This window comes from Phalacrocorax aristotelis, chromosome 5, assembly GCF_949628215.1.
Source record: "Phalacrocorax aristotelis chromosome 5, bGulAri2.1, whole genome shotgun sequence".
In the NCBI taxonomy this organism is placed as follows: Eukaryota; Metazoa; Chordata; class Aves; order Suliformes; family Phalacrocoracidae; genus Phalacrocorax; species Phalacrocorax aristotelis.
In genome coordinates, this window is record NC_134280.1 from 71,206,296 (window position 1) to 71,318,940 (window position 112,645).

The window sequence follows — 112,645 nt, forward strand, 5'->3', positions numbered from 1 at the left end:
TTGGGATGCTCCATTCGGTTATACTTGGTGGTCGAGGTGCAGGGAAAGGTTCTGGCTTAGCCCCAATTTAATGCTCCAGTTTTACCCCCCAAATAAAACTGTAAAACCCAGGGCAATCAGAGTAGAACCATGTGCCAGTCAGGAAAAACAAAGAAAGGTATTTCTGTCCTTGCTCAGAGCTATCCCATTCAATGAATCACCGCCATGCGCCCATTTGTCAGGTTTTCTTTATTCTAGCATCACTTTTGCATTCCTACTTGTGCCGATAAGTTTTGGAACTCTGGTACATGAGACAAACTGGAATATTTTCTTTAAAAAGAAAAAAACCAAAACAAAACACAGAAAATAGACAAATCTAAGTGACAGCAAAGGACAGGACCAACACCAGCTCCTGGGTGCAAACGGCAGTGGACTTGTGGGAAAGCCAAGGCAGACGAGGAGGCAGCAGACAAAGCAGAGATTTTGGCCTTTCGTTTCAAAATCGTGAGATGGGGAAAGGCTAACGCCAAAAAATGAAGCTTGGTGGTAACAGGAACATTGCAGTGCCAGAGACTGAACATCAGAGTGTTCCTGGCTGTCACCCATGCCTTTTTCTCTCCTGTGGCCGGTGGGAATGCTTGAAGCTTCTCACAGAGGCTTTACTCACCTCCTGCAGCGCGCACACCGCTGCTCCCCTCTGCACTCACATACACGTTCCTAAGTCCTCACACTCCTGGTTTTGCAGACACCACCACGCTCACAGCCACACGCAGCACGCACGCGTACAGCTACCCGCTGATGAAATGGATGCGCCGTGCCGAGACACCCCGCAGACACCGCTCCCCACGGACTACCGTGAATAACCGCTCGCCCCCTCTCCTGTAGCCCCACCTCCCCACCTGCATGCCTGGGGAGCGGCTCCCCCTGCGCAGGGCAGGCCACCCGCAGCCACGCGCGCCGACGAGCAGCCGCACAAGCGTCAGCATGTACACAAGATGCTCCGCGGATTGCTAAACCCTGATGGTGTGACAGAAAGATCCTCCCCCGCCGCCCTCCTTCACAAACATCACGTACTTAAAGAGAAAAAAAAAATCCTACTGGAAAGTCCTGGAAGCAATTTGGAGTCTGAAATCCTCACGGCTGCCGACAGGAGAGACCAAAGTGGAGCGAGGCCATAGGACCCTCTGGAAGGAGAGGTGGTTATGGAGCTGGGAAGGAGGCAGGAGGTGTTCCTTGTTGTGGACTCCGAGGGGTCCAGGCTGGATCCAGATCCCACAGGGAGAATCCTGGCCCAGCTCTAGCCTCTGGGTACAGCACCAGTTCTGGAGGGAGAGTGGATGGGGGCTCCCCAGCTCTCCGAGGCTGGGGCGAGAGGTCTGGATCAGTCCAGCCCCAGGTCCGAGTCGGAAGACGACCTCTCGTCGGCCATATCGCGGATGGCGTTCTCCATGGGGGCCAGGTTGCCGCTCGGCGTGATGCCCATGGGCTGGATGACTTGCTCTCTGCAACCAGGGAGGAGAGGGGGGAAGGCAACACAAATTTGTAGCAGATACTGCAGGAACAGACACGTACTTGAGCAGAAATGCGCAGCTCGTGGAATTGCCCCGAGGCAGCCCAGCACAACCCCAGCCCACCACCAAGAATCCTTTTTTGAGAAGTGGGGGACAGCTCTAGCTGTAAAGCCTCCAGCATGCTGAGGCAATGGCTGGAAGCATGTTCCACAAGTGTTGCTGTTCTCAGGTTCCCTGGAACAGGCTCAGTGTTAGGGTCCTGTCCCGTGAGGTACAGGATTGCCAGAGGAAAACTAGCGCTGGCATCAGTGTTCCTCTCCCCCTAACACACACTGGCAATACAGGCAATAAACATGCTGCTCTTTTCCCTCCCACCCTTGGGGTGGCCTGAACTCAGCTGTCAGACTCTGGGTTCTTCTCTGTGGCACCTGTTAATGATGGATGAAAGATGACCGGAGAAAGCACTCCTGCAGGGAAACGGACTTGGTGGCACTGGCTGCCATCTGTCCCCAGAACGCTGCTTCCTACTGAGCAGCCTTGCCCGGACAGCAGCTGCTGTTCTTACTGAGCACCTGGCCAAAGCCAGTGAGACAGCAGATGCTTGGAAACAGCACAGGCACGTAGAGCAGTTTTGTAGCATGCCATCATGCCAAAGAGGTGTGTGGGGCTTGCAGTGCCTTCCCCTGCACATAACAGAGCCCGCCTTCAGGAAGTAGTCCCCCATGTATCTCCCCCACTTTCTTACATCCCTTCTGTTAGTGGCAGCCTTGGGAATACATTCAAAGAAAGGTCTGTGATAAATGTAAGTCACAGACACGCAGGCACTAACGCAGACATGAACATACACAATTTTCTAGTACCTGGACAATTTGTCAAACATGTTGACTAACTTCATGGCTTCATATTCCTTCTGCTCTTCTGTCATCCCTTCCATGGGGTTGGGTAGTTTCTCCTCGACGCGTCCCGTCACAGGGTTAATGCTGCAAGAAGAATAGTGAGGCAGGGGCAGAGGATGGAGGTAAAGCAGAGGAGTGACCAAAGGGCTGTTTAAAAACCTCCTTTGCCTCTGCTGCGCACAGGAACACAATGGCATAGCTGGCTGTCACTACTGCTCATCTCGTTAGCCCTGAGTGCTATCATAGTGCAACATGGTGCGTCTGACCTCTTTCTGTATGTCCTACGCACAGTCATCCCCCCTTACAGATCCTTATCGTTTCTCTGGGGTGAGCAACGTCCCCATCCTGCCAATTCCACAGCGTAGTTTTACACCAGGTGCACAAGGGCAGACAACACTTATTCCCTCTTCTTAAGTCATGAGGCAAAAAGTTAACACAGAAAAAAAAGCCCAAACCCAACCTGCAGACCACATTGAAGAGGATGCAAGAAAGTACAGGACCCACAGCTGAGCACAATCCAAGAGCTCTCCCTGCACATCCCTCACCTCAAGTTACCACCACGCAACTAGCGGGCAAAGAAAGAAAAAAAACCCAAAAAAAGAAAAATCCAGCTCACTCCAGCAGCACAGGGCTCTGGAGATGGAGAGGAGTAATGGTGTGCCACTGTACAAGATGTGCCATGAACAGGCCTGGTGCAGAATGGGCTCTGGCTGAAGGAACCCACCTTGCCCTAGAGCTGTGCCCAGCTGCAGGGACCCAGTATATGCACAGATGACCAGCCACACCATGAGCAGCTCGGCCACAGAGGCATTTCACCCAAGGAACAGGCAGGGGGTGGAACTGCTAAGTAATGCAGAAGGAAATGCACGTGTGAAAGAGCAGGACAAGGGAGGCAGCAGGGAGGCAGATGAAGAAAGGGACAAAGCAGGAGTGGAAAGAAAGTGTAGGAAAAGGGGTGCTATAGAGAGGGAGCAGATTTCTTTACTTGGGCTTTGCCTCTTTGTACTCCTCGGTGTCTGTGTCTTCATCTTCTGAGTACTCTCCCTCTTCCCGACCACCAGCCATGAGGCCTCGAGCTGCCAGGAGCCCAGCTGCATTCCCATAGCCCGTGTACTTCACAAACCGTGACACTGCCGGGAGAAGGGGAGAGAGACCAACCTGTGCTTCCCCTCCTGCCTCTCCAGCCCTGTCTGCTCCTGTGTGCCCCAACAGCAAGATTGGTGCAAGGCCATGGAGACCCAGAAACGCCAGCACTTCTTTGAACTCTGACAGGGAGCGAGGCTCCCACGCTACATACCAGGAATGGCAGGGACAACACCCACAGGGCGGGGGTCTGAACGCAGGCCACGTTGTCTGCAGGGTGTTGAGGTGTCCTCCAGCAGAGCTTTTCACACCCTGCTGGCATGAGACAGCAGCTCCCTCCCACAGAGCACTTGGATACTCTCCACTTTTCCCTACTCAGTTTATCAGGCCCAAGGGAAGACAGAAGTTCCTGTCACCCATCCCACGCTCTCTGCCTTGCCCAGAGGCCAGGCTCCAGGACACCCTGTCACCAAAGCCCACAAGAAACCCCTGCAGCTCACCACTCTCCTTGCAGAGCACGAAGAGGAACTCTGCCGCACAGTGCTTCACATCGGTGTCGATGTGGGTCATCAAACGCACCAGCTTGTTCCGCAGCGAGTTCCCCACCTCCGGCCGATTCCTCACGTCCCGGAGCGGTGGCAGCACCTACAAAGCCACAGTTAGGGGCGATCAGTGGAGCTGGAACAGCAACAGCAGGTCAGACAGGGGAAAAACATACGTGCATTTTACAGATCAGCTAAAACTAATAAATCCACAGAGCGTGGGAGATGTGGAAAAAGCACTGTGGGTACCAAAGGCCTCATCCACCCATACATCAGAACCTAGCAGAGAGAGAGAGAGGAGGTCTGTTTGGAGGATGGCAATAAGCAGGCAGTTTGCTGTTCTCCTCTCTCCTCAGTGCAGCATCATTCAACTTTTGGCTGAACTACAGCATACCTTTGCCTTCAGGAACTTCCGCGTCTGGCGGTGGACTCGGGCGCTCTCTGTCAGCAGGTTCAGAACTGGGGTCAAACTCTCCTTCAGCTTGTGTCCCTGCAGAAGCATCCACAAAATAAACACATCAGTCATACCGAGCTCAACTCATCTGGCTTGTAGTAGAGAACACGAGTACAGACCACCAGGGAAACAGATGGACACCAAAGCTTTCCAGCCTCTGCTAGAGGAACTTCAGTGCTTCATCACTCCTCAAGCAGCATGGCTCTCCAAGCCCTGCCCTGTGGTACGGCAGTGCTAGAAATATTTGCGCAGGGCATCCAGAGTAGGTAAGAGCTGCAGTAAAATTTGGAGGCCCTGTGGAATAATCCCAGAGACTAAAAAACCACAGCCAGCTTGAAAATAATGCAACTTCAGGCTTCCAGAAGCCACCCACCAGATCACTATTGAGTGAAACGGAGCACCGATATTCCAGTCGCCCAGCTATTCATCTGCTGCTCAACCAGCCTCACTACCTGCAGTCCATAAAGCAATGACGTAGTCGCCTTCCCAGCCGACACATGTTGTTTTAATCCTACCAACCATAACAGCTTTGCCTCTGCTGAAAACTGCCCCTTCTACAAAGGTGTATCTCCGAACTAACCGTGCCTTGCTGGTGCTCCCGTGATGTTGGCACTGGGCTTTTCAAGGACAAATATAGGCTGAAGAAAAGGTGCCCTGCAGTGAACTCGTGAAGATGAGCAGTGACAAACTCACACAGCAGCCTCTCAACTTACCCTGTCCAGGCGCCGCTCTAGGAAATCCAGCAGGATGCTGACTGCATCCATGTTGACACCCATGTACTCAAGCGAGCCTGGCCGGACTTTCGGGGTCAGGAGGACATCCAGACATTTCAGGGGCAGGTTCCCCAAGAGGTTAACCGTATGACTGAACACATGAAAGAGAAGAGAAGGGAACACAGTCACGGACCTTTGCTCACAGGAGTTCTTCAGCTCTCCAGAAATGAAGGTTCATTACTAACTACCAGGCGCGCGAGGACCCTGAGATCCAAGCTGTCTTTGGGCTGCATCCCAAGCTCCTCACACCACTGAAAGGGAATAAATTAAACTGCTTTTTGGGTAGTTGAACTATTTGCCAGGAGTCCAAAGAGACTTGAGTGACAACTGAGAAACCATGCGCCTTGACACAGAAGCCAAGTAGGACCGCTCTGGGTTGTCCGAGGCCTGTCTGCAGGGTCTCCTGCTGCATCACTCATTCTCACCTTGATGGTCAATGCAATGCATTGCTTAGGGTTCCTCTGACCATGGTTTTCTCAGGGACAGGATGGTGTCACCTGCTCAGAGCTGACAGCCCTGGACCAACAATGCTCAGCAGTGTGACGCAGACACTTTCTCAGGCTGGCTCAAGAGACAAACAGTTAATTAAGGCCAGCCCATGGACTCTTTAATTAAAAAGTCCCAAACACCTGCTCTTGCAAGTTGCCCACCAAAGTGGGTGGCACCATTGAGGAGCCCTGATGCGATATTGAACGTGGCCCTGGGGGGCGGCCAGGCCTGGAGAAAACATTTCTCCTGTCGACCTGGAGGCCACGGCGTTAGCGCACGTAATCTGACCGTGGGAAGGGCAGGGCCATTTCTGAATTCTAGCAGCAGGAGGAACCTGCAGGCCAAGCCAAAGATGCCTGCTTGTCAGCAGTGACCTTAGACATCACCAAACAAGCAGAGTCTGTCAATGCCAAGGTCAGGCAGGATCTGCCTTGAGGAGATCTGCTTCTAGTGAAGATCATGACCTAGTTAACTAAGAAAGACCTGTGGAACTCCTCTGTCCGGTCCTCTCCATCAGCAGAGATCATGAGGCAGTGGCGCAGGAGGGCACCCAAGTGCCGGTACAAAGCAGCATCTTCCTGGCCCCAAGACAGAAAACAAAAACCTTGATCAGGACAGGGGATCCTCCACATCCCAGAGCCTGCTGCCCCTGCAGCACACAGTCCCATCCCTCCCCTCCAGCAGCCTGAAAACTGGCAGCAGGGTGTGTAAGTAGAAGTAGCCTCTCGATTCTCCTTTTGAGGTCAACCCATAGTCTTCCTGCTGCCCAATACCTTTCCCCTCACTCTACGACACTGAGACAAGGGCTGGAAGAGCCCCCAGAACAGGCCCATGGATTGACCAGGGATGTTCTCCATCACACCTTCCTTTCACCTCCAGAAGGTGAAAGAATACCAGGCCACACTCAGAAGCAAGTTATCTGGGGGCTTCGCTCTCCCACTTGCACAACAAATCATGTCATTGAGAAGGAAAAATGCCCAACTTTTAAATTTCAATGCTCTAAAAGTCTTAAGGGTTAATGATGCATTGGATAGAGGCAGTGCTCTGGGGAGGAAGGTGTGGACATGGGAGTCTCTTGCTATCCTTGCATGTACCCGGGGGCTGCGTGAGGGCCAGCATGTAATACGAGGAGATGCAAAAGGAGAAAACCAGTAGTCAAACCACAGCCTGGAGACATGCAAATGCAGTGGGGTGGGACACCCAAGGACCTTACCTCATCCACCTCCCTCTTGCTGGAATCAAAGGTGATGTTGAAGAGCACTTTCAGGATCTCCATGGCTCGCTCTGTCTCCTGCCGAGGCAAAGGTGGGAGAAGTCCCTCCTCGGTGGCAACTTCATAGGGGTCCATCCACTTTACACCGAGGGTCAGCTCCAGGGTATCTGTCATCAGGCTGATGCCCCTGAGCTCTTGGGCTAGCTGCTGTCGGATGTCCACTCTCAGCGCCGTCAGCAGGAACAGGAGACGCAGGTCAAAGAACTTGACCTCATGAGGAAGACTCCTCTCGTTGTACAGTTTGATGCGCTTGGCCAGGCCCACCACCAGCCGGGCTTCAGCTGTCAGCTCCTGTGCCCTAGGGCTGCTGAAGACAATGTTGCAGAGACATTTGAGGGATTCCAGGATTACATCCAAGTCTGGGACCTCCCGGACGAGCTCCTCTGAATAATCAATGCCTGCATGCCTGGAGAGTGTCTTCAGGCCTTCCTTGGTGGTGAAAGGGTCAAGGCAGTATTTGTCCCGGGACAGGATGCGGATGCTTTCCAAGCACGTGACCTGGCAGGATGGCTGCAGCTCTCTTTCCAGGAACTTGATCAGCAGCTGGGCCATTTTCTGTGCGGTTGGGAACAAGCAATGCCTCGTGCACTGAAGCTTCACAGTGCTCCCCACCACCCTGTACTGCTCTGCCCTGGGAAGTGCGAGCGTCGCCTAGAGATGGGCCTGCTGACAGCTCTGGTTCAGGCGTGCACTCGGCAACACTCGGGAAGCATTTGGCTCTGGCATCTGATCCTGACCCATTCTGAGCAAGGCCACCCAGCACGAAACAAAGAACGGCTGGGAGAGGGTATCAGATGTCAGGGCAGAGTATGAACAGGCAACTGCTGCTATTGCATATTTTAGCTTCACCCACGGTTACGATGGTTCGGGCTAACAGAGTTTACTTGACAGCTGCATTAAGCTACGAAGGGGCAGGTCAAAAAAGCCCCTTATGGCTTCACTGAAGAACAACAACCAATTCAACAGAAGTTCTCCGTTCCCACCCAGAGCCTTAAGATTAGGGAGGCATCTGCTTTGGGTGCTCCAGAAACAGACCGAAAAGGTTGAGAGATGCATCAGAAAAATACCAAGGGAGGGCAAAAGGACCTAAGTGAGGCAAGAAGAGCATGTGATGCCCTAGGAAAGGAGGTGAAAAGACCTCAGGAGATTCAAATAAGTAGTACCTCCCTTAACCTCAGTGCTGTCTGGAGATCTAGTAGCCCAGATCCTCAATAGGTACAGACCAGCAGAACTCCACTAACACCAATTCGCAACAGACCCTTGTGGATCACAGCACCGTCTGTGACGGCAAGCAACTGATGATTACAAGAGCAAAGGTAATGCTTCATTCAGCCAAGCGCAGCTTGGTTTGAACCATGTGTTCCAGCAATCCACTGGATAGACATTCACACCTTGGTGAGGTAAGATCTCATTAGATCTCTCTACCATAACACCATGTCAGAGCACACGTCTTTCCACGCGTATTACAAGCATGAAGGAATCCAAGATTGCAAGGTTTGCTATCACTTAGTGTAACTGGCTTAACACAGCCTAATTGGTTATACTTCATTATAATAAAAGGACTGAGGGAAGGAATGAAGAAAAAAAAATGAATTTTAGTCCTTAACACGAGACTGGCAGAACATAACAAGCTTTAGCTCATGAATTACGCCCCACAACCTCACCCCTGAGAAGTGAGAAAGTACAGTCGTTCCTCTTCTTCCATACGAGGGGACAGACACAGGAGTCAAAGATACAGGCGTAAGTAACCAAAGTCTCCGACTGACACGGGTCACAGAGATCTCGGAGCATGTGCCCAGGGCTAAACCTTCAGAACAACTGAGCACCAGGAACTAGATGGTGACGCTCAATTCATATTTCATGACATACACCCCAAAAGTGGAGCACCCCAAGGCTGTGCCTGCATTCACGGCCTGTGCAACTGTCCCAGCTCAAACAGCAAGCCAGTGCAAGGCAAAGAGCTCGGATCTTGTGAGATCCAGTCCTATGCATTAGGCTGTACCCGGAAAACCTTCATGCCAGCATTAGCTGGCAACAGCATGGGCAGAAGCGGTCCCATTCTCCACCCTGGCTGCCTGGTCCACACTTGATGTGCTAACACAGGCATTAGCACAATCAACTGATGAACTGGACACAAAACTGATCCAGCTGGAAAACAATCCAGGAAAAAAGCGTTATTCTTTAGGCAGATCAGCCCACCAACCAGCCAAAGGTCTGCCTTGGCACGGAAGAACTGCAAGAGTAGAAATGAACAGGCAGGAGTGTTTCTTTCCATTAAGCGCCAGATTATGCCAGCTTAAAGTATCTGTTAATACAGCCTGGGTCAAATCCTGCAGCTGGCTTACAGCAAAAACACTTACCCTCTAGAGGCTTGCATGTTGCTATGATCTTTGCCTAGCAGACTCATGCCACAGACACAAAAGATCACACTTTTTACACATCTGTGGCTGAGATTATATGCACCACGCAACCCAGAGGGCTTGCTAATGCTGGAAGAATGCTGATCTTTATCCTAAAACACCAGCTGCTGATGGAAAAACTGGAGGCAGATGCTCTGAGCACACCATTCCCTAACTAAGTTAATGAAAAACCACTTATTTCTTTCCCTGTAGGAGCTGCCACTGCCAAGCCCTGCTAGGCACAAGTATGGAACAGCAGATTTACCCATCCGACTAGAGGAAGAAATCAAAGAGCATGCTTACCTTCCTCTCTTCCCGCTCCTCATCATCAAAGGTGAAGCACTGAGATTTCTGTGGGGACGAAACAGAAATTATCAAAATAAACGAACATGTTAAAAATCCACAAAACTGTTCCCCCCAGGCAGCAAAGGGCCATCCAGCTGGAAAGCAGCAGGTCTGGAAACACACTGCAGAAGCAAGCACAACTTCACGAACAGACCCAACCAGCACCAGGGCAGGGAATCAGCATGGCAAGGAGCGCTTAGAGCAGTCTATGATATTTGTGGGGTTTGTAACAAGCAGCACAAGCTCCTGAGGCACGAGACAAAAGGAAAACTTTCCTGCCACTGAGGCTTTCATTTCAGTCCTGCCTTTCTTTCCAACACTGTTCCTACTTGGGCAACTCCAACTATGTGCTTCACAACTAGAGACAATGAACCTGGTTTGAAAAGCACAGAGATGGACCATCCTACCAGGTCTGAAGTGCTTTCCTTGAGTGAGATCCCCACTATTCTGGGGGCCCCTGTTTCTCTTCCATCCTTGAAAAACATTTGTGATGAATACTACCCACTGCCCTCTTCTGCTGGCTCTACGGTGGAGGCTGCCTGCCACAGGCCAAAGCTGTGCCCATCTGACAGATGGACTTATTTTTAAATACTGCAGCAGTGAAGTGGGCATTTGTCACAATCCAAATACCCTCTAATATCTGGCAATTCCTCTGCTCAGTGACACTACCAAGCTGCGCCCACACATCTGTCCCCCAATATTTATTGTTCCTTTTCCTGAGCAAAAGTACTGTCTCTTGCGACTTATGAACAGTTCCTTGTGGCTATTCAGGTCCTGTTCTTCAAAGAAGAGAGACCTGACCTCTACACTCCCATCATGTCCCTTTCCTTAATAAACTGTCCTGCTCTTGGTTCGTGGGAAACATTTCTGTGTTTCTCACTATTCTGGCTGTTCTTCGATGGACAGTCTCCTTTCTGGCTACATCTGCTTCCAATGAACTGGACAGCACAGGAGACCACAGGCGCCCTGGTGAAAAGCAGCACTTTCCAGTGAATGATTCATTCCGGATTTACACCGAGAGAGCATTTGGTCCAAGCTCTGTGAATGAAAATTTATAAAACACTAATAGTGTTTGTATGGGTACAGTTATATCTATAGATAGAGATATGCAGATATAACTGTATCTTAATTCTGCCATCATTTTCTCAGTACTCACTGTCACCTGTTACTGAGTTACACTGCTTATGCAGCTGCTCAGTGATGGTAATTAGTCTTACCACAATCAATCATCTTATACTCTGGACTTACTCTTCAGCTGAGTTTGTCTCCCACTGTATCACCTTACGTGTTGTCCAGCTGCCTAACTCTACCCAATCTCCTGCCCAGTGAAGCCCAGGACTGACTGCATTGAGCTTTTCGAGATCACAGGTGCTCCCTGACTCACTCCCTCTGCAAAGTGAGGAGCAGTCTCCCCTGCTGTTCACCACCTTTTTTTACATGCTGCCAACTCCTGTCTGCTTAAAAGTAGAAGATACCGTTTGCAGCTTAGCTGCGTCACAGTCACCAAGATCTCAGGGATGGCTTTGGTCTTTCTAGCTTAGGTCAAGCTCTGATGGACAAAGCAATGCCAACATGCCGCTTAATAAACCTCAGGTGTGGCATCAGAACAGCGGCACTCCGGGAGTGCTGTGCCAGGGGCTGCCCTCTCGTGCTTCAGCACTGTGAGCTGACCCGTGCATAGGCTGCTGCTGCACCACATTATAAGGAACTGGCGGTTCAGCCCTGGAATCGACGCACTCTGCAGACAGCCATAGCACCTGTTCTTTTCCCATCACATCCTCTTTGCAGGCTCCTGCAAACTCATTCGTGTGTATTTTTGCCATACCTGTGGGTTTGCTTTAGCTGTAGTTTATTCCTGGCAATCAAAAGGTGACCGTGTATACAACAGTGAATTAAAACATACCACCAGAAAAAGGATAGAGTACCATCAGTTTTTACAGTAAAAAAAATGATGCAAGGAAGTTGCATAGTTTATCTGCAGTTTCATAATCCCCTTTGATTGCTCCGTTTCTTCTAGAGAGGCTAGCAAACCCACCGACATTCTCACAAGTTTCCCTTGCTTGATACACCGACAAAGGACCCAGCTGGAGGAATGCAGCAGAAAACATTGGTTTGATGCCTTAAGCCGGTTACACATCAAACTCTGCACTCCTCATTTCTGCAGTGTTACACCTGCTGTAGGTGATGTTAATCCTGCGGACTGTCTTTAGCAGGGACCTGCTCCTTCTTCGCTAGTATCTCCCATTTGAAAACTGACTGCTGGATATAGTTGCACACTCTCCCTCTTGCACACTCCTGCAAAATACTCACAGGTTTTCCCCGCTAGCTTCCTACCTACTCAAGAATGGTGCAGAATGAGTCACGGAGATCTGCAGGGCCAGCCCTACCCTGGTGGAAACTCTCTGAAGGAAATTTCCCTGACAACCAGAGTCTATCTCAAAAGGGATTTACCCCCACGGATAATCTTTTGCCACTTTAAGGCTAGAGGCACTTCCATCTCTGTTTCCCAACCTTTTTTTTTTTTAATTATTCTGTATTCATTATTTACTTCTTATTGTCAGCCCTCAGGTCAGGCACCTGTATCAAATTCCAGCAGCCCCTCCCCATCCACCTCTAGTGATCTTTTACTTGCAAATCGCAGCAACCATTTCACCTGCAGCTCCTCCCCAGGCCTCAGTTTTGTTACCTCCAAATCTTGCCTTAACATAAAAGCTCCTCCTACTTGGTCCTCACACTGATGTTTATTTCCCTGCCAGGTTTTACCCAGGATCTGGATAATAATAATTAAAAAAAAATCCCTTCTACATGCTTTACTTCCAGTATACAAAGGAACCAAGATAAAGAGAGGGTGCTTAGCCGCTTCCTAGCAAAACATCAAGCAATAAACCATCTGCAAGTAAAAGATGAAACAGTCTGTAACATTTTTATGGCAGTAACGCGCAGACAGCTGCGCTCAGAGGAGACAGACTGGGGACAGCCGGATGGCACAGAAATCCCACAACATGGCCAACCTGCTTCCAGGCTTGTAAGCGGCAGCAGCTGACGTCAGGCAGAGGTTTGATGCTCACTCACCTCCTGGTTGTAGATCTGAAGCACCTTGAGAACCGTATCTTGCTCCCCGCTTTCCACAGTGGCTACCACAGTCCTGAGCTCCATTATCTCAACAGCTCAGCTACAGCAGGAGATGAAACCCGGAGGAAGGGCAGTGAGGGGCTTCCGGGACTCCTGGATAACAGTGATGCAAAAGGACCTCGATACATAGATATCTGAGAATGAGAGAGAAAGGGGTGGGGAAAGGAAGGAGGGAAAAAAACGAAACACAAAAAAAACCCAAGTGAAATTGCTCACGCTATTGCATCCGTAAAAACGGAGCAGATGGATAACCCGAGTAAAACCAGCAGCCAGCTTCCTCTCTCTCCCTCTAATCCTCTTCTTCCTCTCTTTGATTTTCAATGCTTAATATATGCTCTCCCAGTAAAGCACTCAGGGAAAACCTTACCCCCACCCAGCCAGGGGATTAACATAGAGCAGATAACAGCAGCTCCCTGAAATAGCTCTCTGCCTCCTCCTCCTCCCCTGGCTGGCCTGATTTCTGTTACTGCACGGGGGGGGGGAATATCCAGAAACATTCCTATGAAGTAAAAAGGATGGAGAGGAAAGCCAGACAGATAGGAAAGCATCCTCCTGGCTTAAGGCGGAGCTACCTTCTAAGGTGGTGGAAAGAGAGAGATGGTCAGGATTTTGTTGCAGTCGCTGCTCCGCAGGTCAGTGCCCGAGACGGGCTGCGCATCGCATTATGGCAGATACGCTCCACATGCACCAAAAACGCACGTACAGGGGATGGCTGGCTTCCACGGCTCAAGTCTTTATACCGTTATGGAAGATAATGTGCCTCATGATAATAATGTAAATGAGCAGATGCGCATAAAGACACGGATGATGAGATTATTTTAGACAGAGGCACAAGTTTAAGAGCTCATAGAGCCATGCAAGTCCACAGTGTTGGGAAGTAACTCCCAACGACGGAAAATCTAGCAAATTTGAGCACGTATGTGAGCTCATGTATCTGTTCAAACTCCGTGTAGCTACGCACCGCGCTCTGCGACAGGGCCACGCCGGCCTGGGGAGCCGGCTCCGTGCCGAGAGCTGCAGGGTTTTGGGAGATCACACGGGGGCCCCGCGTTACCCCCTCCCGCCCCAGCACAGCCACAGAAAGAGGGGCTTTTCGGGACCAAGGGCAAGTCCCGCGTTATGAAAGCCGGAAAACTGCGAGACCAGGAGGAGCAGAGCCGGGCCAGGCGGCACGGCATCCCCGGCGCTGAGGGGCCGGGGCACCGGGCGACTCCTCGCCGGTTTTTGGGGGGAATGGCAGGAGCAGATGGCAGCACTTGCCATACTCCCCCCCACACCCCCAGCTCCCTCCTCACACCGTCACCTCCTTCCCCTACCATTATTTTTTGCACATTTCAAAGCCCCTCCAAGCCCTTTCTGTTTCGGCCCAGCAGAGCCGGGCGCAGCGCGGGCGGTACCTGCGGCACGTAATCCCTCGGAGGGCCGGGGCGGCGGGGCTGGGGCCGGGCCGGCCCGGGGAGGGGGCGGCAGCCGGGCCCGGCCGCCGGCGGGGGAGAGGGGCGGCCGGCGAGCTGCGGCGGGCAGGGAAGCGCCGCTACCTTCCTCTCCGCCGCCCCGGCTTCCTGCCTCATTTCCTGGCCCCGGCCCTCCCCCGAGGGGGCTCCGCGGAGGCCGCCGCCTTGCGCCCGGGGCTGGCCGGGGGGCGGCGGCGGAGCCGGGAGTGACAGGCTCGAGGGGTCCCGGTGCCACACGGGACCGCCGCAGCCGGCCCCCCCCCCCCCCCCCGCCGCGTGGCGCGACCCCCCGTCCCTCGCCGCGGGGGGAGCGCCGAGGGCGGCGGACATTTTGTGGGGGCGGGGGCCGGCGCGGCTCCGCCCGGCGAGGCGGGGCCGGGGGCCGCCATGGCGGAGTGGGGCCGAGGTGAGGGGCCGAGGGGTGGCGGGGTCGGGTGGGGGATCCCCTCGCCGTCGCTGTTTGGGGGGCGGGTGGGTGCCCCCGCTGCCGCTTGAGCGGGGCGAGGGGAAGGGGGGTGCGCCCGCCCGCCGCCGCTGGGGAGCCGCCTCCGGCCTGCGGCCTGGCCCGGCCCGGGGGCGGCCGGGTGCCTCCGGGGAAGGCAGAGCCAGGGGAGCCCCGAAATGGCTGAGGGGGCGAAGCGCTCCGCATTTGCTCGGCGTCGCCCAGAGCCCGAAGTGGGGCAGCGCTGGAGGCGTCGCTGGCGCACGAAGCCCCCGCACCGCTCCGAGCTGCGGCTGGGCGGTGGCGGCTCGGGCCGCACGTCGGGGTTCGCTAACCCCATCCGTCTGGGGGAAGTTTGGTGTGTCTTTGTCAAAAAGAGTTCAGGGGCATTCCATGGCGCAAACCCCCGGAGGCCGCAGGTGCGAGGAGGCAGCTGCAGCGGCCTTCGTGGCGTGCCGGAGACCGGCTGGGCAACAAGCTCGCTCTGCCTCGCCCGCCACGTTGGGTGAGCAAATACGCTAGTGCTTGTATCGGGCCAGATGAAACTCATTCTCCTCTTTTTTTTCCCCCTAGGTCAGAGCCCAGGTGCCGTGGAGGATATGCTGGATGTGGAGAACAAGCGTATGGCAGACAGCCTAGCCCACAAGGTCACCAGGCTGAAGTCGGTGAGTCGCCGAGTGCACGTCAGGTGCTGCGGTAAAGGAAGGACAGGGCATGGGTTATCTCGGTTGTTCGTGCAGGGTCTTGCGGGAGGCGCAAGCCTGTGGTCAATACAGAGGGCTTCCTGTGTATTAATGACTCTTAGTTGTTGGTGATATAATGGTTAACTTTCACTTGTGAAATGCCAGGGACAGCTTTATGAATTCCCACTTTCCTTCTGAGGTTTAGCGACATCATCTAATGGGAATTATGTGTTTTTTGTGGCACTCGGGGAAGGAGTATTAGGCACAGAGAGAAACAAAAGCAGCGCAGAGGGGTATTGCTAAGCATACCTCCTCAGGAAAAAAGTAACAGTGAAAAGGCAGGTAAATTAGTTTTGAAAAACACATGCATGTCTCTATGTAAGTGCTGTTCTTAAAGCTAGTTTGCTCCTACTAACATCAAATACTTTGATTTAGAGCATAATAGAAGTCACTGACTCACCTTGTAGAAGCGAAGGCTCTGAATTCCTGCTGCTATGTCCCAGCGTTTAAATGCTCCTGTCCTACATATGACAGTTTCAGATAGTCAAGCTTTATTTTCAGCACTCCAGAGCTGAAAAACTTCAACAACCTGAAACCAAAATGAGAATCTTGTTTTGTTCCTCTACCAAAGAAGCCTCTGTCTATGTAGGAGACGGGGAAGCAGTGGCTTGCTTTTTTAATATGCATTTCAAATTTTACCAGCCCTAGATGTGTTAGAGATTCTCTTTATGTTAAAAGTTCATTAATAACTGTTTCCTCCCTCGTCCTGTGTAGCTGGCTCTGGACATTGACAAAGACGCTGACGAACAAAACCGTTACCTGGATGGCATGGTAAGGAACCGATGACATGTAAAAATCATGGCTTTTTTGTGCTGGCTGTCAGCAGTTACCTTAACTGTGAAAGTTTAACAGCAGTTCAAAGTTAGCAGACAAAGTTAGGTCCCAGTGGTCGGATTGGCAAACCAGGGAATGTAACTAAACCCATTTCCAGTGGACTGGTTGATATATAAACATCAGATACTTAGCAGCTGCTAGTATCACTTGGTCTGAATGGGAGACATGGTTGGTATCTAGTATCTGGAAAGACTGATGTAGGACAGCACCCTTCAGAAATCCAGTGGAGATTAACTCCTTACTGGGATTAAAGAGCTGCCTCCTGTGGCTAGTGCTGGGAGATGGGCCTCTTCCTCAGCTGCTCCCGTGATTTTTGGCATTGCTGTATAAATCGGTCAGGGTTTCTCACTATAACCCCTGAAACACAGAGTACCTGTCAGGACTTTGTAGTTCACAGACGTCTTTGGAAGCAGCAAAGCTGATCCGTTGGGCCCACTCAGGTTGTTGGGTGCCCTGTTGTGTCATCTTTCTGATACGCAACACCTGATAAAACCAAAATCGCTTTCCAGAGTAATCTGCCTCTTAAGCTTTGGGTGCTGATGGAAATCACAGTGCACTGGGGAAAGGCCAGAATAGCGCATTCCTGGCAGAAAGGCAGAAAGAGCCAGTGGAGGATTTTTAGGAGAAAGGTAATTTGTTAACTGAGTTGTGAGAGGAAGGGAATCCAGCCCAGAGATCCGAGAAAAGCACCATAACGCCAGTGCTTGGAGAGCCTTTTCTGCATGCGCTGGATGTTGGAGAGCTAGTGCGTGGAAGCGAGAGAAAAGATAATTGTAGTGTTGAAACCAGTTGCGTCAAAGGTGTAATCTCAGCTTGGAAGCGTAATAACAGTGTGTGCTGACAGTGTTGGAGCGTCTGAAATGGATATTTGCTCAGCCCGAAAATCAGGAGAATGGAGAATCGGAATAAAAGGTGTAATGGCAAAAGTCCTTAAAGGAGCAGCTCTCAATCGGCATGAAATTGTGCTTCTGTTACAGAGAAGGTTTTGAAGCATTTCAGGAGCAACAGGAGCAGAAGCTGTGAGTAGTTTGTGGACATGGAAAACAGACCAGAAGTCAAAATGAAAATGCCTGAACTGCATTAATTTGAGAATTGTTTGCCACCCTCTGGTGGAGTTGCACATGCGTGCTGTCCCACGCTGAAGGAAAAATAGAACTGATGGCAAGAAATTGCACCTTTTTCTGTGCGTGTGAGCCTGCCCCAGTGTACATTAATGGCACTAGCTTCACGTAGGGGAATTTCCTTTGGCTGAAGCACTCCCTTGTAGAGTTGCTGTTAACAAGCTGCACCAGGCAGAATAAGCTGCTCAGGTAGAATTGAACAGTCCAGCAGGTAGTTTGACCCTGTTTTAAAGAAGGGGAGGCAGTTTGTTTTACATTTGGAACCGACCTTCCCCTGTTTTGAGGGTGGTGGGAGTGGTGCTGCTCCCGGAGCCTGAGCACAGGAGGAGAAGGACCTTCTGAGAGAGACGCAATGGGCGCAGAGAGACTGGCAGCTACTGTGCGGCTCCCTGTGCGAATGTGTTTTAGCCAGGAAGTAGGAGATTCTTCAGGGATATCTTCCTCTGTTTGTAATGCCTCCATCTTAATTTTCTTTCTCATTCAGGACTCAGATTTTATGAGTGTGACTGGCCTCCTAACTGGCAGCGTGAAGCGCTTCTCCACCATGACGCGCTCCGGGAGGGACAATCGCAAGTTGCTCTGTTCTGTTTCAGCAGGACTGATCGTTGTTTTCTTCATCCTCTACTATCTTGTGTCCAAAGCAGGGACCTGAGCTTGCTGTTCTGCAAGTTTTACACAACAAAGCCCACAATGATTGACAGACTTGTTACGCCTTTCTCAGTTTGCCCTGTGGTGGAGTCTCTGAGATGTTCCAGACAGACCTTCCAAATAACTTGTGTTTCCACCACCTTCTTGTCATTGTTCTGGCTGGTCTCAGACTCTGTCTTTATAAAACGAGTATGTCTGATTCTAAATGGATTTTCATGTGTAGCAGGATTTTGATGTTAAATGCTCACGCCTTTATCTCTTGCCTTGTTGTCCGTGTCTTGCAGCCTATTTTTAAGGGCCACTCTTGTCTTACCTCCCTTGCTGATATTCGGTACTAGGCTTGTGAGGAGATGTGGCTGACAAATAATCAAAATAATTGATAATCAGAAGTTTAATAAGCCAGCCGAGCGTTGGAAGACGTAGAGTTTAGGATGCCGATTTATGAGACTTGGAAGTATGAATATGTGACTTACATTCCAGCGTGGCCACTCAGCTGATACCCAGCCTCAGTTGCCCCGTGACTTGGAGACTGCTAATATCCTGCTGTCTGTGCGTTGAAATGAAATCTGTACTGCTCTTGAAATTAAATTAGCAGTAGGTCTGGACCCCGATACTCTCTAATTGTTGCAGTGAAGAGTTGCAGAGGAGCAAGACTGTTTGAATGCTAGCTTGGTCTTGTTTTATCATCCTTCTGGGTAAAGCTGGGGATGAACCCTGCAAGAAGGGAGGGCCAAAGTCCATAAGCCGCTGTGATTTACGCACGTATAGAATCTTTCAGTACCTTCCCACACACTCGCAAGTGAGCACTCCCTTAGACTATTAAATCAGTGTAAAGAAAATCTGGTAGCAAAAGGTACAGTTAATTTCAGTTATTGTGGTACCCTGGTATTAGAGCACTTTGGGAAGATGTTGTGCAAATAAAAGCAGAGGTTGAGGTCAAGTGAAACTCCTAAATGGTGCTGGTGGGAAGTCAAGGAAGGATTTGATTGGAGGGTTGATTTTTTTCTTTATTCACGTAGAAGGTAACCTAAGAAACGCTTGCTTTGCCTTTCATAGCACTTTGGGGATCCCTGCCTGCAATGCTCGTGTGAGATGTGTGGCAAGGCGCATCCCTACCAGATTTGTTTCCAAAGCAGTCGCTCCCGATGAACGCTGCAGTGCATGCCGGATTTCCTCTCCCGAGGTGGTGCACGCAGCTCTGGGAGTGCAGTAGCTGGGAATCCCATCTTCCCTTCACCCTCCCTGCCTTTCGCTGGGCTGGTTGTTGGCTGCTCACTCGCGTCACAACCCCAGCTGTGTTCTTCCATAGCTGAATGATTTAAATCTGCCTATGATTGAAGTGAGATCTGTAACTTTAAAAGTACTCTGCCTGTTGGGAGAAAGAAGAAAGAATTTAAAATAAAATGCTCTTTCTCTCTTCAGCCAAACCTCCGCTGCCTGTTGTATAAACCTTTCACTTTCCAAAGCGGCTGAGCAGAGCCGCTGTGTTTCATCTTCTCTATTTTCTGTACCAACTGCTCATGCATTCTGGTTTTCCTTTTTGAAAGTCTTTGCTTATTTGGTTCTCTTATCTTCCTGTAACAACCACCTCTGCAGGACTAAAGCATTCCTCCTTGATTTTGCACCTTTCTCCTCTCCAGCAAGCCTGTACTCATCAATGGCTGGATCTTTCCTTGTACCCACTGGGAATTCCTTTGTCCTTGGACTAACCCGGCTCCTGATCTGTAAACGGCCTGCGTTGTCCTTTGTTCCAGCTGTACCAAACTGCTAACAGAACACTACCCTAACTGGATTAGGTGTCTTTTTTGGGAAAAAGAGGCAGGGAAGGCAAGTAGAAAGGAGGCAGCAATGACTTTCTCTGGTTCTTCTTCCTGCTTCTCCGGCAAGACACGGCAGCTCCAAACTCATTTCCATTTGGAAGAATGATGGTGAATTGATGGACTTTGTTTTGATTTTTTGAAGCAGATGATTCTGATGAAAGGCCACTGGAACAGCCTGGTCTCCATAATGGTGGTGGTTTGGGTTTGCTTTTACTGTTGTAAATAAAGCTCCGTTTTTACAATATTTTTCCTCAAGTTTTTTTTTCCTCGTGAATACATGTTAGCGAGGCTAATACCAAGATCAGATCACTCAGGTGTTCTGCTCGAACTGTGGAGAACCTGCTGCCTCAAAGCCCAACGTTAGCCTGAGAAATGGCACGTCTTCCATGAATGGGAATGGGGGGGTTCGAGCAGAGCTGCCCTAGCTCGGAAGGAGCGGGTCATTCACTGCTCTCCAACTTCTGCCTGTGCCACTTCAGAAGATGAGTTGTTTCTCCAGTGTTCCCTCGGAACAAGCGACACTTCAGAAGTTGAGCTGCAGGGGAGAACTGTTGTTAGTATCTTTCTGTGTTGGTCTGGGCACTAAACAGTCCAACTGTTGATCCAGGTTTGACTTTCCTTTGGCCTTCCTTTGCCAAGGAAACCTTTTCCTATTTTTAATGCTTTGTCTCTGACCCTTTGAATTCCTCTAGAACTCAAAAAAAGGATCTTTAAAAACATATAACTTTAATTAACCTCAGGAGTTTTAAACTGAAAAATCGAAGTTAAAGGTTCTTGAGCCTCAGGTGAATTGTGCCGCCCTTGGATTCCCACCCCAGCACAGCGGTGGGCTGGAGGCTGCATCTGTGGGATCCTGTGGGCCCTGTGCACTCCCATGCTCCTCCGGTCACTCCTCCGGGCTCTGCTGCGGGCTCCCGCTGCCTGCATTCCCCGGGGGGCGCCCGTATCCTGTTGGTGTGGCGTTTGCCGCCATAAGGTGTCCATGCGAGGCTGGAGCAAAGGCTTCGTTGCGCAAAGGAAGCGGCGTAAGCTCTGCCAGGTGATGAATTCCATCGGGAGCCTGCGGCATCTCGTTTCAGGAACCGGTTATAGCGCCACATAGCTGTGCTCAACGCTCTGAAACCTGGGGCCGCAACATTAGGAAGTTCTCAGCAAAATTTGGTTCAGATGTGTTGCAAGAGAACCTTGCGCAGCAGCGAATGCGCCGAAGAAGTGCGAAATCTGAGAGAAGGAAAATTCACAATACGCGTTAATAACAATAGCAAGACAGTTGAAAGCAGCACAACTATAGGGTGCAGGATCAAATATGTGACAGCCTTAGCGTTGGGCGTCTCTCTTGAAGATATGCCAGCACGCAGCCCTTCAACCTTATCAAAATATTTGGTTATTTGAGTAATTTGTTTGGTTTCAGTGCTTGCCCATAGTTGTAATATTACAGTCTTTTCTCTGAGGCATAAAATTTAGAGAGAGCAGATCTTCCTCATGCGTACACCCCCAGCTCAAGGTGAATATGCAAAATATGTGGGGGTGGCTTTATTGAAGTTGTAATAACCTAAGAATTAGAACTCAGCTGTGAACTGTTGTTTTAAGCATGGTTTTGCAGCGCCATCTGAAGGTGCAGCTCCAAGTCGTTACAGTGACTTGTTACATACAGAAGAGTTTGTACTTTTCCTGAATGCTAGTGTCACAATTAACACAGGGGCCAAAGCGCATGGCACGCAGCTGGGATCACTGCAGCAAGCAGTCAAAAAATTCTTTGGTAATAATGGGACAAGGTGAAATACCAAAAGTAATCGCGTTCTGAATCCATATGCTTATAGTTGTTTACTGGACTTCGTAGAACGCAGTTAATTGTCTGAAGGTGGGATTGTAGGTCCCAGAGATGCTGCGGGTGCATCACCCGCTTGCGGATGCAAGATCAGCGTCACACGGAAGGGGAATGGTGAGGACAAAAAACCCCACAAAATGTGACGGCGGTGCCCTGTTCTCAAGAAGCCTTGTCCTCGGGGAAGGCTGTCCGGCACGACACGCTGATGTATGCGCATTTGCCCCGTGTCATCGTTGCTGTGTGCATGCCCGGACACGTTTTGCTAGTCCCCCTGTGCCGGTGGCACGCCTGTTGGAAACCTCCTGCGTGGTCAGGAGATTGCGGGTGGTCTGCTGCTGTTACTGGCTGTCATTTCTGCCCTTCTTGGGGAGGAGTGTGAAGGCGAGAAAAAAGGAGTTTAGGGGTGGGTAAAATCCATCCCTCGAGTGCTTTTAGAAGGCTACTCAAAGACAAAATCCCGAGTTTGAGGCAAAAAGGAGTGACGTGGCCACGCTGCCCGGCAGGGCAAGGTCCTGGCTAGAGCTGAGGTGTCCCCATCCCCGACCTCCCCGTCCCCACCATCCCAGCGGGGCCGGCAGCCGGCGGCCCCTGCCAGCCCTCAACGGGAAGGAGGGGCTGGAGGCGCTGAGGAGGCGGGACGTGTCCCCTGCGCAGCCCCCGCGGCCCGGAGAGGGACCCTCCGGTGGGGGCTGGGAGGCCTGTGGGGATGGAGACCCGCTCGGAGCCACGTGGAGAGGAGGATCGGGGGGACCCGGGACGGATGGCGGCGCGGAGGGGGACGCGGGGCTGGGAGGCCGCCACCGGCTGCTCACGCCTCGGGGGCCGGCGTCTCCTCCGACGGGGGGTCCCGGCCCCACCACGACGGCCCGGCGGCTGGTTGCCACAGCGACTAAGAAGATCCGGCGGAAGTGACGCTGTAGGGAAGGGCCGGAAGTACCGGACGGGACCGGAAGTGCCGGAGCGATGGCGGAGGTGGAGGCGGCGGGGACCGGCACCGGGGGCAGCCCCGAGGCCGGCACCGGGACTGGGACCGGCGGCGGGTGGCGGCGTCCCCACGGGCCGCTCCAGCGGTATTACGGACCGCCCGCGGCGGAGGCGGCGGAGGCGGCTCCGGACCCCGCCGACATCAACGGGCCCCACTTTGACCCGGAAGTTTTCCTTACTAAGGTGACCTCTGACCCTACACCGACCTCTTCCACCCCCACCCCCGGGAGGTCGTGGGGAGACCCCGGCCGCAGCCGACCCCGGCCGGCCCCCGCGGCTCCCCAGCCCCCGAGGGCGCTGTGACATCCCGGGGGGACCTCGGAAGGAGCTCTGCAGCCCCCCATAATGGACCCTTGTGGTCGTCCCGTGGGCCCGGCCGGGGGCTCTGTAGGGTCCCCGGAGCACCCTCAGGGCACCCCCAGCGCCGATGGGGACTCCAGCAAGGGCCTCTATGGGGACCCTGTAGATCTGTTTAGGACTCTGTATGTTTCCCTCTGGTGACAATATTGAAGCCCCTGGGGGGTAGTTGGGAGGGGCGGGGCCAATTAATGCTCCGTGGGGGGATAGTTAGGGGCTCCTGGGGGGCAGCTGAGGATCCCAGGAGGGCCCCGGAGTACAGAAGGAGGCTATTTGGAGTCATTTCCAGGTCCCAGGAGGGACCCGAGAGAGGTATTTAGGGGCTTGGGGGACAGTTAGGGCTCCCCAGGTGCTAGGTAGGGCTGGGAGGGGGGGATAGCAGGTGATCATGGGGGTGCCCAGGGGAACGGGTGGGGGGCTTCAGGGGGCGGATGAGGGTCCTAGAAGGGCCATTGAGGCCGGTTGAGGGCCCTGGGGGGGGCAGTTGGAGGACTGCAGGGGGCAGTGGGGCCCCATGAGGGGCAAGGGGTTGTGGGGGGCAATTGTACAACTGTTGCCCCCTCCAGGTGCGCAGCGAGTGCCCCCTGGGGCAGCTGTTGGCCCGTGAGGCCGCGCTGGGGCGGGAGATCCGCGCCCTCGACAGTGACATGCAGACGCTCCTCTACGAGAACTACAACAAGTTCATTTCTGCCACTGGTGAGGATCCAGCACAGGGGGACCCAGGCGTTTGGGAAGGACTGGGGGGTCCTGGGCAGCCAAGGGACCCAAGCACCCGATTCCTTCTCCCCAGACACCATCCGAAAGATGAAGGTTGACTTCCGGCGCATGGAGGCAGAGATGGACGATTTGGCTGCGAACATGGCTGCTATCAGCACCTCCAGCGCCCGCGTTAGCGCCGCGCTGCAGGACCGGCACCGCCGCGGCGCCCAGCTGGCTGGTACGTGGTGGGGGGCACCCGAGGGTGTTGGGGGAGGCTGTGGGGGTTAGATGTTGGGGCTTGGGGGGCAGATGTGGGGGTTGAGAGACAGATCTTGGGGTTGAGGGGATCCTGGGGATCAGGTCTTGCAGGCAGGGGAAGGTTGCAGGTGGTGGTGGGGACTTTGGGGGACAGATCTGGGGATTACAGGGTAGAACTGAGGGGTTGGAGGGCAGATAATGGCGGGGCAGGGCTCAGGGGCAGATTCAGGGGGATGGGGACACCCCAGGGGTCAGATCCGGGGGGCTGGGAGCAGACAGCAGGGTGTTGGGAGACCCGGGGCAGATCTGGAGTGTTGGTGGCAGATAACGGAGTCGGGGGGCGGAGGGGCAGATCTGGGGGGTGAGGGGATTCTAGGTGGGCAGATCCAGCTCCTGGCCCTGCCCACATTTTCTAGCCCTGTCCCTTTCTTGCCCCCATGCCCATGTCTGCCCCTGACCCCCTGGTCCCCCCAGGAGTGCAGGCGCTGCTGCGGAAGCTGCAGTCGCTGGTGGAGGTGCCGGGGCGGCTGCGGCGGTGGGCAGCGCCGGGGGCAGAGCCTGCGCGGGCCCTGCGCTGCTATGCCCGCGCCCGCGCTGTGCTCCGCCACTACCGCCACCTGCCCTCCTTCTGCGCCATCGAGGACGAGAGCCACGCCATCATGGCCGACCTGGCCCAGCGCCTCCGCGCACGCCTCCGGTGCGTTCGCTCTGGAGCCTGCTGACGGCAGCTCTGGGAAATGGGGTTTGGGGGGGATGCTCACTCTGGAGCCTACTGATGACAGCTTTGGGAAACAGCAGGGTGGGGGCAGGATGGTTCATTCTGGAGACTAATAATAGCCATTCCATTAAACAGCCTTCTTGGTGGGGTGGTGGCGGTTGTGGTACATTAACTCTGAAACCTACCAATAACAGCGGCAGGAGACAGCTTTTCAAGGGGTCATGGGTGTTAAATCTGGAGCCTAATGATAACAGCCCCCAAGAAACACCCTAGGAAGGGGGGCATTTGCCCTGGAGCATATTGATAGCAACCCCAGGAACCATCCCTTGTGCAGAGCATTTGTAGAGTAAGAGGGATAATTCTGACCTCTACTGAGAGCTTTTAAAAGGCTGTGTTATATGGGGTTTTTCTCATGAATTTATGGTAAAGGGATAATTCTGGAACCAGCTGAGGAATTTTAGGGACTTTTCATTACGACTGTGAACTGTGGAACCTACTGATGATCTTTAGTGAGTTTTTTATTACTGTAACCACTGTTAACTTTGAAACAAGCTGATTCTGTTAAGGACTCTTTCCCCCTTTGTTTTGTGAATAATTATTATTTACTCTGAAGCTTACTGATCACTTTTATTGCTTATTCCCCATTTTCTTGCTGTGCCACTGTTAATTCTGGAACCTCCTACCATCCCCCAGTAACCACCTCATTTCCCCCACCCGCCAGGGATGACACCTTGGACCCAAAGGAGCTCACCGAGTGCGTGGAGATGCTGTTGCAGCTGGAAGAGCCACCTGAGGAGCTGTGCGAGGAGTTCCTGGGCCACGCCGGGGCCCGCCTCGAGGCCGAGTTGGCAGCGCTGGAGGCTGAGCTGCCCCAGGCCGACCCCTGCAGCACCGCCACCACGCCGCCCCCCGCCTCTGACATCCTCGACTTCGTTGACCGTGGCAGCTCAGCCTTTGTAGGCAACCTGTGCCTCCTCGCGGCCTCGTACCGCAGCCTCTTTGAGGGGCGCCCAGGGGCTGGGGATGGCCGCCTGGAAGTCTTCGCCGCCACTCTCACCACCCGCTACTTTGAGCTGCTGGAGCGGCGCCTGGCGCTGGAGCGGGGCCTGGGCGACACCTCGCTGCTGGTGCGGGCCCTCGACCGCTTCCACCGCCGCCTCCGCGCCCTGCTCGAGCTGCTGCCCGCGGCCGGGGCCGAGGCCGGTGCCGCGCTGGTGGCGCGGGCGGCGCGCGAGCGGGTGGATCGCTACCTGCGGGCGCTGCAGACCTTCTTCCTGGGGTGCCTGGGTGACGTGCGCCAGGCGCTGGCCGCCCCCCGGCCCCCTGGCAAGGAGGGTCCCGGCCTGCCCGATCTCCTGGCCACACTCGCCTCCTCCATCCTTGGCCAGCTCAAGGCCGTCCTGGCCTACGTGCAGCTCTTCACCGCCAAGGATGTCGCCTTCGCCAGCCTGCCCTACTTCAAGGTGGGCTGTGGGGCAGCACAGGGGGCCATGGGGCAGTTTGGGGGGGTCACTGGGGCAACATGGGTTTGGCACAGGGGAGTTTGGGTGTTGCACAGGGCAGGTTGTGGCTTGCACAAGGCAGCGTGGGGGGGGTCACTGGGGCAGTTTGGAGCTTGTCTGGGGTAGTTTGTGGGTTTTCGGGGTCCCAGGGTTGTATTTTTGGGTTGTAACCCCACTGTTTTTGGTCTCAGGGGGAGTTCTGCGTGGAGGCAGTGCGCGAAGGGCTGGTGGTGGCCTTTGTGCGCTGGCTCTGCCGCACTGCCCGGGGCTTCGCCGACAGCCCAGCTGAGCGGGGGGCCCCCGCAGCACCCCCGGCCCTGCTGCTTCTCCTCTCCCGCCTCTGTCTGGACTATGAGGCCACTACCATCAGCTACATCCTCACTCTCACCGACGAGCAGTTTCCCCCAGAGGTGAGCTCCCAGAACTGCCCCAGCTGGCCCCAAAATGGCCCTAAGGGGACCCTGAGTGTCCCTAAGATGTCACAAAATGGCTCTGCACCCCTCTGTGTCCCAGCGTCCATTCAGGACACGGTGGTGGGGACGATGGTGTGTGTGGAGGTATGGGGATCTTCCTTCTGTCTTTGTGCGCCCCCAAACATCCCTGAGGGACCCCAGAATGTCCGCAGGTCCCTCCCTGTGCCCTGCTGCCATCCCGTGTCCATCTGGGATATGACCCTGGGGATGGCAGTGCACATGGGGGCAGAAGGGTCCTTACCTGTGCCAGTGTCTCCCAAATGTCCCCAAGGGTGTTTCGACGTGTCCCCAGGGGGCTTCTGCATGTCCCCAAGTCCCCCCAGATGCCCCAAGGATAGGAGGGGGGCAGCGATGCTGCTGCAGGTGGGGTGGCCCGCAGAGCATCCCATGTGTCCCCTGATGTCCCTGTGCCCCCGGGACATCAGACGGTGGAGGCACAGGGGCATCCCCACATGCCCCCACTTCCCTTCTTCCCCCAGACCCCAGGGCCAGTGGGGACAGCGCTGTGCACAGGGCTGGGGGGTTGTTCCTACGTGTCTCCACGTGTCTCCTTGTCCCGTGCGCCCCCAGGACACAGGCCCGGCGCTGACACCGGGACCGGCACTGTGCGCAGAGGCGCGGGGGGCGGCACAGCGGCTGCTCGACCACTACGTGCAGGTGCAGGGCGCCGCGGTGGCGCAGATGCTTAGGAAGAGCGTGGAGACTCGAGACTGGTTGGGCACTGTCGAGCCCCGCAACGTTCGTGCCGTCATGAAGCGCGTGGTCGAGGACATCACTGCCATCGACGTTCAGGTTGGGGCAACACCAGGAGCCCAGAGGGGCTGGGGGAGGCCTAAAGTCCACAGGGGGGTGTCTCAGATCTCCCAGAGGGTCCCTGGAGAGGCCCTGAAGTCCCCATAAGGTCCTTGAGGACTCTAGGAAGTCTCCAGAGGGCCTCTGCAGGGGGTCCTGAAGTCCCCAGGCAGTTCCCAGATGTTCCAGAGGGTTCCCAGGAGAGTTGGGAGCCCCAGAGGGTCCTGGGGGCGCGGGCTGCGCTCAAGAGGGGATGCCCAAGGTCTCCATGTGGTCCGTGAGGATCTTTGGGTGTCTCAGAAGGGTTGGGGAGGCTCACAGAGGATTTGAGGGATCCTGGGTGGCTTTGGGGTGGTCCCAGAGGGTATTTTATGTGGATTCTGGCATACCAGTGCTGAGAGGGTGCTGTGGCACAGGTGGGGCAGCTCTTCGAAGAAGGGGTGCGGCGGGCACAGAGCAGCGACTCGAGCCGGCGCGCCTTCTCCGTCTACAGCAGCTCACGGGCGCCCGGGCGCTACGCCCCCAGCTACACCCCCAGGTCAGCCCTGTCACCCAGGCCACCTCTCGGCCACCCCTGGGGCTGCCCTGTCACCCCTGCGCTCCCTGTGTCACCCCTGCACTCCCCGCTACATCTTCTCCATGACCCTCTTCGTGTCCCCAAACTGTCCCAGTATCCTCTGATGATCCCTGTCTGCCCCAGCCATCCCTATGTTCCCCCGACTGTCCCAGCATCCCCTGATGATCCCCATGCACCTCGTGTCCCGCGATTGTCTCTCCATGTCCTTGGCCATCCCCACACTCCCTGACTGTCCCCACACCCACCGCCCATTCTCACCTTCCCCTGTGTTTGTGTCCCCAAACAGTCCCAGTACCTCCTGACTGTCCCTGTGTCCTCTGGCCATCTCTGTGTCCCCACCCCCGCGTCTCCTGGCAGTCCCTGTGTCTCTGCCCTTGCACCCCCTGGCTCTCTCAAATACCTGACTGTCCCCGTGTCCCTGACTGTCCTGGTGTCACCATCCCCAGCGCCCCCATGGACACCCACCTGCTCAGCAACATCCAGAAGCTCTTCTCTGAACGCATTGACATCTTCAGCCCTGTCGAGTTCAACAAGGTGAGGCTATGGGGACGTCCCCAAGGGCCATCCCAGTCCCTGTGTTCCCAGGGTCCCTAAACTGCCCACCTGCCCAGCTGTCACATGTCCCTGGTGTCCCCATGACCCAGGTGTTGGGGCCCAGGGGGTCTCCAGGTGCTGATGACCAGGGTAAGAGTGTTCCCACTGTCCCCTGATGCTCCCCTGTCCTGCGTGTCAGGGCTCAGGGTGTCCCTGCGGCTGATGACCAGGGCGAGGGTGTCCTTGTGTCCCTGTGCTGACTTGACTCAGGGCGTCCCCATCCTTCCAACAGCCAGGCCAAGGGTGTCCCCATCCCCCTGTGCCACATGTCCTGTGTGTCCAGGCTTGGAGCGGCAGTCAGGACAAAGGCGTCTCTCGTGTCACCCATGTGCCCGTGCTGGTGGGACTTGGGCCCTCCCTGTACTTGAAGAATCCGGGCCGAAGGAGCCCCCATTGCCCTGTGCCACATGTCCCCAGTGTCCCTGCATCCCTTGTGTCAGGACTTGGGGGATCCCTGGGACTGGTGACCTGGATGAGAGTATCCTAGGAGGTGATGGCCTGGAGAGGGGTGTCCCCACAACCCCGTGCAGATGTGACTCAGGGCCTGCCCGCCCTGGGGGCATCCCTGTCCCCCTGAGCCACATGTCCCTGCTGTCCCCACGTCCCAGGTGTCGGTGCTGACAGGGATCATCAAGATCAGCCTAAAGACGCTGCTGGAGTGCGTTCGGCTGCGGACGCTGGGGCGCTTTGGGCTGCAGCAGGTGCAGGTGGATGGCCATTACCTGCAGCTCTACCTCTGGCGCTTCGCCGCTGACGAGCGGGTGGTGCAGGGGCTGCTGGACGAGGTGGCCGCCAGCGCCGCCCACCGCTGCCTCGACCCCGTCCCCATGGAGCACAGCGTCGTCGAGCTCATCTGCGAGCGCGGGTAGGACGTGGGGCACGCGGGGATGTGTGTTGACGAACAGGACATGGCAGCACGTAGCGGGGGGACATGGACGTGGGACATCTGTGTCACCATGGGACATGGCCAAGTGGGGACATCTCAGGGGGACACATGTCTTGGGTCCTGTTACATATCTGGGGACAGACGTGTACCCCATGAGTCCCCACACATATGTGGGGACACTCCATGCATCCTCCCACACACAGCAACACACAAGGACGTCACACATCCCCACACAGGGCAACATGCAGGGACACCCCTTGTCCCCACGCTGGGTCATCCATGTCGTCAACCTTCCCCCTTAGCCCTGGCAACACCCCACGTTGTCCCCAACCCCAGCAACGCCCTGAATGTCTGCTGACACCCTGCCTTGTCCCTGCGGCCCCGGTGACACCTGTCATCCCCCCACCTTAGTGACATCCCCCCCACCTTGGTGACATCCCCTCGTGCCGGGAGCACCCTGGGCGCAGCCCTTTTGTCACAGTCAGGACAATAAAATATGTGTGAGCTGTGCTTTGTGGCCCCTGCCTGTGCCTGGGGTGAGGATGGGGCAAACAGGGACAGACACCTGGGTCCTTGGGGGACAGTGGGTGTGTGTAGGGATGAAGCTGGGGTCACTTAGATGCCTGGGTCCCTTGGCCACCTGTGTCCCACTGGGGAGGGGTGCAGACCCAACCCCTCACACAAGTACCCTGTGTTCACCCGGTGCCTCCACAAGCATCCAGGCCCTCCCATGGGCAACCTGGGGGCACCTAGTGCCTCGTCCAGCCCTCCCATGAGCAGGCAGTGCCTTCCTAGCCATGCCTCACAAGCACCCCGCACGTACCCTGGGCCTTGCACAAGTGAGGGGGCTGCCTCTTTGCACACCCTGGCTGGCTGCAGGACCGCAGCAGGGCCAGCGCTGCTTATGCAGCTGCTGCTCATCACTGCCGGGCACTGCCAGGGGGCCCTGCAGGGCCTGGGGGTGAGGGGGGGGACGGGAGCAGGAGCAGGGTCAGGGTCATGGGCAATGCCCCGGGTGTGTGGTTGGGGGAGGGCTGTGCTGGAGAAGCAGCCCTCTGAGCACTGGCCCCGGAAAAAGGGATTCCCCACCTCTCAGCTGGGACAAAGGGTGTCCAAAGGGGTCAGGGACAGCCGGCACGCAGGGGTTTATATGCTGAATGAAGTCCCCGACCTGTCCCATGCAGGGATGCGAGTCAGGGTGAGACAGCAATGAAAGAGAACCTATAAGGGTCCCAAACCATAAAAGCTGGGAACCGAAAACCTCAGCGGGCACCAAAGTGATGGGTAATGCTTGGGGTTAACAACTTAGAAGCACAAAACCCTGGGGCACGAAAACCTGGGGTCACTGAACGCTGCAGGTCTAAATACTTGCTGCTGTTGCAATCAGAGGAATCAAACTTCTTGCTGTCCCAGCCCTCCCAGGGTGACTTTGGAAAAGCCGCTTCATCTGTCTCTGGGGCATCGAAGTTGAAAAGCCTGGCCACCGTGACCTCCCCAAACAACTTGGAGAGAGGGATGGAAGGATGGACACTCCTGCTGGAAGAGATCAGGAGCATCTGAGGAGTGGTAGGTACAGGGTCCACCAAATGAAGAAGATGGATTGAAATGACAGCTTTGCTCTCTCACTTCCATTAAGATCTTCTCACAGACCTCTTGGAAAAGCGCCAGAAGACACAAAGCAGGAGCTGAGGATTCGACATCATCAACTCCCCAGCTTGGATCAGGGCACCTCCCGCTGCCGGCGACTGCAGGCACAGCAACTGGCACTTACAGCTCCTTCACAGCGTTTATTCACCCTGGAGCAAGGCCAGTTTTGTATCGCGTGTTAAACAAGGTTGGAAGCTGGAGGGTTGACCCTGGCCAGCAGCTGAGCAACACCAGCCGCTTGCTCACTCCTTTCCCCCCGCAGCGGGATGGGGGAGAGAACTGGCAGGGCAGGAGCGAGAAGAACATGAGGTTGGAGATAAAGACAGTTTAATAAGTGCAGGGAAAAAGAAAGGAAATAAGTGATGCGATGGCAACCACCAACTGCCTCTCAGCAGCAGGCAGGTGCCCAGCCATCTTTGGGCAATGGCCCGTGGAAACACTCCCCCAGTACCCGTTTTCTGGCTGCGCGGCGCAGACCACGGCAGCCCTTCGGTCAGCTCGAGGTGGCTGTCCTGGCTCCGTCCCCTCCCAGCCCCTGCCCGCCCCCAGCCAGCACACTGGGGCGGCAGAGTGAGAAACAGAGAAGGCCTTGGTGCTGTGCGAGCACTGCTCAGCAACAGCTACACATCGGTCCACTATTGACCCTTCAGACAGCACCGTGCAGGCTGCGATGAAAAGAGTTACCTGGTCCCATCCCAACCAAGTACAGAAACCCTCCTCTGCCCCCTCACCATTCTTCCCGCTACGAGAAAGCCATGAAAAACAGAGCATATCACTTCTCGGGGAGAAATCTGCAAATGCTCCCCGTCTGCAGCTGGCATCCAGCTTTTCTTGCATCACCTAGGAAGTGCACAAAGGAGGCTCCACTGAGTTCCTTCTGTGCCCTCGGGAAGGGCCCCCTTAACTTTATTTTGAAGGACCAACCCCCGCATGAAGCCTCCCCGGGAGGAGCAGCAGCGCTTCTCCTTTCTCAGCCTTGGCCACGGGACCGGGTGCGGATGAGCTTGTCGGCTGCGGCAGCTCTCGGTCGCAGAGCGCGGCGAGGGCGTGGGCCGGCGGGATCAGGCAGGAGAGGTTGTGGTGCCAGCTGCCAGGTGGCCTTGGGAAGAGGCCTCGGCTCGTTGTGGAGACGCTCTGTGACATCACAGAGGCTCCTGGGGGCTGTCACGTGGCTGAGGGGGAGCTGGGGCGTCCAGCCTGCAGGGCCAGACCTTGACGAGGTCTGCACGGCAGGAGCATGCAACGAGGGAAAAACTGAAGTGGTCTTTGTGTTCGGTCGAGGAGCCGTACGTCCTTGTACCGCTGGGGTCACAGGAAAACATGAATGTATATTTGCACACCTGGAATTTCTATTTCGTGTCTTGCTTTCGCACTGTCCCTTAAAATCTGTCTTTTTTTTCCTGGGGAGGGTGAGTTGGGCCTGGTGTTTGTAAGCAGAGCTTGCTGCTGGTGGCTCTCCGTTAGCGGGGTTTAGGAAATCCTCTGTGGTGCTGCTTTTGGGGGTTGGTCCCTGGAAATGAAGTCAAGGGGGCCCTTCCCGAGGGCTCAGAAGGAACTCAGCAGAGCCTCCTTTGTGCACTTCCTAGGTGATGCAAGAAAAGCTGGATGCCAGCCGCAGACGGGGAGCATTTGCAGATTTCTCCCCGAGAAGTGAAATGCCCTGTTTTTCTTGGGAGTATCTTGAAGCCTCAGATGAAAACTGGAACCCTCCTACTTGGTGTTCTCACTCACAGAGAGAGGACCTTTCCTAAAAATGATCATAGCAGCTTGTGGGGGAATGGTGGAGGATACGAATTGTGACATGGCCAATTTCTGTGGCACATTCAGAAATTAAACTGAGGTATCCTGAGAGGCATATCATGTCTTCTCATGGGATTGTATTGCTTTTCCCACTGCATCCTCATTCTGCAGACTGGTGTGATAATTGGATACTATCTTTGGGTTTGGAATTAGAGAGAAAGAGGAGCTGGCAAGCGCTTTTTGTTCAGATGCATTTGTGCGTGGTGGCAAAATTAGCTCTTTCTCTTAGAAGTATCCTCAACTGGATGAGAAGGAAGGAGAAGTAAATTGAAGGAATCCACAGATGGTATGCACATGGTCTGTACTTTCAATGAATGCAGGCCCTGTATGACCAACCTGATTCCCAATTCCTAAGTCAGTTTGGTATTTTTGAAAACACACATTTTATCTGTTTCTATCCACTGAATTGTTCACGCTCACATTTTTACTTTTGATTTCAGAGTAGAAACATTTAGATTTAGTTCACAACAAAGCAACAAGAACAAAACCAACCATTTTTCATGTCCCTGGAACAGGCAGGGAACACTGAACACTAGCTCAGTTCCGCTCATATGGGAAGAATTGCATCCTGCTTTTAACAAACAGGTTTATTGTTTGACTAATTCCTTGGTAGGATGAGAAGCACACGGACATACCCTTTGCTCTTTTTGAGCTGGTGAACTTGTTGGCCTCATAGGTCCCGATGTTCAATTGCTTCTGTTAGTAGCAAGAGTGATAGGCTGTATGGGAGTATGCATAAACAGGATGCTTGTTTATTGGCAATTGCCTAATATGCTCTTGGGCAGTTCCTGTGATCAGAGGAGTATTTTGTTAAAATAATCGGACCAAACTGTCAGAGATCTGGAGTCAGGCAGCACCGTTTGTCTTCAGAAGGGCCTGCTATGATCCTTCAGCAGGACATCAGCATCCTGGACTTCCAAGTGCTAATCTGTGCAAAAAAATGAATTTGTAGACTGTCTTTCTTGCCCTTTACCATTTTTGTAAAGCACACAAGTTCTCCTGGGCCTGGCTGCCCTCTGCATCTGTCACGCACACCCCCTTCAGATGGTTGGAGCGTTCGTCCTCTGTGACCAAGAGGGCGTGGGTAATGCTAATGATGCAGGCCATTTGCTAGCACGAATTTCCTTCATGTTGTCCTTTGCAGTCACATGAACTAGGCTTGGAAATGTCAGGCTGTGCTCTGCCCGTGGTGACAAACTCCTCAGCCCTTGCTACCATCTGCCTTCAACCAAGAAGATTTTTCAGCATGCACAACGTTGTTCTTGTCAGGGTGGCTTCTGCATCCGTGCCACTCTGCTGGCAGGAGCCTGCTGCAAGCTTTGGAGAGCAGCAGATGCTGCTTTTTGTTGCTCCTAGCACCGAACTTGATCCTGTCGTTGAATGATGAGGGGCGGTACTGGCCACCTGAGGCACACAGGTATAAGGCAACCTCACTGCTCGTTGTCTTCCTGTGAAGCTCGGTGTCACTGAGGATTAGCTAGCCTGGGATGGCTCTGCTTTCAAGGGTATGTAGGCAGGGAAAAATTGTTCTGCTTCTGCTCTTTGGCACCTCTTGGAGTCCTGGGAGTGGACCCCATGGCACAGGCAAGAGTGTGTGGCATGGCTGTGAGGTGGAAGAGATGGGCAGGGGGGAACACCTTCGCTGGCCCGCTTTCCCCATAGAGCAGTCTGTACTCAAGGTTACGCCTCGGTTTGTTCCAGAAAAAGGACTTTATCCTTCTTTCAATCCTCACTGGATTTGTGAGTTCATGTGGACTCAGGAGAGTGTGAAGCTGAAGAGAAGTGGTGGGGAAGCATTGAACAAGGTGAACAGGGGGCCATGTCCCCGTGTCCTTGGGCGTTTAGAAGGGACACTGTCCCTTCTGGTACTTTCCTCTCAGTCTCATCTGCAAAGGAGCAGCCAGGAGTTCTGCGGTGAGGTGCAATTGTGCAGTCTGCCCAGTCTTCCTTTGGCAATCACTGGGTATCCGGCTTGCTTTCAGGTTTTTGCTGTAGTCAGTGCTGACACTGGGATATCCCTTCTGCTCCGGGTGACCCTGTGTGTGCCCCCTGGGGATGCTCAGAGGACCACGAGTGTGGTCCAAAGCGAGCTGACTGTTCAGCTCATGCTCAGCGAGTTTTGGATCCGTTGCTGTCAGAACTACTGCATTTATGAAAAATGTTCAACACTTGGGAAAAGTTGCCTTGGTTGAGGACGTGATTCCCTCAGGTTATTCAGAGTTAAAGTGCTGACCCGTGTGTGTGTGTGTGTCTGTGTGGTTGTGGGTGAGCCAGTATGTATATCAATGCTGCTGCTGAGACTTTATCAAAACAAACAGCATCTCGTCCTAACAGTAAGGAGAAAAAATGACCTTCATTTATAAAAGCAGACAATGGAAATGATTTTAAAATATCATCTGATTTTTATTTAGAACTTAATGTTACTTCTAAAGAAATAAGATCTAAAATAGACTGGAAGGTGGCAGGGTGGAGTACTCGGCACACAGAGTTTAGAGAAAAAGCTGCCAGCATCCTGGTTTTCTCCATTTTTTATACTTGTTGTTTCGCAGAGGCATTGGATGTGAGAAGCTGGAAGTCACCACAAATTGTTGTCAGGAGCTGGGTCAAATATTTTGTCAATTTAAGCCTCTGTCCGAACAAGTTTCTGAAACAGAAAACAAGAGCAGTGAATGCAGTGTGCCGAGATACACGAGTGTAGAGAAAAGCCGCGCTTACCTATGACACTTGAGCTATGTACTGGAGCTGTAACCTCTGGCAGAGCCTGTGTGAGGACAAAGGCTGTCCCTCAGGTGCAGGCGCTCACCAGGTCAGTACGTGTCGGGAGCTCGTGTGCGAACGCTCACAAAGAGCAAGCGTCACTTATGCCGGAGCCTTTCTCGCTAATACCTGCAAGTTTTCTTTCATCTTGGCTCTGTTCCTAAAAACACACCTGCACGAAGCAGGTGCTTCTTCCACCAGGGGAGGCGGCACTTCCATAAATTCTAGGCAATCAGAAAAACCACCGTACTTGTTGTAGACACCGTCTTCTGTTTAACCGTCTCTCAAAGCACTTGGAAGCTTTGCGCTGGTGTGCAACCGAACCCGAGGCCAAGGGATGCTTAAGTTAACGCATTTGGGTGCTCTTTGTCCAGGATCTGGGACAAGGCTGCACAGTTATAGATATTTATGATAATAATAACAGGAAATCATTACCAGCAGATTGACGAGGGCCTTTACGTGCTCAGGAGAAAGCTCATCAATACATTCCTTTAATGCGGTCAAAGCAGCTCTAGTCAAATCATCAACTTTATATTGAGAAATTGGCCCGGTGTACAGGTGTTCTGCAGAGCCTTCCAGAAGTGTCTGAAGAAAGCTAGGGACAATCTCATGAGCAGAGCCAGCTCCTGGAGCGTGAAAGAGAAAGAGGAGCGTGAGGAACAAGCCTTTCAGTTACTCAGATTCAGCTTCTACCCTTTAACACCCGCAACCCCAACAGTGGCATACAAATCACATTAAGTTTTTGCAGAGAGTGTTCTCAGCTTTGTGTTGTTTTTTTTTAAAGCCTTCAGGGAGATGGATTGCAGCGGCAGGAGCTGCTGTGTTGCACAGGTCCCTGGGTGTAATCCCACCGTTCATGGATAAGCTTCTGCCTGCCTGGCCCTCAGCCCTCCCCTCCCCTCTCCCTCTCCCCTCCATCCAGCTTCTTCTGAGGCTTTGAGGGATTTTTTTCTCTTTTCCATGCGCCTTTGCCTCGTTACGCTATTCCCTGTTTTCTAAGCAGATATCAAAAAACATTCAGCTCCCTTCTCTGAATATGTTCGTGTATTTGTCACCCAGGTTGTCTGGAAGATTCAGTAATTACATTTTTCTCCTGTCTCTGGAATTGTCAGCATTTCAGATGAAAGTGAACTGAAAATGTTTCTACTCTCTTAATTTCTTTTCTTCAAGTCCAAATCTTGCCGCCTTCTGATGTTGCTGCCTACACAACTGCCTAAAAAGGCTGATTTTTAATTTTCACTTAACATGCTGTTCTGCCAAGACCTTGCCAGGTTTTCCAGGGCTACTCATGCAATTTAATGTCCTTTCCATATTCTCTTTGTATGAACTGTCTCGATTTTAAAAAAAAAATCATCAGCCTCTAAATTCTGTCCCTTCTAGTAAAATTTTGCGGGTTTTTATCTTTCTTTTATTGTCATCTGTATTATTAATTTCTGAGATTTAATGTGAGTCACATTGATTAAAATCCATATTCTTTTCCTGCTTTTGTAAAATCATTAGTTTCTTCAGCTGATGAGATCATTTAGACTCTTATCAGTGTACGGCGTATTCCTGATCACCCGGCTGTTTCTCCTACTCTAATTGCATGTAACTATATTCTCAGTTAATGACCTCAGAGGAATTAACCAGGCTGTGAGTTCACCACCACCACCCCCAACACGCTGAATTGTGTTGCCTCTGTTTTCATATGCATTTTCACCTTCCAAGTTTACGTCTTTCCCCATACTTATTTTCTGTTTTCTGACACTTTGGCATCTGTGTTGCCTCAGATTAGGCACCTTTGTGGGCTCAGGGAGCCAAGCCTAGAGGTAATGGTAGGTAACGGTAGTAGTTACCCATCATTAAATAACAGAGTAATGTTGGGGTCCTTTTGCTTAAGGCTGAGGCTCCACATCTGATCTGGTCCCTGGAACCAGCAGGACAGACCATCTGATCTAGTGCAGGGGCCTGTGCTGCCGAGGGGTGTACTGCCGCCGACTCTAGCCCAGTCCGTCGACTCAGAGACCCGGGGTGAGTACTCGAACGCTGGCCATCACGCTGCAGAGGCCAGACTTAGGCAGATGGACCCTGCTGTAAGTGTCCAAGTGAAAAAAAATCTGAGACCTTGCAGAAGCTGCTGTGATCAGGATTTTCTTGGCGGCCAGCTAGCTACGTTCCCCTGTCATCACCAAAAGTCTTCAGTGCTAATCAAGGGGCATCGGTTCTGCCGGCAGGGACGCAGCATGCTTTCTCTGCAAATCTTAAACAATGCATCAGGAGGCCTTTCAGTTGCTTCCCAGGACAGCCCCCACCAGGTGTTTTAATGGTACTCAATAGTCTGAGTACTTTGTGCAGAAGTTTAATGAGTTCAAGGTTATTAAAAAAAACAAAAAACTTTAAATTCTATTTTTTTAAATGGCAAAACTTACCAAGGGAGCTGCAGAGCACCACGGTGATGAAAAGAGTAAGGGTCAGCTTCATGGCAGAGCGCGGCATTTTCTGTGTGTCGTGTGTCAGGCTGTGAAGGCCAGTGAGTGCCCTCTGCAATGGAACGCAAGGGCCTGGGGTATATATGCGGGGAATTACGCAGTGTGATGGGAGGAATGGGCCCAACGGGTCGTGCAGCTGCACTGGAATTGGGTCCAGGTCATGCTTGTTTATGAAGTGGACAGATGAAAAATGCGGGTGACCTCTGCTTTCATCAGCTGCTGTCACTGCACCTGGAACAACGAACGTGGCGCTCCGTTAGGGAGAGTTCGCGCTGACATGACGCGTGGGATGTTTGGGGTTTGAAGCTCAGCACCAGCGGTGAGATTGCTCCGTCCCGGCAAGATGCAGAACGGCACAATCAGCGGCCAATAAACCACATCAAGCCATTTTATCCAGCGCACTTTCAAGCTCATTTATTCCAGCCTTCTGATGTGATTTCATGCAGAACTGCTGCTGCTTCCCTTGCATAATTATTCTTCTGTTGTTTTCCTTGCTTCTCTTCTATAATTATAATTCTGCAGGGACCAATGTGTCTTGTTAAGTACCATGATCTGTGGTGGCCCAGAAATATATCTATAGATATGAGAGTAGGCTGATGCATGAATGAAAATAACCACACATTAAGGAAGAACATCTCTAATAGCTTCTTCTAAACAGCTTTTCGGCTGCTCCTAGCCAAGTGTGCACTGTTCAGGCATGGAGAAATTGCCTCTCTAAGCCCCAGACAGGCAGCTGAATCAGATATGCTGATAATCTTTGGAATAATATCACAGTGTCACTGCTGAACTTTAAAAAAAAATGAAGCACGTTTTAAGGTAAAAATTAAAGGACCATTGGCCAGCTGAAGCAACGTTCAGCAGAGGTGGCTGGTTCTTGACTTACAGACTAATTCTGCTACCCAGCAGCCAGGTAGGGTCCTTAGCCTTTCCTGCCATGCTTCACATGGCTGGAAGAGCTCCTGGCGCAGGTGTGGACCCCACCGGAGCCCAAAGGTGGGTGGGTAAGGAGGTTGGGAGTGTGAAGACTGGATCCATGGACATTCTCAGTAAGATGCGAGCTGTTACCGACTGTATGGCACTGTGTTCTGCCAGCCTACTGAAATCTAAAATTACCCTGACAGAAGGGAAGCAGTAGTGGCAGTCTTGGAACGAAATGAGGCAGGAGAAAGGAAGGGCCTTCCTGTGGACACGGAGTATCCTCCCTTCTGACTCCTCTAGGCAAGAGGGAAGTGTGAGAGCCTCCCCTGGAAGAGTCAGGAGATGCTTTCTGTAAAAGAAAGTGCTTTGCATGACGAACACATTGCGGGGGGAAGCCTGCCATGATCAATGCTTCCTGTGGTTAGGGTTTCGTTTGAAGGCTCTCCGGTAGTAGGAAATGCTGCACACCGCGAGAAAAGAAGGGGCGGTAGATTTTACAGGGCCACATCTTCACCTGAAAATATAGTGTATTGCCATAAATAATGTGGAGGAGGCAGCTTTTTGAATGATTCAGCTGCCACATGTACAAGCTGTGACTGTAAGATGACGTGACCATGGTATTGCGAAGACTAAAAGCTTTCCCCTATCATCTTCTTTCCCCTATCTCCTCCCCTCCCAGGCATCAGAAAAGTATGATTTATCTCTGAGATCTTAGCTATTCCACGTGCAACCAATACAATTTGAAAGAAATGCTTATTTTCCTGTTACACTACCCGATCCCTTTTAGTACCTGTGCTGAATAGCTCTTCTGAGATCTCCCTGTTGGACTTGTCTGTGTAGTCTTGAGCAACTTTATATCTAAGTTTGTTCTTTTGTCGTTGCCCCTGATTTTTAGCAGAGGGTTTCAGAGTCTGTCAGCACTCAAGTAAAGCATGGTGAAGGAGTGGGGGGGGTCCCCCCACTCCCCTCTTAAAATGTTGAGTGATTGTGGAGGTCCAGGGCCTCAGGAGATTATTGGAGGATATAGTTTATTTTTAGGTGGGTATGAACAACTACATAAACTGTGAATATCTGGTGATCTTCATATAGGACTGCAGAAATACATTATTTTAATCTCTTTTTTTGGTGTGAAGTTGGTTGTCCAGGTGACTACAGTACTGAAATATGAAATTTTAACAAAAAATTCCTTCCTGAAAATGTTCTCATTAGTTTTTCATGCCACTGTGGGGACATGTTGGCAGTAAAGGACTTCAAGTTGTAAGGTGGCTTAGAGTGCATTAACAAAGTCTTAAGAGCCATTCTCCAGGTGGGTTTTCCCTCTCCTGAGATTCGGTCACCAAATGTGACCTGGTCACAAAGGAGAAGGGCAGAGGAGTGACCAAGTCCCTTGGGTCGATAGTTAATGCACATGAAGAGACGGATGCAGTGTGGATGTCTCAGGAGCTGGAACGAAAGCGCTGTGGACTGTAAGAAAACGTGGCAGCCATGGGAGCTGGCAAATAAGCAGTACCTGCAGGATAGGTTAAATTTAGGGACCTCTCCTATGATTTGGACAAATGTGATCAGCTGTTGCTTACCTGGGGTTCAGGAGTGAAGCATTGGTGTTGGAGACCTCACTGTCCTTGCGTAGAGGCTTAGCTCAGGAGGGTTTGGCAAAGGTTGCTTTTGTACTTCCCCTCAGTGCTGGGTCCATTCGCTTACGGTTATTTTTCCAATTTAAATTAGGAGACCAGGGCTTCTCTGTTTCACGCTCCAACACGTCTATGTGACAGTCAGAAATTCTTAGGGTACAGGAGAGCTCCGTCACCAGTTTTTGAGGGTGTCCCCAGGAACAGGTGAGCAAAGCGCCGTTTGGGGCAGGCTGTGCACCATGTGTTCTGGGTAACACGCTAAAGCATTTCTCTGCAGCGCAAGTGGAAGCCATGCACTCCTGAAGATGTTTTTATTTGTTGTATGCATGGAATTTCTTGGCAGAGAATTCCAGGGAAAGGGAAAAGGGGTTTATTTTCCTTTTTGCTTAGAAAATGGATTCTGTTGAGCTAGGAGCAAGCTGTGATGTTTAGCAAGCAGAGCCTGGCAGCAACCATCAGACTGAGTATGGCAGGACCACGGGAGGGATGCGAGACCTGTGCTGGGAACGCAGGCGATCTTGTTAGCCGCTTGGCTTCAATGTTCTTGCTTAGTCATCATGCTTTAAAAAAAAAAATAGTATTTGACAGCTGAAATAATAAAGATGGCCTCAGAAGGCATCTGCCGTTCCCTTGTACCTTTGCCTTTGCTCCCCCACAGATCACTGCGGGAGGCAGCCTGAGCAGGGACACCGCGCTGCACAAGCCCCCGCCCAGCCCCGCTCTTGATCTCGTTTCACTCAGGAGGTCTGGCCACCTGAAAGCAAAATGACAACAGAGTATTGCCCCACTCCCAGGACACAGAGCTAAGTCCATGCTTCGCGTTGCTGCTGTTCAGTTTCTAAGCTGCAAGTTTAAGGAATTCAGTTTGAAAAGCTCCTGGGAGGTTTCACCACCAGCTGTCCTGGCAGGAGCTTGTCCTGATATTTGCATCCCTGGAGCTGATCCCACTGGGAGTGAACAAGGGTGCCCTTGAAAGCGAGGGTTTTTTTCATGTTCTTTTGGCTTCAAACAAAGAATGTATATAATTCTATTTTAAACGACTGTGAATTTCAGATTCACCTCAATTAGTGACAAGCGGCTTAACAAGGTCTGTGATGAATGGGAGGGGAGTACATCCTCTCATGGCATTCACATCCTATTATTATCTTCATGCGGGAACTTAATAGCCCCATTCCCATTACAGGGAGACATCAGTGCTGTGGGGCAATGGCACCGCACTCAGCCCGCGTGGTTTTCTTGCCTTGAATATGTTCCTATCCTAAGGATAAGCGATTCTCTGGGCACAGGCTGCCCAGAGAGCTGTGGGCGTCTCCTTCCTTGGGTGTGCTCCTTACGTTACCAGCAATGCTCGCTCACGTTAAAAACAATGTAAGAAAGGAGACTGCTTTGCATTTGCTTGGTAAAATTCCATCACATTTTTCTTCAAGAATGTTTTCTCTTCATTGTGCGCAACTTTGTATAATTGAACGACGACTGCACTTGTTCACCTGATAACTAGAGATGTCAATGTATATATGTTTCGGCAACTGCCTGTCTCACATGAGTTAGGCAGCTGGTAAGGACAGTCTCAGAACAGATTATCAAATCCTACATTTTAATAAGATTAATGAACAAAAAAAACAGCTGTTTATTTTATTTTATGGTAATGAGAAACCTAGATTATTTTGAAATAGAGTACAGGAAAATATAGTACCCTAGTGAATGTGGAGCTGAAAATACATTGTTAGCATGCCAACAAAAGGTGGCTGCATTGCATACATCCTTTTTTTTGTTGGGTGGCAGATACTGTTTGGTCAAAAAAAAAGCTCAAGGTTCTCTGTGCACCTTTGGGAGAAGTGATGAAAGTATATAAAGGGCTTGCTTGCTGCTTTCATTGCTGTTGGAGCCAAGTCACAGTCACTGCTTGCGAGCAAATCGGATACGGCGGGCTGGGAGCCACAGAAGATTCCCCACATCTCTGTGCTGTGCGTGACAGTATCTGTCTGGTGACACATTCGTGCATGTATGCAAGCGGGGACCGGAGTGTATCAGGAACACGCTCACATCCTTATGGCTGGTGTCTGCTCCTTTGGGAAGCTGATCTGTGAGGTGCCAACGTGCCCCTTGAGAGGTCCTGTACTCATGCACTTAAGTAAGAGCATTTACTTGCTCCACACGGTAAGGACCTCAAAGTGACAAGAAGCTGAGGGCATCTGAACCTGTTGAACTGAGAGGAAAGAGGTGGTGGAAGCACTAGCAAAACCCCAGGCTGGTCCTGTGTTTGTTAGGAAAGCAAAGACAATTTGGGTGATTTTTCCAGGAAACACTGAGAGAACAGGAGGAAGCAAAGATCTGACCCAAAAGCGAAGATGCAATCCAGCCAGTGGGGACTGTTCAGCCTGGAGAAGACTCCAGGGGATCTTTCACCACGTGTCTCAGTACCTGAAGGGAGGGTGCCAAGAAGAGGGAGCCAAGCTCTTTTCGGGGGTGCCCAGTGACGATGGGCACAAACTGACACAGGAGGTTCCCTGTGAGCATCGGGAAGCCCTTTTTCACTGTGAGGTGAGCGAGCGCTGGCACGGGTTGCCAGAGGGCTTGTAGAGTCTCTCTCCTTCCTTGGAGACACTCAAAAGCTGCCTGGCTGTGGTCCCGGGCAAGTGGTCCTAGGTGGTCCTGCTTGAGCAGGGAGGGCTGGACCCACTGACCTCCGGAGGTCCCTTCCCACCTCAACCAGTCTGTGATTCGGTGAATTATTCCTGGTACAGGTGTGTAAGTGCTGAGCGCTTCTGTTACCGAGGGGCTCGGTGCTCTCAAAAGGGGAGACTGCAAAAAATCAGCTGTGCTATTCCCCGTTACCCCCAATGAAGAAGAGAACTCCCCCTCAAAGGAGTATTTGGATAAAAATAAGCTTCTAGAGACCCTGAAAAGACCCACGATGGCCCTGGATGAAGGAAATGATATTCAGGAATATGTATCCCTTGGCAAGGACTGCTAATCTGGATCTTTCATTGTCAGCTACTCTATGTCATTGGGGGATTTGTCTGAAAGTGTGTTTTTTCTTGTTTTCCTACTGCTGGCAACATTGTCAGCAATCAGGTCACCACAATCCATTTTAATTAATAATATTTTCACACCAATCCCTGAACAATGAAAAGATAAAGTCTAGGTCCAAGCTGTATTGGAAAGACCCCCGTATACTTTGGAGAGTGTCCTGTAGTGTGACAGCCCAGGCAAAGCTGGCCTCTCTCCCTGTGTGCGCATGGGAGGAGACAAATTGGTCCCCTCAGTGCTGGGCCCACTTGCTTACAGTTATTTTTCCAATTTAAATTAGGAGACCAGGGCTTCTCTGTTTTATGCCGCAACGTGTCTACGCGACAGTCAGAAATTCATAGGGTGCATGCCACTTTTACTCTCTTGCAACCCATTTGCATACTGTTTTCTGGTAGCCTGCAGGCTGCTTGTCACCCACAGCTCACAGGCTGTGAAACGCTCAGTCCCGGGTACAAGGCAGGGCTGTAGCTAGAGCACAGTGTTAGCTGGGGGTTTGAGGCTGAAGCCACATCCTTTCAGAACTCACAGCTTAACCTGCCTCCAGGACATAAGCAAAGACCTACAACCACCTTATTAGTGAACAGTTTAGGCTAAAGGTGCCCAGAAAAAAGACTTAGTAAACACAGCGTTCAAGGCAAGAAGCAGCAGAATTTGCCTTGACCTGCCCCAGGGGGATTGTTCATTTGTTTGCTGTTCCAGGAGTCAGTGTTTTGTGCAGTGCAAACAAGTGCCTTGGAGGACAGGTGGCCACCTGGACTCAAAGGCAGCAGCAGGTGAAGTGGAGAAAGTACTCTTGGCACTTGGAAATGGAAAGTTACAAGTAGAAAGGAGAAGCAGGTTTCACCAGGGTATGCAGCTTCTGCCCACTGTCATTTCAAGGGGGGCAGATGAGGGACTCCTCTCCCCAGACCTCTCTCAAGCCCCTGGAAGGATGCAGCCCCAGAGCCAGGTGTGCAGCAATGCTCTCTCCCCGAGGCGAAGCGCACAGACCTCAGTTTTACACCCAGACAGCTTCCCGTGTGGCTCCATTGTCTTCCAACCTTCCTGCTTATGGCTTGTTTCTAATCACCACTGCAATCTTTTCATGGTTTTTGGCTGCCTGGGGGTGGTTTAGTGCTGAGCAAGTACCAGGCTACCTTGGACAGGACCATTCCCTTGGACACAGCCATATCCCTCAAGGAGAGGCTAAGACAGGCATTAGCCCCAGGGAACACAGTTGCTGTGCTCCAGTTGCAGAACAGCCACATACACTAGATTTATTTTAATTCAGAGGATTATAGGATACTCATATTTACTATAGGAGAGGGAATGCCAGAGCAAGTCATACGTGTAAATGGGCAGAAGCAATGGGAACCAAGCCTCAGTAGGGCTTTGGCCAGGATGCCATCTCTCATGCATGCTTCGAACTGATTTAATAGTTCTGTTTACTTGAAACTTAGCTTCTCTTGCTAGATTTTCAGCATCTCTGAACCCAGATAGGATTGGGATTCCACCTGAAAACAAACGCAGAGGAAATGCTTTGAGTGTCAGTGATCCTGAGCATGTGTTGGGAGGCCCTGGTTCATGTTCGTAGACCTCATGTGATACTGAGAAAAGCTGGTAAGAAAAGTCCCTTTTTGCCTTTTTTAAGGTGTGCTAAACAAAGCTGAACCATGGCAGCCTAGCTCAGAGGGGCCAGCTGCTTTTTCCTACGTAGCTGCTAAAGTCTGCAAGATGTCATCCCACTCTGCTTACCTTCAAGGATGAGTCTGAAGCATTTGACAGAAGGAAAATCTTAGGTAATTTTGTTGAGATCAGTGGTATAAAAATAAGTTAAATGGCTCAGAAGCAATACCATGAGCATTTGCTCTGATGCCTTTGTGAGGCCAGAATCTGTCTCATGAGATGGCAAAAGTCAGTTCCAGGTTTTACCATTGTTACTAAGCTTAAGTGGTCCTTGAGGGCTGGAAATGGCTTTTCTATTGGCCAAGAACCTGCCCGCTCAACCTTTTGTCCGAATTCCCAGTATCCCTTTTTCACAAAGTATCTAACACTCATCATGATTAAAAGAGACAGTATTAACCACCCCACCACTCGGGGTTGTTGGACTTGTCAGTAACTTGCAATAAACTGGTAGGTACTGGAAAAGATTCCGGTATCCCGGGGCCCTTGCATTCCTCAGAGCCGAGGTCTAGGGTGAGGACGGACTGTCGCAAACCCCTGAGCCTGCCCCTCGGTTCTGTCAAGGAGGGTACCACTTACCTGGCCTGCCCGGCAGCCACGAAGCCCCCAGGCTAGCTAGAGCCCGGAAAGCCCCAGGGACAGGAGGGATGTTTGTTCATCAAGCCAAAGCCAGGCACAACGTGCCCTTTAATATTCCCGTCAAGAAACAGCTTTGCTTTTACTTGTTCTTTTGTGGAGCAGTTTTAGGTTTGAGACCCCAACTAACTTTAAAGGATGGCAAGTTTACCATGTGGTAGCAATCCCATTTTTCTGTTTGGTGTCATTTGGCTCCAGATACTTTCTGTGACTCCAGGAGAACTCTGTTGGTCTAGAAAAGACAATATATATCCGATCATGTTTTTTTCCCCCCAATGGCATGAAGTGTTGCCAATTACTGATGGCCAAGTTCACTCACCTGGGAGAACTGCTTTATGCTTTCCCTGTTATGATTTTCTAGGTACCTGCTGAGCAGTAGCTGCAGTGACAGGTTAGGTGGATCTTGCCATTCTGTCACCTAGGCTTCCATTAAACTTTTCTAAGTCAGAACAGGCAGCAGAATACAAGAGCTGATTCAGAGCTGGGGGATGGAATAACCTCTGAACCCATCCAGGGATCTGCCTTGGACAACAGCGAAATAACTGGGGGTTTGTGGTTAAGACTGTCTTCGCTCAGGAGCGGCTTCTAAAGTCTGCCTGTGCAACATTTACTGAAATCCAGCCCACAGGCAGGACACCCGCCTTGAGCGGTACCTCCGGGGGGCCCAGCTCAGGGCCAGGCACAAACCTGGAGTCAGACTGTACCAGGAAGCCCTTGGGGCTCAGGAAAGGCTGCCTGGGCAAGCAGGAATAAAAATTAAGAGAAATACCTGAAACCAAGAGAGAAAAATACCTTTCTTAAAATCTTGAGGTTATAATTTGCTGGGATTTCTGTTTGTGTTTTTTTGTTTGTGTGGTCTTAACTACCAGTGCTCCGGTTGTATGCTCTGCCTGAAGTTCCTGCTCCATCTGGTGGTAGCAATTCCGAGTATTTTCTAAAGTTCTGTAAGTAGTGAATTACAGGGCTGTAGCTTAGTTCAAGATATATTCAAGCCATGTATTGCTTAGCAAAGATTTCTGGGAATATATCATCGTGCCAAACCATCCCTCTTCAATTTCCAGAAACAAACCTAGTCAGCAAATTCTGCAGGGTTACCGAAGCACAAATTATTTTCCACTGTTAGCAGGAGTTATGAAGTTCTTCCTAGACAGAGCATTCCTATCTTAAGGAAATAGTGCAAAAAGCAACCCAAAAGGACAGATTCCAAACTACTGTAGATATTTCTAATAAAAAAAGCTATGAGGAGTCCCAAAGAGAAGCCCAGGAGATGATTAACTCACTTTTATCAAATTGTCAGACATTCAAGTAGCATTTTGCCATTTCAGCAAGCTTTCTTACAAAAAGGTTACGTTCATTCTACGATACAAAACTCGATCTACAGAGCAACTATCAAAATACAGTCATCGCGCAGATATAAACACCGACCAGTAGCACAGCACCTAGCAGTTGATGTATTTAAATATAAAGCCCCCCATCATTTTAAAGACATTTGCCTGCAAACAGTTCATTAACTACATGCACAAGGAAAGGTAAAAGCCTCCTTACAGGTTGTATCATCTCCATACAGTGTAGTTTTTTTAAAGGACTGAGTTTATGTACACAGAAACGGTGTTTTTCAGCCTTTTGCTTACTGAGACTGCGGCCATGAACACTCACCCATCTTTGAAACAAATCAAGCCGCAAGGAAATGAATCTGAGGTAAGAACCACATAGGCTGCCTAATTTGCAGAAGACAGGCTTCCACAATAACCCACAGAAACTAATGTAAATGCTTCTTTTAAAATCTTCCAGTAAGTACTGTTCTACTGAGACCTCTACACTCTCTTCACAGGAGCTTGTTACAGAGCACACACAAGCGTCAGTGCCATTTGCAAGTTAGGTGCAGAAAGAATGACTAAAACTCCAGGTGCTCTTGGAACCGAAACTCTGAGCTGATGTTTTGCTGTTAAGAGGAAATTGTTTTGGTAACAGTCCATTTGACACTGCCTTATTGAACATGAAGGGCAAAACAGGCCCAGAAATAAAGCCAGCTTTGATGCCGAACAAATTAAACAGCCAAGGGGAGAAAAGAGAAAGACAGGCATTGAGGTTAAACTCAGTCTTTCAATCCAATCTGCCACAGACACGGAATTTAAATTAGAGAAACAAAATTCTATCAGAACCTTTGTAAGATTTCTCTTAACAAAGCTTAGATCAACAAAGTCTGATACACTACTCCAGGTATTCCTGGAGACATGATTATGCTGAGGGTCACATCTCTCCCCAACAACTGAAGGAAGGTCCCTAAAGTCTTCAGGGTGTTTCAGCCCGAGCTGTCGTGACACCAGTACCAATCTAGCTTACGCACATAACTGCACTTGGCGTTGGCATAAAGCGTATTACTGAAAAATGGAACAATGAAATCCCTTTGCAGTTTGCAGACAATGAAGACCTGCTAATGTCTTGCTTCTGGAGATCACCCACAGGGCGCACGTGGATTTTACCCGAGGGGCCCTTAGCTGTGCGAGTACTCTGGCCTCCGCCGCGAGGTGGCCAGGGACGGCAGACGCACAACAGCCTCTACTGCTGGCAGCCACTACCAGGCTGCCTGCCTGAGGAGGGGGAGGATCATATAGCTTTTAGGTGATGCACTCTCGTGACCTAAATGTCTAAATCTTTGCCAGCTTAAAGTTAAGGGTAAAAGAGATACATCTTTCCGAGGCAGTATCTCCCAAAAACTTGCTCTTTTGCCTAACAGTGGGAAAACAAGCCCCGAAACAGAAAAATGCAAGAGGCCCAGTAAAAGCTGACATTTATTCAATGCTAACACCTAAAGACATATATACTGAACAGTAACTCTTTTCTCACCTAGAGGCAGAAATGCATACCCACTGGTCCACAAGAAACAGCCACTGCCCACCTCAGTACTTCTTCAGGCCGTACGGCAGACCTAGAACCGATTTGGCACCTGAAAAGGGCGGGGAATTCCACACAGCAGAGCTCGTGCGCTTGAAGTAGCGCGGTTTGCTTTTGTAAAAGATGTCCTCCAGCCTGGGGCTTGCAATCACCCCAAAGAGCGCGTCAATGTTGGGAGGGTTGTAGTACTGGTAGACTACAGCTTGAGTAAGCTGATTCCCTGGAGAAACAAAAGATGAAATCCTCATTAATTTTTTGTAATGGAAACTGCTGTGTAGGCTGTTTGTATGCGATGCATCCCTGCTTGCCTCATCTCTAATCACACTGAGATCGCAAATAGGAGAAATCCTGCAGTATTTGATGTTGTGAAGCACCCTGTTTAAGCCTAAAGCTTCAGGATAGTTGGAGGGTGAATGCTGCACGTACTGAATTCTGTCCAGGAACTAGAATGAGTTTGCAAGAGGCAAGGCTTCTCAGTTTTTCTTCCTGCAGATACTATTAGTTTCCCTGCAACTTCTTAGCTCCCCTGGGGTAGGTGGAATACGAAATCATGGAACCGAGTGTTTCGGAACCAGAACAGCCACCAGTCTGGAGCCTAGCCTGTCACATCTAGCAATACTTTGCTTTTTAAAGATAAATCAATGTCAAGCAGGCTCAAGGCCAGAGCACTAGTTCATAATTACTCCGTTCACACAGGCAAAGTGACACTAGCAGCTACTGTTCCCCAGTATTGTCCCGTGAAGCTCCCCAAGTGGTAGAGAAGCCCTTGACTCAGCACTCCAGCCACATGGCTAGGAGTTAGTACTCTTAACTGCAGTGTGCAGGCAGGAGGAACTGGGCAAACTCTTATGCCAGGTCTTGTTATCCATCAGAGCCAAGCAGCAGCAAGGTTTGCTGGGGGCTCTCAGGGCAGATTTCAACCTGCTACCACATACCAGTGGCCCAGGCAGGGATGGGCTTGCGAGGCTGGCTTTCGTCATCAGTTGAGTCATCACTGTTCAGATCCAGTCCATAGTTGTTTGGGTTCATCACGGGGGGCTTTGGCTCTTTCTGGGCCCGTGGAGTCATCTGGTATGAGTTGCAGGCAGGTGAATTCTAGAAGACAAAGACATTCCACAGGCATTAGCTGCAACAGCACTGCTGCGCTTCCAAGTTGCAGCAAGACGCCCGTAGGCCAGAATACCTTAGTATTCCACCTCTTGCTTTACTGCATAATTACAAAACCTGAAGCTGGGTCAAAACTTAAGAACTTGACCCAGGTTCTAAAGTTTTGACCCAATTACAACCTTCCGTTGCATTCCTCTGTTGAACTGGGCTGCTTAATTGGCTACCTATGGCATGAACAAGCCAGCAATACATGCATCTAATATAGATAGGCAATTCTGTTCAATTCAAGCAAGGCTTAAATGGTGGTGTTACATCCTCAAAGCTGGAGCCAAGGGATGGGCTTTAAGTAGCACATTTAAACATGCTTTGGTCTGCAGCCAAACTTCTGGACTTGTTTAATATTAAGCTGAATATTACCTTGTAGAGAATACACACATATCAGCTCAGGACAAACTGTACTGTAATTTCGATGGGAACAGCATGTCTGAGGGAAATGCAAATGATGAAGAAAAACTTAAAACTGAAATTTCACTAGCCATGAAACGTCAGTCAGCCCTTAGCTCGGGGGCAAGCATCTCTAGAGAGCCAGAAACAGTTTTTCTTCCCCACAAGAGGCTGCCTTCATGGCTTTGTGTCCATTAACATTAACTCACATTTCACTTGTTTTGCATTTAAAGATCAAAATACATAGCTTTGGAAGGAGATAGAGTGCCATACATTTGCCTTCAATGTTGAAGACATGTATGTACCTTCCCTCCAGGACCGTCTCAAGTTCCATCGCTAGGGAGGCCCAAAGGCAGTGAGTTCCAGGCTCTGCTGCCATCCCGTGGCCGTTTCCAGCCTTGAACTTAAATAACTACTTCAGCATCGCTACTGCCTGCGAGGTTCATCCAGTACTGAAAGAGCTCCAAAAGGCAAGGCAACTTGAACAGCCACTGTCTTATCCTGACAGCAAGAAAATCCTGGCAAATACTTGCCGCTTCCCTTCCCTCCTTTTCAGTCCCCAAGAGTCAATTAAATCCTCGGGGCCACAAGGCGTCAGCCTCAGATGGCCAAGAAAAAAGTTTACAGAAGCCCTTCATTATTGAAAGGAAATATAAAAAGCAGAGGGTAAAACTGCTTGTTGTAACAGCATGTCAGGGCTGGAATCAAAGTTCTCTGATGTCATCCCTTGAAGACTTTTCACCAGAGAGCAGAATTACCTCTTTGTTCTCTAGGTGCTGTGTTTGGGCTATATTTTTAGCCTTTTGTTCCTCTGGCAGTTTCTTCTGTTCTTGCTCCTGCCTCTTCATCTCTGCTAGTCTCTTCTCCTCCTGCTGGCAAGCCAACACCGCAAATGAATTAATCTTATGAACTAAGCTATGCTGTTAATCTAGGGATCCATTTTTTGATATGCAAAAAAAAAATCTAAGCATCTAATTGCAAGTTGTTGTTACTTGTGATGCTAAGGAGCACTTCGAACACAGTGCAGACTGAACAAATGCAACGCAACAGCTCGAGCTTCCCTCAGAGTGGCACAAATTGACCTTCCCATTTAAGAGCATTAGTTGCCTCCCTCTGATAATGCACTAACCTCGTGCTACGAAAAACTTGCTAATGACTTTATCTTTAGGATATAAACATCAGGAGCCAGCCCACCATCTGCAGATGGAGAAGCCTGTGCTACTCATCTTAGCCTCTCTTTAAGACTAATAAACAGTATTTTTAGAGGCCAAGTCATCCCATTGCACGGTAACTGTCCCAAACAGGTCAAAGGAATCTCACCCTATGAATGCTTAGTTTTTCCCTACTGGATCTAAAGGAAACCAAAGGGCTGCTAACTCAAAAGTCAAGTGAAATAAACCCCACCCAGCCTTAACATCAGGACACACTGTACACAGGTCTACCACCAGCTGCCTGTCAGCTTCACAAAGCTAACCGACAGGGCGAGGAGCTTGCCGGGCACGCAGGGATCCTCACCAAGGAACTCAGCTCCCTGAAGGTAGCTGGACAGCTGCTGTCCCCGTGCTAATACCACAGCTCTGCTAAGTGGCGTGACAACGATTTCAGGCAAGTGTTGGACAATTTCCAACCACCTATTCCAACCTTCTGTTCTTTCTTGCAAGTTGCAAGTTGTCTCAGATCTTATACAAACCAAAAAGCAACAGTCCAAATAGCAACAGGTTTGCTACCATTTCCCAGCAAATAGCGTGTGCAAATCCTTCAGAAGGGACGTTCCAAAAGCTGCCTGAACACCACCTGCGGGCTTTCTCTCTGCTGCAGTGAAAATGCGTGCTGCAAGTTAAGCAAAAACCTGCGCCTATCTAGCTGCAGTTGCTTTATTCAAATAGCACGGACTGCCAAGGCATCAAGAGTTCCCTCTTCAACACCACAAGCAAAAACGCCTGTTCAGTTAACCTGTGCTGGCATGACCTTCGGAGGAGATAACCTGACAACGCCTCACTCTGTACTTGTGGTTCTGCTGAAGGTGGCACAGCTGTGAAATTGAGAAGTTGCTTCTGAAAAGTCTGGGATTCATTATTGTACAGATACCCCTGGGCACAGAAAGAGGGAAGAGCTGAAAACCTCACTTCAACGTGCGCATTGCCCGTCCTTTCTTTTTGCACCACTGCCATCTAAAGAGATCAAGCGTACCTTCTGAAATGGACAGAACAGACTCTGGGTAAAAGCACCTTTGGCCGGCTCAAGTTCAGAAGTGCAACAGTTCACTCATCAGGGTTCTTCATAGCTTCACAGCTCAAGCTGCTCCTAACCGTAACGGCTACTGAAGTCAGATCCATGTGGATCCATCTACAAAAAGAAAATACTTACTTCTTTCTTCTCCATCTCCTTGTGAAGCTGTTCTTCAGCGGCCAACGCTTCCTTCTGCAGGCGAGCAGCCTTCTCCTGCTGTTCGCGTAGCCTGAGAACCAAAGCAACAGACCATTACTCTCAAAGCTACACAGGGGCACCCTCCCATCCAGGGCCTGCTGCAAACCCCTCTTCCTCGCAGCTCTTCAGGGCACTCCCCACCTGCCTTCATTACTGAGCCCAGAACGCCTTCCTGGCAGCTCAGTACCCGTGATGGTCCAGAGTTGTGCTGACAGCACAAAGTAGCTCTTCATTCGCTGCTTAAGCCTTTCACTAGTGCCCTCTGTTCCTGTTTCTTTTCGAAGTCCCAGCACAGAATTTAGTACATAAATGGATTTAGTCTTACTTTTCTGCCTGGATCCTCTTCTCCTGTTCCTTCTTCCTCTCCAGCTCTCTCTCTGCAGCCAGCTGTTTCTCTCTCTCCTGTTCTGCCTGTCTCTGCTCAGCAATCTTCCTGGCACGTTCCTGCTCCTCTTCCTTCCTCTTCTGCATTAGCTCTTTGTGCCGACGTTCCTCCTCCTCCTCCTGGTAAGCCCAACAAGGCAATTACTCACCTTATGCCATACAGGAACAGGCTCCAGAATAAAGGAGCCCAAACAGCTTGCCTGACCCAAGTGCCCAGCACCCATCACTGCGCAGTAGGGCATCAGCTCAGGGCTCAAGTGGTGCTTTTGGGGTGGGTGCACCTCTCCAGCTATTTCAGTGCTGGCCTTTCCCTGCCCACAACACACCCCAGAGGGCCTAACGGCCACCACACTCTGGATCTCAGAGACGGGTTTAACTGAGAGGTGTTAATACCTGCCACTCCACAAATTAAGGTCTTTAGTAAGAATCTGTCCAGATCTGCGGGAGCAGCGTGTGTCGCAGCCACCACTAACAGCTTGCAGAGGTTAGCTCTCTTGCAAGAGGAAGCACAACCTTGCTGAGAGCTTTAGGGACAAAGCCTCTCACTACACTGTTTTTCCCTCAGTTGCCTCGTGTTAGTACTCCTGCTGGATTCCTTGCTTACAAAGACTGTGGCAGACTGCGGCCGTTCTGACCGCACGCAGGATGACAGGATGGGCTCCGGCACCGACCTGCTGCAGTGCTTTTTGTTTTCTGGCCTCTTCGTCATGCCTGCGCCGGGCCTCTGCTTCTTCCATCTTCTTGGCGGCTGCTTTCTTTTTTATTTTCTCTTCTGCCAGCCTTTCTTCCCGCACCTAGACACACAGAGCACTACCTGAATACCTAAGTCTCAGATGGGACAGTTCTCTGTGCACGTGAAATATCTCCGCAGTAAGTCTCAAAGATGCAGAGCTCCCACCCTCTCACAGGGCAAAACCTTGCTTTTTTTTGCCACCAGGAGCCAGTGAGACCTGTGCTTTATTATTTTCAAAAGGTAATATTTAGGGAAATTACCTTATTCTATATTTCCGCAAGAAGAGCTGATCCTATTCTGTTATTTATACATCTAACACGACAAAAGCCAGAGTATATTCTCAGAACCATCAAATAAGAAAAGCAGATAGAGGTAATTAAAGCAGACAACTGACTGCTATGGTCACATGTGCAAATTGCCTGAAAGTCTCAGATACAAGGAAGGGTCTGGAGGAAGTATGTTTATTGTCACCTCTTCATCTGTATTAGTCAGATGGGAAAACAACTTAAAGTAGATAAAGCCTCAGGGCCACTAGGCTGGCTTTACCTACTCGAAGTTCTTCTCCTATCTGACTAACAGAGTCTTAATAAAGCCTATTTAGATTCATAATTCTGGAAAATAAGGATCATCTGCCATTTGCTGTAGCCACAGGAAAGGCGGTCACTCAGAATTGCCAGGTTTCTGGAGAGTTCTTTATTCAGCTGTTCTCCAGTTCATTCTCTAGATTTACGAGCAGCCTCAGTTCGTCTCTTTCTGGAACAAACACTCGTGGCATCATCTACCTCAACAGGTTATTTACTCATACTCTACAGGTATATTGGGCCTTACCTTCTCAGTCTTCTCATCAAACAGAGCTATCTTCTGCTCGATGCGCCTTTTCCTCTCTTCCTCTATTTGCTCTGCCCGCTCCCGAGCCCGCAGCACTTTGCGCAGGCGCTCCTCACGCTTCCTACAGGACACAGGACAACTTCATTCGTCATTGTAGTTCAGCCAGGCAAGCTCCTTCGACCCAAATACAAGGCCAACAGACACAGCTCTTGGGCAGCATGAAACACAATGAACCAAATACACCGTTCATTTAAACATGAGCGATATTTTTAAGCTCCATCTGAGACTGGAGATGAAAGGTTGAAGAATCAGTCAGCTGGGACAGTTGACTTTTTATTAGCATTCCAGATGGATGCTACGAGAACAAATACTGTCTTTGCATTGTGAGAGCAAGGCGGCAAGAATTTTTGCTGCGTGTAAGGACAAAACTGTTTTCCCAGGGAGCAGGTTCGTTTGCCCAGTGTGCAAAACACCAGACTCCACCCAGAGCCGAGGTGTTTTAGTCATTTTGGTTTTGCACAAAGGCGGGTGCTGGGCAGTAACACCCCAAAGCTTGCACTCCACACCAAGAAACTACAAGGTATTTATACAGTTAAGTGTGTCAGTCACAGCTAATATTCCCGCTCCACAGCTAATAATTGGGTAGTTTTTTCTTATTTCACCTTAAATGTGCAGCTCCCTTTAAATTTGTCATATACGCTCAGAGAGTGGGGGGCTGATTTGAGCGGGGGGCTTTCTGGCCTACGGGCGCTAATTTTAATATTATAATGGCGATAGTTCACCTGAAGGACACCTGGTTTTAGTTATTATCAACATCCCAGTTAGTTGTCCTCCCTGACTATATACTTTATCACCCAGCTTTCAGTGGCGTCTGAGGCGGGACGTTCCCTTCCGTCAGTCTCTCAGCTCTCTTCAAGGCTACAGCCGTAAGACAAATGCTTCCCTCTGCTCTCGGCTCCCTTCTCTGGCGCCAAATCCCCTTTTGCCCGGCTCACATGGCTCAGTGTTATTGCTTAGCGGAAAATTCCATTTTCTTTGGGATATCAGTTTCCCCCTTTGAGATTATGAGAATTTTCTCATAAGTATCAGAAATCTCACTCCTTTTCATAAGCAGTATATAATTTCTTACTATCATACTCGAAATACATCCAACTAATGTACACTCATAACTGTAACAAGTGCAAGACAGAAGACCTAGATATGGGGACCTACACTGCAGAGGGAGCAGTCCAGACAAGGCAGAAAGGATGTACTCACAGCTTTGCCTCTTCTAGTCGCCGTTTCTTTTCTTCCTCCAGTTTTTGTTTTCTCAGCTGCTCGGCCTCTTGCTTTTTCCTCAGAGTCTCTAGCTTCTGTCTCTCCTTTTCCTGAGGTGCATTGAAATGTGATTATACCCACCAGCCAGGGGTCCTTCCACCCCAACTTGCTCAGGTTAAGGGCCCAGAGATAACACCCAGGGACTGCAGCCAGAACCAAGGCATGGCAACCACCCCAAAACAGAGCTCAGGGAGCCTGCGATGTGGTCACGGGTGTTCGGGAATAGATGTGATAGAAACCAAGGCAGCGGTGTTAATCTTAGAGAGCAAGAGAAGAAGCTGGGACACCAAAAGAGAAGCATCAGCTCCTGAAGTCCAGGCAGCTTCCACAGACTGCAGACATACAGCACTGTGATTTATGTTGGTACAAAGAACCAGAAAAGCAGTGCTAATGCTCGGCAGTGACACCGGCTTCCTGCAGCACGCGTAGGGGACAGATGGTGCTCTAGGAAACACCTTGCTTGCTGCAGCTCAGAGCTCCCACTAGTGCCTCTGCTTCCCACAAAGCTTTATCTCGTGGTAAGCCACCACCATTTAGACAGAGTGCTTACAGCTTGTTTCAAGCACAGTCAGCCCCATATGTCATCTAGACAGAAATGCAGGGCATTTTCCTCATTTTTCTAAGCAGTCCAGCTAGCTCAGCCTCAGTATAACTGTCAATTAGAAGAGCAAGATCCAGCCATCACTACAGTCACAGCAAACAGATTAAGATAATCTAATGCCAGATTTGATACTGCAGATGCCTAATTATGACAGGCCTGGTCTTAATACAAACCCATTGATAAGCACGGTGAAAGAGTCAAGTGATTATTATGCTGGGCTCCATGCTGTAAATTACTATTTTTATATATATTATGTTATTCATATCCAAATTGGCTAGTTTAAAACTAATGATGGTATCTTATTGCTCTGGTGCTATTTAGTTATGTTGAGACCCCACACAGAAGTCGTCCAGAGGGGAAGATGCCCACACTGGAATGAAACCTAAAATACAACATTCAATGAACCGACAGCAGAGGATGCACTAGTGGGAAGACTCTGTTCTCATATTAGCTCCTCTGCCAATAGGGACAACACCAGTGTCAGCAGGAACACCAGCAAAATTGAAGCTTGAATCCTTCACTACTTCCTAATGATAGGCTTCTCTTATCTGCGGGAATACAGCAAGGCTCTCAGAGCAGCACAACCGTGACAGCTTTAAGCAATACAAAGCAGCTCTGATACGAGGTTGCCAGATATAAGCTGGATGCAGGAAAACCAGTTTCTGCAGTATGCCCTCCTCTCCCTGCCCAACTCCCCTGCAAATGAAAACAAGCCCTAGAACTACCTGATTTTGCAGGCAAGTTGTTGGGTATTAGAAGCATGAGCAATCTACGCTCAGCACGCCAGCTTGGAGCGCATCCCTAGGTGCATCCGTGAAGCTGCACCCTTGTGCTTGCCTGACACTGCCAGCCGCGATTCTGGAATAGGAACTACAGCACAGCGACTGAAAGCTGCTTTTCCTGAGCTCTGACTTCTGAGCTAAATACTGATGCGCATTTAGATTTGGTAAGAGTGAGGGCTGCCCATCAGTGATGCAGGTAGCATTCCTACTGCAAGTCCAGCCCACGTAATTAATGATCATGATTTATGACCAACCTGTCCTGTGTAAGCAGAACACAGGGAAAGCCAATTCCCTTTGAAATCTACAACCAGATCTCCTCAAACCCCGTCTGCCCAAACTACTCTCTTTGGGGTACAGGAGCCTCCCCTGCGATGCTGTAAGCTTCGCCATAGTATTGCACAGGTAGAGGCATCTGCCTGCAAACAGCAAAGGTGTGATGTTTGTCTGTGCCAGTTGCAACAACGCTCCTGCACCGATACTGACGCCATCAGATTTGGACACTGGCATCCTTGTCTCGCTGACCCAGCAGTCTCCTGTTCAGGACAGCCTCATGTTTCTTACTGCTTCAAAGGGCTGAAAAACCTCAGATCATCAGAAGTTTGGATTTAAGAGGCATTTGCTCAGATCTCACTCATTAGAAAAGTCCTTTCTAGAGACTTTGCATGTGCAGACTTCAGTTACAGATACACGCCTCAACTGCAGTGTTCAAAGTCCCCTTGACTGTTGTTTCCCAATTTTCCTTCTCAGCTGTTACTTGCTAATACCAGAGGGGAATGCTACACTAACAGAGCTTTGAGTCCAAATTAGAATTCTTTAGGAAGCTTACTAATCACAATTTTATTTAGTTTATGTAAGTGTAAACAGACATCTTAAAGTTACTTCTCTGTTTAGTATGGGTTGAAAAGTTTCTTTCACGTCTGTGCTTTAACTTAGACACTCATCAGACCATCACATACTAGCTTACAACAGTCTCATCTTACCTTGGGATCGGACTGGAGAGGAGTGTTGTACCTGATAAAAGATTTTATTACTCCATTTCTCGCCACAGAGCTTGGTGTCATGAGGAGCTGGTTCTTCTGCACAGTGTGCAGAAATGTTTTGAAAGGACGTACAACCTGTGAGAGGAACGCCAGAAACAATCCTCAGGAGTGTTAAGAAACAGGTCTTGGTGAATCATATCAGGGTTACAAGGACCTTACTTTGCTGGCTGGAAAGGTAGGGGATGGGGTCTTTCTTTTCAGAGGAGAAAGCCCTCCATCTTCTGCTTGCTGGTTGTCATAGCGTTCATCCACAGCTCTTTTGTAACTTGGCTTTCTCCTGTGAGAAAAATAGTGTCTGTCACATGTGGCGTATCCTCCTGATTGTCTCAAAGGCAGGTTTGAAAAAGGTTATAAAACTACCCTAGCTTAAAAGATATTTCATTGTGTATACACAAGTAGATATCCAATTAAATTCTAATGTGAAAGAAGATACAAATTAAATCCTCTTTTCATAGAGGCAGAAAAAACTTATTGCAAAAGTTTTGTAGTCACAAAACACTGAAGCCGTTTAATGATGTTGCAGTGTTGAACATGCTTTGACCTGGACTACAGATCTCAAGAGCCACCTTCCAACCAGGATGGTTCCACGAACATACCTGGCGCTCTGGGGTGGTTCCTGGGTCTCCCTGCTCTTATTTAAGCCGTTTTCTGAAAGAAAACATGGTTACACAGTTAGTTCTAGCAGAAGAAAAATCCCTTCCAGCACAGCTTTGAAAGCAGGCAGCAGATTCAGCAGCTCACTAAACAGCAAAAAACTTGCCATGACTTATGCATAGCAGGACCTTTCTTGCTTTCAGCAAGCAACGTCACCACACCGTTCAAACCTAGAAATACCAAATAAAGCAAAGCTGTCTCAAGTCACCTGTGGACACGGTTTGCACTAACGCAACACTACTGTGTTCTGCACAGTCACGGAGCAACCGCTTGCTTCAGAAACAGGGTTCAGCATGTTCTCCCATAACCCCAAGAACAGGCATGCCTCCGTCCTCGTTTCCGTGCGCTTCCCAGGGTGGAAAATAACTCTAGCACAGAATTTCCTAGCTGCTCATCTCTCGAAACAAATCCTCGCTTGTCAAAGATTAAAACCGGGCCCTCAAATTAACCAGCCAACCTTTCAAACTTCCCAGCCAGCCTCCCCACCAAGCGATGACTTTTTAAAGTTCTGCCGCAAAAACCCTCTGGAAGCTACCATTGGTGCTCGTCTCCTGCGGCTGCTGGGTTCTGCTGACGCTTTGAGAACGAAGGGACATTTGCAGACTTTGGGGATTCTGTAGGAAAAGCAAAGGGGTTTCAGCACCATCCGCACTCAGAAACAGCCGATTACCGTTTCAAATCACGACCTCGTTCGTACAAGGGCACTGCAATATTACCAAGGACTGCAAAACCCCATGCATAGTATGAAGTGCTGGTGCCAGCACCCAGAGTGAAGTCCTAACCCTCCAGCTGTGCAAAATACCTCAGGACACCATCTCGGTAAATTCCGTGATGTCACATCACCTCTTGAAGGACAGACATTACCAGAACCCATGTATCTGCAAAGAGGGGTTGACTGCTTAAACTGAACAAACTCATAAACAATTAAGGACAAAAGCATTGCAGGTTGGAAGGCTGTTTATGCTTGCTGGACTTCTGGCAAAGAGTCTGGCAGCACTCTTTTTACTTAGCAGCGATGAATGGACAAAGAGGGAGACAGCAAAGACAAAAGGCTCATTTCCTTGATTTATCTGTTTGTTATAAATGTGATATGCATTGCCATTTGCCGCCTTGGCACTTACACAAGACTCTGTTGTGATAATGGGTTTATATGCCTGTGAGAGAGGCAGGCAATAGCTTTTGAAATCTGCACTCTGCTAGCAACACAAGCATTAACTCCACTCCCCAGACCCACGTTGGCCAGCGCGCAGGCTGGCAGACACAAAGGGGTTGGGAAGAGAAGAAAGTATGGAAACGTTATCCTCCCCAAATGCTCCTGCAAAGTCTTATCCTAAGGCTAGGTATAGGAAGCATCCTGTAGGCCAGCAGAAGGACATGGATCAAATTAATTTGAGATCAGGCCCGAGAAGCATCTGACCTTTAAGTAACAGCATGCGCACAGGTACCGCCCTTATATGACCCTAGAGACAAGGGTATTTTCTGGTTTGAGAAGGTTGCTGAGGCAACGCATTTTCACGCTGCTCACAGCGCCCAGAGGACGTCTCTGGCAGAAACCAAACACGTCTGGTTCGCCAAGCAAACTGCTGATTGATAGGGTGAGGTAACCTGGTGATGCAGGCTAAGAACGGGACAGGCAACAGGGTCCCACTCCCAACAGCAAGGGTATGCAAATAAAAGATGGGGATCAGGGAAGCTCAAATACACTACATGGACTGGACTGTAGTTATGAATTCATCAGGGTATAGAAACAAAAGGCACGAGTCTCTACCCACAGGCCTGCAAAGCAGTCTGTTCTTTTTCCTCTTCTCCCCATTTTCCCTTTAAGCTTTTCTACAGTTGTAACTCGGGCAAGCTAAAAGTCCAGGGGCACTAAAAAAAATGAGTTTCTTTGAACTTTTGCAGTTCTTCTGATAAGCACAGCCACAAAAGCATGGATAAGCCCGTCCTTGCTTACAGAGTGCTTAAGGCCTCAGAGCTCCACTCCCTTAATTCATTCTTTGCCTATTGAAAATTGTTCTGGACAAAACACTGACATAATCCTGGGATTTCTTCCTCAGGAGGGCAGCGAGAACTGCGGAGGGATATGTTTTGATCTGAATGGTATTTACAAATTTCTGTGGTCTTAAGACAAACTGACAAGCTTTGAATAGTCTGCAGGGCTAATGAAAAGGTCAAAGGCAGCTTTAAAAATACAGACATAGTAATAGTGTACAAACTCTGCCCAGCGGAAAAAAGCTTCCCTGAATTTTAAGAAGGTTGTTTATCTGTATGGATTCAGGATTGAATCTCCATACGACTGGTCTCTAGCAGGAGGCTGAGAAAGAGCCAAAAAGCAGGACTCTGCTCTGAATGCCAGCGATACCAAGGGTAGTATTCAGCACTGCTGTGCATCAACCCACCATCTACATTTAAATATATTTATGCAAAACAACAGAGAGAATGCTATTTTCTAGTCAAAGCTAGCCTTGGCTTTGGAAGCACCTGAGACTAAGGCCATACTGACAGAATACCTCTACTTGCATCCAAAATAACCTTGGGTCACACGCGCTCCTTTTCCAAATAAAGCTTCACTGGTTTTTGTTGTGTCGATTTTGGAACATTGTGATTAAAACAGACTTGACAGTCTCAGACTTTCTCTAGTCTCGTGCATTGGAGCCAGGGAGGCCCACGGACGCATGCGAGCTGGGTGCTCTGTGCCTTCTTTGTTCAAGTGCTATGCAGCAGGTTGACCGAGTCAGCGATCTGTGGCCAGAGCTCCTTAATTCCCCAACAGCAAACAAGCGGTGTATTCAACACATTTTGCTCACAAGTCCATATGATCAGAAAGTCTTTTAACCTGTGCTCAAATCTTACCAACTTGGAGGGGGTACAAGGTCCAGGAGGCGGCCTAGGGGAAAAAAAAAGAAGAGGCAGCCATGTTTTGTAACATCAAGGAAACTGGGAAGCCACTCATTATCTGCAAGCAGTGCATTTTATACCAAGAATACCACTGAAAAAAACCCTCCACGCAGGATATTAAGGTTAAAGAAATATCTTAAAGTAGTCTCACCCAGTTTGGACAGCTGTTTCTTCATCCTCTGGCACCTCTCCAGAGCTGGAGACTGCAGGAAAAGAAAAAATGCCAGAGCTATAACGGACAGGTGTGGGCCAAGATTCTTTGCAGGAGCAAAGGCTGTTGTGGAAGGGCTTGCCCTGCCTCCTGGGCTACGGCCCACCACTCCAGCACATGCTGCTGGAAGTAAGGGCAGCTGAGTACACCTGAGGAGCACTAGAGAAAACGCTGCCTGCAATTTTAGTATAAGAAAACAGATGCTTTCAATTATAGATGAGTTCAAAGTGATATTCAAAGAGCTTACATTAAGAGTGACTAGGTTGGGGCTTAGACTCATCTTGCAGGGCCGTGTCCAGATATCAGTAGTAGTTAAAACCAGCATTATTTACAGTCAGAGTGCTGCTTCCTGCTAAGCATTCCAGCGGGCTCAGTGGTACCAAGCTTTTAAGTACTTCCACAGCCAGAAACTGCTGTTAATAATTAAGAAGGCAATGCAGCTTCAGCCTGAGCCGAGTACTCAAGGGCAGACTTTGCATCGTCAGAGCACATGAGCATGCAGTCTGCTCCCACACTTCCACTGCAGATGTAATCAAAGGAAGCACACACACACACGCTGTACACTTATCCAGTGCAAGATCTGATGCAGAGCAGACACTCTCTGTAGTTAATGAGGGTTCTTTGGGCTTTCAGGCATTAACAAACTCAACTGGAGCTGCCTGAAACATCTCAGTTCCTCCCCTTACACCTGGAAATTTTGACTAGGCAGAAGAACAATTGTGTCAGGTAGCACAGAGGGAAGAAATAAAGCCTGCCTTAAACCTCCCAGGTAATCCAGATCCAGACAATACAGACTGATCATTTAAACTGGGTAGATAAAGCTTCTTCGGTGCCTCTTCAAAGTTACAGATGAGGCAACTTCCCTCCTGTTTCATTTTTTACCGAGGGAGCCCTCAACACCGTGCTTAGAAGCTTACACAGAACTCCACAGTAACCCGTTACCAGGAAATCCTGTATTGGGGCTGCAGTGCTGCTGCTCTAGAAAAACATTCAGCTAGAACAGTTAAATTGGTATGGAAAAAACCACTGAAGGGCTTCTCCAAAGGTGTCCTTCTACAGCAAACCCAGGATAGCTCTTCAAGAAAATTCAGCTCTGTACAGCACAAACCCCACATAGCTAGAACACTGCACGTAAACACATTAGAGCAATGTTATTTCAGCTGTGTTAGCTCTCCCTTCAAACAAAGGAGTACACTGTGCAAGAGAGACAATCTCTCCTCAACATCAAGTTACAGGGAAAAGGTTCTCTTGCATCACCAGCCTTTCAGGAGCCATTTATTAGCCCACTGCTTAATAGCCACTTCTTCCCCTCAGCTTGAAAAAAAAAAAAGAGACAGGTTACATCCATGAATTTTCTCCTGCACCAAATCCAACGCTTGCATTCCTGTCGCACGGAAGAATTTAAATCAGTTTGTCCTTCCCTGAAACATGCCTGTATTGCAAACTCTAAGTTTAGAAGACTTTCAATCATGTTACAGAGTTCAGCCTCAAAATCCCCTTCTCAAAAGAGAAGCTCTAGAACTAGCAGACAGATTCTGTTTAGAGAGCCATGAATTTGTGATAGCTACCTCCTTTCCCAGTTGATTTACGAGGCTGAATTCATAGGCCAGGAACTAGCAGAGTTACCTGGGTTTCTCTATTCATATAGGTCTCTAGAAAGTCAGCTAGAACATCCATGCTTAACTGCACCTTGTCTAGCCCAGGATGATCAGCTGCTGCACCCAAAATGAAGAACTAGCCCCATAACATTGTCCTCCTTCAGCAGGAAAAAGCAGTATATCAACAAAAAGAGCAGGAATGGTACCAAACAAACTCGTCTGGTGACACTCAGACCTACCATCCACGTGACTGGAGACCACGGATGGCTTCCGAGCCACCTTCTTCTTGGCCATAGTCCTGCTGATAGATTTCCGGATCATACTTTCCCTCTTGCTGGCTAGCGAGTATTTTTCGGCCAGGGAGGTTCTGTGAGTCATGGAGGTTTTGCACAACAGACTTCTGCGCACTGAGCGACGGCTCAGCCTAGAGCCTGTCGGAGTCCCTTGGCTCTCCCTTATGCACTGGGCAGACTCCTTGTCAGGCCCCTCTTGTACCTGAGGCGAGTCACCTGCCTCCTCCAGGCTAGACTCTTCACTTAAAATGATAGTAGTATTAGCTGCCTTCGCTGTCTTCAGCTTAGACCGGGCCTCGCTTTCACTTGCATCGTTTGCCTCGGGGGTACAAGGGACCGTCAGCTCAGAGGCTGCTGGCACAGACGGCGATTTGGCAACCCCGCTTTCCTTGGGAGAGCTGTCACCTGAGCTCAGGATGATGGTCATGGAGAGCTGCTCTGCTGGTTTAGGTGCACTCTTCTGGAGATGATTCTCAGTGCTAATGAGAGCACTGACATTGGCTTCTATGAAGGGAACCTTCCCTTGTGCTTGCTGAACAGAAGGAGTCTCAGGACAGACCTCTGAGCTTTTAGAAAGCATTGCAGCCTGGGATCTTGTCACACGTTGCAGTGGAGATACTTCTTTGGACTCAGCCCCCATCAGTTCCAGGTTTTTTTTGTCTCGCAGTCGTTGAGAAGATCGGAGCTGGAGACTGCTCTTCTTCCTTCTAGATAATCTGACAACAGAAACAGCACTTTAGACTGGAACTGGCTTTGGGAGTAGACCAAAGCCCTTCCATGTGCAAACGGAAACGTGCAGAAAACAAAGGTAGAACATCTGGGATGAGCCCTTCTAAGAGCTCAGCATGCACAGAGCCGCAGCAAGGGACTAACGTGGAAAGTAACTAATTTGTGACTCTGTGCATAACCACTTTAGAGTGGAGGAGATCACGAGAGAAAGAAGAAACACAGAGATACAAAATAGGACCCACAGCAGTGCTTCTCCCGAGAACAGCAGTGTCATGATGGGCTGAGCACCCTGGCACAGCACCTCACGGGACGCACCATGGGGAGATTAGCTTCGTACGACCTCTTGCATCCTCCCAGGAGCAAAAGCCCAGATTTTTGCATCCTCCCAGGAGCTCCCTGTCTGCCTGAGGCTCGGGGGAAGCCTCTGCCCTCCGCCTCCAGCCGCCCCGAACCCGCCGAGCTCCAGCTCCCGCTGCCTCCAGCTCCTCCTCACGGGACCCGGCGGGGCGCGCCTACCTCTTCCTGCCCGGCTCCTGGTTCTCCTCCTGCAGGATGGAGAGGCGCTTCTTCCGCTGCCGGTTCTTCTGCGATGGCGTCTTGGGCATCAGCTCCGGCTCGTCGCTGTAGTGGCTGCGAGGGGATGGGGAAAGGCGGGGGATCAGGGCGGGGGGCGGCCAGTAACGGCGGGGAGCGCCCGGTAACGGGCCGGGGTGGGCAGCCGGTAACGGCTCGGTACCTGCTGAACATCCTGGCCGCCTCCTCGCGGATCTCCTGCAGCCATACCAGGTCGGTGTCGTCCACCTGCCGCAGGAACTCCGCCAGCCGCCGGTTGCATATCGCCGGTAGCTGCGCCGGGCCCGCTGCCGCCGCCGCCATCATGGCCCTGGCCCCTCCGCCCGCCTGGAATTCAAACCTGGCGCCCGCCGACGTCACCGCCGCGCCAGCCTATCGCCGCCGCGCCGCCCCCCCCCGCCCGCCTTCCCCATTGGCTGCGAGGCGACAGGGGAGCGCTCAAAATCGGCCCCACTCTGCTCGCCAGTCTCTGTGGTCGTGGAAGTCTTGGCTTAGAAGGCGGGGTTTGAGTGGGCAGACAAATAGGCTGCGGGGCTTTAAAGCGGGAGAGCGATGGACTTAGGCAACGGTCAATAAGAGGCCCCGCCTTGGGGGGTTCGCGCTGTGATTGGTGGAGGCTGGGCTGATATTGGGGTGGGAAGGGGAGCCTGTGTTTGTGATGGTGCGGCGTGAAGGTGGTGCCTGGGAGACGGACGGACAGAGGGACGGGGCTGCGGTCCCGGGGAGGTGCTGGGGCATGTCCTGGCCCACCTCGGGGGAGGCGGTTGGGGGCACGCGGGGGTCCCTCGCGGCCCGAGCTCCCCGGCCTCCCACCCCGCCCGGGGCAGGCCGTACCCCGGTGCCTCCCCCGCCGCCGGCAGCCAGCGAGCCTTCGCCTCTCCCTCTGCGTTCCAGGCAGGGCCATGGCGGGGGCTGACGGTCCCACGCGGCTGCTGGAGGTGTGCGGGCAGCGGCTCTCCCGCTTCCTCCACGACGCGGAGCACAAGCGCTTGGCCTGGCTGCGGGAGGCGGAGGAGCAGGGCATGAGGCTGCTGGATAGGTAGGGGCCGCCCTCCGGGGGGACCCCCGTCCCCGAGGGAGCCGGCTGCTCCCAGACCGCCTCCCGCGCCTTTGCCCCGGTGCGGGGCCCGGCGGGCGCCGGGGCTGGGCACGCTGCGTGGGCCTCGCTGCGGGCAGGCTGCGGGCGGTGGCGCTCTAGGCAGCGGGGGGGAAGCAACCTCTGTCTTCCGCGTTTGCTCAACAGCAACTTTGGGGCTGAACCTCAGCTAATGCCCAAAACACCATCACAGAGGAGGCGCCCCAGGAGGAGGCAGTCCTCCTGCCTGAAAGACGAAAATAAGGAGCCGAACAGGAGGAGGTAGGTGAGTCGGTTTGTCCTGGCTCCGCCGCATGGTGTTTGAGTGAAACAAAACAGTCACTCTTTCCACATGCACAAGAACGTAAAATAGCTGCTTTACTCCCTGAATTAGCAAATACGTTTTAAAGGGTGTGTCAGGTTCGATCAATATCTTGGTTCTTGTGAAAGCTTGGGGTGGAGTTGGCTGGTTTCCTTCACTTTAACTTTTGTTTTGTCCTTTTTTCTGGTTAGAAACAATAATAAATATTATATTTTCTTCTCTGTTTGGGTTTGGATTTTATTCCATTAGCTTTTGTTTGAGCACAGTTTTTGACCTGAGATTGCTACTGGTGTTCACACCCTCAACCATTGCACTGGTGCCTGAGAGAACAGGCCACCGGTGGCGTGCAGGAGCGGCATGCCGGCCCTCCTCGTTTGCACTGGCAGGCAGAAAGGCTCAGAGGGATTAGTGGTGAAACTGAAGTGGAAATTCCAGGTGACTTGCTTAGAGCCAACTTGTACTTGAGGGTTTTAAAACTAGCCCAGAGTAGCCTGCAAGCAGATGCCGAGGCAGGATGGCATGATTTGATAGCATGCATCGCCAGGGGTGGCTGTGATGCTAATTGGCTTCCTTGATGCTACTGCTTCATGACAGCTGACTGTGTATCTGCCCTCACCGTGTGGTCAGCAGTAAAGCGGTGAGGGTAGCCTCCCTTCAGAGGAGCGTGTGCTGCGAGCTGAGGGAGGGCGTGCTGGCGCTTGCTGGTGTGTGACTTGCCACTGGCCGTGCAATAGTAAACGTTAAGGCGTTAAGGCACTCAAATGTTGATAACCATGGTGAAAAACCCACAGAAGTTGGACAGGAAGGATTAGAACTAAGAGACTGTCAGAAACCAGACATGGAGGATGGAGAGAACAGCCAGAATAGTAAGGAAGCGTGGGAAGTTCATGCGTGCGTGTGGTGAAGGAGGACAGGAGAAGAAAACGTGCAGATCTAAACAGGGAGAGCTCTTAAGACATACTGTTAGTGTTCAGGTAGCAGCTGGATTGCTCCCCTGAAGAAGACAAGTCTTGCGTGTATTTTTCCTCATTTAACTTAGTTTGAGAAAGATCTGCTGATGCAGCGAAGTGCCTGGGTAGGGGGTCATCTGCCAAAAGGAAGCTTACGCTGTGGTTCAGCATGTTGCGCTCCATCCTGCAGGGTCAGGCTGTTGTTGTTTTCCTTGCTCTGGTTTTCTCAGTATGCATTACAAAACCCTTTTCTTACTGTATTCTTAGTTACATGTTTCTTAATTAGTAGTTTTTCTTGCTAATTCTAGCAAAAGGTCCCTGTTCTTGCTAGAGGTCAGAATGAAGTTAGGTGAGCGGGGCTGGAGGGAGGGGGGAGGGTATCAGCCTGAACACTGGCAGTAGGACAAGTCCCTGCTTGCTGGTGGCTGCGTGCCAGGGGCTGTAAAAGCCTTGTTCTTATGCCACGGTGGGTTTTCTCTGCCACCTTTTCTAGCTGTCACGCACTTCCACGTTAGCTCTCTGTTTCATCTTTGTGTCCAGTCTCCACCCTTTACCTGGCTGCCTCTGGGTCACTTTGGCCCCGGAAGCTGCCTTTCTCTGGACAACCAAAGTTGTCCTTTGGGTTCGGATTTGTCCACCTGATCTCCCTGACTTGCTGTGGCTCCATGCTTTTGTGGCAAGTTACCTAATGGAGCAAAGAGGATTTCACTGCTGAAATTCCCCAAGCCTCTGTGTAGTTGCTCAGGTTTAACTGAAGCAGCGGAGCTAGAGACAGTTACTGTACCTGGTAATTTTTGTCTCTTAAATAGCAACAGTTCAAAGAATTCGTGAGTCCTGACTGCACAGGTGTTTCTTTGCTGCCTTCCTCGGGGTCACGCTGTCAGGTACCACATGAATGGCAGCATTGCTGTGCATCCCAGCCTGTTGACAAACTGCCTTTAGAGCCATGGGTGTGTTCCCAGTGCTTGCACTGTGTTTTGTGCTGAGCAGCCTGCCAGAGAGCTGCAGAGCCTTCTGTTTCTAGCCAGGATCTTGTGAATCTCCGCAGGGGAGGCTTCCCCACAGGGCTGATCATGGGAGACCGTGATATCTTCGATCCAATATCCCTCCCTGCATGGATGCCTGTACTTTGCTCAAGGCAGAGTGGAGCTGTTTGATCCCATATGACTTCACTGTCCCCTGGCGTCAGCTCCGCCTGGGGCTGTGGGTTAGCAACGAGTGTCCTGGTACCTCAGCTGCTGTAGTTTGTGTCAACACGACACAACCTTTGTGAGTCAGCCCAGCGAGCCAGGCTGATAGCTGGGATGGTGCAGTGAGGGTACGTGCCCTGCGTTCCTGCCTACGGTATAGCGTAGTAACGTCCAGCAAAAGAGCATCTCGCAGGCAGCAGAGAGCAGTAAGCAGCAACTTCTACATCGTTCCAGCTAAATCTGGCAGAGCGTATCTGTGAGCTCTCGAGGTTCAGCTCCTGCGCTTCACCGGTGATGGGAGATGGGCTGTGAGGGGGAAATGGTGGAGGGAAGAAGCCTGCAGGTTTGCTTCAAATCTTGTCTGCTTTTTCTCTCTAAAAATCATTTGGGAGCGGGAGACTTCATGGCTTCCTTTAACATTCTTTTTATTTAAGGTTGTCCAGACGGAGAAGCAGCATTAAGATGGTGTCTTCCAAGCCAAATTCCCAAAGGCGCCACGGCAAAGAGCACCCCCAGAACCCCAGCTGTGGGGAGGAAGAGGTGCCCATGCCCGACTGTGTGGCGAGGTCTCAGGCCAGCGTTAAAACCGAGCTCCCAGCACTGGTGGGGAAGTGGCCGGTGGAAGCACAAGGTCCCCCGGCAGAGGCAGATTGCCAGGACTGCCCTCGGGGTGCCGGTAGCAGTGACGCAGCCTGTAGGGCCGTGACGGGCGAGCCGTGGCTCAAGGGGGATGCAGCCACTGAGCTGCACGATGTGTCCTCTGTCACTGAGGTCCCTGATGGCCAGGCAGCGAGGGAGTGGGAGGAGGCCCCCAAAAAAAGACCAAGTACCTCCACTCCCAAAGCTGCTAGAAATGGAGATCCTGCCATGCTCCAAGGAGATCCATCTCCTGAAGGCTTCGAGAAGATCCTTTTCCAGGACTCTGACAGCAAAACGACACCAGTGAGATCCAAAACACGCCGTTGCTCTGGTTGCCGAAGCTTTGTGGGTGGCCCCCACAAGAGCCGTAGGGCCTCCTTGGCAGAGAAATATTCACTGGCCAGCAAAAGGGAGAGCATGATCCGGAGGTCTATCAGCAGGGCCATTTCAAAGAAGGCAGCGGCACGAGAATCATCCTCTGCCTCCAGCAGAGTGAGCTGTAAGTGTCCTTCAGCTGTCGAGTGCATTCGTTTGGCTAAACCAGCTTCTCGGCTTTGGTGTGGGGAGTAAGCAGCTGCGGAACTGCTAGTCTGTCTTAACTCTGTCTCTGGCTCCCCTTAGCCTTGTGGCTCCCACACGCTTGGGCTGCAGTCTTCAGGCCCTCATCTGCTGTTGGACCAAGCCTTGGGCTGAGTTTTGCTGCAGCAGGTGAAGGATGTGTCTGCTGGGGCATAAGCACACAGGGACTGGAGGTTGGGTTACGCAGGTTGTGGATGGGCAAAAAACAAGGGTGAAAGGGAAAATGGGGTCTGGCTGGTTCTAGCCACGTGTGCAGCGTGGCGGATCGGGAGAGACTGTCGCGTTACCTGGGGAGGGGCTTTAATTTTAGTGTCTTCTGCCAAGTCTCCAAAAAATCTATAGGAGCTGAATGTCTCCACCCCCTGAAATTTGGCTGAAATTGGCAGAGGAACTTAAATGCCTTTTGGGTGAAGATAGGGTGGATGGACCAAACAGCACAGTCGTCAGAGGAAGCAGGATTCAGAAATCCAGGCTATTCCTGGTAACACTGAACTCCTCATATCTTCTGTTCCCACTGCTCCTGGGAAGGTTTTGCTATTTGGACTCTCTAAGATCATTGCTTCTGAAGTCAGATTGGCTTCTAATAAAGCACTGAGGCCTTTGGTATTTGGTTTTGTCAGCTTTGAGTCACACTGTATCTAGGCATTTGTTATAACACTTTCAGCTAAGTGGTGTTATGGGGGGAATGAAATCAGCCTAAATCCACCAAATCTCTGCATAAAACTGTGTAGGGAGGCAGTAGCTGAAGTCAATTGACTGGGAAATCTTATCTCTGACACAGGCAAGAGCGTGTTTGTGCAGCTGGAGCAGCCTGCAGGCAGAGGAGCTGCTGCTTCACTTCTCTGCCTTCCCAGCCCACACCAGTTTGTCAGTGACACTTGAGGGAGGTGGTAGTGCTGGTGTGGAAAGCTGAGATGAGCAATCGGTGTGTTCCCTGGGAGGAAAGCCTGCACAGAGACCTGAGCTCTACCACGTGCACATTGCTGCTGTTGGGAAGCCTCAGAATGAAATCCCCAAGCTAGCTTATGTTTTTTTCCTCCAGGTCAAAGCTCCTTGGAGGTTTTTGTGGAAGAAGATGTGACCAGCAGCATGAGGTGAGGCCACCATGTAAAGCAGGCAGGAAGAAAGCGCAGAAAGCCCTGCAAAGAAGCTATATGGGTCGCTTTTATATCACAGATATAGGACTAGTTTTGTAACAGACTGTTTAGGTGATGTCACTTGGGGCTGGTTGATGTTTCAAGGCTTGTGCTGTTCAGGCACAGCACTTCCTTTTCAGAAGTCTGTTCAGAGCACAGTGAGGTTAATCACTGTGTTAGTGTGGGGTCCAGCCTATGCCATCAGACCTGAGAGGCTGCCAGCAGTTGCTCTGCCTGGTGTTGGCCGGCATCATGCGAGTTATGTCCTGGGATTGCTTGCCGTAATCAGCCTCCGAATGCCTGCTGGCGCTGGAGGTCAGTCAGCTGTGGTCTAACCTGAGAGCTGGACAGGTAAGGCTCAGCCTAAGGCTCACAGAGCTTCCTTTTTACCTGCTATGTGGAAGCTCTGCAGAAGGGGGCACAGCTCATCAGTGTGGTGGTCAGTAATGCAGCGGAGCGGTCCATCAGAAGAACTTACAGCTCCACCTCTGTGTGGCCTGGCTGAAGCAGGCTTGTGCCTCTGGATGTACTTAGATTTATCTGCACTTCCCTTGGGGTCCCATATGCTGGCTCTGTCATACTCCCATCACCTGTAACTCACCCTTCAGAGAGCTGAAGTAATTAAAATAACTCTTCTTTTACAGACCTGGACTGGACCTGAATCCCCCAAGTGAAAAGGTAAGTTCTCAGGAACAACCTACAAACTCTGTCCAGGTATCTTCTTGCCTGAGTTGATACCTTTCCCTGAGCATTGCCACTGGAAGCAGGGAGTGTGGCCAGGGGATTGTTCTGTCAGTCCCTTCGAGCTCAGCGAAGGTGCTGCTGAGTTGGGCAGTGCTGCCCTCCTAATGCTCAGCAGCTGGTTAAGCCAGTTGGCTCTCTGGCTCCTGGTGGGCAGAGACATTCTGTGCCTTGGTAAGGCCTCTTCAAGATGGAGCTTTTGGAGGTGCTTGGCCAGGTTCCCAGGAGTCAGCCTGCTTTTGCCTGTCAGCTGGGCCTGGTAATTGTGTGTATTCTTAGCCCCTCTCTTGCATGGCTGGTTTGAGCTACAAAAATCAGGAGGACGGGCAGTTCAAGTTGAAGTGCTTTCCTTGGCCGCCGAGGCTGTGTACGCAGTGTGCGTGAGCCTGCAGTGCTAGGAGAAAGAAACCCATCCTCTCCTTTGAGCTGGCAAAAACTTGTGTGGTTGTGCTGTGAACCAGCCGAGGTGTGAACTAGCCCAGCAGAGAGAGGAGTGGGCTCTGCTTCAGAACAGCTCCCTGGCGCTGTTGGGAAGCATCAGCGGGAATGGGCAGGTGGCTTTGCTCCGATCGTGGCAGTGGCAGCGGGTGTAGCCTAGCAGGTAGGGGGAAGCACGGGCTGTGTGCCGGCAGCCTTGTAACCTGCTGGGATGCTGTGCTGCGGTGACTTTTGTGTGTCCTCCTGTGAATATGCCGTAACGGTGCTTAGAGAGCCTAATGATCTGTAACCTGAGACACTTTACAGGGACTTGTCTATCTTTCAGGACTGGAATATCTGTAGTTTGAAAATTGGTGTCTCCAAGGTGTGTGGAAGCTGTCTCATTCTCAAGGCTCTTTGACTTTGGAGCCCAGGTTCAGTAAAGCTCCTGCTCTAGTTGAGAAGTGCTGGGCAACTGTCCTTCCTGCAGAGGCTGGTGTTTCATGAGCAGGCCCCTGTTACTGAAATGAGCCGGTCCACATCCATGCAGCACAGCTCTAGCTGAGAGAGAAGCAGACCCTAGGTTGGAAGTGACTGGCCTTCTCAGAGCAGCAGGTCCACAGTAGCCTTGTTCTTTGCAGCAGCTGTGCTAAGAGAATGCTTGTTCCCTTTTCCTGCAGACTCCTGAAGACACCCTTGTTTCGAGCAAAAGTGTACAAGCTGCCAGCCCTCCTGCACAGCACTTATCTCCTCCTGAGCAGCAGGCAGGGAGCAGGGAAGGTAACTTTGAGTTGGTTTTGCTTCTCTTGCATGAAGCCCCAAAGACACACAGACCAGGGAGTCAACATGGGGGTTTGTGGAAAATCTAGGACTTGCGTTGAAACAAAACCACCTCTGACCAGTCAAGGTAATTTTTCAGGTAGACTTTGATCTCCTGAAGAGGTAAGGCATGCCATTAGATAAGCAAGGACATCTTGTAAATGTGTCCAAGCCTTGAGACAAAAGCTGTCCTGTCCAACTTCGATCTGCCTAATGAGTAACTGGGGGGAGACTTCGAAAGGAGATTGTTCTTAAACCTGGAATCTTCCACACAGTGTAATGCTGTGTTAAAACACCTTGGCATCCCTTTCCTCTGGGTTTATGTTATGTGAGGATTTACAGGTCCCATTTATTTACCATGCCTCAGCAAGAAGAGGGAGAGATTCAGGCTTTTTGTTTATCCCCCATCGGGACTGTAGGATCTGACAAGCAGCTGTAGCTGGAGTGGAGGGAAGAGTAGCTGGAGGCCTTTTGGTGAGACAGGTTGTGCCTGTTTTAGGAGGTCTGTACAGGATGCATACTGCAGCATGCTTCACAGTGTTTGTATATGATGCTGATATTCCATGTAGCCACTCAGGCTTCTGGTTTCTCAGCTCGGTTAGGTGCTACAGGGCTCTGGGCACAGGAGAGCTCTGGAGACCAGGATCGGAGCCCCGCAGGGTGCCTTGCACGAGGTGCTAACTGCAGGTTTCTTCTCAGGAAGCCGTGTAAATCCAAACAGCGAATGCCAGAACGAGAACCAGGAACAGCCCCACTGTGCCAAGTCTCAGGAGAATCCCTCATGTATCTGGTATGAGACATTTGTAAGGAGGAGGAATGAGCCCGTGGGCTGGAAGGCCTTGGGCCTGGCCTTCTAAGTAACTTGTTTTAAAAAGCTTTGGGTGGTTTGTTTCCCTGCCTTCCCACCCCACCCCTTCCAATGTCGTTTTGAAGTCGTCTTTGGCCAGGTCTTGTCTCCTGGGAGTTGCTTGTGACTTCTTGGGCCTTGTTCGGCTCTGGGACCCAGGTCTGGCCTGGGAAGCAGATGCATGAGTTCATGCACAAGCCAGCGGAGGTGACCGAGCATGGTCAACTCGCAGCTTAGATGTGACGCCGAGTGGTTTGTAAAGGGGTGGTCCGGGGGCACTTTCAGAAGGCAACACAAGTGGGTGACTGACCTCTCTCTTATCTTGTGCAAGTGTCAGGAATGCCTGACTTGTTTCCTCACTGCTGTGTTGCTGGTGTTTCACGTGAGACTTCGCCTGCTTTTAGCTTTGCCCTCAGTCTCCTGTCCTGGTGTTGCTGGGGTGAATTTGCTGTGGGTAGAGGATGGGAAGGGGAATAACAGTAACCTCAGTTCTCACGTGGATGCGTAGCACTGTGTGGTGGGTTGGGATCTGCAGCCTTTCTCAGGGCTGCTGCTGGATTGGGCCCTGATAGCGCAGTGAAGCAGCCTCCCCTGTTTTCCCCTGGAATTAGGGGATGCAAGTGAAGTAATTTCTGACACAAGTAAACCTGTGAGTGTCCAAAGTATTTATAAAGCATGGGAAACCCTGCCAGTGAGGTGACCTGGGCTGGGTGGTTGCAAACACACGAGGGTTGTATCTATCTTGTGGTGTTAATACCACGTATCACAATATAAGATATAGCAAAGACTTTCTGCTCACAGGGACTCAGTGGAGAGGGAGGGTGAGCGCGTTGTACGTTACTGCTCTGGAAGGAGGGTGTTCCCCTACCAAGCCGTCGCGTGCCTCTCCTGTCCTCTGTCGTGCCTGGGTGGTGTGCCTGCCACAGGGCCGAGTGAGCCCACAGGAGTCCCACGTCCTCGGGCGGCAGGAACCGGGCAGGGGGAAGTGTGTAACAGCAAGTAAATGCTTCTGGCAAGACTGGGGAGCCTGATGGTCACCTACCGTGCACCTCTTCCTAATCTCATCAGGATGAGAAGCTATAAACAAGCAATGGGCATTATACAGAATGGGCAGCAGCCGGGGGGTCAAACCCTTTCCCCTTTGGATGACAAGCACAAGAATTCAGCAAACCAGAATCTATCTTCTTCCTCTCCAGCTAGCAAGGTGAGTGGGTGCCGTGGCCCTTCTTTGCCTCCCTTTCCCTGGCAGGTACTGACTCCCCTCCACCTTCTCCTGTTAGGTTGCTAGACCACTGAAAAACTTCCTGCAGGCTGTGCAGCGAAACCAGCTGTTTGCAAGCGCAGGGCCCACGGGACGTGGGGGTGTCGTAAAGAACTTCATCAAGTGCAGTACTCCCACCCGACCCGATCTTAAGGTGCGTCAGAGTCCCACCTTCCCTCCCAGGGCTGGAGGAGGAGATCAAGTCTGGGGGAGTGGCAGGAGGGACTGGTTGCTTAGAAAAGCATAAACATGTCCCTAGTTCTGTCTGCTACTGTGGATCTGTGCAGGTCCTCATAGCAGACTGGCCTCACAATTCTGCTTCAGCTTCCCCAGGGGAGCGAAACTGGTTGTTGTTGCCTTGCGTAGTCTGTCCACACATGCCGTTATTGGATGGGGTTCTTTCACACCCATCCTCAAACCTTCCTCATATGCGGAGAAATCTAGTTGCTCTATCTATAGTCAGCAGAAATATTTTGTATTCTGGGACTGTTGAGCCATAGGAAAGTGGGAAGCTTTTCTCTTTGCAGTGGGGACCTGCCCTTGTGTCTTGCGTAATTGGGTGCTGCGGGGCTGAAAGATATGGGCAGTGTTGGGGTCAGGCAGTGGGCTCCCTGCCACATACTGGTAAGGAATTGCAGATAAGAATGGGGTTCCTGTGCTGCGAAATGGGGTTCTAGTGTTACTTCCAAACCCGTAATCATTTTTTTGTCTATCTTCTCTACAGGGAGACTTTGTTGTAAGTAATGACACCCTTAACCGTGGGGGCTGGAAGATAACGGCTGTGCTTCCTGCCTCGTGGGCGCTGACAGCTCTTTCCCCTCACACTGGCATCCACGCAGCGCTCTGTCCAAATCAGTAAACTGGCCACACCAGTGGTGAGGTGGCAGGATCTCCCTGCAGGCATATTCTGCTGGGGCTGGGAGCTGCTAGGGAACCTTTTGGCCTCTAAGCAAGACTACTCACGCTGTGCCCCTTCTCCCCCATTTTCCCAGCTGTGGGTGCCTGTAACACTGTCCCAGGCAAGGAGCGTTTGCTACAGGTGGTCGCCTACAGCAGGAGTGTGCTGTTCCTTGCCTGAACATATTCTCTGCAGCTGAAGTGAGGTGTTTCCCTCCTGTACCTGTGACTCTCCTGCTCTTACTAGTTGAATAAGCTCTGTTGCCAAACCTGCGTTGTTTCTTCCCTGCTCGTCACTTCCCATCCTGGTGTGTGGGTGAATGACTCTGACAGTGACTCCGTTTAGCAGGCTGCCTAGCCTCTAGCTGCTGGTGCCTAAGCAGCCTGAGGGTAGAAACAGGCCCCAGCAGTTGGTATAGTCTGAACTCATCTCCCTTCAGGAGAAGGAGCGGCAGAGGCTGGAGAGCCTCAGAAAGAAGCAGGAGGCTGAGGAACAGAGGAAAAAGAAAGTGGAGGAGGAAAAGAGGCGGCGGCAAGCAGAAATGAAGCAGTGAGTTGGGTCCCTTGCCTCCTGTTCCTTCCCTGGTTCAGCACAGAATTGCCTTGGAGGCCTTCCCTGCCAGGCAGAGAGCACTGCCATACTGTGCTTTGTGCCTCCCACTTGGAAGGAGCACTTTGCCAGTGTTGCTGCCTGGGCACCCTCAGCGCTGCTGCTCACAGCTCGCTGCAGTGAGGACTGCACTGGTGCAGAGCGCCTGCTAATGTCCGAACTTAATGCAGAAGTGAGCTGAGGGTAAACTCAGCCAGAGCAAGGCAAGCAAAATAACTGTTTTCCCCAATTACCGTGGCAAGTCCCTGTTGCCCCACCATGCTCTCTGCTAGAGCAGACAAAGCTAACAAGCCCCTCTTGCTCAGGAAGAGGGAAGAGCGTCTGAGGAAGGCACTGCAGGCTCGGGAGCGGGTGGAACAAATGGAAGAAGAGAAGAAAAAGCGGATGGAGCGGAAGATTTTACAGACTGATGAGAAGGTAAGGCTGACCCTGACCAAGCTTTGGACCACTCAGTACAGTGACATTCCCTCGGTGAGCCATGAGACCAAGAGGGTGCAAAGAGGCCACTGGCATGATACGTACGAGCACAGGATTGCTGCTGATGGTGGCTAATCGGGTGGTGGGTAAGCCTGCATCAGAGACACTGAAACTCTGTCAGGCAAGGAGGCTTTCAGTCTCCATTCCTCTGCAGTGGCTCTAAACATTCCTGTTCCAACATGCGGTGTTCATGGCGCTCTGTGTTCAAGGAATGTGGTAGCATCCCTTGACTGTCCTGTGAACGGGCCCTGCAGGTGAGAGCCTGGCTCGGCTTCCAGCGTGCTGAGCGAGCCGCTCGTGCAGAGCATCGGGCAGCGAAGCTGCGGTGCTTGCAGGGGGTTGCGAAAGCATGGCAGGAAAGAACCGGCTACCAAGCGTGCGAGGGATGCTCGTGACTAGTGGACCTGGCTCCATGTGCATTGGTATCGTGTTTGCTTTTCAAAGCCTTGTCTGGCCCCCTTCTGAGGGCAGGCGGGAGGTGAAGAGCATGCTAGGATGGGCTCTGGGTGGCTGTGTGCGGACAGTGCTGCTGCGTTTGTGCAACAGCGCAGGTTCTGTGGGACCGAGGGAGGCTGCGCCTGGCTGACCCGCAGCAGCCTTTGGGAGAAGGATGGTTGCTCATTTGAGGGGGTTTGACTAAAGTGACATTTGGAAAGGGTCAGCCTTAGAAAACAAAGGAATCATGCTCCTTTCCCAAAACCTGAGTGTCCAGAAGTACACACAGCCCTGGCTACCCTGCTGCTGTGGGCATGCTAGTGCTTTTACTGGGACAGACAGCTCAGGTGAAGGAACGGTGTCTCTGGGGCTCAGTCAGCTTTCACAACCCCCGTTCATACTGCAGTTCAGTTAGTCGGCGTCAGCACTGCAGGCGAAGCGGAATCCGGATGCTAGATCCCCGTGTTCTGCAGAGAATCACTTAAAGATGGAAGCATGTATTTTGGGGTTGTGTAACGGGCTCTGTGCTGCTGTCTCCTGTCGCGCCAAGCGCTGGGTGTCTCTTGACGTGGCCCGTACTAAGTGGTAGACTTGCTGCATGAGGTTGGCGCTAAATCCAACGCACGTGTGCTGCCTGCTGGGTGTTGGGTTCCCTGTCTCATTAAGACCCGGAATATCTCGGGCTACAGAAGCAGTCCCCGTCCTCGGTTTGGACAGGGCTGTGAGGTGTGTCCTCGGGCGGTGCAGCAGGCGTGTGTGCCTTTCTCAGGTGCACGCCTCGCAAGGGCGGGAAGAGAAAGTGGCAGAGGAGCGGAGCAAGAGAAAACTGTCGAAGAAGCATGGAGAAGCTGATGTGTGGAAGCAGAAGGCGCTGAGGATGGTAAGAGCAACTCTAGGTTACTGCCTTTCCTACAGGGATTTTAGGGTCTGTGCTGCAAGACTTGTGTCTAGACAGTTGATGTTGGGTTGGAACACAAGGGTACCTGTGGGGGTGGAAGGGAGAGAGCACCTAACTGGCTGTGGAAGGTAAGAGCGGGGTACAACAAGCACAGGTTGTCTCAGAGCACTTGCTTCCTATCCTCCCATCTCTTTCCACTTAAGCTGGAGGGTTACAAGGGTTTTCTTCCTTCAGGAGGAAGATGAATTTGAGCAGCAAGAACCACTGCAGAAGAGGAGAGAGGATGAAGTAAAAGAAAAAGGAAAGAAAAACTTGGAACTGAAAAATCTTGTAGAGCAGCAACAGGTGGAACAAGTGAAGGAGAGGTATTAGCTTGTTCTATCCTGGAGGAGGGGACTTGGCAACAGGCATGGTGAAGCAGCAAATATAAATAGTATGGTTGAAACTGGGAGGCTGGTGTGAGTGTCAGGCTGTCCCAAAGGTTTGGGGTGCTGCAGCACGGGGCTGTAAGAATGGCTGGGGTGGGGGGAGGCGGACATGCTTTCCTCTAACTAAATTGTAGGGTTTTTCCCCCAGAGATTACAAACAGCAAGGGAAAGAGAAGGCCTCCCAACCACAGCTGGAGTCAGCAGTGTTTACTGAAAAAAACCTAAAGGTAGGGAGTTGAAGTGGTCTTGGAACAACTTGTGTTGTAAACTAGTAAGGCACAGGATACGCAGACTTATTTTAAGATCGGACTTGTTTTCCAAGTGCTGTGTTCCTGTTTAAGGGTTTAGCAGTCGCTGTTTTGTTATTTAGAGGGACAAATATGATAAAACCGACGAGCGAAACGCGTTATTGTAAGGAGTGGGGGTTTGGGCAAGAATAAGTCAGCTCTGCTGATAAAGCTGGGGTTGACTGTGTCCTCGTTCACAGGTGAGCCTTATGCGCCCCATCGCAAGGTGGATGACAGCCATACAATGGTGCTTTGAAGAGCACCTCCAAATGGCATTCACTGATACTTAAATGAATATGGAGTAAGAGGTTTATTTTTTTTCCTACTACATTCACTCACTGTATTTGGAGGATGTGATCCCCATAAGCTTCAGGTGTCATATGGCTTCAGGTAACATCATTTGCATTTATACGAAGAATGTTATGGCTTAAAGTCAAGGTTGTTTGTCTCAAACTATCGCAGTAACATTTTCTTTCTGCTCTCTTTCTACTCTCAACATTATTCTTTCTTCTGCCTTCTTCATTAGTAAAAAAGCAAACCCCCAAATACTGTTCCTCTTAAGGATAAATTCCTCCTGTATTTGCACTCACTGCTCTTACCAGGTCCGTGACATTCAAACTCCTGTGTGCGCTATATCCTTTTAATGAAGGCCTAGATTCTTCATATGTTGCCAGCACCCGGGCGGGAGTGAGCCACAGCAGAGCTCCTCCAGGCAGGCGAGAAGCCGAATACGATTCAGAGTGCCTGCAGCTCTCGCCCTCCTGTTAGCTCTTCCCTACCGAGTAGTATGGGAGAAGAAACTCCCGCACAAAGCGGGTCGGGTTGAAAAGATGCTTAAACAGTGGAATTTTCTTCTCTTTATTAGGAAGAAGAGAGCCCAAGAGTGCTGCGCCAGCAGCCTGGGCAGAAGAGCACCAAGCAACCGGAATGCACTGCCGTGGCTTCTAATACCTGGGGCAAAGCGGTAAAGGTGAGCGTGGGCTCTGGAGACCTCATTGATCTGGATCTGAGGAAAGATGGGAGTCGCACCTTTGAGTCTTGGATTTGGGGTTTTTTTTTTGTGCAGAAGATGACACAGAGATGGAGGATTTTCTTTTTTTTTTTTTTTTTTTTTTTTCAAGGGCCCCGGAAAATACAGCTTAGTTCCAGGGGTAGTCTGGTGGTTTTGCTTGGGTGAACATGAATGACTTAATTCTTGCATCTTAACAGGAGGAAGATGGTCTGCAGAAGCACCAGCAGCAGCTGGGAGAGGAGAAAAAAATCAAGCATCCAGAAGCATTGACTGCCTCTGGCACATGGCTGAGCAAGACTGCAAAGGTGAGCCCCGGTTCCAGCAGAGCCCTCGACTGAAATGAGCCTGTGGTATCTAATTGGCTCCTGTGGTTTGGAGCCCGCCTGCAGATTCATTATCCATCGGTGGTGGAGCAGGAAATGAGATCCTCGAGTGCAGGCTGTTGGGGTTTAACAGGCACCTGTGCAGAGGATGGGGGTGTCGGTGGTTTTGGTGCTTGGCCGAGAGCTCACACCGCGGGAACCTGGAGAGAAAGCAAGGGTTTCATCCTGGGAAAGGTGTTGGGAATGGCCACAGGATGGCAGCACACCACGAGGCGGCAGCTCAGCCTGGAGCGGCGCCGGGGCAGCCTGGCTCCCACCCGCTGTGGAGCCTGGCTGTTCGGTCTCCAGGAGCCTCTTTGAGTTGGAGCTGCTTAGACCTGATAACTGCAGGGGTGGAGAAAAAGCTGCTTAGAGTCAGACTTGAGTGCTGCCTCTGCCGGTAAACTCTCTTGTCTTGGGGCTGAATGGTTCCTCTTCCTGCTCGACTTCACGATGTTGTGACTCATGTCAGAGCTCTAGAGGATAGAAACCAGATCTGCCATGAACGTGAAAGGATTTGAGTGCTAGAGCCATGTGTGCAAAAGCCAAGTGCTTAGACATACCTGGTGTGTTCTTCTAAGGCTTTTCTACGAGAAACAGGAGGGGAGAAGGGTTGCAAGTACTTATCAGGTCATTGAGCACAGTGACAGTTTTTCTGCTTGCGCTGATGTGTGTACGCTTCTGCATTCCCTTAGCGCAGAGTCGTGCAGAATTAGGCCTGCCTTCCTGGTTTATCCTCTGGTCAGCACCTCTAGGTATTCCTGCACCACATACAGCTGTCAGGTCGTCCCTGTTCCTCCCTACAAAGCCAGGAGGTGTCTCTGAGCTTTGGCTCACGCTGTTCTGACCTGCAGCTTCAACGTGAAACGGAGCCCTGGCTTTTTCTTGGGTGGGTACTGGCAGGCTCTTCGTGGCAGCTTGGAAGCTGCAGGGCAGGCAAGTGGCTGTTCCAGCTCTGCAGTTTGCGGTCCCCGCTGCGGTACCTGGTCCCGTGCTACAGCTCAGCTGCCGGCAGGGGCATGGCTTCAGAGCAAAGTTCAGTTAAAAAGCCAAAAGGATTCGAGCGCTTCTGGGTTTTACCAAAAAACTCAACCCAAGTTACCTGTCAGGTAGGAATATTACAGATGTTCCAGTTAGGTCTAGGTCAAAGGCTTCCCATATACAGGTGGGTGACCTTTTCGCTCTCCTGTTTGAAAGAGGGATGAAAATGAGTGTCTGTGGTGCCTCCGCCCTAGAAAGCCAGCTGCCAGCTCTTGTTTGTGGCTACCTTGCCTTTGCAGTGAAACTCCTTGCCCAGCGTGTGACATTGGGAACTCGCCTCTTAACTCGTGGCTTATGCTCGGGGTGAGGGTGCTGCCTAAATCCCGTAGAGCATCTTGCTGTGGGACCTCAGCTGGGACCGTAGCACAGCCTGTCTTGCTCGTGCCAGAGCTCTGCGGTGCCTGCAGAGGGCCTGGTAGCCCACCTGCCCTGGCAAGGCACGCTCTCCTGCCGGACTGGAAGCCTGCTTCCTGCTCTAATCGATGCTGTCTCTGGTTTCAGAAATCTATCTCCACATCCTGCTTAGGGCCCCCGGAGGGTGCAAAGGAATCCGGATCTCCACAGGTAAACATAAATAATTACGGGATGGATCTGAACAGTGATGACTCCACAGATGATGAGAATGATCCTCGGAAGCCTGTCCCTGCCTGGGCTGATGGTAGGTGCTGAGTGTGGTTTGGCTTCCTTTAATTCCTTCCCGGGGAAGCTGCAGCTTTGCAGACTCTCGTGGTGCCATCTCAGCTTCCCAAAGTGCAGTCCAGGAGCGTGTGAGGCTGCGGCAGGGCTGGCAGCCGCTGGCTCTGAGCGGTGAGGGACCGGGGACGCTTTCCTGCAAGCGCTGTTGTGCCGAAGTTAAACCGAAGGCCTCTGTGCGTGTCTTGGGATCCGAGGGTGTGAAAAGAATGGGGGGGGGCTCACTGGTCACAAGGCAGCCTACCCTCCTGAGGGAAACCAAGGTGTGGTGGGTTTGGGGTATATCTAGTGTGCTGAGTGACTTGGAACAAGCGCCGCTGGCCGCCGGAGGGTGGGTGTGGGGCTCAAAGCTTTGCGATGAGCAGGAAAACTGTTAACGCACCTGTTGTACAGGTACGTTTTTCAGGTGTGGAAGAACAGTAACTGTCCTGCGGGCTCTAAGGGAAAGGGGTGCCTTAGGCAGAGCACTGAAGTGAGATTGCTTCTCTGCTGTGGTTGTTTCTGTAGGGTATCAGCTCAATCAAGCCATTTTACACCAATACTATCACCCAGTGAATGTTGACCAACTCTTTGGGCTAATTCCAAGCCCTAAGCTGGAGGATATCTTTGGCAAGAGCAAGCCTCGATACTTCAAGCGCACGAGCTCAGCAGTTTGGCATTCCCCGCCTGGGACCAAATCTACCTGTGGCCCATCCTGCAACTTCAAAAACTGAGAAAATGCCAAGAAATGTGTTTTATGACAATGTGGTGTATCGGATCGTGTTTTCTTAGCATGCAGCATATTTACAAATTTTAAGCCTTTTGTACACAAATATTTAATAAAATCGTGTTGCAATAAACATGCCATTGGTGTTTGTGGTCGTCACGGTGGGATGATGTTTCTGCGTGGCTAATTTCAGATTGATTGCTGTGGTTTCTGCAAGTGAAAATGCAGATGTTTGAAGACAGGATATTGCACCATTACGTATCCCTCACTTTGCAGAACTGTACACAAGGAAGGCATGCGACCGCTGCAGGGAAGATCAAATTTCATAATCAGCCTGAGGGCATGATGCTTTCATAACCCACTCTGTACTGTATTTATGTATTTAACATCTGCTTGGACAGTTAAAGCAACGTCTAAATGCCTTGTCACTGTTCTTTTCTAAAGGAAAAATGAAGCCCAGTCTAAGTTCTTGGTCCTGTTCCTCTAGGAGCCTTAGCCTACCGTCTGTCTTGGGCGGGAGGGAGATCTCTTTGGAAGGCACGGCTTGGAAAGGGTAAGCAGTAAAGTTGTCTCCTTAGGCCTGAGCTGGTGTCCCCTGCCCGTGCGCAGCGGGGCCGCGCTGGGTGGCAGTGAGCGTCCGGCTCCCGCAGCGCATCCCGGGCGCTGGGCAGCGCTGCCTGGGGACCGCCACGGCGTGGCGGGGCGGCCGCCGAGGGTCCCGAGACCCTGCAGGGCGGCGCGGGGGCAGCTGTGCACCTGTGCTGGCTCTGAGCTGCCCTCGCAGCCCCTGGAGGGAGCGCCCCGGCAGCACCAGCTCTTGCCTAACTCAGTCCTGCTGGCAGCAGCAGTGAGGAAGATGCTTAGGATGAAAAGGGAAAGTTCCTGGGTCGGAGCCAAGTCCTACACTTGCTATAACAGCCTTTCCTTCCTCTTTCTTCAGTTTTCCCCTCTCAGGTTGTGCTGCGTAGCACAAACGTGAACACAGTGGAGGGGCTCTGTCCCACCTGACGTGACACGATGTGTTGCTCTGGGATCCCTCGTGCAGGTACAGGGCTGGGGCTATTTACTTTCTCTGCGTGGTCAGAGCTGTGCAGCCCTGCACTGACCCCAGCACTGGGCTGGTGCCGTACGGTCTCCTTCCCCCAGCCTTCGGGTGCAGGCTGCCAGGAGCGAGTACAGAAATGCAGCCATGGACCTGTTCAGAGCTCTCTCGGCCTGCTCACTTCCATTCAGAGGAGGTTTCAAGCTGGCCAGCGTGGTTTTGTGGTGCTTTATGATGGGCTTTTCTGAGTAGTTTAGAAGAGTTTGCGAGTGTCTCAGTGAAGGAGCCTTGCAGGCAGTTAGAGCTTTGGATGGGTCTTCAGCGCTTTGAGCGCCGCAGAGCTGGTGACAGCAGCTGAGATAAGCTTTGCAGAGCCACAGCGCAGCTCAGAGCGTGTGAGCAGAGCTCTCTGGCAGCTAAGGGCTGCTGAAAGCTGCTTGCCAGGAGCTCCATCCTGGCTACCGGATTGCCCCCGACTCCTGGGTCCCCCCAGCCTTTCTGTTCATCTTGGGCTCCCTCAGTGTCCCACTGGATCTGTGGGGCTCTGGGTGACTCTTCTGGCTGGTCTCTCTTGGGTCCCCCTGACCTCTCCGGGTTATCTCGGTGTCTTTTGGGCTCTCTTGGGTCCCTCCAGGATTTCAGTGTCCCTTGGGTCTTGCAGCCTCTCTTAGTGCTATACAAAGGAATAACTCATAAGGTATAAGACATATTTGACTTAGTTTTTACTGAAAGAGGCTGAAACCTGTTGGAGGGGACATGCTCAGACTCAGATGGTCGCAGCTGTATCCATGGGGTGCGCTTTTGCCACCACCTCTTCAGCACACGAAGGTTTGGGGGCACCGATGGTGCTCTCCCCAGGGCAGCAGCAAGCGCGGGGTCCAGCTGGTCCCACAGATCTGGTGGGTGCAGGCTGGCTGGGATGCTCTCGTCGCCTGGTTCCCCAGGCTCTCTCAGGCTATTTCAGGCTCCCCTGAACACAGACTCCAGCTGTTCCCTGCCAGCTGGCTTCTGTCCCTCACAGTAATCCTCAAATTACCTCGTTAGGCATCGCCAAGGAGGCAATGATTTCCAGACCCTGGCAGAGGGTGGGAGCTGGAGGTCAGCCTCATCTGGAGCTGGCTAGAAGTGCCTGGCTGCAGGAGGATCGAGGTTTACTGGCAGGAGGGAATGGGGGCTGTCAGTCAGCATCGTGCTTGGGGGTGAACGGGATTTGTTTCAGCCCCACGCTGGCACGAGCAGTACCTGTCAAACCACAGGCTCAATGTTCTGGCAATGAGGATGTCCCCAGGAGCACCCCTGACGAAACCACAGCTGCTGTCAGCGCGTTTCCAGCCCGGGACGGGTGACCAGCAGCAGCCGTGAAGCAGTTTTGGAGGATGTGAGATTGGATGGGCCAAGAAGTTGGCGGAGTCCTGCCAGGCTGCGGAGGGACCTGGGAGGTCTGGTCCCCTGTGCCACCCCGGTTCGGTCACCAGGCCCGTGCCACCGGCCCGAGGCTGGGAGCTGGCACTGCCGCTTCTCTTTCTCTGTGCTCCCCATGCCTGGGGAGCGGAGCTGCTGGTCCCGCTGCCCGCAGGGCTCTGGCGAGGGCCGTGCGCCAAGCGGGACCCGGCTCCAGGGACAGAGTGTGGTCCCAGGTGTCAGCTCAGCGGACACAGGGAGCTGGAGCTCAGGAGTGGAGCCGAGAGGCAGAACTGGCCTCAGGGGAGGAAAATAAGCATTTTTTTTACCCATGGCAAGAAGTGTGCTGGTCCCCAGAGTGACTGTGAGGCTTAAACAGATTTGTGCTTCGATAATCCAGCTCTCTGGTCGGCTGCATGGTGGTGCTCCTTGTAATGGGAGAGAAACCAGACCGTGGGCCTGGGTACCATCCCTGGGGCTGCCCAGACCCTGGGAGGGTCCTGGGGCTTCGCTGCTGACTCAGGAGTGAACAGAAACATCACGGTATGATGAGATTTCTGGGAGGGGATCTTTATTTAGCCTGGGTATAATACAAACTTTCTTCACAATAAATTTGTGGCCAAAACAGAGGGGGAGAAGACCTCCTTGGAAACTATGGCATCAGACAGAAATACAGAAACCCTCATCATTGCACAAACCACGGAGACTGAACCGGGGTAGTAAATAAAAATCTCTGCAGCCAAGGGGTGCTTTGGGCACTCCCAACACCAGGGACCAAACCCTGAAGTTTCATATTCATCCATCACTTCAGCCCGGGCTCCTATGGGCTCAGCTCTTGTCCTTCCCACCCACCCAGGACCTTGGAGGAGGTCCTATCTGGACCCATAACGCACGAAGACACCTCAGCTCCAGGTGGTAATTCCTGTGCTCCTCATGAGGATCAGACAGAGCTTGGCCACGCCTGTTGGAAGGTGATTTCAGCACTAAAAAGATCTCTCATAGACAGAAGAAACACCTCCCAGACACCCTCATCTCCTCTTAACACACGTGCAAGCTCTGCCAGTGAGCCGCCAGGCCAGAGTCCCTCACTGGAGCGAGTCCTGCTTTTCAGATGTATCCTATGCTCAGCGTGGGGTTTACTTCTCTGAGAGCAGCCAGCTTCTGCAGCGTGTCTTCTTTCAATCCAGATTTCTTCAGCCTTTGGAAAGGAGAAGGAAAGAGAAATCCACCCAGACTATTGACTGTTGGCCATGACATTGCACAGCCAAAAAAAAAAGGACAAGAAGCAGCCAGCATGGGTGGTTTTCTGGTGTTGTCTGGCCCTGTCCTAGCTGGTTTTTTCTGCTTCAGCAAGCAGAGGGCATGGGGGAGACTGAGGCTAGGGCTGGTCCATGGAGCCTTCTCAGCTGGGTAACCGCAGCTCCACCAAGGCACCCGGCGCCCAGCGGGGTCCCGCCCCGGCAGCTGGAGCTGGGCTCTGTGGTCCCAGCATTCACAGAGGTGGGTCAAGGCAACACATGCCTTGCCTCTGCCCGCCACACTGGGCAAGGCGTTGGCATTGGCAGGGCCAACCTCGGTGTGAGAAAGGTGCTGTCGCGTGGAGCAACCATCTCTTCTGCCTGCTTTGGGGCTGATGAAACACCCCACCCAGTTCCGTGCATTAGCAGCGGGGTGTCCCGAGGCGTCGCTGACTGGTTTAGGAAGGCAATAGGTCTAATCACACCAATTCCAGCAGTGAGCAGCTGGTAGAGCTGCAGGGGGACGGCAGGGTGGCTGCCTGCTAGCTGGCAGGAGGCAGCACCAGCTCCAGCTGCCGGCGCGGTGCTCTCCATCACCCCGCCATCCCAAGAGACCTTTGGAGAGGGGGGCCTGGAGCAGCTGTAGTGTCACAGAACACACTCTCCCCCCTTGTAGGGCAGGCTGGAGGCCGCGGCGCGGGGAGGCTCACGGCGCGCTCGGTCTGCCCCAGTAGCCGCGGCGAGCAGCCCCGAGGCCAGAGGAGCTGAAAGTCCCTTACCAGAGCCTCTCCAAGGAGCAGGGGGGACGGCCGAGTGCCTCGCACAGCAGCTGCGTGCCGCCATCTCCCAGGTCGTTCTCGCTCAGATCCAGATGGCGCAAGCTCCGGCTGGCGCTGAGCATGGAGCAGAGGTCCTCGCAGCAGGCGCCGCTGAGTCGGCATTGCCACAGGCTGCCGGGGAGGCGTTTGGAGAAAGGAGATGTTTGGACGTTTCCCGCATAGCCCTTCACAGCCAGACGCTTTCCCTGTGCTGCTGTCCACCCGCCACAGGTCCTCCGGATGCCCTGGAAATAGCTTCCAGGGGGATCTCGCTCCAAAGCCTTGATCCAGGCTTCTTGAGAGTTCTCTGAGGCTGGATATAGTCTCCCCAGGATGAGGAACATCCCTTCAGATGGGCAAGGGCAGGACTGAGCTTCCTCCTGACTGGGGTGCCCCGACTGCTTCTCACAACCACAAAATACGATTGGGTGGTCTTTAAGGAGCAAACATCAATGTATGTGCACCTGAAATGTGCTGGTGGACCGAATAACTGCAGCTGGGGCAGTGAGCGTGCTGCTGCTTCATCTGGGAGAGCTTTAAATCCTAGTTACCTCATCTGGGTGATAATAAATAATCTTATCTAGCTAATAAATAAATAATTTTATGTTTCAAAGCTGTTAGCACCCTGCCTATCAAAGCTCCTGGCACCCACCCGAAGATGTCCAAACTGCCCTGGAGAGGGATGGCGACCAGCCATAAGGAGACTTATCACAGGAGCGCAGGTGAGCAGCGTATGGTTCCTGCAGAGAGCATCCTCCCAGCGCCGGGAGCCCCCGGGAGCCCCTCACCTCAGCGTCTGCAGCTGGCAGGCAGGATCCCGCAGGCCCTCGCTCAGCCGCCGCACGCCTCCGTCCCCCAGCTCGTTCTCACCCAGGTGCAGCTCCTTCAGGCTGGGGCTGGCGCGGAGCACCGCGGCAAGAGCCCCGCAGCTCGCCTCCGTCAGGTGGCACCGCCACAGCCTGCGCAGGGGACAGGCAAAGGAGAGGGGCATTGTCATGCCCGCTCTGGCAGCTCGGAGGCATCTGCGGGGACAGTGCCCACAGCCCCTGCCCACGCTGACTGCACCTTGGCCCTGGGACCGATGGGGGGGAGAACATCTCAATGGGGAGAAACTGCCCGTGCTCTCAAGGTACCTCACTTTTGTATTTCCTCCTAAATCTTACAGGTTTTTCCTCTTTGAGTCCTGTAGTTACAGGTGGGGGGAAGCACCACAGCCCCCTGAAGGCACTGGCTAGTAGTGAGGGGTTTCTCAGGTCCTTCAGGACCTAGAAGCTGCCACCTGCTTCAGCAGAGGCACATCTCCCATCCAGGGGCACTGCAGCCCCCTGCCCTTGGCTCAGCATCACTACTGGAGCTCAGGAGCTTAAAACCGCTGCCAGACTGAAGGGCTGCATCACCCATCTCCCTCGTCTCTGGTTCCAACAGTGTTCAGAGCAAAGGTGCTGCTCACCACCCCCCGTTAGCTACCCTGCTTTTGGTGCTTCCACCAGCCAAGTCCAGACCCCATTTCCCAGGGGGTCTGTGCAGGTGGGGAGATGTTGCCCAAGCCCTGGGAAATGCCACTGGCTCCATTTTTACCACTCTTGCGGCGCAGCCTCTCTGCAGCCTGTTCTGCCTGGCTTTCTGCTACCTGTGTTTGTAGGATGGCTGAGACGGGGCTCATTCATAGCTCCGGAGGAAAAGTGGGTTAAAGCTCAAGTTTAAAAGCAGGTGGGAAGCCCAGAGCTGTCACAGCATGGTGGTCCTGGTGGAAGATGGCACGTGGCCTTTGTCCTGCGGGCCTTAGGAGGGCAGCCAGCGCGGCCCTGCGTAGCCCAGGAGCACGTTACATCCTCCAAGCACTGGACAGTAATGGCTTTCTATTTTTGGCTTGCAGACATCCTGCTTGCAGAAGCTCTTGGTGCCCACCCAGCGATGGGAGCCCCTCACCTCAGCGTCTGCAGCTGGCAGGCAGGATCCCGCAGGCCCTCGCTCAGCCGCCGCACGCCTCCGTCCCCCAGCTCGTTGTCACTCAGGTGCAGCTCCTTCAGGCTGGGGCTGGCGCGGAGCACCGCGGCAAGAGCCCCGCAGCTCGCCTCCGTCAGGCGGCACCGCCACAGCCTGCGCGGGGGACAGTGCCGTGGCTAAGCCGGGCTCGCCCCGCCGGCAGCCAATTCTTTCCAAAAACCACCCGCTGCTTTTTGAGCCCGGGGATGTGGTCAGGCTGTTCAGTGAGCGCAGCTCGGCGGGAGCGATGGGGCGCGGCGGGGCAGAGCAGTACACCCGGCCGCGCAGCCACCGCTGCCGTCACTCGTGCCCTAAAAACATCTGCTGGCAACAGCCGCAGGGTTCCCAGCCAGGAACCCGCCAGCCCGACACCCCGTACCGGAGCTTTTGCATGTTGCAGCCTAGAGCCCCGCACAGCTCCTGCATGCCCCTGTCTTCCAGGGGATTGTCACTGAGGTCCAGCTCCTCCAGGCGGGACATGGTGCCCAGCGTGGCGGCGAGGTCCTTGCAGCCGGCAGCTGTGAGGTTGCAGCAGCCCAACCTGCAGGAGAGATGGCGGTGAGGCTGCCTGCCCGCTGCCGCTGCGGCCCTCTTTTTCACTGCCCCAGGCTGGAGGAGCCCTGGCCGGTGGCCCCAGCCTGGAGGTGGCCTCTGCACTGGCTCTGGGGACACTGTGCTGGAACCGAGCCGGGAGCATCTCGCTGCCCCCTCCCAAAGCTGGCGCACCTGTGCCTGGTGTTTGCTGCTGAGTTCCATTGTTCAACATCGCCAGGCACAGTGATGCTGAGGGCAGCTCGAACGCGCTCCAGCGTGCAGAGCACAACCCAAATCCACAAACTCTAAGGGGCAAAATGCTGAAGTGCAGCCGTGAGGCGGTACCCAGCAGCAATCCCGCTGTGCCGAGCGTGGGAATGGAGAGGTGAGGCAACCAGACAGTGTCTGCTCAACCGGGGAGTAAAGGTCTGGGGGCAAACAACTAATATTGCTTGATTGGGTGAGACTAATCCACCTCGCTTTTGAAGTTTCAGAGAGGTTCCCTCGTTCGAAGCTCATTGTCCAGTCTGAGTCTATACTAGGGGAAACGGAAACACCCCCAAAAGAAAAGATGGAGGAGAAAATGCAGACATCACTAAGGCATGCTTCATCCCCTCCCCAGAAGTGATCCACGGGGTGGAGCCCCTTCTGCAATTGCGTGTTTCTGCATGGCACATGGCCAGACCTGCCCCTGCCCTGGCACACAGGGATCCAAAAAACACCCACAGCTGCAGGGCAGCAGCCCAGGGAGAAGGTGCCTGGGTGCAGAGACACCCACAGACAAGCCGACAGCAAGGATGGTAGCACAGACCCCTCCTCTAAGTTCTCCATCTGGCCTAGGCACTGAGAATGAGTTCTCTCTCTTACTTTCCTACAGTGTCCTACCAGAGGCTCAGTCATTTTAAAGTGTGGAACAAAATTAAATTGATGGAAAATCTCCTCCTACGGGTACAGGCTGAGAGAGCTGGGGATGTTCAGCCTGGGAAAGAGAGGGCTGCGGGGAGACCTTATCGCAGCTTTCCAGTGCTTAAAGGGGGGCTGTGGGAAGGATGGGGGCAACCTCCTTAGCAAGGCCTGCTGTGGCCGGACAAGGGGGGATGGTTTTAAACTAAAGGAGGGGAGATTTAGACTAGATAGGAGGAAGAAGTTCTTTACACTGAGGGTGGTGAAACCCTGGCCCAGGTTGCCCCGAGAGGTGGTCGATGCCCCATCCCTGGGAACATCCAAGCCCAGGCTGGACGGGGCTCTGAGCGACCTGGTCTAGTTGCAGATGTCCTTGCTCACGGCAGGGGGTTGGACTAGAGACCTCTAAAGCTCCCTTCCAGCCCAACCTATTCTGTGATTCTATGAAAATGTAATAACAAGGGTCAGGCCCCTGCACCAAGTAGGTCTGCAATGCCTCAAGCTGCCTTTGGCAATGGCAGCATCAGTAAATGGGCCTTTCTCATTTCTTTTTCTTTTTTCCTCCCTCTTCCAGGGTCACAAGAAAGAGAGAAGTGTCCCTGCAGCCTCCCAGGGGTGGCACTGTCCCTTACCGCAGCTCCTGCAGGTGGCAGGTGCCACGTCTCAGCCCCTCACACAGCATCTTCACGCCGCTGTCTCTCAGGTCTTCGTTCCCAGCCAGGTCCAGCTCTGTCAGGGTGGGTTTTGTGCTGAGAACGGAGGCCAGAGCCCCGCAGCAGGCACCTGTGAGCTGACACTGATCAAACCTGCAAGAGAGATGCGGAGAGGAGCCACGGGGCTCGGCACCGCTGCCCTGCCACGCGGACACACCAACCAGCCCCTCGCTGAGATAGCCACCACTGGCGGTGTCCGCAAACCGGGCTGGTCTCCACAGATGGCCTCCTGGGAGCAGGAGAACAGCCCATCCCACCGTGCAGCGAGCGACGGCGGCACGTGGTCATCCGTCCCATGCAGCGAGGAGACCCAGCCAGGCTGGCTGGGGTTTGCTTGTTGCCCTGTTTCACCCAGCAAAGAGCAACGTACCTTAATGTCTTTAATTTGCAGACTGAGTTTTCCAAGGCTTGACAAAGCAGGTGGATGGGTGACTGCTTCCCCTCCTCTTGCTGTTTTTCCCTGAAAAGAAAGGAAGAGATGCATCCTATTCCTACTCCTCCTCCCATTCCATTCCTATCCTAGTCTATTCCTTTCCTATTCTATTCCCATTCCTATCCTATTCCTATCATACCCCTGTTCCTACCCTATCCCTGTTCCTATTCTCTTCTCCTCTACCCTACCCTAACCTGCTCCTATCCCCATCCCTATCCCCATCCCCATCCCCATTCCAATGCTGCTCCCTGGCCGCCGCGCTGTCCCCAGGTCACACCTGTAAGCCCTTGCCGATGTGCCCGGTGGGGTGGGAGGACCAGCCTTGCCCCAGGCCCCTCTGAGGGGTCATCACAGCTCTTTGGGCTCTTAAGGGATTCGCCGCTTTGCGGCTCGGGACCTTACTCACCGACACACCTGCTTGGCCGGCTGCGGGCCCTCACTGTCCTCGGCATCATCCCACAGAAAGGAGCAGTGCCCCAGGTCAAGCAACTCCAGTTTGGGGAAGTTTTTCACGCTGAAGGAAAGGACCATTTGATCAAAGTGGTTAAGGTTGAGCCGCCGTAGGTGCACCCCCCTGAAAGGATCCAAGGCGGTCACTACAAAACGCTCGTCCTGGAGCTCGTACAGACAGTGGCAGACCTCCAGCTCACGAATCACCACCATCTCCTCTGTCTGAGATGCTAGGGCCGTTTTCTGGCTGTTTTGAAGCCATGCCAGTAATTCCTGCATAATCCTGGGTGCGATCTTACACCCCATCTCCTCCTCCAGCTCCCTTGTGCGTTCCTTGTTCAAGAGCCCGAAGAGGAACCGCACGGTTAGCATGAAGTAGTTCTTGGAATTGCCGTAGTTCTCCAGCAGCTTCTTCACATCCCTAGTGGGACCAGCGGGGAGCTCCTGTGTTTCCCCTTCATCTTCCAGCAGGTAGAAGAGCGCCGCAAAAAACTCCTGGAAGCTGAGGTGGATGAAGCTGTAGGTGCTGATGCAGGAGATGTCCCTCTGGAAGAGGTGCTCGTTGAGGAGGAGCGGGAGGGCTTCCTGCTGGTCCAGCGCATACGCCTGCACCTCTTTCTTCTGAAAGAGGACCTTCTGCTTCCAGACACCATCGGCCGCCAGGCAGCACAACCTCCTGAGCACCCTGGGCATGCCCTCCTTCAGCCGGTCGCTCAGCGACTGGAGCAGGGCAGAAAGGTAGAGGATGTAGATCCCCGTCGTCGTCTTCGGGCTTTGGGCAAGACCCCTGGTGCGGCTGAGCTGCTGCTTCATGACAGTGCAGACGATCCAGCACACGATGGGCACCAGGCACATGGTGAAGAGCGTCTCATTCCCTCTGACAAACTGGAAGGCAGCAGCCGCTTGCTCTGCATTTTTGAAAAACCTGTAGAAATACTCTTTCCTCTCCGCCACGGAAAACCCCAGGATTTCAGCGTAGCGCCCGCACTCCAGGCACTTGCCCAGTTTCTGCAGGGCGGCCGGCCTCGTGGTGATGAGCAGGGAGCTCTCGGGCAGCAGCCTCTTGCGGAAGAGGCTGCTCAGGATGATTTCCACCGGCCTCTGCTCCCAGGGCTGGGAGCACAGCTCAGACTGGGGTCGGTCGAAGGAAAAGCAGAGCTCATCGAAGCCGTCGATAATGAACAGGAGCCTCTCTGGCTGCTCCAGCACCCTGGCGAGGGGCAGAGAGATGCTGGGACAGCACTGTATGATGAGGTCGGCTAGGCTGGCCTGGCTGGTGAGGAGGTTGCCCTGCCGGCAGTGGATATAGAAGACATAGTCAAACTCTGCAAACATGCTGTTGGATGCCCAGTCTAGCATGATCTTCCTGGCTGTCATCGTCTTGCCCACGCCCGCGGCTCCCAGGAGCACGACCACCTTGGGGGTCCAGCCGTCAGAGCAGGGCTTGAAGAGGTCGCCGACAGTGATGGAGGAGTTGGCTTGCTCCTTCATGATCTCCGCGTGCCTCTGTCCCATGGCGATGATCTCGTGCTCCCGTTGCTCTTCATCAAGGTGCTTGTTGACGATCACCAGCTTTGAGTACCTGACGTTCAGGCTCACGTCCTCACCCACCAGGGCATTTAGGTCCTTTATGCGGCTGTATGCCTGGCATATGTTTTTTTTGTAATTCTTCTGGTAATCTGGAAGGGTGAGAGGCCACCTCACACATCTGCAGACTGCAGGACAAGCAGCGGCAGAACCCCCCACGCTTGTCCCCGCCCGCACCTACCTGATGATGACGAACCAGGCAGCAGAGCAGGCCCCAGGTCTGGAAGAGAAAGGGGTGTTAGTGGGCAGCATCACTGAGCCCCCAACACCCTCAAATCTTCTCCCAGCTCCTCCTCCTTGGAGGAGCCCCCTCACCCTGCCATGGGGACCCCCAACCCACCGCCCTTTCGGTAACACCCTCCTGGCCCAAAACAGACGCTCGTGCAGACACAAGCCCCAGGACACGGTGCCCGGAACGCTGCGGGATGCCGCGCTCGCCAGGGAGCCGCTCAGCCTTCCCACCTTTTTCTCTCTTTTCCCGGAGCCGGGCAGCGGCGTTGCGGAGCTGGATGTGCTCAAAGACGGCTATGGCCACGTCCAGGGCGGCCTCCGCACCGTAGAATTGCACCATGATGTTCTGCGTATCCATCCAGTCGGCCTTCTCCAGCCGCCCCCAAGGAATGCAGCTCCAGCCCCGCAGGTCCCCGTGCGCCAGCGCACGACGGAATCTTTTAAAATCCAGCTCACAGAGGTCTTCCAGGGCCTGGAGCAGCAGCTCCCCAGTGGTGCCGTGGGGGCTGCCCCTGCTCGGGGCACGGTTCTTGCAGGTTTGTGCCCCCATGGGGAGAGCCCTGACGGCCGGCTAACAGAGGGACCCGTGCCTGTGATGAGGGGATGAGGTCTGGGGAAACCTCCTGCAAGAAGCCTCCCCAGCCCCACAGCCCAGCCACCCTGGTTGTGCTGTCTCTGCCCTGGAGCGGCTGTGCCCCCCACTGCGCCTAGCCTCATCCTCCCTGCTCCTCTCCCCGCAGGGCAGGGCAGTGGGACTGCCTGCCCCCAAACCCTGCCTGCTGTACCCCTGCCCGCTCCCTCAGCCCAAACCATCCCCTCCAGCATGAGCACGAGGAGCAGTGGGGCAGCGGTCCAGGGGCTTGCCACCAAAGCCTCGCTAGAGCCACATCCCACCACGTGAGCAGTGTCACTCCCGGGAGAGCAATGTCCCCACCAGGAGAGCTGTGGCCCACCCCAGGAGAGCTGTGGCCCATCAGGAAAGCAATGTCCTCACCAGGAGAGTAATGGCCCCACCAGGAGAATGATGTCCCCACCAGGAGAGCAGTGTCCCTACCAGGAGAGCTGTAGCCCATCAGGAAAGCGACGTCCCCCCCAGGAGAGTGATGGCCCCATGAGGAGAGCAGTGTCCCTACGAGGAGAGCTGTAGCTCATCAGGAAAGCAACGTCCCCACCAGGAGAGCTGTGGCCCACCCCAGGGGAGCTGTGGTCCATCAGGAAAGCAATGTTCTCACCAGGAGAGTAATAGCCCCACCAGGAGAACGATGGCCCCACCAGGAGAGCAGTGCACCTACCGGAACAGTGTCCCCACCAGAAGAGCAATGTCTTCACCAGGAGAGTACCATCCTCACCATATCACCTGCCAGGAGAGCTGTGTCCCTACCAGGAGATCAGTGTCCTCACCAGGAGAGCCATATGCCCACAAGGACATCCCTGTCCCCACCAGAACAACCAACGTCCCACCAGGGCCACAGCTGGGCAGCTGGCCCTGCTCCAGAGCAAGGCTGCTTCAGCCTGTGTGGGACCCACCATGCAGTGCCACCGAGCCGGTCGGGTTTGCAGGGGCGGCCGGAGATGCTCATCGAATGGGCAAAACCGAGACAGTGAACTCAAAACTCCCCAGTTTCCTGTAGGGGCAGAGTTTCACTTTCGAAGCGTGCTGCTGTTTCTTTCCCTCTCAGGTAGCTCAGCGGCTGGCAAGTCCTGCTCAGCCTGGGCCATGCCGGTAGGCCGGAACAGCCGAGGCTGGAGCCGGTGGAGGGTAGGTGGTGGCTTTTGCCACTTCTCCTTGAAATTCATCCCGCCATGGAGCCAAACATCAGTTCTGGTGTCCCACCTCCGGGCAAGGCTCTGGTCCACTGGCCCACCATGAGCTTTACCACACAGTGGAGGCGGCTCTGCTCTTCCCTGGGGGTGTAAGCAGGCAGCAGGGTCCTGTGGTGGGAATGGCTCACATCACGACCATTTTGGTCAAGCAAAAAGCTTCAAAAAACTCAGGCTGCCCTACAGGTAACAGGCCTAAAATCTAGCGGGCTCCGCCAGAGCTGCTGCCAGGGGAAGGGGCAGGCTGAGGAGCAGCCCTGAGGGTGGTATTTGGGCTGCCATCCCGCCCCACAGCTGTTTGCACGCTCCTGGCGATGAAAACGAGCGGTAAGCAAAGGGCCGTGAGCGGCCTCGCCAGCACATGGCACTTCTGCAGGGAGCGGGCTGGCAGGCCGGGGTGCGAAAGCCTCTCCAGCAAGTGCGTCCAGCACCACAGGGAGGGCATGGGGCGGGGGTGGGGGGGACGAGGAGGCCGAGCTCCCCCCAGGAAACACATTTGCTGCCCCGAGCAAGGCGCCGGCAGGAGGACGCAGGTGCAAAGCAACAAAAAAACCCCACCTCTTCCTAAGACTAAATCTGCAAAAATGCCTCCGAAATGACTTTGCAGGAGATAACAGCGTGCAGGGTGAGAAAAGAAACCGAGAGCAGGCGCTGCCCCACCTACAGCTCCTCCCTGCGCAGCGGCGCTGGTGTGAATAGTGTTTGCAGAGAAAAACTGATGTACCCCGGAGGGAAAGCTCCAGCCACCCTCACTGCAGCGGTGTCCTGTGCAGAGCGAAGGCAAACCCCACAAGAGCAAAACCTGCTTAGCCAACTGCAAAGCATTTCAAAGCTGTAACACCCCACCTTGGCATGGACGCACCACGCTCCGGTCCAAAAGCCGCTTCGGGTTTGGGATTTCTGCCACCAGCTCGTAATTACAGAGAGTGTCAGCCAAAGGAAGAATCTATCTTTGATGGAGAAATACCCAAAAGGAAGTCAAATGAAGCCCTATTGCTGCCAGGATCCTGGCACGCTCCCATTTCCCGGAGTTTTACCCATCGTACAGTGATGGCATTCAGGCTGGGTTAAATTAGTGCGAACTCCTTAATGGCTGTGGAGCAATTTTTTTAAAAAAATAGTTAAGGACTGGTCTAATGTATTCAGCGTGATGCTGGGGAAACTGAAAGCCGGTCCTGCTCGACGCTGATTTAAGTGCGGTGGTGCAGAAGCTGGGTGCCTCGGGGGTGCGGCGAGGTTTCACGGGGTGGACAGGCGCTCGCCCTGCTTTGTGGCCGGCCCAGCAGCACCTGCGAGGGACGCCAGCCCCAGCCCTGGGCTGGCGGCAGCGCCTGATGCCGGGCACGGGGCCGCACGGTGCTCTGACGGCCGCGCTACGCAGCCTCGGCCCGCGACTCTCACCGGCTGCCCTTCTTGTGAACTTCCTGGGGAAACTCGGGGCTGCGGTTTGACGGGTGCCGCTCTCACCGGCGTGGGGATGGGGCCCTGCCGGCAGCCTGAAACAAAACTGCTTCGTCCCTCGCTGCAACCCCAGCCCCCTGCCGTGCCGCCAGCCAGCCTCGGTCCGCCGGCAAAAGCCAGGGGCCAGCGAAATCCACGGGCAGGCTCGGCAACAGGGCCAGGGGAGGACGCACGGTGCGCTCAAGCCCTCCTCCGGCTCTCCCCATGGCTCCCCAGCACAGGAAGGCGTATGGCCACTGGCGTCACCTGCAGCCCCGTTTTGTGCCCGGGTGCTGGCGGTGGAGGCGCACACGGTAACTTTTTTCCTTTGGCAGGCCGGAGGCGCTGCCCCAGGCATCACCGCAGCTGATCCGCCCGGCTGTGGGGGGCAAAAGCCCACAGGGTGCTGTCATGCATCCCACCGCCATGTCGGGCTGCAGACGGAGAGCTGTGCTGCCTGACGATGTGCCGAGGAGGCCAGGGGAGCCCCTGTTAGTGACCGACGGCTCTGACCACCCATCAAAAGGAGAGGTGTAACCATTCCTCCTCTTTCCTCCTCCTCTCCAAAGTGTGAATGCATACAGATTAAACAAAGGGGGCTATCGGATGCTGCCTGCCCTGGAAGAGATAAAGCCCCAATATAAGGCAGCTGTATTGGGCCAGGCTCCTGCAAGCCATCCCGGGCTCCCGGGGACCAAGCCTCGCCTCGGAGCCAAGCCTCGGAGGGTCAGCTGCAGGAGAGGGGGCTGCCCTACTGCCAACACCTCCCCCAAAAAGGGGAGGGGGAAGAAAAATTGAAAAGGGGGCTGGAAGCAAGCTTTGAGCGCTTATCCAAAAATCTGGTGCTCTCCTGCCTGCAGTTTTGTCCCAGAAATGCTGTTTTGATGGGGCTGGGCTCTCGTAGGGGGTCTCCATGGGTGAGCTGGTGGAGGGCAGTGGGCTCCTTCCCACCCCAAAGGCGAGCATCCTTACCCCAGCTCCAGGAGAGCGGGTTGCAGCTCCTTCAGGGATGCTGCCCAGCCACACGGCCGTGTCCCCATGGCGGTGACCACAGCGGGTCTGGCGAGAGGGCTGCCAGCTGAGCCACTGGGCCCAGAGGGCCATTGCGAACAAGCCCCAGTCGGGGTAATTTGCTAGTTTATTTGCTGCCAACGTAGCCCAAAACACTGGTGGGGGGTGGAAAAAAATCAGCGCTAATAGATGCCGGGAAGAGATCTGCAGCCAGGCTTGGGTCTTATCTCTAATTATGTGTCTGTCTGAGCTGCAGCTGGCTCCTGGGATGTCTGGATGTATTCGGCTCCTGGAGTTTCCCTTGAAGCCTGCTGGGAGCCCAGGATACGAGCAGTGCCAATTAATACCCATCATGGGGAGAGGCGGCCGCACGCCATCTGGCTGCAAGCCACCGCGGCGAGGAGGAGCCCTCCCGTGGGACGTGGGGAGCAAACAGCCCCCGGGCCGGCGGTTCCAGCTGGGAAAAGGAGTAACTCCACGAAAACAGCAGGAGAAAATTGAAGCAAGAAAAGCCCCCCTCCCCAAATGCAGGCAGGCTGGGTTATGAAAGTGCCTCCTTTCCAAAAATTCCACAGCCGTGGTGTTGCAACGTTTCCAGAGCAAAACACAAGCACCCTTGTGATCCAAAAGGGCCATTTTCATGGTAAAAAGCCAGCTGTGGGGAGGAGGGAGCTTGCTAAAACATGCTTCTTCCCATCCACATGCAAACAGAGAAGGGAAACAGAATTTTTCAGCTTGCGTGCAGCAAAACAATCAGTGTCAACCTGAGGCATTCTCCAGGTCTGCAAGCAGGGAAATGAAAAAACCCCACATTTTAGATTATAGCAGGCTGGAGCGGGGTTTGTGTGCTGGGTTAGGTAAGCTTTTAAATGGGAATGCAGACGTCCCTGCTGCAGCCACCACTGCTGCAACCCCGCCGGGCCAGCGGGTCCCTGCGGCCTGGGTGCATTGGGGTGAAAACAGACAGGTAACGTCGCTCCTGGTTTGAGCCAGGCTGCCTTATTTTTCCCCTCTGCTGATACGTAATTTGTTTCTGTTTTCAGAGCCCGGGAAACCCTGATTCACCCCATCCCACGGGGGATGCTTCCCAGGGCTGGGGGGTGCGGGGAGGGCTGGGGACCCTCCAAGCCCATGGCTGGGGGGACAGGATGCCACCCCTCTTCCTGCTCTATCCCACTCGGATGCCTCAGCCATTTGGGTGCGTGTCCCCCCAGCCGGGGTGTCCCTGGGGCGGGGGCATTTCTACCCTCCGCTGTCTCCATCGCTCTGGCAGCTCTGCATCCCGCTCTCCTGTTGCTCAGAGATGTGGAGGCAGTTGCTAAGAGACACTGAAACGTCAGTATCTGGCCCTCAAGGAAAAAAAGAGGAAAAAAAAAAAAAAAAGACAGAGAAAGAGAGAGACAAGGGAGGACGAGGAGGAGGAGGGGAGGAAGGAGGTGGGGAAAGACCTGCTCTCATTGCCAGGCTCAGCAGCAGCCTTGGCCGCGGCTGCAGGAGCCACTCTCCCAACTTGGCGGCCTCCAGGGTGAGGGCGACGACCCAGGGACCCCCACCTCACCACCCAGGCCTGGCAGCCCTGGGGACCCGAGCTCCTGCTCATCCCCTGGCCGGTGTGAGTACCCCGGGGGACCCCGGGCACCACCGGAGCAATTGGGGGCCTGTGGGGAAGGGGGGTGTCTGGGGCAGCAGGGGGGGATGGTGTCCCCAGTAAGATGGGATGATGGGGAGAGGATGGAGCCGGGGAGGGCATGGGCGAGGGAGGAAGGAGCAAAGATGGCCAGGCAGCAGGGGCAAGAGCAGGCCGGGTGGCAGGGCTGCCAGCGTGGGGGATGCCGTGCTTGGGGGGGTCTCCGGGTGGGTGCTGGGGAGGGGGTTATGCCTGCGGAAGCCAGGCGGGGAAGGCGCCCCTGACACCGGGCTGAGCCAGTGGCGGCGTGGGTCTGGCAGGGGGGCTGGGGAGTGGGCACCCCCCATCTCTGCCCATTGCTGGCTGGGATGAGCTGGCCAAAATCATCCGGGTGGGGCTCGGAGGAGTGGGGTGGCCCTGGTGTGGGGGTCACTGGGAGGGTGCAGGTGCCCCACACTGCCGCCCTGGGCTGTACGAGCCGTGGCCCCCCGGCAGGGCGTGTGGCTAGCACGGCTTTCTCCTGCCCCTCTTCCTTGCAGGCAGCCGAAAGCGGCCTGACGCCAGCCCCACCGGTGCCCCGGGGCTCACAGACCGCCGTGCCCCCGGGGCGGGGATTTGGCGTGCCCCCCGAATGCCGCCGGCATGCCCGGAGCATCGCTTTGCTAGCGCGGAGCCCGGCTCTGCTCCTGAACATCGCCGCCGGCGGCTCTCGGCGTGAGCGGGCGGGTGGCCCTTTCCCCGCAGTGGGATGGCCCCCGCTGCCCCGTGAGGGTCCGGGCCTCCCCGCCGGCGCCCGCCGGGTGGGGGCTCGCCGCCGCCCCGCCATGCTGCTGGGCCCCTGGCTGGTGGCGGCGGCGGCGGCAGTAGCGGCGGGCGCCGGGGCGGGCTGCCCGGTGCTGTGCACGTGCCGTGGGCAGGCGGTGGACTGCAGCGGGCAGCGGCTCTTCTCGGTGCCCCCCGAGCTGCCGCTGGACACCGGCAACCTCAGCCTGGCCCACAACCGCATCGCCAGCATCCCGCCGGGCTACCTGGCCTGCTACGGCCAGCTGCGCGCCCTCGACCTGCGCAACAACTCGCTGGCGGCCCTGCCGGCCGGGCTCTTCCTGGGGGCTCGCCGCCTGGCCCACCTCGACCTCAGCTACAACAACTTCAGCCTGGTGGCGGCTGACATGTTCCTGGAGGCCAGCGGGCTGCTGCGCCTCGACCTCAGCCACAACCCTGGCCTGCGGCGGGTGCACCCCCAAGCCTTCCGGGGCCTGGCCCAGCTGCGGGAGCTGGATCTCAGCTACGGGGGGCTGTCGGCCATCAGCCTCGACGCCCTGGAGGGGCTGCCAGGGCTGGTGGGGCTCCGCCTGGGGGGCAACCCCTGGGTGTGCGGCTGCGCCATGGAGCCCTTCCTCAAGTGGCTGCGGGGACGCATCCAGCGCTGCGCATCGGGTAGGTGCCACCCGTGTGTCGTGTGTGTCCCCCCCCAAAACCCCCCGCCCGCCCCGCGTTCTGGGGGGCCGGCGGCCGGCCCTGACACCGCTCCCCCATCAGATTCACAGCTGGCCGAGTGCCGGGCCCCCCCCGAGGTGGCGGGAGCCCCCCTGCTCTCCCTGACAGAGGAGAGCTTCCAGGCCTGCCACCTCACCCTGACGCTGGACGACTATCTCTTCATCGCCTTCGTCGGTTTCGTCGTCTCCATCGCCTCGGTGGCCACCAACTTCTTGCTGGGCATCACCGCCAACTGCTGCCACCGCTGGAGCAAGGCCAGCGAGGACGAGGACGTTTAGGTACCACCACCGTCGCTGACGTCCCCCCGACCCGGCCACCCCGGCGGGGACGCCTGACTGTGCCTTGTCCTCGTCCCCTCCCGCCACCCCCCGTGCCAGGGTGGCCCTCGAGATGCCAGCCCGGCTGTTGTGGGGGAGACTGGGGGATGGATCCTCCTCCTTTTGCCCCCAAAAGGGGAGTTTTTGCTCCAGCGGGCACCTGCCAGGATTGCCACCCCCCAGCACCGTGAGCTTGGACCCCCATGAGCTTGGACCCCCCCATTCCTGCTACCCAGGGCCAGCGGAGGCAGCGGCATAGGGTCCCATGGCGGGGGTCCCATGGGAGCCTCCGTGCAGTGCTGCTCAGTGGGGGCCAGGGGCTGCAGCCGGGGAGCAACAACCCCCCGCTTGGGAGAGAGCCCCCTGAAAGGAGCACGTGTGTGCCTTGTGGGCTGCCAGCCGCCCGCCCTGGGGGGAAACCAAGGAAATCCCCGCTTTCAGCCCAAAAGCAGCACCAGTGGAGTCCCCCCAAATCCTGCCCACACTCTCCAGCCTCCTCAAAAAGTGAGGGGGGCCAAGCCCAGGAGCCGGTGCCAGCACCCAGCTCAGCACCACCGCTCCCACGGGAGGGACCCGGGGGATGCCTGCACCTTGCCAGTGACAGCGGGCCATGCCAGGACAGCACCGGGGACGTCGTGCTGGGCAGCAGGCCAGGCTGCGAGCATCTCCCAGGGACAGCTCTCCCAGCCACGTTTCGGTCCTTGCCTTTCTCCTCTAAAGTCTCGTGCAGGTTTGGGGCCAAACCAGGCACTGAGCGCTGCTCGGCAGCTGGGGGACCCCATCACCTCATCCCTGCTTGCCGCTGTAGGAAGGTTGGGAGGCGAAAGGAACACCCCAAAAAAGACAGAAAAGAAAACAAAGGAAAAAAACCAGAAAGCCAATGAGCCCTCTGTCCGGCTGGGGCAGCCACGGTCCCTGTGTGTGTGTTTTACACCGTCTTCGCAGCCGGTTCCATGGCCAGCGCGCGTCGGGCTGAGGGGGGCTCAGCACCTCCCAAGAAGGGTCTGCCCGTGAGTTGTTTTATTTTCTTACCACATTTCCCCCTGCGTGGAGGTAGAGTGTAGATGTGGGTGCAGTTTAAAACCAAACTAACCAAAAAAAAAAGAAAACTGGGAAAAATGAGGCAATATGCTGGCTTGGTGATGCCACCCCCACCACTGAGCATCTCCCAGGGCTGGGACCCCTGGTAGCAGTGTGGAGGCAAAAGGCTGGGTGCACAAATCACTGTAACCTCCCCACCCCCCCTATGCCGTGGTAAGACCCCTTGGGACAGGGCCTTGGGCCCCTCCCCAGGTCCTGTGCCAGCCCTGGGAGAGGCAGCTGTCCTGTGACAGGCCACCCTGAGCTGCAGTGAGGCAGGGCTGCACCCGTGGGGAGGTGGGACCCACAGCAAGGCTATGCCCATGGTGAGGCTGCGCCCAAGGCGAGGCTGCACACAAGGCGAGGCTGCACCCAAGGCGAGGTTGCACCCAAGGCGAGGCTGCGCCCAGGGTGAGGCTGCGCCCAGGGTGAGGCTGCGCCCAAGGCGAGGCTGCGCCCAGGGTGAGGCTGCGCCCAGGGTGAGGCTGTGCCCAGGGTGAGGCTGCGCCCAAGGCGAGGCTGCACCCAAGGCGAGGCTGCGCCCAGGGTGAGGCTGCGCCCAGGGTGAGGCTGTGCCCAGGGCGAGGCTGCACCCAAGGCGAGGCTGCGCCCAGGGTGAGGCTGCGCCCAGGGTGAGGCTGCGCCCAGGGTGAGGCTGCGCCCAAGGCGAGGCTGCGCCCAGGGTGAGGCTGCGCCCAGGGTGAGGCTGTGCCCAGGGCGAGGCTGCGCCCAGGGTGAGGCTGCGCCCAAGGCGAGGCTGCGCCCAAGGCGAGGCTGCGCCCAGGGTGAGGCTGCGCCCAGGGTGAGGCTGCACCCAAGGCGAGGCTGCGCCCAGGGTGAGGCTGCACCCAAGGCGAGGCTGCGCCCAGGGTGAGGCTGCACCCAAGGCGAGGCTGTGCCCAGGGTGAGGCTGCGCCCAAGGCGAGGCTGCACACAAGGCGAGGCTGCACCCAAGGCGAGGCTGCACCCAGGGTGAGGCTGCACCCAAGGCGAGGCTGCGCCCAGGGTGAGGCTGCACCCAAGGCGAGGCTGCGCCCAGGGCGAGGCTGCACCCAAGGCGAGGCTGCGCCCAGGGTGAGGCTGGGCCCAAGGCGAGGCTGCGCCCAAGGCGAGGCTGCACACAAGGCGAGGCTGTGCCCAGGGTGAGGCTGCACCCAAGACGAGGCTGCACCCAAGGCGAGGCTGTGCCCAAGGCGAGGCTGCAGCCAAGGCGAGGCTGCGCCCAGGGTGAGGCTGCGCCCAAGGTGAGGCTGTGCCCAAGGCGAGGCTGCACCCAAGGCGAGGCTGCGCCCCCAAGCCCCGCGCCCACAGGAGGGCAGCAGCCCCCAGCGCTGCATCCCGGGAAGGGGCACTTGGGCTCTTTTTTTTCTTTATTTTCTTTTCGGTAAGCCTGACGCATCCCCCCCAAACACCCTCTGGACACCGAGGACAGGACACGTCCCTCCACCGGCAGGTCCTGGCCTCGCTGCGGGGGGGCGGCGGAGGAAGAGCAAGCCCATCCGCTCAGCGCCCGGCACTCCACCAGACCCATTTTCTCTCTTCCCGAAGCAAAAACGGCCTGGCCCTCACGCTTCGTCCTGTCCCGCTGCAGGGAGGGCAGGGGCCTGCCTTTGGGTGCCGGATTCCGCTGGTGGGTGCCGATGCTGGGCCACGGGGGGGCCGGGTCCCGCCACGGGTGTCCCCACGGCACAGGTGTCCCCACGGCACGGCCACCCCGTCCCGCAGCGAGCTGGGGAGCGCCCGGCGCGGAGGCAGCTGCCCTGCCCGGCTCTTGGCTTCTCCTTCCCTTTGCCTCACCCTCATCCTCGCCCACATCCTCTTTTCTTTTTTCTTTTTTTAGTTTTTTCTTTTGCCTTTTCTTTTTCTCTTTTTCTTCTTTGTTTTCTTTTTTTAGTTTTTTCTTTTGCCTTTTCTTTTTCTCTTTTTCTTCTTTGTTTTCTTCTTTTCTTTTTCTTTTTCTTAATTTGTTTTTCTCCTGTTTCCTTTTTTCTTTTTCTTTTTTCTTTCTCTTTTGTTTCTTTTTGTCTTTTTATTTCACTGCTTCTTTCTCTCTTTATTCCTTTCCTTTCCTTTCCTTTCCTTTCCTTTCCTTTCCTTTCCTTTCCTTTCCTCTGCTTCTCTTTTTCTTTTCTTTTCTTTTCTTTTCTTTTCTTTTCTTTTCTTTTCTTTTCTTTTCTTTTCTTTTCTTTTCTTTTCTTTTCTTTTCTTTTCTTTTCTTTTCTTTTCTTTTCTTTTCTTTTCTTTTTTCTTTTCTTTTCTTTTCTTTTCTTTTCTTTTCTTTTCTCTGCTTCTCTTTTTCTTTTCTTTTCTTCTCTTTTTCTTTTCTTTTCTTTTCTTTTCTTTTCTTTTCTTTTCTTTTCTTCTCTTTTTCTTTTCTTTTCTTTTCTTTTCTTTTCTTTTCTTTTCTTTTCTTTTCTTTTCTTTTCTTTTCTTTTCTTTTCTTTTCTTTTCTTTTCTTTTCTTTTTTCTTTTCTTTTCTTTTCTTTTCTTTTCTTTTCTTTTCTTTTCTTTTCTTTTCTTTTCTTTTCTTTTCTTTTCTTTTCTTTTCTTTTCTTTTCTTTTCTTTTCCTCTCCTCTTTCCTCCTTCCCTCCTTTCCCCCCTCTCCACACCACACCCAGCATGGGTGGGTGGGGAAGATGAAGGGGGAAAAGCCAAATCCCCCCCGGTCTTTGTATGGAGCAACATTTTATAACCACGGACTTTTGTAAAACAGCGAGCACTTTTTCAGAGCCGAATCTCAACAATAAAGAGCATCAGCACAGCCCGGCTCGGGGCCAGGGACACGCATGTGCGGCAGGGCCATGCGTGTGCAGCGGGGACACGCGTGTGCAGCAGGGACACGTGTGTGCAGCGGGGACACGCGTGTGCAGCAGGGCCATGCGTGTGCAGCGGGGACACACGTGTGCAGCAGGGCCATGCGTGTGCAGCGGGGACACGCATGTGGAGCGGGGACACACGTGTGCAGCAGGGCCATGCGTGTGCAGCGGGGACACGCATGTGCAGCGGGGCCACGTGTGTGCGGGGCCACAGGGCTGGGGAAGGTGGTGGACACAACCTGCAGAAGGCATCAGCCGTGTTTTTCCCCTCCTGGCGCTTCCTGTTATTCCTCCGGCAGCATCTCCTGGCCCCGGCGGGGCCCAGCTGCCGGCAGCCGGGTCACCTCCATGTCACCTCACTCCCCAGGACCCCCCTCCCACACCAGGGCCGTGCAGGCAGGGGGGCACGCGGGGGCTACTTCGACTTGCCGGAGCCGAGAGGTCGGGCAGCAGCTGTGCCGCGTCCGGCCAGCGTGGGCGGCCCCGGGGGAGTGGGCTGGGGGCAGCTGCCAGACCGTGGCTGCCCCCGTTGCCTGCCCCCGGCCATGCATCAGGTGTGAGCCAGCGCAGCGCCGTCCTACTCCCTCCGACTGTCCGCATGTCCAGATGTCCTTCTACCCACCCGTCCCTCCCTCCTCCCACCCATCCTTCCCTTGAGCCTTCTGTCTGTCTATCCATCCTGCCATCCCGCCATCCCTCTATACATGCACCCATCTTTCCCTCCTTCCCAACACTTGTCCATCCTTCCATCCGTCCATCCATCCATCCATCCATCCATCCATCCATCCATCCATCCATCACATACTCCATTCCCACCTCTCTTCCCAAACCTCCCCCACTCATCTTTCCCACCCCTTTCTCTCTGCCCTTCCCCCTCCCTCCATCCCCTCCCCAGGCCAGGGGGGTCACACAGGAGTGCGGGGAACAACCGGACCTTTGTGGGGGGGTCCCTCGCCGCAGCTCTTCCCAAGCCTTTCACCCCTCAGCTGGCTGAAGGGCCTGAACCTCTGCAAACAAGGAAAGAAAACAAACCTAAATCTGCCCTTGCATTTCACCCAATTTTATCTCTTTCAAACACCCCCCCCCCCCATTATTTATCGCCTATGCTCTGCATCCCCAAAGCCCCCAGCGCTTGCCACAACCACCTGAAGATTTTTCTCCTAACACAGGAAGAATCACCCCCCCAAGGTGTGTTGGGTGCCAAATTTCAGGTGGGTCGCCCAGGGCTTGGCACTGTGGGGACACACGGGGGCAGGGACAGCCCAAAACGACCCCCCTCCATCACCTTCTCCGAAAGCCAACAGCTCTTGCCCTGTGGTTATTTTCTCAGCTATTTCTGAGCTGCAAAGTCTGTCGAAAGTTCGTCAGCGCGGCGAGGAAGCACGGCTTCACAAATGCGCGTTTCGCGGCACATCTGGAGCTGGACCCCCCCCTTCCCCCACACGGCGCAGGGATGGGGGGGGGTCCCCCCTCCATTTGCTTTGGGGTGGGACGTGTGAAGGCAGCCCAGAGCCAGGCTGTAAACAAGGAGGTCACTTCAAAGGGGGTGCCCGGGGACATTGGCCTGGCTTAGCACAACGCCAAATTATTTCGGCACCCCCCAGGCAGGATGCCGGGGTGGGGGGTTTGAACCTCCTGCTCGGCCGTTTGGTAGCTTGAAAAAGCAGCTCGGGGCTGGGTTGCTCCCTGGGCGTCAGGCAGCCAGCTCCTGTCCCGTCCCTCTCCCCATCCCTGTGCCCACTGGCCGTGCTGGTTCTTCCACCACCCCGTGTCTCCCCATCAGCACCCACAGACACTTTTAGCAACAACCAAAGGTTCCCATGTGAAATAACATTTTTTCCCCCTCTGTGAAATAACCTTTTTTCCCAGTGCCACGTCCCCATGGCACATAATTTGGGGACATCTGGTTGCGCCCCACACACCCCAGCCAAGCCTGAACCCGCAGCGGGATGCAGCAAGCCAAAGCAACGACTTTTTGGGGTTGAGGCTCCCCACATTCACCCCGGGGGAGTGCACCCCCATCTCCTCAGCCCGCCCGGGGTTTTCCAAGGATGCTCCCGGTTTCAGCAGGGTCCTGCTCCCCATCCCCCCGTCCCGTGGTCCTCGGCTGTCTATCTTCCCTCCTCATCTTCCCTCCGCTGCGCTGCCGCAGGAAGGCAACACCTTCCTTATCTCTTTCCGACGGGTGGTCTGGGCCCCCGCTGCCCCTTCCCCCCGACCTGGCTCCAGCCTTGTTTTTTTTTCTGAAGTGTCCCTGCATTTCCCCCCAGAGACTCCTCAGCTAAACATTTCCCTCCTGGAAGGGAAAGGGAAATCTCCAAGAGGCAGATAGAAAGTCGGCGGCTCCGGTCTCCGCTGGCAGGGCGCCCTGCAGCCATTTCCACACCCGGCTTCCGCGCCGGGGAGGAAACCACCCTCGCCAGCTCCCCACCAAAAAACGAGGACCCCATCACCCCCTTTAGTGCGGGGTCATTTAGGGTTGGTGGTGGGATGGAGGAAGGGATGGAGGGGATGAGGGATGGAGAGAGGAAGGGATGGAAAGATGGATAGATAGAGGGAGGGATGGAGGGGGTGGAGGTATGAAGGGAGGGATAGGGAGGTGAAAGGATGGAAGGACAGATGTGTAGAAGGAGAGAGGGAAGGGAGGATGGTGGGATGGAGGGATGGAGAAAGGGAGGGAGAGAGGAGGAAGGGAGTTATGGAGGGAGGGAAGGATGGATGGATGGATGGATGGATGGATGGATGGATGGATGGATGGATGGATGGATGGATGGAGGGAGGGAGGGAAGGAGGGAGGGTGGGAGGGACGGAGGGATGGCAGGATGGATTGATGGATGGGCAGACAGATGAGTGGTATCAAGGGGTCTCTCCAGGGCAAGCAAGCCTGGGAGGCACCTTGAATATAAACATGCTTCTTCCCCATATTTCCCTCCAGGCCGTAGCCCCAGATGCAGCATTTCCACCCCAACCCCCGGCTCTTAGACCAAACCAGAACCACAGGGGAACCCCCACAAAATCCCCAGCCACTGTAGGCTCCCAACCCTCTGCATCGGGCAGTTTCTCCAAACCACAGTCCCCACCAGCCACCTCCTCCATTTGCTTTGTTAAGACAAAGGACCATCCCCAAGGAGGGATGAGTCTGCCTGGGCTGCCTCCCAAAATTAGGTGGCGGCAAGTGGGAAGGTTAATGCAGCCTCCCCACCCCCCGACGGGAAGCTTCCCAAGGAACCCAGTAATGATCCCGCATCCTTTCCAAGTGGGAACGAAGGCTGAGAAGACGGGATAGTTCATCATGAGTAAATGAAGGATGTAAATAACAAATAGGGGGAAGATTTATTTAGTGCGAAGCCTCAGGAAATAGTGGGGGCTGGGGAGGGAAATGGGAGAGGAGCCATTTGGTGTCTCATCAAAATCTTGGGGCAGCGTGGGCCGTTGTCCTGCCCGGCACCCAAACCCAAACAGTCCCTTCGCCCCATCCTGTGGGCTTTGGGTATCTAATAGCATCAGCAGCCCATTTTCACGCCGCAGGGGTGAGTTACCCCAGGCTTCTTCTGGCCTCAGATAAGGAGGAGAAAAGCCCGAAAATGGGATTTGGTGGGAGAGGGCAGCTGCCTGATGCAATCAGAGCTGCCGGGGGAGGGTGGGGGGGTTACACAGGCAGGCACCCACCCCATGGCGGGATGCTTTGAGAGGGCTTTTTTTTGCTGTTAAAACACTCACACCCTGCACATTGCAATGCTCGGATGCTTTGGGATGGGAATTTTTGCGTTTCCCAAAGTGTGTGATGGGGGAGATTTTGCACCAGGCCCACATTGGGGGCTGTGGGTGGTCTGGGGGGCACCCAGGAGGGGCACAGGCAGCTGCAGGGACACTCTGTAGTGCGCACACACGTACAACATCCCCACTCACACCCCCTCTAAAACCCAGCCATAGCACACCCACCCCTCCATGCCACCCCCACACCGCATCCCCCCCAGCCGCACTCTCTCCCCAATCCCCAGAGGGAACTGTGCACACCCTGCTCCTTTTTTAAACAACATTTATTTGTCACAAAATCCAAAGCGCCGGGGGGAGTTGCCCCTGCCCAAGCCCCCCAGGGGCTCCTCCCAGGGTCTGCCCAGCCCCTGCCTCAGTTTCCCCTTCCCACGAGCAGGGTTTTCCAGCGGGGGCGGCCCCAAAGCAAGCCAGGCTCTGGGGCAAGGAGGAGGTGGAGGGGCCCCCCCAAGGAGACCAGCTCGGGGGGCACCGGGGGTGGATCGGGCTGGGGGGGTTAGGCACGGAAGAGCGTCTCCTGAGTGGCAGGGTCCAGCTTGCCCCCCGGGACCAGCCCCCCCTTGCCGCCAGGGGGGTGGCTGTGCCCCGAGGAGTAGCTGGCGGAGCGCTCGGTCCCAGGGCCGGGGGTCCGGCAGCAGAGGAGGGCGGCGCAGGCATGGCGGAAGCGGGGGTCAAAGAAGGCATAGAGAAAGGGGTTGAGGCAGCTGTTGATGTAGGCGATGCCGGTGCAGTAGGGATGGAGGTTGTTGAGGAAGGTGTGGAGGCCACAGGACCACGGCAGCACCTCCAGGTCCATCAGGACGTAGAGGGTCTTGACCAGGTGGAAGGGCAGCCAGCAGCCCCCGAAGGCAGCCACCAGCACCGTGATGATGGTGAGGAGGCGCTTGCGCTTGCGGGGCCCCTCAGCCCGCTCCCGGTGGAAGTGGCTGGCCACAGTGCGGGCGATGAAGAAGTAGCAGGTCAGCATGACAACAAAGGGGGCCACAAAGCCCAGGGCGGTGGAGGAGAGCCCCAGCCCCACCTCCCAGGCGCCCTCCGTGCCGGGGGCGGCCAGGCCCCCGTAGTCCATGTAGCAGGTGATCTTGGTGTCCCCACCAAGGGCAGCCGCCCGCCGCAGCACCAGGGCTGGCAGAGCCAGCAGAGCCGCCAGCGCCCACAGGGCCACCGTGGCCACCAGCCCGCTGACCCGCGAGCGCAGCTTGGCGGTGGCCAGGGGCCGGACGATGGCCAGGTAGCGGTCGAAGCTCAGCCCCGTCAGGCAGAAGACGCTGGCGTACATGTTGACAAAGACCAGGTAGCTGCTGACCTTGCAGGCAGCGGTGCCGAAGGGCCAGTGGTAGCCCAGCCAGGTGTAGGCGGCCCACAGCGGCAGGGTGGCCACGAAGGTGAGGTCGGCGGCGGCCAGGTTGGCGATGAAGGTGTCGGCCGAACGCCGGCGGTCCCGGCCGCCCTTGAAGACGGTCCAGAGGACCAGCCCGTTGCCCGCCGTGCCCAGCAGGAAGACCAGCATGTAGATGGTGGGCAGCAGGGCCAGCGAGGGGCCCCACTCAGCGTACTCACACTCCGTCTCATTGTCCCCATAGGCATAGGCGTCCGTCGCCTCCTCCATGCCGCCGGCCGCTGGGCTCAGCTCAGCTCAGCTCATCCCGGGCTTACCAAGCTCCTCCAGCCCTCTGAGCCCGGCCCAACGAATCTCACCGCGTTACCTCCCCTTCCTCCTCCTCCTCCGCCCTCCTCCTTGATGGGACGGGCGGGGTGGATGGATGGGGGGAGCCCCCGTGGGAAATTTCACAGCTCCCCCTCTGCCCTCCATCTGGCTCCTTCCTGGGGGGTTTTACCAAGCTCTCACCCAAGTGTCAAAGCTGCAACCCCTGAGATAACCCCGTCCCCCTGCCACAGGGCGGCTGCCTCCCAGGGGACTTCAGTCACCCCGCCGGCGCCCAGGTCCAGTGCCGTGGCTCGGGGAAGCAGTCTTGGCAGGGCAGGGCGGATTGAAGGCTGGGCGGGGGTCCGCCACCCTGCAAGTCTGGATTTGCATGTGGGATTTCACCTTTTGGGGTGCTGCATTCAGCATTTTGCATCAGGGCATTGCATTTCGCATTTGGAGCATCGCGCTGGGCATTTTGCGGCAGGGTGTTGCGTGTGGGGGACTTCTGGCATTTGGGATGTTGCGTTTGGCATTTTGCACTTGGGATTTTACATTTTGCTTCCGGGTTTTTGCATTTTGCAAACAGCCACGGCACTGGGAGGGCCCCGGATGGCCAGGGCCCTATTTCGCGCGTGATGTACTGGGGACACCTTTATGCATTTACCAAAAATCTGGGGAGGGGCAGCTCTGAGATCCCCCCAGTCTGCAAAAAGACCATTTTAAGGTATCGTCTGCTGCAGGGCCGGACAGCGACTGGGAGCCCTCGCTGCATCCTGGTTCTGCGCA

The 112,645-nt window shown here is 53.6% G+C and overlaps 8 protein-coding genes across 18 annotated transcripts; 4 read left to right on the top strand and 4 right to left on the bottom strand.

The window, feature by feature from the left end:
- Positions 1-209: 209 nt before the first annotated feature.
- On the bottom strand, positions 210-14,409 carry RIC8A (RIC8 guanine nucleotide exchange factor A). Of its 2 annotated transcripts, XM_075095327.1 has the most exons (12): positions 14,274-14,409; positions 12,817-13,010; positions 9,703-9,750; positions 7,407-7,555; positions 6,941-7,307; positions 6,211-6,305; positions 5,179-5,329; positions 4,406-4,501; positions 3,970-4,114; positions 3,372-3,516; positions 2,351-2,470; positions 210-1,481 (listed from the first exon to the last, which is right to left on the bottom strand). In XM_075095327.1, the coding sequence occupies exons 2-12, from the start codon at positions 12,898-12,900 to the stop codon at positions 1,361-1,363; spliced, it is 1,521 nt and encodes a 506-aa protein (XP_074951428.1). In that variant the 5' UTR covers positions 12,901-13,010; positions 14,274-14,409; the 3' UTR covers positions 210-1,360. The 2 variants fall into 2 exon arrangements, with proteins under 2 accessions (XP_074951428.1, XP_074951427.1); XM_075095326.1 differs by having other exon boundaries at positions 6,941-7,555.
- Positions 14,410-14,609: 200 nt separating this feature from the next.
- On the top strand, positions 14,610-20,182 carry BET1L (Bet1 golgi vesicular membrane trafficking protein like). The gene is made up of 4 exons (XM_075095333.1): positions 14,610-14,736; positions 15,346-15,437; positions 16,230-16,286; positions 17,955-20,182. The coding sequence occupies exons 1-4, from the start codon at positions 14,718-14,720 to the stop codon at positions 18,120-18,122; spliced, it is 336 nt and encodes a 111-aa protein (XP_074951434.1). The 5' UTR covers positions 14,610-14,717; the 3' UTR covers positions 18,123-20,182.
- Positions 20,183-22,684: 2,502 nt separating this feature from the next.
- On the top strand, positions 22,685-30,116 carry VPS51 (VPS51 subunit of GARP complex). Of its 2 annotated transcripts, none has more exons than XM_075095319.1 (10): positions 22,685-22,933; positions 23,674-23,803; positions 23,898-24,044; positions 24,539-24,761; positions 25,504-26,245; positions 26,476-26,694; positions 27,328-27,549; positions 27,966-28,087; positions 28,573-28,660; positions 29,329-30,116. In XM_075095319.1, exons 1-10 carry the CDS (start codon positions 22,730-22,732, stop codon positions 29,587-29,589), a joined length of 2,358 nt encoding a protein of 785 aa, XP_074951420.1. In that variant the 5' UTR covers positions 22,685-22,729; the 3' UTR covers positions 29,590-30,116. The 2 variants fall into 2 exon arrangements, with proteins under 2 accessions (XP_074951420.1, XP_074951422.1); XM_075095321.1 differs by lacking the exon at positions 22,685-22,933 and adding an exon at positions 23,162-23,232.
- Positions 30,117-48,929: 18,813 nt separating this feature from the next.
- Positions 48,930-66,021, bottom strand: INCENP (inner centromere protein). Of its 3 annotated transcripts, none has more exons than XM_075095344.1 (17): positions 65,833-66,021; positions 65,613-65,726; positions 64,314-65,083; positions 62,417-62,468; positions 62,221-62,254; positions 59,903-59,981; positions 59,310-59,361; positions 58,873-58,990; positions 58,654-58,788; positions 56,231-56,340; positions 54,974-55,094; positions 54,084-54,206; positions 53,354-53,532; positions 52,969-53,059; positions 51,360-51,470; positions 49,986-50,145; positions 48,930-49,270 (listed from the first exon to the last, which is right to left on the bottom strand). In XM_075095344.1, exons 1-17 carry the CDS (start codon positions 65,973-65,975, stop codon positions 49,056-49,058), a joined length of 2,607 nt encoding a protein of 868 aa, XP_074951445.1. In that variant the 5' UTR covers positions 65,976-66,021; the 3' UTR covers positions 48,930-49,055. The 3 variants fall into 3 exon arrangements, with proteins under 3 accessions (XP_074951445.1, XP_074951444.1, XP_074951446.1); XM_075095343.1 differs by having other exon boundaries at positions 51,360-51,473; positions 65,833-66,006; XM_075095345.1 differs by lacking the exon at positions 51,360-51,470 and having other exon boundaries at positions 65,833-66,006.
- Positions 66,022-66,312: 291 nt separating this feature from the next.
- Positions 66,313-83,624, top strand: LOC142058157 (inner centromere protein-like). Of its 7 annotated transcripts, none has more exons than XM_075095337.1 (19): positions 66,315-66,708; positions 66,913-67,026; positions 69,641-70,344; positions 70,467-70,553; positions 71,467-71,518; positions 72,205-72,238; positions 73,535-73,625; positions 74,237-74,327; positions 75,453-75,588; positions 75,665-75,799; positions 76,983-77,092; positions 77,458-77,569; positions 78,834-78,944; positions 79,197-79,327; positions 79,539-79,617; positions 80,543-80,647; positions 80,887-80,994; positions 82,594-82,750; positions 83,293-83,624. In XM_075095337.1, the coding sequence occupies exons 1-19, from the start codon at positions 66,572-66,574 to the stop codon at positions 83,496-83,498; spliced, it is 2,700 nt and encodes an 899-aa protein (XP_074951438.1). In that variant the 5' UTR covers positions 66,315-66,571; the 3' UTR covers positions 83,499-83,624. The 7 variants fall into 7 exon arrangements, 6 of the variants coding, with proteins under 6 accessions (XP_074951443.1, XP_074951438.1, XP_074951440.1 ...); XM_075095339.1 differs by lacking the exons at positions 73,535-73,625; positions 83,293-83,624 and adding exons at positions 73,399-73,498; positions 83,179-83,284; XM_075095336.1 differs by lacking the exon at positions 73,535-73,625 and adding an exon at positions 73,399-73,498 and having other exon boundaries at positions 66,316-66,708.
- A 2,997-nt stretch (positions 83,625-86,621) lies between these two features.
- On the bottom strand, positions 86,622-95,297 carry NLRP6 (NLR family pyrin domain containing 6). The gene is made up of 10 exons (XM_075092542.1): positions 95,046-95,297; positions 94,912-94,940; positions 92,966-94,688; positions 92,046-92,219; positions 90,356-90,517; positions 89,920-90,090; positions 88,779-88,949; positions 88,643-88,662; positions 87,952-88,423; positions 86,622-87,132 (listed from the first exon to the last, which is right to left on the bottom strand). Exons 1-10 carry the CDS (start codon positions 95,183-95,185, stop codon positions 87,042-87,044), a joined length of 3,153 nt encoding a protein of 1,050 aa, XP_074948643.1. The 5' UTR covers positions 95,186-95,297; the 3' UTR covers positions 86,622-87,041.
- A 4,722-nt stretch (positions 95,298-100,019) lies between these two features.
- Positions 100,020-104,139, top strand: LRRC55 (leucine rich repeat containing 55). The gene is made up of 3 exons (XM_075092614.1): positions 100,020-100,711; positions 101,266-102,163; positions 102,266-104,139. The coding sequence occupies exons 1-3, from the start codon at positions 100,403-100,405 to the stop codon at positions 102,499-102,501; spliced, it is 1,443 nt and encodes a 480-aa protein (XP_074948715.1). The 5' UTR covers positions 100,020-100,402; the 3' UTR covers positions 102,502-104,139.
- Positions 104,140-110,467: 6,328 nt separating this feature from the next.
- APLNR (apelin receptor) lies at positions 110,468-111,912 on the bottom strand. The gene has a single exon (XM_075095351.1). It carries the CDS (start codon positions 111,818-111,820, stop codon positions 110,708-110,710), a length of 1,113 nt encoding a protein of 370 aa, XP_074951452.1. The 5' UTR covers positions 111,821-111,912; the 3' UTR covers positions 110,468-110,707.
- Positions 111,913-112,645: the final 733 nt, after the last annotated feature.

Coding starts and splice junctions, on each gene's coding strand:
- VPS51 (XM_075095319.1), top strand. CDS start 22,730: ATGGCGGAGGTGGAGGCGGCGGGGACCGGCACCGGGGGCAGCCCCGAG. Junction 24,045..24,538: donor CCGCGGCGCCCAGCTGGCTG/GTACGTGGTGGG, acceptor TGGTCCCCCCAG/GAGTGCAGGCGCTGCTGCGG. Junction 24,762..25,503: donor CGCCTCCGCGCACGCCTCCG/GTGCGTTCGCTC, acceptor CCCACCCGCCAG/GGATGACACCTTGGACCCAA.
- NLRP6 (XM_075092542.1), bottom strand. CDS start 95,185: ATGGATACGCAGAACATCATGGTGCAATTCTACGGTGCGGAGGCCGCC. Junction 92,220..92,965: donor CCGGCCAAGCAGGTGTGTCG/GTGAGTAAGGTC, acceptor TCTCTCTTGCAG/GTTTGATCAGTGTCAGCTCA. Junction 90,518..92,045: donor TGCCACCTGCAGGAGCTGCG/GTAAGGGACAGT, acceptor TCTCTCCTGCAG/GTTGGGCTGCTGCAACCTCA.
- LOC142058157 (XM_075095336.1), top strand. CDS start 66,572: ATGGCGGGGGCTGACGGTCCCACGCGGCTGCTGGAGGTGTGCGGGCAG. Junction 67,027..69,640: donor AAGGAGCCGAACAGGAGGAG/GTAGGTGAGTCG, acceptor TTTTTATTTAAG/GTTGTCCAGACGGAGAAGCA. Junction 77,570..78,833: donor TTTTACAGACTGATGAGAAG/GTAAGGCTGACC, acceptor TGCCTTTCTCAG/GTGCACGCCTCGCAAGGGCG.
- RIC8A (XM_075095326.1), bottom strand. CDS start 12,900: ATGGAGCTCAGGACTGTGGTAGCCACTGTGGAAAGCGGGGAGCAAGAT. Junction 6,306..6,940: donor GCAAGAGGGAGGTGGATGAG/GTAAGGTCCTTG, acceptor TCTTGGGGCCAG/GAAGATGCTGCTTTGTACCG. Junction 4,115..4,405: donor GGAAGTTCCTGAAGGCAAAG/GTATGCTGTAGT, acceptor GTGGCTTTGTAG/GTGCTGCCACCGCTCCGGGA.
- BET1L (XM_075095333.1), top strand. Junction 15,438..16,229: donor AGGTCACCAGGCTGAAGTCG/GTGAGTCGCCGA, acceptor CGTCCTGTGTAG/CTGGCTCTGGACATTGACAA. Junction 16,287..17,954: donor ACCGTTACCTGGATGGCATG/GTAAGGAACCGA, acceptor TTTCTCATTCAG/GACTCAGATTTTATGAGTGT.
- LRRC55 (XM_075092614.1), top strand. CDS start 100,403: ATGTGGAGGCAGTTGCTAAGAGACACTGAAACGTCAGTATCTGGCCCT. Junction 100,712..101,265: donor CTGCTCATCCCCTGGCCGGT/GTGAGTACCCCG, acceptor TCTTCCTTGCAG/GCAGCCGAAAGCGGCCTGAC. Junction 102,164..102,265: donor CATCCAGCGCTGCGCATCGG/GTAGGTGCCACC, acceptor CTCCCCCATCAG/ATTCACAGCTGGCCGAGTGC.
- APLNR (XM_075095351.1), bottom strand. CDS start 111,820: ATGGAGGAGGCGACGGACGCCTATGCCTATGGGGACAATGAGACGGAG.
- INCENP (XM_075095343.1), bottom strand. CDS start 65,975: ATGATGGCGGCGGCGGCAGCGGGCCCGGCGCAGCTACCGGCGATATGC. Junction 54,207..54,973: donor TTGATGAGAAGACTGAGAAG/GTAAGGCCCAAT, acceptor CTGTGTGTCTAG/GTGCGGGAAGAAAGGCTGGC. Junction 50,146..51,359: donor AGCACCTAGAGAACAAAGAG/GTAATTCTGCTC, acceptor TTTGTCTTCTAG/AATTCACCTGCCTGCAACTC.